Below are 134945 nucleotides of genomic sequence, written 5' to 3' on the forward strand. Positions count from 1 at the left end.
CTCTATTGGTCAGCAGATGGGGCCTCCAGTGGATATTTTCCAGGTGACTTGTATTGACAGATGTACCTCTTCAGAACTTCAGAAATATACCCAGTGCACTGAAGATCCTCTGGAAGCCATTTTTAGATACATTCTGCATTTTAGTTTTGCTCGTTGGTTTAACTGGATAGGATTAGCTAGCTAAATTATGCTATGCTTACCCAGTATCTTTGGCTTATCTCGTTTTAAATGAGGACCAACTAATTTAAAACACTGATTATAATTATTTGATTATTGATCAGGTAAAATATATAGAGATAGCCATGTGGGTCAAATTATTACACCAAGCTAACCCATGTTAACTAGCTTAGATAGCTAGCTAGTTAGTTAATTATTGATTTTAAACCGGAGACGTTTGCATTGATTATTAGCTACATAGAAATTGCATTTGATTAAAGAAAAAAAAACTCAGTTTGGCAGCACTTACCAGTGTCTTGAGCGCATTTCCTGATGAGTCAACGAGATATTTATTTCACTCGACCTCAATAATAACCCGCGTGCTACTCCTTATGCTAACGCTAGACGGAGCTACAAAAATGGCAGCCGGAAGTGACACATCACCAAGAAACGATGAGTAAGATTTTATTGAAACGCAAATGAATAATATGAGCGCGTTATTTGAGGGGGGTTGAGCATATAAAGTGAGAGTAAATAAGATTAATATGGATAGAGACGCCTTACATTAACGGCTGCACCTGTGGCGGTGCGTGTTGGGGAGGAACAAGGAGAAGTTATGGCTAAAGTTATGGCTAACAAGTTGTGTTTGGTTGAACAGGAATAGTTAGCAAGGTCAAAACACGTTTTGATTGTGTTGAGTTGTTTGTTTCACGTGGATAAAATATTCGCCAAAGGATCTGAACCACAGTGGTAGGTGTTGCCCAACAAGCTGCAGCCTTGTATTTATCTATGAAGTTAGCTATGAGAAAGCCTTTGTAAAGTTATTGAACAGGTCAGTCTGCAGCTCTTCCTGTCTGACACAGTCAGCACTGAATTTGGACTTCACACATTTGCCCTGGCTTAATGACACTTATTTGTGTGTAATGTTGTGTCTGTCATATTCTCAGCTGTTTATTTACATTGCACCTCTTTTGCCTTTTACAGTGTAACATGGTGTTGGAGCAAGTTTCACTGGAAAAGATATGTGGCTGCTTCCCTCGATGGCACAGACGAACCGCACACCATGCAGGTATGTCTACATTTGACATAGTACCAGTCCTACATGTCACGCACAGGGTAGATTGTGATGGGATGGGAGTATTTTAGTTTGTTGCTCTGTGAAATGTTGCACCATGAATATTGACGTCTTGTTCCTGGCAAAAGAGTGTAGAGAATGAATTGTAGCTTGAATCCTCACTCAATAATGGTAGATGTTCTCATACAGGTTTGGGCTTTGCTTTATTAATTCCTTCTCTATCTTGCTGATGCAGAACAGGATGTGAGCTTCTTCTGCCTGCTTGACAATAGCTCTGATAATGGTAGATTATATGTGGTGATTGGTGATCTACTCTCAGATGCTAATTTCTGGTTTAATTTAATGGTGTGAAGGGAGGGGGGGTATTCTTCCTTTGGATGCTATTTTATATTTTGTTCTGCTAATGTTGCATATCACTATTGTACTTTTTCTTTTTGATTTGGACTCTATGAGTCATCCTGTTTTAGATACATGTTGATAAAATCACAGGATGTGTCTGTTTTTTAGTACTGTTCTGCACGATGGTTACAGCTTATATAAAGTGCAAATTCAGTAATGGCCGAGCCAGTGTTCATTGCTCTTTTAAGCTCATAAATGGGGCAAAGGAAGTGCTTTCCTGTTTTTGTGTGCTATTCGATAACTGCACATCATTTATCAGATTGCAGGTTGATTCTGTGTTGAATAAAGCCAGTAGTTACGTGGCACATATGAAATGGCGAACAGCTCAATTTAGCGATGGAGGGATATTATAGCACTGTACAATGCATCCATTTTGGCACGTATGCCATCTGGTGAGGGCATTTTGGTAATGAAAGCTGGGATGCAGAGCGGAACAAAACATTCATAACACTTAACAAAATTACTGCCAATATTGCCTCCATCATAAATTCTGACAGCTCTACATGAAAATCTAAACAACTTACGCAAGCACAATATAATATTATTTGAGATATTATGTGTGCTAAATTCTTTATGGCTTCTGTTTTCATAGATGCTTATTCAGTTGTTATTGAGCACCATAGATGTTTCCATTGCTGACTGAATTAACTTCACTAACATTTTATTGTATTGTATCTGGTACTACCCTAAAGAGGCTCAGTTATTAAAATATACCTATAAGCTTTGTTTTTTGAATATGAATAAATGCAATTTGGCTATCTTTGTGGCTGACATACAGTAGTTCCAGTCCCTACACCATGTTATGTCACTGGCTCATATATTGGGAAATGATTAGTTGCCCCTTACAATCGTATTATCTGTTGATATGTCTACTCTGAATGATCCATCTGTCTGGCTTACAAGTGAAATCCCAGATATTCCCATGTGCAGTGTGGCAAAAGGCCTTCTTCCTCTATTACTAGTTATTTTGGTCTTAATCCATATATATCTCCTTGAGACTGTCTGATTACTCTTAATTGACTGTGATAAAATAGAGAAAAGGTACTTACCGTTGAAAATAAACCGCTTGAAAAAAATAAAAAAAGATTAATTGCAAAACAGAACCCTGATGCAGCACTAAAGGGAATTTAATTAATAATGCTTCTTTGTGCAGGCTTGTTTTTTGGTAAGGAGGAAAACAGCGGTAAGAACTCTTTTTAGAGGTTACCCAAGCAATTTATCTTTGTTTTGAAATGATCTAGTAAGCTCCATATATTCTGTGTAAACTATGGTCTGCCAGGAAGGAGAACACTCCCCAGAATAATAAGCCCCCTCAATTGTAGAAATGATGTAATTATGCAAGAATAATCAGTCATACTAATCTCCGTGGTACTAAACATAATTGAATTTGCCGGTCTCAGATTTGGAGTCGTCTCTTCAAGAAATCCCGAATGATAAACACATGTTTAACCTTGTCAAAATGCAGCACATTGTTAATCCTTGTGGAATAAATGAATTCAAAGACGGGTAAAATCCTCCTATGCTCCTCATGCTGGGATGCAAATATTTCTAAACCAGAAAAAGCAATCATTTATGGCAGATGTTGTTTTCACCAAGGTGCAAATAGACACCCTGATGATTACTCTGCTAATTTAATCATAGATGGCTTGGGACTCTTAGACTCTGATCAGTGCAGGTCAGAACATAAAAGCACTGCTACAGACGTCAGCGCGCTGATGTAGGAGACACATATTGACCAAGTGTTGAAGGTCATTTTGAAATGAGATGATGTTTGATGTTAAGCCATGGCTGAGATGTGTGGCCTTAATCACATTGTATATTCAGTGTTGTACTACGAGCTGTAACAACTTAGAGGTACGAGCTATGACTGCCATCTGCAGACAGGTGTGTGGAACTGCTGCGATTGAAAACAAGGTTCAATCAAACTGTAAAATAAGCTGACATGAGCAAAGGGTCTCTTGCTTATGGATACTATTTGTACCAGAGCTATTATGAGACTTGGCAATCAGGATTATTGATGTTGTTCAGGAAGAGTGTGTGCCTGTGTTGTTTTGGGTGGCAAACAGTGGGTTCGCACCATTACAACACCGGCATACGCCTGCGGTGCGCCGAGCAGGCGGGGTTTGCACATAGCGGGCAGATGCACCGGATCTGCCGCTAAATTTGAGCAGCGTGAGCTTTGTTATGTCACAACGACCACATGGCTCATACTAAGACAAACAAGTGAAGGTGGATAAATAAGACAGAACTGATTAATGCCATTCAGGCTTATATAAAAACCATACTGTGAACATTGCTGCCCATGCTGTAGGTCGACATTGTAGTTAGTGTTGTCAGCTGACATGTACGCGGTTGTTACGGCTGGCTCACTGACTACACTTCATTATATACTTTATTTCTAAACACTTTACACGTTAAACGGCGCAGCGGCGTGCCGGAATGGAGCGGACGCAGCGGCGCGGTGTGCGTGCCGTGCGTGCCTCCCTCAGAGCCAATCACATTTTAGATAAACACAGCGTTGCGTCATTGTTGTTGTGGTGGTTGGCGCTCCAGCTGCTTACACAGATTTCGCCACCATTTCGCCTACATTTAGGCCTCTAGAACTGCGTAAAGGAGCAGACCCGCAAGATTGCGTCAGGACGATGTCGCACCAAAAGGACTCCTCTTCGGACGAGACTTTGCAAGGTAAAGTAGAAACAACAACACAGTTTTTAGGTCACCAGTGTCGATGCTAGCGTTAGCTGATAGTGGAGAAAACAGGCGATAATAACGTCAAATCAGCTAATTTAGTCCTGGGAAAGGCCTGAGCTGAACAGTGTGGGATTCTTAGCTGAGTAGCCTGGTTGAAGCTTAACATTACTGCGTTATTTAGTGGAGTTATAAGTCTTCTAAGAGGACAGCTCATCGGCCTAGTTAGTTAATGAGGCTTATTTGCCATGTTGCGAAATCACAATGCTTTCAAGTCCAGTACAATCCGCACCTGTTTATTGTTCTACTGTATCTCCAGCCTGCGTGGCACTGCCAGCCTAAATAGGCCAGTGTTATTGACAGGAGACCCATCAGATCCCCTGTGTTAATATCCCTGTGTATTTGATTTCAGGCTCCTGGGTTGAGCTGCACTTCAGCGGCACTGGTTCCCTAAATACCAGTCAGCATGGAAGCCAGGAGCAAATCCCCACGTCCAGTCAGGAGGCTGACTTGGAGAAGATGCTGCTGGATGCTCAGCACGAGTCGGGCAGAAACAGCTCCAAGGGAAGCTCTCAGTGCAACAGGTTTGTGAGGGGGGGGGGGAAAGGGAAGCACAGTTTGTGTTTGTCTAACATGTTGTGTAACGCTGATTGTCAAAAAGCAGTATTTCAAGCATGTGTTGTAAGTGACCGAACATCCCCTTATGTGTTGTCTCCTTCACAACAGCCCACTGAGAGCACAGACTCCTCTTCTTGTGTGGAGAGGCTCAGAGGGGAACAGCTCACAGGTATATTGCTGGAACCACTGACCTGTATCAAACTCTATTCATCACACGTCTACTATGACAAGTGTAGTTTTCTAAATGGCTCACATGATGTTTTACAGTGTAGTGATGTTTTTTTTTTTAATATCAGTGATGGCCCAGTTGGTGCTGGATGTGTTCTGACAGCACTTGATCTACAATTTATGTTTTTAGTCAGATGAGGATTTCCAAGAAAGAAGACGGGAAGTAGAGAACATGATGAAGAAAAATGCTGACTGGATCTGGGACTGGTCTAGTCGACCTGAGAACAATCCACGAAAGTATGTAGCCACCACTTACTTTGGGGTGATGAGTGGAGTTAATTTAGTTAACATAAAAACGCCCAGATTGAAGATAATTATGTGACATTGCACCACATGAGTACTATTTGGATGTACAGGTAATAATTACGAATAAGAAAAATGGTAATGACTACAGGGATGGCGGACGTTACAGGAATAGGAAATTGTTAACCCTATTGTGCAAATCTCTTACACATATTTGCCCAAGTATATTTATTAATGCCATCATTTATAATTGCTATTCATAAGATGAAAAACGTTGGTGTCTGTGTGAGCAGATGTCTCAGTTTGACATTAGACCGGCACTCATTCATTTTAATGTATTCAACAGTGAAAAATTAATGTGCTCCTCTGTAGGGAGTTCCTGCTGAAGTACCCTAAGCGCTCGACCTCTCTCAGCATTAGGAACACCAGCGTCATGAAGAAGGGAGGCGTTCTCTCTGCTGACTTTCTGAAGCTGTTCCTCCCTTCGTTAATCATCTCTCACATACTTGCTGTTGGCTTAGGGTGAGCAACAGCATTTAATTTTCTAACTCTTGCAATATTACAAAGAAAAAAACTGGTCAAAAACTAAAAACACTTAATTGGAACCTCTAAAGGCAATTGAAGAAGGATCCTTAGAACCGTGCAGTTGATGTATATTCACATAAACAATGGAATCATTTGACATCCAGATGTTAATTTGGTATTTTGAAAAGATAAAGGCCTGTTTTCCTGCTGTTCAGAAGTATCACAGAGGCAAACAGACCTTTAATTGCTCCAACACACTATGAATAATTTAGTGGGTGTCAGACTCTATTATTAAACAACCTGACAATCAATTTGAGAGTGATAGATTCCCGTCTTGTTTTGATTTTTGGTGGTGGGAAAACAGTTTTATTTACATTTGTATTGTGCCATTTAGTAACCTTGGTCTTATCAGCGTCAACCTCCTAACACGGGCAAAGCAGAAGTGAACAACAAAGAATTATTACCACAAAATTCAGCAAACAGAGAACATAAACATGCAGATTTTTCAGGGTATAGAGAGGGTATAAATGGTTGGAAAGGTAGCCATTTATGTTCTTAACGCTTGTACAGATCACTCAGTTTTATCTGGTGTGTCCAAACTGTTTTTGCAGTGCAGACAATATAACTTGCTGTACTGGGGCATTTTGTTTGGTTTATCTCTGGAGTACTGTTCCAACATGAGGTCTCATTATCTCACTGAGGGGAAAAACATTATGACAAACCTATGTTGATAAAGTAGATACATACAGTCCCAGCTTCAGTATCTTTTTTTTTTTAATTTCAAAAATGACAAAGATTTTTGCTCTTGGCGTCGTCTTATTTTACGCTTGTCTCTCCTCTCTTAGGATATATATTGGGAAGCGCCTGACCTCCCACAACACCTACTAAGTAGGTGGTGTGTTGCGATACCTTGTCACCTTAATGTGACCATCTTGGCATGCCTTAAATGGGACCTTTTGAATATCAGCGGGAGATGTGGCCATGTGACTCGGTCCAATCTGATGGAGCGCCCCACGTCGCCCACACCAGCATGAAGAACTGAGGATCTGTCAGTGCTGTTTCAAGGTGTACACTCCTCAACGCAACAGTGACCAATCCTCAGCCCCTTGCTGTACCCGTCCTGGAGATGACTGTTTTGCTGCTTCCTGCACCTTAAATCTGCATGCTAGGGAACTGATAAGTATCATACATCACAGCTTGTTTTTGCAATGAGAAATCGCTTTTGATTTAAAAAAAAAAAAAAAAAAGTATACTCTCAATTAATTTTGGAAAAGGAAATTGTTTTGACTTGTAATTTTTTTTGTCGAGGGGATCATTAGCGGTTTAGTGGTTTCATCCATTACTGATTGCTCTATTTGTGCATTTGTAAACTGTGTTTTTAAGAAAATGAAATAGCTAATGAGGCACTGATATGGTCCATTTTGTTCATCACGCTCAGAATAAAAGTTGGAAAAACATGCATGGCTCTGGTGGATTTACTAAGCAGTTAACCCTTTATAGGGCACTCAGTGAAATACGTAGAAATTCAAAATTTCAACCCTAGACCATTACTGGTGGTCATTACAAGACTTTTTTACTTTTGTGAGTTTTTCAAAAAAAAATTCAATTTTATGGTGAAAATCAAGGTCAATGAAGTTACCATATATGGTTTCTTGCCGGTCTGTCATGTAGCCTGATTGTCGCTGGTTGGCTTGGAGAGGTCTCGTAGTTCTACTGCCTCATGGTGAGGCAAAGGGCGGGCATTTTGAACTCCCACTTAAGTTACCAAATATGGTCCCTTGCCCGATAAAAGGTTAATATGTGGAAAACATGGAGCCGAATTAATCAAAGGAAAGGACCACATGCAGATGAACACAATTAAAATTTTATTGAACTTTGGTCAAAATAATAAACAAGTGAATACATTGCCACCATGTTAGGAATCATTGGACAAAGACAATGCATTATTATGTTTGTTTTTAATGTCATCAGTATATGTTTTGTGTAGTCAACCTTCATTTCTGCATTCACAACTACGGAGATAAGATCCACATTTGCAATACGCGGTTCAAATTTGGGTGACATCCCTAATAAATGAATAAGGGCACATGTATGAGGCCTGTCTGAATTTCCTACTTATTACATGATTCGGAGGCACTCTATCACATAAACTGTATGGTGTGCAATTTTCCTCCTTTGTGTTTTCATAGACAGCCACATATAGCAGCAGTATATGAGGACATAACTCTATAAAATAGGATTTACAAATAATGCACATGAGGTTTGTAAAACGTTTGGGGACATAACTTGTAGCTGTCACTGATAGAAGTAGGTATTAAGGCTGCAGATTCCCTTTGTCCTGGGCTCCATCTTGTGCCATGTAGTTTCCAGCCTGCACCCTAAAACATGGTCAAAAACTAGAAATGAATCTCTTGACACAAACACATTATTGGTTGTCTCCAACAGTGGCTCTGAGACTGGTAGCCCCAAATAGTATTTCCATTACAAGTTTGCTTGAGATCTGCTCAAAGACAGTGGTGTGACTGGACATTTTTCCACCTCTCTACAACATAAAAACATGCAAAGCAATAAACATGTTTTAATACATACTTCTAAATTTAAAAACACATTTGTAGTTTTAGTTTCTTTTATTATGTGGATGACAAGGTGTACTCGAGTAGATACAGTCAGTGAAATTATGTCACTGTATTGACTGGGGTAAAGTAAGAGGAGGGAGGGGGAGAAAAGAATCAGGTCCACTTTCCAAATTCATGGCCTCTTCCACCAGTAGTTTGGCCTGAATACATGGCCAATGGGGGAATGTTACAGTTAGGCTTATTGGCCATTAATCCGTTCTTCAGAGGGCCCAAAATCTTTGAGATGATGTTACAACTTTGACAAGACGTCATTTTAAGGGTTTCCAAGAGCTCTGTCGTTAAATCATGAAATGAAGGCTTAAAATGTCAACACAAACACCAACGTTCAAGAGTTTGACCTCTAGGGAGTGCCATTCCGTCAATTAGACCCGAATTGGGCTTTCTGGGTCAGGGGGGCATGTTGATTGCCCTGGTGCCAAAGGCAAAAACAACCTAAGCTCAGACTCAAAATAAAACAGGCCTATGGATCAACCTCCTGTGGCAAAAAAAGTAGACACGTGCTTTCGAATTCTTCACCAGGAGGACAACGAGGCTGTTTCTTCTTATACAGATAGACAAGTAGAAGGCTTAACTACACAGGTACGGTAAAAGCCCTATCCTCTGGAGCCCCAAATCTTCTAGTTGATTTTGTCCTGGAAAATGTACAAGTTGTTGGTGGCTGCCACAGCTATCACGTTATCTTTGGGGTGCCAGGCAGTGTGGAGGATCTTCTTGTTGAAGTCCAGGCTGTCCACGCTGATCTCATCTTTCTTCCTCTTGCCACCAGTGGACACTTTGCGTGGTTTGAGCGTAGCCCGTGGTTTGCTGCTCTCCCGGGATGCCTCCAGTGTGATATCCCGCCTGGTGTTGCGGTCAAACATTCGGAAGAAGTTGTTGTAGGAGCCAGTCATGATGGCACTGATGGGAGGAAAGAAGTTATGAATTAGTTGACACAAAAAACTCACCATAGATCCATACATGAAACCCATAATTCGGGAACACGAAACTATTAAATACACTAAAAGAAAAGCTAACCACAGGCCAGTATCTGGTGAAATGCCGTCTTATGCAAGAAGAAGGAGTCTTACCTGTCACTGCCATTCCAGCAGCACTCGAACTTGTCAAAGATGCAGTCATTTTCATACAAGGAGCAGAGTTTACTGCGAAGGTATTCATGGACCTGAAACAAAGCATATTACTCAGGCTAAATATTCACTTGGTCTTAAGTTGTTTTTTTTTTAATCTGTTTGGACACAATTTAAGCCTAGAAGTGCTCATCCAGCTAACACAGTACTCTTACTGTCTGTCTGTTTCAACAATAGAAAATAAAATAAAAAATGCAGATTTAAACAAAACAGAACAGGCTTATTGTTACATTCTTTGGGGAAATTCCAGTCATTTTCTTAAAATTAGTGTTTAAAGATATATCTCATGACATGCCTGATTAAAACTGTCACTTAAAAAAAAAAGTGCTTCTTTGTTTTCACACAGGGTTGGGACCAGTTATATTTGAAGTCACAAGATTCGTTTATGTACCTGATACGTCTCCACTGGCCTGTTCTCCATGTTGAGGTCCCAAACTTTGACGGAGAGGTAGTCACGTGTCATCATATAGCGTCCGCTGTGACTGAACTTCACGTCCGAGATGGAGGAGATGATCTCAGAGAAAAAGGATCGGCTGCTTGGATCCTCGGGCTCCTCAAAGACTGAAAAATAAGAAAGAAAAAATCCTCACAGTTCAAAATCATTCCCAGCATGGACTTTGTTGGACAAAAATAACTCCAGATTAAGGGATATTTATTGCTATTTTAGCAAGTGAAGCCTGACGTCTTCTTGTGAAATGATCAAATAATTATATACATCTAGAACATTTCAAATATTTTATTTTTGTCTGACCAAAACTTAAAACCCTTCATGCAGGAAATCAAAATATTAGATACATTTTTACTAAATGTCTGAGTCTATCACAATTGCGATCAGTACATTTTTCAGTGATTGATTCGGCATTGTAGGACTACGGTGGAGGTACTTACACTTTGAGTGCCTGTCGCAGAGTGCTGCTGCTCGCATGTCGCACAGGCGAATGGTGCCTTTGCTACTGCTGTACACAAATACATTGCATTGGTGTGGATGGCACTCAGCAGCTGTGATTACTTCTGTCAGTTCCTCCATGTTGGCGGGCTTGATGTCTACAATATCTGGGAGCACACTGTTAAGGAACTAGCAGTCTTATGTTTTGTTATCATACAATGCAGAGACTATTGGCCTATAAGCCACATATCTAATATCTGTTTTTTTGATGAGGAAAAAGGATACTAAAACTTCTGTCTGTGATTTCCAAGTGCCATAGATTTATTCTTAGGTCATCTGCGGAGAGGTACGTTTCATGATCACTATTTACAGAAATGGAATTAATGTGATAGGTGTGCGCATTTGCAAAGATCCTCCGTGGGCTTGCTTCTACCATGAGATCCATTGGCATCAGTACTGGTACCTGAAACACAGAACATGCATCTTGTTTTACAGAAACCATAAAAAGCCATATGATTGGAAACGAGAACAGTCTCGCATGTGATTCAACATACCCGTAAAGAGGTGATTCTAAAGGGGTCTCTGAGTCGTCCATCTTCATCTTTCAGGTTGTAACCTTCTGCTCGTTTATCTCTTTCACTTATTTTCCACAATTTGATAGTTTTATCTGACAAAAACAGATGAGAAAGCTTTAAGATTCAGAAGTGATAGGTGATAGGGATCCTGTTAAGTCACACGGTTGCTTTCTAATTTCATCACACAATTAAAATATAAAAACACTAAACTCTTACCATTTGTTGAAAGTAGAAAGTGAGCAGCATTTTGTTGGGGTAGCCATCTTATTTTATTAATTTTTTCCTCGATTTCTAAACTTTTCAAATAGTCAAATTCTGGCTCGTGACTCTGAAAAGTGCTATAGACGTTGTACTCCCCGCGCAGGTGTGGACGATTCTTAGACTGCAAACAAATATTGCACACATAAGTCACAAGGTTACACACACACATTATCACTGAGGCTTGGAGTCAGCACGTCCTCTGCCACACTATTGTGAATGAAGATGCTCGTGTCATTCATGAATCTTACCTCCTGTTCATGTTGAAATATCACTACTCTGCCTCCTTTATCTCCAGTTGCAAGCAATTCTCCAGAATAGTTGAACTCAACTGTTGAGATTATGTCAGCTGAAATGGAGACAAATGCGAGTAGATCAGACTTAATAGCTCGTCTGTACACAGTGATAGTCCTGATGACAGCTAAAATAATGCTACTGTGAACAGAGCCTGGTGCCAGTGACATTTGTCTGAAATGCAGCTGCAGGCACACTGACAGCCAGGCACGTACGCCCATTCATCTATGAATGAATGAAAACAAGCATGATGTCACTCGACAATTTATGGACGCAGCACATTGACGTCATGGACACGGTCGCTCCCCTTTAATAGCTTAGCCACCAGCTAGCATACAGCTAGCTAGCGACACACAGTCATTTACAGGTGAAAGGGCGTTTGTGCCACTAATCCACAAACAGACTCACACCAATAACGTGAGATATCTTTTATTATAACCCGTGCGACCATCTAGCTATCGTGCATCTCACGTGAAGCCCCCAGAGCATCATCATAATCAGACCATCCAGCTAGCTTCCCCACCGCTGTAGCCTAGCCGCCAAGCTAACGTTAGCTACATACCTTCCGCAACATCTTCATCTATCGCTCCTTTCACTTGAGAGAAACACCACTGAAAATCATTTCCTCCAGCAACTCCTGTGAAAAAGATCAAGGACACAGCGTTAGTTTGCGCCCGATTCGCCTTTCGTGTGGCGACAAAATGACCTGACAGTGACACAGTTTGACAACTAGCAACTTAGCTTGCCAGCGCTAACATTTGGCTAGCTAACTTGCAGAATCAGGCCATCACACACAGATCAAGTGAGGTGGGTCCTTTTCCTCCCTTCAAACTAGCTTACCCGCCATTGCTTCATGTAGCAGCTCTTGCTGTATACAGCTTCCAATACCTAATCGACCAATGCGGCTTGCTCGGGGAAATAGATAGCATCCACAATCAGTGTGAAGACTCGGGTCCAGAATCTGTCAAGACCACGGAAATTATCCGTGATTTTTTTTTTCTTCCAAAATGGCGCACAGTACATGGAGAAATGACGTCATGCACACATGCCACATCCTGGCTCCATCCATCCTCCTGAGCATCATTTCAATAAATGTGCATTTAGGCTTTATTTTCCATTCAATGGACTTTATCTTATTACGTGGTGCACAGATACCTGCTTATTGAGCCGGTTACAGCCAATTCAGCTGTAATCTAGATGGGTGGGACAAATAAAACGGACCCATCAGAGGGAAGGTACTTTGATTAAAGGTGAGACACACAAAATAAAATACACGAAAAATTTCTTGCATAAACATTTTTGTGTTTTTGCGTCTTGTGTTCATATCCCAGGCATCCTTCATACATAATTGCATAATAGGAACAATTGCTAAAGTAAAGACAAGTCAAATGCTTATTCTTATATTTATAAATCATGTAGTTTGATGGAACTTTTTGTATCCTCTTGGTTGTAATTGATGTTAGATATGATGTGTGCTCTAACTCTAAATTAAATGACACCTGACAAGTACCTCAGCTTGTATTGTATGGTCAGTGGGTGACATCTAGTGGTTAAATGGTGAAAATCCAGTTCGTTTTTTACATTTCCAAGGGTAATAAACTGAATGTAAATACAATCCCTATTTCACAGCCACTAACATAGGCCTTTTAAGACCACTCAGTACAAACACAAGTAGGGTGAAAATGTTAAAGTGCCATGTTTTAGTGTCAGAGCTTGATTTTTTTACCCTATAAGCATAATGAATAATTTGCTGAGAGGGTCATGATTCTTACATCCTGTATGCCGTAGGCCTGCCAAATAGATGGCAGACCTACAGAATAAGTCATTACAGTTTGTTTTTTTTTACAGAATTTTATGGAAATTGTAGAAACCATAATTTCCCCCTTTTGATTGCATCTATTTGGATTATTTTTTTCAAAATGGAAAATAAATATTTAAGATAAGATGTTAGTCCCATGGTGGGGAAATTCACAGCGTTACAGCAGCAAGTAAGCAAAAGTAAAAGAAACAGCGGAAATCGAAGTTCGGTAAAACAAAAATTCATTGCATGCTATCAGCCATCTTGTACTGTTTTCACCAGATGGTGGATATTACATCAGGGAACAAACTTTTCAAATTCTGCTCAACTGAGTTCTGCTCAGAAGAAGTATGCCATGTACATCACTATTTTTGTGCGCATATATGCTCAAAATCACAGTGCAAAATAAACACGCAAAAATAGATGTTAGAGCTGTGGTAGCTGTTTTTAGTTATATGCTTATTTTTCTGCAAACAGCACTCTCTGAAGGGTTGGGGTTGTCAAGAATTGGGAGGGGAAGGATAGCCCATAGGGGCTGATTGTGCAATAAAAAAAAAAAAACACACTCCAAAAAACAATGGCAAATGCTGATGAAGTGTGAGAATATATAATATCTGGGCCACATTTCAGCGAATAAAATACAATAAATAGAGATTTGTGCTTTTGATAAAAACACACCATTTTAATATACACAAATTCTGCTGAAAAATAAAACACGGCCCTCATCTAGTTGCAAATAAATTCATGTTTTACTCTTTATCTTGAAATAGCATAGTGTCCTGAAAGTGGTCGAACAAATTCTGCCTGTCTTTAACCAGATATTACAGGTCACTTGTGCTGAAGCTCGCTAACCCCCAGCACTGACTTTAAGTAAGTATGATTACAGGCTGTGGATTACTACTAGTGGTATTGTCTCCACAGCGCTCTTAAACTTTCTGTTTGCTGCATCTGCAGATTGTCCTGGAGGTGGCAAGTGAATGAAAAAAGGGAAGCACCTGGAAAGACCCGGACCAAGTCTCACTGAAACCTTCACCCCAGCATCTCCCGAGCTCCACATTGCTCTCATCACTCACACGGCGTCCTTGGGGAGAAGCAGAGCAGAGGCCTGGAGGTTAGAAAGATTATATCTATATCTATACTCATGTCTATATAAAGGTGGACCAGCTTGTGCCTGCAGTGTAAGTACAAGTTGGAAGATCTAAAACCATTCCTAGAAATGAAAAAGCATGCATGTAATTATGAAATGACTTAAGAATGTGACATCATACAACCTCACAGGGCATTTTAATGAGTGTAATTGGTGTAAGTTCTTCATTTACAGCTGAATAATGTCTTTAAGCACAGTCAACCACAGTAAGCATTTATCACCTACTTGTGTATTGATGCCGTTTGTCGGTAGTAGATGTGGGGATGTTCGCTTTAAATTAAAAATAGGTGGTTCACCAGTGTTTTGTACAACCATCATTATTTTAAGAACCACTTGAACCTCTAAAACACTCTTGACTTCTACATGAGGAGCCCCGTGTAGTCCCACACAGCACTAAGTGGGTCTGCAGTGGCCATCTGATGAGGCAGCGCAGACATGGATACAGGAACAATGTACGAACACTTCGTAGTTTGGAAGCATTAAGTGTTGTGGGTGTAGATGCTACACTAATGGCAAAATCGAAATAATACTGCTTTTTCAATTCAAAGAAATTACTGAAACAGGTGATTTGGATTTTTACTTGCATCCAAAAGCATCTGTTTTTACAATATATAGTTTAGATATGAATTAAAGTGAAAATAATTGCCTTAGCTAATAGTGTTCTATTGAAAAACACAATAGTGTTTGTATTCACCATCACAGTGAGAAGGAGAACCATTTGACTCGAGCCCAATTTGTGATTTAATAAACTGTAGAGCTTAATTGTTGTGTGCATTAGATTTTTACAAGTTCGGTGTTGTGGCTGTGACTGTGTGTGTGAGTGTGTGTGCTGCCGTGCCGTAGCTTCATCAGGTATAAGGAGAGGTGTTGACTTTATTCCGAGCCTCCAGTAACACCACTGACTCTGATAGTTCCCCATCCCTGTGGGAATTCATTATAAGACAGCTAGAGGCTGCTTGTGGATGGTTACTGTGCTGCCCGTATGTTAACTTGTCGCTATCGCGCAAGGCAAACATGTGGTGCAGCTGCTTTCTCTGGCTGTGGGCAACCTGGAGAGATTGATTGGTGAGCCTTCTGTTTTATCCAGGATCAGGGCCACATTCAGTAGACATGGTGCCTCCGGAGAAGCAGCCATTTTCCCCAGAAAATATGGCTCATTACCAGCACAGACAAAATGAAGGTGTATTGACTTTTTAACATCTTTAAACATACCTATTCCTGAGCCGTTTAACAACAAGCATTTGTTATCCTGGAAATCTTTACTTCATTTTATTCCCATGTAACTGAATAGAAAATCAGTCCTGATTTTAACACAAGATCATCACGTTCAAGCCTCTTTTGCCAAAATTGGACACTGCTGCCATCCTCAGCTATTTCAGGTTGAATTTACACACAGAGGCAGGCACATAAATACCCATACACATGCATTTGCACCCCGCACACACAAACATAACCTTCCCCCACATTTGGTCCATCAGACAGTTTTTAACACAAACCATTGGCCAGTGGATGTGTCTGCTCTGCTCAGGGGCATAAGCTCTGTCCAGACCCTCAGTCTTAACTCTCTCTCTCTCTCTCACACACACACACACTCACACACACAAACAGCAAAGACAAACACAATCAATTATTCAACACTCTTGTTTTGGCTCATGTGTTTCTTTCTTATTATTTCTGTTCTGTTGTTTCTATAGCATCCTCTGGCAACCTAACAGCCAGGAGGCCCGATGAGTGAGATATGAGGCCTGATGACTCGAGGTCTGTGTATGTCTTTGTAATTTAGACGGCAGAGTATAATTTGCATGCACAGCCTTCAACATTGTCTCATTGTCTGAAGGAGATTATGCTTGCGGCTCTCCACAACTGAGGGTTGTCAAAGACCTGGTGTGGAAGACAAACCTTTGTCTCTGTGTTTGTTTTCCCCCGTGAGTGGAAATTTTCAGCGCGGTCACTCAGTGTGGTTAAACCTCACACTGAAGCACACAAGCCACCACGGTCTCTTACTGTCCATTATTTCTGTAGTAGTTGTGCATCTTGGGTAGGTCTCTATACGCACATGTGTATGATACAGTTTGTTCTGTATAGTTTACATACAGAGACTCATTCTTCAGTGTGCAAATTTGTGCACTAGATGGCACTATGGCACTTATTATTCAGTGCCAATAGATAATTTCCATTTTGGTTAAGAGCGTGTTGCTGACACAAGCGATCATCACAAACTGCTTGTTTTCCCCGAGTTATTGTTGATATTATCATGAAGAACTCCACATCTACACACAGTTATTAATTAACTATTTCAAGCTTTAAGCACAAAGCATTTGTTTGGATTCTGAGTGCCATAGTTTTCAGTGAAATACATGTGTCACTGCTGATTTTTAGGTAGTCTAGATTACTAAAGTTGTCAGTTTATCTCCAAGTCTACTCTAACTTGACAGACTTTGACAGATTTAAGTTTTTTTTTTTTTTTACGAGTGAATATCAAACAAAATGTACTCTCCCGAATCATTGAAAACAGAAAAAGAATCACATTGAGGGGATATATTAGATGTGAATCCTTGCAGCGATGATGTCCTTGTAACAGATCGTAGTGTAAATAAGATGGGTTAAATTGCACTTGTAGCTTCCCTTCAAACAGTCAGGCTATTCTCTCGGGGGGACAAGAGAGTGCTGCAGACTCTTCCTCTAATAACGCAAGACAATGAGATCCCAGCTCATAACATAGGCCTCCACTATATAGAACAAGTATTGGGGGCTTAGCAGCTAATAAAGTGGCAAGTCTTCAAATCCATGTCAGAAGAGCAGAGTGCCACAGGGACCTTTCATAACACTTGTATGTGCAGGTTGAACTGCAGTGTAAAGGTTACACATCCACATTGCACTGATCTAACCTGATGAGTTGCCTTAAGCCCCTCAAATTTCAAGGCTGTGTTTCTTATTTAAAGAAGCAGAACTGAATAATTCTCTTACTCTCTAAAAGCTGACAGGCGCAGACAGGAGTGTAGAATGAATGTTTGAGATGCAGTACAAAATCTACTGTGTGCCCTCCTCTTTATTAACCGTGCAAAATCTGAATCTCTTTATTAAAGTTGATTTAATTTTGATTTTGTTTTACACCCGATGAGCCCGTGCAGTGGTATAATTTTATTTTTCAAAATGAGCGAAAAACTATAATCCACATCAATTTTGTTAATTGAATCATGCTGCCCTTTGAGTTCACAAAACACAGTCTCAGTAATTAGCCTTGATTGCCTTGTCTGTGTTTCATAAATGGTCTCTCCCGCTTTCTCTCTAGTGAACCTGTCCTTCACTCGAGCACAGACACTCCTCCAGCATTTCCACCCACTTTGTTTGTGAGTCTTTGATCCACAGTATTCCAGTTAAAGTTACACCCATGTGCTGCAAGTTGAAACTTTCAGCATTGTTGCTCTGGGGAACCTTATACCCGTGGCGCCTTCTGCTTTTGTCCTTCCCTTTAGCAACAGAACTCTCCTATGGTCCCGGACAAAAGACTACTCACGACACCATTTTATGATCTCTGTGATGATACCGTTTCCTTCTCCTGCTCGCATGTTACCTTGGTCTGCTTATCTCATCCGAAATGTTAATGTCAAAAAACATCATTAAGGGTTCTCCCTTGAGACAATTTTTGATTTGAAGCAAAGAATGATGAAATAGAGACATTCTTCATCCTAATATTTTACCTGCAAACGAGAAACCCTGTTTAAATCAGTACTTTTCCTATTTGGTGCACAATAACGTAAAAGTGTAAAAACAGATGCCACCAAATTGAATCACAAATTCAAAACTCTAACTCTGTTTGTTTCTCTTTTCAATTAAATGCATGTGCGCTATCAGCTGGACCACTTTCCTAATGCTCATTGTGTACTGGGGAAGATGGTGTTTGTAACACACACACACACATAACGTGCCTATAAATTTGCATGTGTTAGTATGTGTATTAGAATAACACACCCATGTTAAGCCTAATTGAAGCAAGAATTAAAACCATTTTCTACAACAACAATGTAATCTGGTGTATGAAATACTTAAAGGCATAAACAACAAATACAGTATATTAAAACAGAGTGTAAAGTGCTGCAATGTCTTGCCTCTCCAGTCTGTCTAATCACTATGTGAGTGAAACATTCATGGTACACTAGATCAGTTCAATATTTAATTTCTCAACAAAGACTACATGATGGAACAGATGCTCAAACTTTGTATGTTTCTCAGGAGAGCAAAACTCACTTTCATGGAAGCTATTGAGTACAGAGATTTTGATTGTGTACAAGCTCTGTGTTGACTTCTTTGGGCTCTTCACCTATGCACTAAACGTACAGCTATGGGTGAGAAGATGTTCAAACATACTAAGTGTGCATAGTGAGTCAGTGCTCAAACCATGGACTGAATACATCAATTGTTTACATCCAGGGGCACAGAAAACTCATGTGTGGAACCACATTAGTGATGCACCGAGGTTGGCCTTTGCCTTCATGTCACATTTCAAGTGAAAATTTGACTTGGCATGTTTACATAGGATTTCTTCATCTCCCTTTAAACCCCTATGGGCAAGCTGAAGGTGAGGGGAACTAAGATTATTATCCCTCGTTTCTCTGAGGAGCTTTTCTTTATGCACACCCTCACAGATGTCGACATTTGGTTAGGCGGTGTACATAGAAGCCCCAGATTATCTAGCGCTTCAGGAAGTCTGTTTAGCTAAAGTTAGGAGTCGTTACTTTCCTGCACCTTCCCTAATTCACCCTTGTGTTTCGTAACCCGGAGACCCCCGTGCTTAGTCACACATCTGTGTCGAAGAGTGCGCTCAGAAAAATATTGGCGATTGAATATTACTGTCCGTTTTAAAGCGGTGGGTTTTAGTAGTAATGATGTTCACATCAATGGGCTCCACTTGTGCAGACGTAGACCCTAGTCACAGGAAGTCTAACAGATGGTGTACTATATGTCATAATGCTATAAAATCCAACAGGAATTGACAATTGAAATCCCACCCTGGAGTTTGCCTCCTTTAGCTTTGGCATAATCTTCTCAGGATTTCAATTGCAAAGTCAAAGAGAATAGTCTAGCACATGGGGACTAGTTATCTGGGGCAAATGCGGTCTAAGGTTGACAATGCAAAGGCTATGTTTATGTGCATCACACTTGCTATACTGAATGTTTCCCAGAGTGCAAGAACATCCTCCCCTGAATTCTATTCCTCTTCCCACGTCCCAGTGCTGCCGTGGAAAGTAGGCCAAGTGAGCACCAGGGCGTTGCTTTTTTAAGATGATCAGTTTGTCAGTGTGTTTTTGTGTGTGCTCAGGACGGCTATTCATGTGGCTTGACTCTGTAGAACAAAGACCAGCATTATACAATTTGCAGCACTTCCAATAGCAAGGAAAAGGGAGAGGTTGGAAAATAGGGACAGGACAAGTGTGGATGAAACAAAGACAAAATCTGGCTTGTACTCTAATTCATTTACTTCCTCTTTTCCACCTCTTTGTTGCAGCAAAAAGGTCCCTTGCCAGTAACACTCCTCTGCAGGATCATACTGTACTCTAGCTGGCGTGGATTATTTTTAGCTATTGCTTTGCAGCTTTCACCTTGACTCCCTCTGTCTTGACATCATAATTAACATTTCTGTTAATAGTAACACAGTTCAATATTAATAAGGATCTCTGACTAAAATCAAAATTCAGCGGTAGAGCGGTAATGAATTGTACTGCAGTGCACATGTCTGAGACAAACTGCCAAGCAACCATCAAATTTGTATAGCCTTAATGAAGGTAATCCCTGCAGAAGTAACTGAGAGGCACTGATGCAACATGTAGAAAATATACATACATACAAAATGTACACATTTTGACGTGGGTGACTTGAGAATTGCTGGACTTTTGCAGGTTGGCCAGTATCACTATAACTTGGCAGTAGCTCCATCACAGGGGTCAACAGGCAAATTAAGGTTCTCTAGAGGACTGAGGCAAAGTCTGCTGCCTGTGTGGTCATGCACGCTCACATGCGCTCTAAAAAAAAAAAAAAAAAAAAAACAAGGTTAAAGCTGATGCCTCCCGTTTTGGAGGCCACATTGCCCAGTGCAACATGTGCTCACATCATACTTATTGATGAGATTTTGAGATGACCTTCAAAGTCAGAATTTTTGCACCCATTTCTCTGAGTGTCACAGTCAGTTTGCCATTAGCGCGCATATATTAAGAGTTATTATGTGCCGATTTAGGGCTGAATAATCTAATTTACCTCACGTCCATCAACGCCACTGAGAAACGTGAGGCGGCGTGATAACTTTATTTACATAAAGATTTTTAGATAGGCCTGTAAAGCTGTGATGGACACAATCAAAGCCGGGGCTGTGTAAGAGCGAAGGTATGCTGGATATTTGGTCATGTGTATTTTGGTCTAAATTTCCAGGGGATATTTTAGATGTTAATAGCCCTGAAGTGGTCTCGGTTTCTTATTTAATTTCTCTCGCCTTCTTTAAATGTAATTCGCCCACAGACTGCGCCGCGAGGCTCTAAACCGCGCAGAAACTCTCTCATCATTTCCACAGCAGAATGGAAATGCAAATCGTGCGCACGGGCAATGCCCTTGACAGAACTCACCACTGCACACAATTAACATGAGCACTCTGACAGGAGTCAGTGACGAAATGTGAGGTCACACCAGCTGTGTGTCACACAATATGCCGGTGTTTATCTGACAGAGAGTATAATATTAATAATAACAATAATAATCATGATAATATTAATAAGAATAATAATGTGACTGTTGTTTGAACGCATGTAAAACAATAACGAGCTCTGCTCCCCTTTAATCCTTCAGCTCTATAAATATGTATTTTCATTTAATCTTATTTTTTTTATTCTTGTGTGCACGCTGGACAGAAAAGTTTTTACAAATTCTCTTGCAAAATATTTTTCTCAAATTTTCATTACTTGAGATAATTTGTCCTGAACATAAACATTTCTCTCTCTTCTCTCTCTCTTTCTCTCTATCTCTCTTTTTTTTTTAACATTTTTTTGGGCCACTCGAGGGGCAGGGGAGGGGACATGGGGGGGATGTGGAGGGTGTTGGATAAACCTATGTTGAGATTTAGCTATCTTGTCACTGAAGAACACAGCTGCCTCATATCGACACAATGATCTCAAGTGTAACCAACGAGGGGCGCTGTCCGTCTATCAGCTATAACTACTTGACACGAATAGCCCACATGATTGATCTCATCACTCTTGGCCATTTGTGTTTCACCCTCATAATTAAAAATAACGCGCAGACTGCATTTTAATATGATATTTGAATATGTCATATCGGATCTCGGACGTGCATTTATTTGCTCTAATGTTAATCGCTCCTGGAAACAAAGTTTGGATACGAGGCTGTCACTGTAACGAGGAATCAAGCGTTTTACTAATTTAATTCTTCAAAAAAAAAAAACCCAACAAATTAATTATAGATCTTGTCAAAATGGTCCCACTTATGAGAAAAACCTCAACACACAAGTCTAAACTGAAGCTGATGCTGAATCTTAAAACAGAGTCTGTGAATCTCAGTAAATAGTTTTTTTTTTTTTTACGCAGCAGCTCGCACATGTCACATGCACGTAGGCCTAAATCCATTTTAACTTCAAACCTTTTGCACAAAATATTCTGGGTCTAAACAATGGAATAAAAGATTTAAGTTGACTTGCAGTAAACAATAAGTGGGCTGACTGCCTGTTTCTTCCATATGGAATTTAAAATGATGCGTAACTGAAGGCGTATTTGATTAATATTTAATCGGGAAAAGGATCATTTTAAAACAACCTCTGTGATAAAGCCGTGAGCGAACTTGCTTGGTGGGTGCTAATAAGATTTCTTTTCTCCCTCTTTTGCCAATCAATTCATTAGGAAACAATGCAGGTGAGCATAATGAAAGTGTTGTCCCAATAAAGTGCATCGATGGACAGCTGGGCAGCGGCCGGCTGATTGACTTTGCCTTGACATCTGGGAGGCCCGCTGGCCCCTGGCACGCGTATAGGCTGATGTCGCCATTTACATGCAAATTTAAGGAGATCATGAGGGCCTCGCCCCGTAAATTCACACAAAAAAGAAGACGTCACCCTCAATACGGAGAAGGCTCGTCCCGTCGAGACGGGAGGTCTGCGAAGTCACCGTGTACATTTTTATTGGGAGCCACGCGTCCCGAGGAGTTTGGTTTTATATCAATGGTCAGCCCAAAATCTGTGGGGGTTCATTCATTGTGGCCACTGAATAGAAGAACGAGATAACAGCCCCCCCCCCCACCACACACACACACACACACACACACCCACCTCCCCCTCGTGTCATCAACCGGTCATTTAAATGAGCATTCAGCCTGGCTCACTGCGGCCAAGATGCACAGATCAGGCAAATACTTTGCACTTGTTTCCCCGCTTGTCACCCATCACTTACCTCCAGTTGAGAAACAGGGCTTTTTTTTTTTTTTTTTTTTTAAAGTAGTAAATGAGAAAATGTGACTGAGATCCTCTAATTCCGCGTCCGTGCAAAGTTTCCACGCACGCACCCACTAAAACAAACGGGGATCAACATTTCCTTTATTTTGATGCTAACATTTCACCTAATGATGGAGAGCGCATTTTCCACGGTGTAAGCCCACCACGCAGATGATCCCACAGAATGAGCTGAGACGGATTCAGGCTCCGCGCCTCAGTGTGTGGAGCAGCTGACTCCCTCTCTCCACGTCCAGATGGCTCCTGCACACAGATTTGCATTCATTTTCCTCTAATATCTTCTGAAATAGCGGGGCAGCTGCATTTGTTGTCAAATACGGTTTAAAACTCCCTTTCAGGACAGCATCGTTACCTACGTGACGGGTGTGGAGATCCATTTTCCCTCTCCAGTCAACAGTATCAGATCTAAGAGGATTTGTCTCAAAGTCTCCTAATTTGATAATCAGATTTAAATCGCCTTGGTGCGTGTAATCAGGGGTTAAGTTCTAATAAGCGACTTGAAACTGTGCAACAAAAAAAAGCAGAGTGAGTTCTGTGCAAAAAAGATATTTGCAATCTCGGTAGAACAGACGAAATATTTACAACATGCGTCTCGGGTTGTTTCATCTAAGACAAAAAAAAAAGAAGATAACATTTTTTACAAAGGGCCCCCTTTGAGTTTTTCTGATATTTTTCCCCCCACAAATTGAAACATGGTTTTCTCTTGAATAATAATAATAAAAAAAAAGTAAAAAATCCACACCCTCATTTTGTGACTGGGCAATTTGGCAATAGATTGTGTAGAGGTGAAAGCAACAGCTTATAATTCACTTATCTTTGGCAGCAGCTATTAACCCTCAGCACCAGCTAGATAGATTGCTCAGGATATAGCACACATCTCTCTTCCTTGCACCCTCCCCTCTCTCCCTCCATCCTCTCCTCCTTTTCACCACTAATGAACCGAATTGCTTGCTTGCCCCTCTCGGACAGAGTCGGACATGTAGGCAGTCGGCTCTTTAAAAATGATTAAGATGTTTCTGATTATTACGGATTTTACGGGACGTGCATGAAATAAAGAAGACACAGAACCATGGATTTCCTGAAGTTTGTTTAATGTCACGAGACACTGTGGCTCTGATTTTTAGCCCATAAAAAGAGGTCAGAAGATCTGACATTATCTTGTGTAAATGGCACAGTGATGTGATTGATTTGTTTCCACGTTAGTCATATGGATGCTAGAAACTATACCTGATTTTCAAACTTTGTTCATAATTTATGCCCACCGCGATTAACACCTAAAGGAACCCCCTGCTTTGCAATACACAGCAAAAAAAAAAAAGAACAAATGAAACTTAATCATCTGTCGTTAGAAGAGTATCAATAGAAATTTAGATGAATAGATTTCTAATCACGTCTGATTCTCTGAAATCAGCTGTATATTAATGACATTTTAATTACAATAAAATAACCCGTAGCGTAGAGTTGAAATACACCATAAAAAATGTATCACTTATATATGAAGAAACGTGATCTGCCATTACTGGAATATGATTTATGGCCTGTGTTCACACAGCCACTGAGATGCTTTCGACACATTAGTGAACAAACAATCTCATCAAGTCAATCTGTAATAATAATAACAAATTTAATCGAATAAATATGTCAAATACTATTAATTCTAATCCAATATTATCAAACTAATCACGGAAGTTGCCATCATTAGGCCAGCTGAAAATAATAAGCAATGAATTCCGAGTCAGGCTATTATTATTATTATTATTATATGTATTATGTTTTTTTTTTTTTTCTCATTATGTGTGATGGTTACACCCGGTTGAATTTTCCATATCATTAAAAAAATCAAACTCACCACATATAGGGCCTAAGCAAGAGGAAAAGTGGAGCGAATGAGTGTTCTCAGGCTGCTGCACTATAGGGCTGCACCCGTACAGTGGAGCGCCGCTGCCTGACAGGAACCGTCAGAGCTCCATATATGGTCAAAACCACGCCCCCTCCGCGTCATATTCTGACAGCGCCTCTCCCGTGGGTTTAGAGTTTTGGCTCCCGGGAAAGATTTCAGTCCTCGGGGAAAGAGGGCTTAGTTTTGCATGTTCCCATCCATCCTGCACGACGCGAAAGGGCCCCTTATCCACCTCTCCTGTGTACTAGGAACACCTCCACTGGTGATCAGCCTTTGCCTGTGTTTGTCTTGTGGAGAAGCAGCAGCACCTTTTCAGGAGTGGGTTTTTTATTCAACAAGAAGTCCTGAAGGTTTTGGATGCGGTGCTTCAGGGATGTGGGCACTTTGAGAGCAGCATCACCCACAAACACAAACAACTGCCATCGATTTTTCTGTGAATAGCACAAAAAAAAAAAAAAAGAAAAACAAAGAGGAACAATAGCAACACAAAAAAATCTTGTCTATTGAACAATTCACTTTTCCAGTCTGTGGATACCGCTCTAACTAAGTACAGCACTTTGAGAATTGTTCACATCGGACGGACTGAAGAGGGAGGCAAGACCTGTGGACCGGGTTTTCCCTCGCAAGTCTGAATCGGCTCTCGCTGCTTATCCCGTGAAAAAAAACCAACCCTAAAGGATAACACGCTTGGACGTTTATTTCCCTAATTTCGCAGGAGGCTCTTTTTCACGCAAATTGTCCTAAATGTTTGGGATTCAGGAAACTATACCGCGGGGTGGGACGACGATGAAGGAGGAACCGCTGGGTGGACTGAACTCGGTCCGCTCCTGGATGCACACAGCTGGGGTGGTGGATGCAAACACAGCCGCCCAAAGGTACGCATGCCAAAAGCATCTGATTTTTCTCACGCATTCCCTCCTCATCATATCGACCCCTCAATCCCCTGAATACTCTGTATCAATTACGGTCTCCCAATAAATGCCCCCCCTTCGGCTTTCCCTTCTTTCATTACATCAGATTACCCATTATTGTGACAAATCAAGAAATCTCCCCCGTACTCAAGCGTGCTTCTGCATCTCCAATGTTTCCATCAGCTTCTCCATCATCTAGTATCCCCGGTGTCCGGTGCTTAACCGAGATGGTCTCTTGTTTTCTCCCCGCAGCGGTGTCGGCTTGGCACGGGCACATTATGAAAAGCAGCCCCCTTCCAACCTCAGAAAATCCAATTTTTTCCATTTCGTCCTGGCGCTGTATGACAGACAGGGTCAGCCCGTGGAGATCGAAAGGACAGCTTTTGTGGACTTTGTGGAGAAAGAAAAAGTAAGCGGTGTATTTTAGAAATACATGCACCCCTGTACATAATCAGCACATGTATCGAAATTATGTTCTCTGAAATGGCAATGGGGTTACTAAGGGGATGTCACGTGTTATATTGATTTTTTTAAAAACTCAATTCGTTGATGACAGAGAGTCGTTTTAACAACTAAAGCTGTTTCTCATCTTTTGCACAGAAACTATATATATATAAATATTTTTTTCTTTCCAACACACATACATGTGGTGCTGACGGCCAGTTGTTTTGTTGATGTTGATTTTCACAAACTGTTGTTTTCTGCAGGAACCAACCAGTGAAAAAACTAACAATGGGATACATTACAAACTACAGTTATTGTACAGCAACGGTGAGTTCAAGTCTCATTCATATTTTGCAAACACGTGCAAATATAGCAAACTTTAGTTCGTGTCTTAGCATGAAAACACACAATAATGACAAAAATGATAATAATAAAAAGCAGTGGGATGATTTTATCATTTTAATCACTGAGTTCTTTATATTTTTTATTGCATGTTACTAAACTTTTTTTTTTTGGGAGGGCTTTCTGTTTTTGTTTTGTTTTTTTTTAATTTATTGCCCACAATTCCTCATAATTCACAAGTGGTCCTCCTCTTCCTCTTCCTCTCTCCCCAGGCGTCAGAACAGAACAGGATCTTTACATACGGTTAATCGATTCCATGACGAAGCAGGTAAGCTGCTGTTACACTTGTTTCCTCGCACGGTGCAACCCTCTGCTCACATCCATGGTTCACTTGTGCAAAACCATAACACGCCGTGCAAATTGTCACCCCTGAGATCCAAAAACGGTTAAAAAAAAAAAAAAAAAAAAAGGATCAGCCAACAAAATGCAATTGTGGCGACAAAATAAAATCAAATTACCGGTGTAACCAGAAGAGACAGCTTCCATTTTGACTGTTTACGTTTGCTCATATCATATTGCAAGACTCCTAAAGTCATTCTTACTCTGCCAGAGTTGGGCTTCTTTGCAGGCTCAGTTTGCCCAACATTAAAATTTAAACACCACGTCTGCTCCATATGATCTGATTTGACTTTCGCTGCAAAGAGTCAGAGGTGACGCTCCAAACATGTTTTTAAAAAAAAAAATTAGCATCAAGTATTATATTTATAAATATAAATATGGATATTTTTTTTTTTGCTGAGGTGCATTTCACCCCATCTTCCTCCCAAACACTTGAGTGACTTTTAACCCAGAGCCCAGCGCACATAATGTTATTATTAGAAGTCTTAAGGCACACTCAAAGATTTTGTATGCGTTATTATAATTGGGGGAATAAAATCAGACGCTCTTGTTTCAGCTCTCCATCGCATGTTTTGTTATTAAATGAAGGGTTTAGGTAGAAGCCTGGTGAATAGAGCCGTGGAGCCTGGGCCACTGGTCACAGACAACATTCCTGCGCGAATGATCCGAGTCAATGACGCAGAACAAGCAATTTATGGATTTCTGTTTCTACAGCTGCAAATCGCCACATAAATCAAACCAATATAGATAATCGGCCGCTTCCCAGAAAAAAAAAAAGGTAGAGAAAAAAAATACCAGGTCAAGTAGGACAGCTTTTAAAAGCGAGATGGTGATGCGACCTGGTTCAGATATGTCACTTTTTTTTCAAAGTCACCCTCTTATATTGGACGTGGCTGAAAAATAAATCAGAAAATTATGAATGCCACCAAAACACGAATAGTAAGAAAGAACAACCTGCTTGTTCAGTTGCATTTTAGTTTTTTTGTTATTTGTCTTATTGATATTTAGTGGATAATGTGGTGCTTTGCCTGTGTTTGCACTTGGTGCCGGTTCAGCATACGAGGGAGTGAAGTGTCTATCCTTAGAAATGGAAGAAGGAGGGAGGGATCGAGGGAGGGAGAGAAGAGCGGCAGAACTGATAGCTCCACGCCATCTGTTTCAGCCAATGCTCAAAAATTACTCAACCGTACCGCCAGACACCGCTTTTTATCCACAGAAAGATCATTGTTAGCGGCTCAAAATAAACAACAGATTGCCCATTAACACTTTCCCCCAAATATCCCCAGATTATAAGCATATTGATGACACTTCTATTGGATCTCTCCTTATGAAAATCCCTCTGTCTCCCTCTCTTTCTCTGTCTGTCTGTCTGAGCCACAGGATATTATCTAGATTAATAAAAAAAAATACAATTTAATATTATTGTTATCATCATGATCTTTACCATTCATTTTGTAATTATACATATTTTATTATCATTACTGCCACTAGAAATATTGCTGTTGGTGTTATTATTAATGCTACTTCTTTCTGTATGTGTTTATTTAGATGTATGCCATTTGTCTTTATTTTAATGAATATAATTTATAAGAGTGGGGAGATTGCTGTGATTATCTTAACCATGTTTATCACTTAGCTTCTGCACCCATGTAATACATTTTGCTGCCCTGACATCATGTGTATTCATGCCCTGATTTATTTTGTCAAGTGCAAAAATAGCAGACACTTTGCTCTAATTATTTGTGAATTTACGTGAATTAATGTGTGTTCAAGTGATGAGTGTGTTCTCACTTTATTGTCGTGTCTCTCCCTTTCAAAGGCCATAGTTTATGAGGGCCAAGACAAGAATCCAGAAATGTGCAGAGTTCTTCTTACTCATGAAATTATGTGCAGGTAAGCATTATTTTTGCTCTGTCCGTTTTGCAGATCCAGGCAAAAAGTAATTCCCCCCCCCTTTCAATAAGTTTTGACACTCATGATGTGATGCAGCAATTCAGACTGTCCTGTGGTCCTTCAGCAGCCACAGAGAGAGAGAGAGAGAGAGAGAGAGAGAGAGAGAGCTGCTGTCATTTCTAACTTTGATATGATGTGACTCAACTTTGATATGAATATGACAGTGAGAATGCACTGACTGTCTTTTCCACTGAAGGGAAATTGAATGTATAATAAACAGTCAGTGACACTCTACACAACTTATGTTTTTTTAATTTGTACTTTGTTTATTTTTTTATATTTCAAGAATTGTATGTCATCATTTAAGCCTGCCCGAGACAACGTGTTTCCTGTTAAGTTATGCATAGACGTTGCATGCTATGTATCAGTTTTTTTTGTTTTTTTTTTCCTCTCCAGCTCTCGGTTGATCCCACCTGTCAACAATGATCAGCGAGCCTTTTAGCGTCATTTAACCACATAAATCTCAACCTCTCATATTGCGCTGCTATTCAGCGGTGTCATTGATACTAAAAGGAAAAACGCCTTTTGTTGTTATTGTTGAGCTCAGCATGAGCTTTGTGAACATTGAATTCGGATACTGTCGGTTAACCTCTCCTTTGTTGCACCGGTGCATTGTTCAAGTTACTGGTTGAGAGCAAGTGCAGCATGAGAGCTGAGAATGATTTGTCTTTTTCCATGCATAAACTCATCACTCACGCTCAATTTATACATGCATCCATCACTTATTTGTGACACGTTGAATATGCTGGTGCTCTAGAGGTAATATTTTTTTTGTCAAGAAGAAGTGCATTATGCTGCTGAATAAAGAACTACCTTAACTGCTGCGTATTATCAGATAAAAAGATATGCATAATAAGAACAGTTAAAATAAGAGCATTCTCTTAATGTCTTATTATTATATCTTATTTTCAGGCGTGTAATACTGCGAGAATTTGCATTACATTTGTGCTCTAATACTTTCGCAGCACCTTAGCCATAAAACACATCTCTATTATTTCTGCTGGAAAGTCATGTAAATCAGAAAAATTTAAATAATGTGTGGTTGACTGACAGTAGCTTTGCACAAAATCTTTGTTTTTCTTTCTGCACCATATGGCATAAATCAATCTTATTCACATATGTTTATATGTTTTCATTTCAACTGGAAGCTGGGATGATGTATTTGTTTATTTTTGCAGTTTTGATTCAAGTCCCAATCAAAGAAGTGAGAGGCAGCTAGCTATAAGCTTAGGGAGTAGATGGTTGAAACATGTGGTGGAAGATAGATTAGTGCTTTTGAGGCCATAATTGATAAATGCCCCGCAGAAATATTGGTTGAGGGTGGCACCTTGCATCTCCCTCAGAAATAGCAGCTTGGCAATTAGAGGTAAACAAAAGCTGAAGCTGTGAAAAGTGACTCCCCTGCCTCCTGGCCCAATCCCCACTCCCCTCCCCTCCAACACTAAGCCAAACAACACAACATGTTGTTTTCACCATTTTTATCAACCATCAGCATCAATGGAATGGATAGATTGAGTGAAGGAAATCTCATGGCAATTTTTTTTCTCCCCGATATCAAAACCACTCCAAGGCACTTAATAAATGTATGTGGCTTTGTGTGCATTATTTATTTATTTATTTTTATTTATTTAGCAAAGTATTGCTGGTCGTGAAAACCCTCTTTCTGTGTTCCTACAGCCGATGCTGTGACAAGAAAAGCTGTGGAAACAGGAACGAGACTCCATCAGACCCTGTGATCATTGACAGGTAGGCTGTGTGCTGCTTCCTCTGTGTTTGTGAACGGAGAACGAGTAAATGAATGAGTGAGTGTCTGAGTGACTAAACGGATGAGTGACTGAGTGGATGAGAAAGCACATGGATGAGCTTGTGAACAAATGAGTTCCCTCCCGGTGTGCCAGACGGCTCAGTTGGGCTGACTTGCATCTTATAGCCCACAGTGTGGGAACTGTGGGTGATTCTGTGTGAGCGGCTGAGGGGCGTCTTTCCCAGGTACCTGTGCACCGAGGGGCGGTCACCACCTGGATAGGGTTTGTTCAATCACAGGTGGTTCAATCACTAGAGGATCATGCTGGGAATACACCTAATTAGCTAAGGCAACTTCACATTTATTTGGCTGGCATCCCTTCTTTGTTTACGACAGTGATGCTTACACTGTCAATAGTTGTTTTTCATTGACTGTTTCCTTCTCTCAAGTTAGCTGTGAGCTAGATGCTATTAAAGTTTTGTTTTAGATGGGATAAACATTTTATGTCTGCTGTTTTGTTCTGCACCTTGAGGGAAGTTACATCTGCCACATTTATATTACCTCCATCACTTTCTAAAGAGGGAGAATAAATGGCCTTTCAGGCTTTGACATTTTTCGCACACTGTCAAACTATACATCCTGGTCAGTGTGAATATGTTTAGATACTTGTGTGCATGTGTGTGGTGGATATAGGGGTGAGGCGAGAGGCGGGGGCGGGGGGGGGGGGGGGGGAGGTAGTTTGATCGTCGATCTCAATGTAACTCTCACCACGTAGTAGGGAGAGACAGCAATGCTAATGTTTGACTAGCCGGAATCACTGTTTGCTTAGTGGAGAATGCCTGGTATCTGACAGAGGGGACAACTCTCTTATTAGTAATCAAATAGGGCTGAGCAGTTGTTGCTGCCACTCCACTCCAGCGGCTTCTCATGCATCAGGAAGTAGGAGCTGGCTGCCCTGGGAGCCTGGATGGATTACCAGAGCTACTGCTGTCTGAACTCAAACTCACACAGACACATTGGAGGCACACACACACACACACACACACACACTGCACACAAGGACACAAGCACGCAGACAGACAGACAGACACCCACACACACCCTCACACGCATGCACGCTGCTTATATGTTGTTTATGTTTTTGTGACAGTAACTGTGCATCATATACAAGAAAAGTGCTCAGGTGTTTAGCACAATGTCAGGATAGAGCGCTTTTATTTTCCGCTGCATCTGGCACCAAGTGAAATGCTTAATTTATTAGTCAAGCGCATTTGTCAGTGAGGGGACGATAGTGCGAGCATTAACATATAACTTGAGACGTCTTCTTTGCCTAATTTCCGCCGCTTTTATGTTTGCTTTGTGTCGCTCTGCTGCCTTTTACTGCTTAGAGTTTCGCACACCATTGTTCTTCAATCTGTGGGACAAAACATGTAACATAAGTACAATAAGCAAAATGAATGCATGGAGAATTAAAGTCAAGAAGAGGGGTGGGAAAAAAAGAACAGGGAAAAAAGAAGCGGATGGATATTGTAAGCTCAACTGGCTCAGGGAGGGCTCGGATTTTCATTGTGACGAGTCTGAATAGGAGTAGAGTATCCCTTTCCTTGCACAATGAGTGGCTCTGTTGAAACACAAAAGCATATGTTCCTCATTAGACCCTCCCATTGTCTCCATGTCGTAACTATGAGCCCGTCAGCTCACCCTAACAGACCCACACAGGTTCCCAGTGACCGAAGGAGGCTTGCAGAGAGGGGTGCTTGTGAAAGGTTGCAGGGTTTAGCAAGAGTTACGGACATGACCAGAGCACACTGTATGCTACGTAAGATTATTTACTGCAATTATTTTACTATTCCCGCTGTGCATATGGGTAAGCTTTTAGTTAAAGCTTCCATGTTTTACAGCCATTTCTGTTACATCTGTCATTTTCTCATGCACATCATTACAGGCACCTGTGCTGCGGTCGCTGCTGGCAGAAACTGATTATTTCCAATTGAGTAGAACATAGTTGAGTGACATAAACCTAGAGGAGAGGTTTGATTGTTGAATCAGGCATGTCTCATCTGTCTACAATTACAGTATGAAAACCAGCGAGCACTGCCACATTTCCTAGAGAAACAGTAGCATGGCCGAACCTTAAGAAACAGATTTGGAGTGAATCATTGATGGCGTTCATTCGCTGTAACATTTTCCCAGATGGTAAGAGGGGAAAGCGCACACAGCTAGCTGGCATCTAGCAAGACATTAACTGGCGTTCCCATGGATCTGGCATATCCAACGGAGTTTGGGAAACTTATCATTCCAAATGTGTCCTATTTTCCTGCGGTCAAGCCAGACATCTGTTTACCCTATTTTCTCTCAGAGTTTTGATACAGATTTTCACTCAGATTTTTGAAGAGGAAGGATTCTCTTTAAAAAAAAGTTGGTTAGATATAGGCCCAACAGCTGTCACAAAGTTTCAGCACTGCTTGGTCTTTAAATATTTCAGCACTTACATTTGATGCCTTTGCATTATTCATTCTCCTTTTTGGATGAAGAAAGGCCCTATTTTTGTTGCATTTGGGTGGGTTTATATGTGTTGTGACTCAAATTTCAATATCTTTTGGGAAAGTCAGTGCATATTACGCTCTACAAAAAAGTCTATTGTCTTTCAATAGCGGGAGCATACTTTTTTTTCTTCTAGAATCAATTCAGGAAAAAAAAAAAAAAATTCAAAGTCAGTCGGCGCTTACGTTAAATAAAAGAGGCAGTAAATTCATCTAGTGACTAATTGTAGCACCGTTTCTGTGACCGCATTACTTTGCAGTTCAGTGTAATCATCTCTCCCCTTTATGAATCCAGCAGTGCTACAGATGTCACATTTATAAGTTAATGGTGCCTTAAAGTAAGTGGGGGTGTAGGTTTATTCAGTCAGTAATTTGAGACTTTAGAATTACAGTGATGAGGTACCCAATATTATCTGATTAGATGATTTTCCCATTTACAGTGCATGTAGTGTATAGCCAAACATAACTCAATTTGCTATGAGTCTCCTGGTCTGGTATCTGTCTTCACTCTCTTGCATTTATTGACTCTGTCTTCTCTTGTGTGAAAGATTAGATACACTGTTCGGGCGTACACATGGATTTTGTAATAAGACAGCACATGTTGTTGAAAGAGGAGAGAAAACGACTCATTCTGCATCTCTGGGTTCAAAGGTCACCTTTTACTCTGAAAAGCTGGAGCAATTTATGCAAGTAAAATTGAGACAGACAGAGACTACGTTATCAATGTGTGTTCTGCCCATATATGAATTTTGAATTTAATGTATGTTCATACAGTTTAACATCCTGTGTCAATTTACCCTGCCATTCACAAACGGACTGTGGACCAGATCTAAACAAGTCAGCTCCATTTATTCCAGCGGCCACGGCACTCCCTTTCACTTCCTGTCACAAAGGTCAAAGAGCACTGACCTTTGGAGTGCAGCCCAGCCACTGAATAATTCATGACATTGACTTGTTTTTTCCCTTATTTTTCCCCTTGTCTCTTTTTTTTGGTCAGCACACATGGTTGTGCTGTGGGAGGCTTTTATTCATTTAGCTCATTTATAAAGGCCTCGCTGCACCTGTTCGTGTGTTAATGCAATTAAATTTTGGCCTAATGTAAATTTTGCTTAGCTTTCTGTTATGTCCCTCATTAGTGAGCCTGTATTTTCTAAATGACTTTGCGTTATCGTTCATTTGTGGAACACCTACGAGGTCATTTCCCAGAGTGCACTTGACTTGTTGTCAAGTTGTTTACCAGAAACAAAAGACGGCAGTCTTAGAACGTCTCACATGTGGTTCCCCCGGCCTTCTAAGAAACAAATCGGAAAATTTGTGTGCTCCCATCTGGTTTTTGCAAAACCGTGATTACCTCCAAAAGCTGAACAAATGCCAGTATTTATAAGGTCAGCCCTTTATGTGGAAATGTGATGTAAATGAGAATCAGCGAAAGGGGACATTAAACAAAATTAAATTCATTGTCTCCTTTAATGTCATTTACATTTTTGGCTAAGCCCTGGACTGTCAAAGAGGATTTCTAAAACCATTTTAATTGCACATCAGCATTGGAAAAGAGGGTGTGTTTTCACTGAGCGGCTGTCTTGATAACCTGCAAAGAGAAGTCTGTTTATGAAGTACCTAAATGACATGTTTTCACTGCATCTGCAGAGGGGCAATTAAGATGGCACTCGGTAGGTAGTGTTAATCTGGCATTGTGTTCCCACCATCCATAATGAAAATGATGCAGTGGATGGGGTCACTGTTGTTGTGATTGAGAGTTGATTGCTGCAGGTGTTCCTTCTGGATTTCTTGCATTATACCGCTGAGCTGTGGGACCTGCACTGCCATGTTTTTTTAAGCTTTACAGTGAGTCATTTAAAGCTGTTAACTTTTATAGGAAATGCTCTCTTTCTATATTTACACACGCATGCAAACACCTGTGTGCACCTTTTCATTTGTGGCTTAATAATATTTCCATCTCGGCTTTTTATTTATGGCTGCGTTCGGTGTAATTCATGTGACAGATGTGAGTTTTTGACGCCCATTGAGAAATGGGAGAATAAACTGGCCACCCCTGCCTAAGTCGACGTGATGTTTGAGTGAGGCCTGTCTCCTCTCGAGCCAGAGTAGGAAGAGCAGGAAGTGTTGAGAGCGAAAGCTGTACTTGGCAGCTCTCCTTTGGCTTGCACTTGCCGAAAAATGAAACCCAGACCCTCTCTGCAGCCCCAGAGCCAGAACCTCCTTCCCAGTGCTCCAACATCCAGGATTGGGTAATACTGTTCACTAAGCAAAACATTACCTCAAATTATTCTCGCCCTGTTTTCTATTCCCTCCTCCCTCATGTCGGTTTTATCGCAGTTTGTAAATGTCAAGACACGTACAAAGACGCACAGTATAAATGATATTTTCCAAATTATGCTCACATGTTTGGGTTCACATGAGTGGCGGCTGAACGTAACGTGGTGCCTGACATTCCCGAGGGAGACCCACCTCACTAGGGTAGGATTCCCCAGTGGCATCAGCTAATGGCAAGACTTGACAACAGCAGAGAAGCCGGGGGTGTTGTGTTTTACTAGCGCTGAGCAGGGGTGATGACTTTAACATGTGTGCAGAGAAAGACGGAGATGTTTGTGTGCCGTGTGTGCGTGCGTTCCGTGTGTGTCCCTGTGCGTGCACACACTCGCGATGATGTGTGTGGCTGCGCACTTGTGTGTGTGTGTGTGCTGTGCTAAAGAGAGAGGTGTGCAGTACGAAAGAGTGGTGCGGGCCAACAGAGCGACGGATTCGGCTCCAGCTTGACGGCAGTGAAAGACGAAACATGGTTCCACATGTGTTGAGAAAGAGCAGTCCATCTGTCCATGGAGACAACCCCTCCCCCCTTCACCACCCCCTTCTCTTTCCCCCTTTCCTTCTCTTCCTCTCCTTCTCTTGCTCTCTCCCCCCCCCCCACTCTTTACTCCCCTGGTTCACTGCTGACAGAAACAAGGCCAGAGCTGGGGTGATGGGATGAATGCAGGGCCAAGAGCAACACTGGACCTTGTATACACACACACACACACACACATGCACACACTCACACTCACACACACACACACACACACACATGTTGAAGAGAAACAAGAAAAGGTTAACAAAGATTTTTTTTACCGTGTATGTTGTTAAAGTTAACTATCTTCAGTTGAATTCACTGACTTAGTTTAATGCTGCGTTAATGTGATTTAAATCCGGCTGTGGAGCGATGTAAGGGATTTATTGTGATATTATGAAAGAAAACAACCCAGTGAGATTTATTCAGTTTTCCCTGACACACTGCCACAATAAGCCACCATGGTGAAAATCTTACATTATTGAAATTAAATCTGAAGTGAATAAAGCATGCCACTCTTTCTCAAATATTTAGCAGCTCTCCTTTATAATTAAACTTTGTAGCCGTTTTGAAGATGTTGTTTGGTTTCTTAAAGCATTAATGACGCAAGAGCTTTGTCAAACAGCTCCTGATTCTGTGAATCACATTTAGGTCACTCAGACCAGTGTTTTTTTAGCCATTTTTTCTATTGAAAAAGGGTCTCCTTTCTTTCTCTTGGCATGTTCTCACTCCCATTCAATCCTTATTAGGTTTCCCCTAATTGTCAAACAAACTGTTGGGTCAACCTCAGTCGTATCTGGCCGTAAAACAGCACATTAGGCCCTGGTGAGGGATATATGTGGTATTTCATCGGAGACGGAGTAATGCTGGGGTTTTATGGTTAAGTACCAGTTCACGCCCACGCCATTTGTTTCGCATTAGAGTGGAGGTTTTGTAAATCAGATCAATATGTTCGCTGAGATGTGATTCCTTGTCGGGATCTCCCGAGTCGTTCTTTCCTCAAGTATTTTTCTTAGGGGACTGGTTGTCGATGCACACTCCTCCACTCCCCCTCCCCTCCCATCCTTCCCTTATTCTCTACCTCTGTCAGTCCCTCCCTCCGTCTCCACCTCAATCTATTTCCATTTTCTGAATGTAGCAATTTGTAGTGTGACACAGGCAAGATTAGGATGGGAAGCAGTCTGAAGATTTCATCGGACATGGTCCTGCTCCCGCTGGTGTGAGGTCACAGGACAAAGATGGGGGAATTCAGGGATAGGGTCATCAGTTACCTCGGGGAAACGAGCTGGTCTGCTGGCTGCTCTGTTGGCCCCAGGGGTGCCTGGGATGTATCGGAGGAGAAGCCCCAGAGAAAGAGCCCTGAACCAGTGTCATTTATTAAAAGTGACAAGTTATTTCTAACTATAGCTCTGTTTTTATTGTTTTACAATGCTGTCATTTGGAACAGTGCCCCTCTCTTCAGGAATCACAAACAAGTGATGAATGAACGAGGTGACCTGCTTTTTTAACATACACATATACTCGGTGCACTTTGGCGACATTTGCGCAGTTAACTTATGTTATGTATTTTGTAGCCGTGCTTAAATTAAAGAAATGTGCAGGTTTAATAAAGATTGACCGTACGATAAGTGTAATGAAAATATTTCACCATTCACCAGTTTTCTCCAGGACATTTGTTCAGTAAATTAATAACAGCTTACAGTATGAATCTCAAGCTGACCCCCACATAATCAGTACCAGAAGTTCCACAGAACACGACCACACTGTGGTGTATGTGTGCATAGAGAGCAGAGCTTCTATTTTAATGTTTTAGTTGGTTGGACTTCTTTATTCTGGAGTTTCTTTATTAAAAAACATTACATTTATGGTAATAATGGAGTATTTACTCAATGTTTGACCAATGCTCTTTATTGAGGGTCACTGAGGTACTCTGCCCCCCTTCTTTTTTTTTTACTGCCTGCCCCAACTGCGTTAATGATATATGACAGAAATTTCCTTGAGCTGGTTCAGTGGCAAGAAAGGTCCTGGCTAGTCTATATCAATCCATCTGACTTATGTTCCCATGTCTTGAATTACCGCTTGATGGAAACCTGCTGTGGGCTTCTCTTGCCAATTGAAATCAGATCTCCTCCTCAGCCTGGTGTGATATTGATCCATATTCAACACCCAGGCAGCCGATCGATCAGTATTGATTTACAATAAAAAACACTCCTCTGCTTGTTCAGCACTGCGATCGATTCTTTAAAGCAAAGGGAAGAAAATATTTAAAAAGAAGAAAAACGGGATTGTGCTTTTTACCATGCAGTGACCAGCTGGAATATATGAAATGTGAGGAGATGTTTCATTTCATTAGAGGAGAATGAGTTTAAGTGACCAAACCTTGACCACAACGGCAACCAGCAACCACGTCCGCAGTGAACAATGATCCTCTGCCGCCATGTGAGACAAACCAGTAAAAATGGTTTAACGGGATGACACTTCTATAAGGACTCATTTATTGAAGGAGGTGTGTCTGTTTCTGAATTAGTGGCACATCTGCACCGCAATGGGGAGTGCTAAAACTGTCATATCAAATATATCTGAAAATTGAAATGGAATGCTAAAAGTGTTGTATCAAGCCAGAGCACTTTAGCTTGATTTCGGCGTGTTAACAGGATGACATGATTTCCTGTGGTTTTGATATTAATGTGTGTCTCGTTCTCTATCCCGTGTGTAAGCGCACACGCATGCCGGGGCCTCTGCGTCCCATACGGTCATCATTAGGGCCCGCACAATGCCGAGCACACTGGAACAGGCGAGGGCGACCCATTCAGCTCCAGTCCAGATTCACTTTTCTCCCTGTCACATCTTAGTCCTAATCTCTCGGACTTCCTCCCCTCTGCCAAATAACCGTTCCCATCCAGCAGGTCCCAGCATTGGCCCGGGCTGCCAACATCTGAAAGTTATTATCCCCAATCTCTGACATCCAGGAGTTTACAGTTATATAATGATGGGGAAAACCACATGTCCCCAGAGGCAGAGAACATTTTTGAGATGCCTCCCCATCTGTTTTGGGGGAGCTGCCCATTTTGGGCCAAACTCAGAATGGCAGGCAGGCAGATTTTTTTTTTTGTAATTTTTATTTTCTACCACTGGAACAGGCCAGTCTGGGAATCATTATATGGGGTGATAAAGCAAATCCAATTGGGTCAGCTTCTCCTCCACACAGTGCTGGTGGCACCAGCTCTCCCTGCCTCACTGCTCGTCCCTGACTGTGTAAGTGGTGGTTGTTTGTTTGTCCTAGAGAGGCTGGGCTGGGGGACTAATGCAAGCCCGGGGGCCAGCCAGGTCGGAGGCGACGGTAAACCCGAGCTGCCTGGTGTAGCAGTGCTCCCTCGCTGCTGGCTCGGCCTTGTTTGGACTGCAGCTCCGGTTTGCTTTCTTAGAGGGAAGCTGAGCCTCCGTAATCATTGAGCCTTTCGCTCGGGTGGGGAGCGCAGCCGAGACCAGAGGGAGTGATGACATAGGTCCGCAGAGGCCTGGCCTGGTCCACCCCTGCTGCTCTTAGCATATTTATTTTCTCTTCTCATTGTATGGTTTAAGTCACACCATATTATGTTCGGACCTTATGCACGTGCATAGGCACTCAGATGTGATGAGGTGCATGGCGTAAAGCTGTAGGCTTTGTTTTTACTAATAACGCCGGGGATTAGTGACTTGCTGACCTCAGTGTAATCTTTATTAGTCTGTTAACCTTATACTCTAGTTATGAAGCAGCCCTAACTGATGTGCGAGCAGTGACACAGACATGCAGTTCAGAACAACACAAAGGGGTAAACTAACCAAATTACATGCTATTATTAAATCAATATGTAACACATTACGCTGTGGTATGTGGAGCTGAATGTGTGTTTCTGCTAAAGCGTTCCAAAATCTTACAGATTTAGATAATTTAAGACCTCCATCTTGCCCCCTGAGCGCACCTCAAAAATGTTTTATTCAACATCACCACTCTGTTCTGTTTTGTTACGTTATTGAAATGGGTTGTCGATTCGAATAGAGTCAACCTGGTGGGCCAATCTCATTGTAGCCAGTGGAGAGTGAAAGCCATCTCTGCAGCATAGGCTCACCAGAACACACACAGAGATTGGACAAGGGGGGCAGTGAGAGCGAGAGTGCCTTCTCCAGATGGAGATCCCAGATATGGGGGAAAATGTCCGGGCCATTTTCCAGGGTTTCCATAATGGGAATCTACCCCTTGCTTGCTTATTAAGTTGTGCACACAAGGAGTGAGGAGAGAGATGGAGAGGAAAGGAGATAAGGGCAGGCGAGGCGAGAGATGGACAACCTGCGCGCCGTCACCTCTCTGTTGTAAGTGTCAAGCAGACCCTGTTGGAGAAATCACAGGTCATGTGGATAGATGATTGTCAAAGCACCGCATTGATATAAGGGCTTTCTTTTTTTCTCTTCTTTGAGCCGCGGAGGCGCATGATAAGATTTGTTTTTGTTTTCTGTTGGAGAAGGAGAAAGTATGACGTCCAGGTCAGGAAGGTCAGCTGGGGGGGTCACAGGGTCACAGCCTTTTTGGTACCTGAGTAACCTCACATGGCTAAGCCATTTCTCAGGCTCCCTGAAATGATGGTGGGTTGTGGCGGGGAGGGGGTAGGTTGAAGGGGTGGGCAGGAGAGTGATCTATCAGCGGCAGCAGCAGACATGCAGACAGAATGGCAGCTACTGCAGCTAAACAGAGTGAGACAGATAGGCAGAAGTCTCTCATACGTAACACCAGGAGCTTTAAGAAGACAGCACTGAGTGTTATGGATGCTTGACATTGACCTCTTATACAGAGATGGTGTATTTATCAAGGTTGTGGGACAATAGTGTATTTGTTTGTGAATTATTTAGTTCACTGGGTGAGATGCTACTTTCCTCACATAACACTTGCCACTTTTGTAAGATAACAACAATCTGTTTCTATTCTCCCTTTTGTGCGTCTTGTTAGATGTTTCCTACAAGGCTTCGAATTTAGGTGATCATATTTTGAACACTGTCAGTTCCATCAAGTCTAATCTACTTTAAAAAGAGAGGAGGAAAAAAAAAAGCTCTGAAGCTTACATTTTTCTCGAAGAGAAATATTTGTGTACAGATAGGCCTGTCATTCTGTGAAACAACATTCATGATTCTTTTATTGGTGCTCAGCCATCACCCCCTCTCTTCCTCTGTGGAAAAAAGGGCTAGTCTACAAAGTGGCTTTTTGCCGTTTGAGAGAAGTAAACTTCATCAGGTCGACGGCGAGGTGTGCTTCACATGTCACTCAGTCGAGCTCCCTCCTAATGAAATGCTGCATACAGATTTCTGCCTGCGGGCTCAGGGGGATAAGACCGTGGTAACAGAATGAAACAAACCCCTTCCCATTCCCTTCACTCACACACACAAACACACGCACATGCAAAAACATACACAGACAAACAGACATTCATCCAGCTGTACACATACACACACACTCTCTCTTGCTGGAGACCATCCATGTGAGGAGATCCAAATCTGCAATTTATTCAAATATTGATATTTCTACTTGTCAGGAGAAAGGTGCCTTGAAATTTCCTCTGAGTACTCCTGTCAAAAAAATAGCAGGAAATATGTCAGATAATTCATAAATGGAGTTCAGCGCTGCAAAGTCAGTTGGGAACAGCAAAAAATATATATGCTTGTCAATGAAGAATAGGAGCAATATTACAGAGCCTGCTGCTCATTCTTCCATCATGTCAAGCAAACAGCTTTTGCAGGCCCATAAGTGAATGTTTCATAGTCTGTGTGTGTATTTGTGTATATGCATGTATATTTGTATATGTCCTCATGTATGTACATGTGTATGTATATTTATGCATGCGAATGTGTGTGTGTGTGTGCTTTGGCTATGTTGTGACTCCTACTTAGATGTGTTTGTTATCTTTTTCCATCAAGACACCCCATTTCCCATCCCGAAGCAGCCAATGGGAAAGTGTCTTTTTTTTTTTTTTAAGCAGAGGTCCGTAACCGGACGCTGGCCTCCATGTGGTTTGAATTAGGGCCCCCGAAACTGTGAAGGACGCCTCGAATGACGTGAGGCACTTGCAGACCAAATTCCATTCTGCTGAATGGTGGAGAAAAGAGCTCTCCAGAATCCTCTGAGATTTTTTGGCTCAGGCCCGCCAGCGATTAAAACAGGGCGGAAACCAATAACTCAATGAATCATGGGGCAACGTCCCATGAAATCTCTCACTGCTCTGTCACACCCTCGTGCAAACCCAAATCAACTCGAACTCTGCTGATTAGTCTTTTTTCCAAAGTGAAAAAAAAAAAGAATTCGGACAAAAAGTCTTGTTCTTTTCTCCTGTTTATTGAACAGAACTTTCAACACTTTGAGCAGAAAAGGAACTCTCACTCTGCCTCCTCGCTCTGTAAGTTGCCTCCATTTTGACAAAGTGTGGGCTTCCTGATGATGCATCGCTTGACCATGTTGTGCCAAGGCAAGACAGAATAGGACTCCACATATCTCCGGCGGTCATGTGATGCCATAGTTCATAGCAGTTGATGAGATGCAGTTTGGCACAGCTTGGGACCCATCTGGGAGATGCAGATACGCGGACAGGAGAAGTATTTTACAGCAATGCATCTGTGCGCTTGAAGAGCTATTTAGCATATGCTGCTATACAAGAGAATTTGCCTTGCTGTTGCCAGCTGCAGATTAGTCTTCATTTCTCAAATATCCGACAGAACAGCTGATCCATAGTCGTAGACGGCTAGCATTGACCGAAATGATGTTTCATGTTAATGTAGCATGTTATTTCATATTTCGCTTAATTACTTTTGCATTATATTGAATTACTTTGTTAAAATAATACAAGAAAAGCAAAGTCTATTCCCAGTTTTTATTGTATCAATAATAACAATGTCAGGCAGTGCAGTAATGCTGCTGCCAGCACTGGTGGGTTTGTTTCTTTTAGCTCTAGCAGAAGTCAAAGCCCATGCTGCTGCTCTAACTCAAGTGGCTGATATGTTAGGCCATCTAGGGCATGGCAGGCGGTTGACAGTCCATGCAGCCTGTCTACCCACAGGACATCTCCACATAGTGTGTCCACAGTGGGGCCAGTGCTGTCATCTGGGCCCACTATGGACCACTGCTCTGCTGACAGTGAGAGGGTAAACGTTTACCACCTCAATCCCCCATTAACTCGGTGAAGGCGCTTCGATCCTCTGTGAAAATAATGATATTGATTGGAGCTTGGCTCTACAAACGAAATGGTTGCAACTAAAAGAGGGATGGGCCCTTGCATTAGAATATGGGATTTTCGAGGATAAAAGAGTGTTTGGATCTTGTTATATTTTTCCTCTCCTCCATCTCCCTCTAGCTTTCCCCCACCTCCTTGTCTCCTCTCTTTCTGCATTTTTATGTGTGTGCATGTAGTGTGAGAGCCTGCGTGTCTCCTAAGATTACCCTCCGCTATCCCCGCAATCAAACAACAAATGACAACATCATTGCTCAGGCCTTTCAAAATACGACACAAAAAGTGTGTTGTAGCTACATTAACTTGCAACAACCCCCTAATAGACCCTTGTGGGTTTTGTATCTCTCCGCCTCTCTCTCCTCTCTTCTCTCTGCAAGGCTGTCACATATCCACCCCCCTCACAGTGCGAGCCTCCGAGCCTCGGTGGAGATCAGGAGCTCCCTGTCGGAGGTGCTTTGTCACGTAGCCCAGGGAGCGTGGAACTCACCCAGAGCTGTTGAACAAACACAAGCACAGGGGCTGTCAATAGCAGCTCCACAAACTAATTGCCTGTCAAATGAACCACCCTCGTTAAGCTGCCCTCACACACACACACATACGCAAACACACACACACACGTGCATGCACTGTGACATTCATACGCTCACACACACACATGCGCACACACCCACACACACACAGAGCCGATTTGATTCAAAGAGTAGTGATACCTTGTTAGAAGAAAAGACACACGAGTGGCACTTCTCTGTTTGCCGTCTTGTTTCTGCAATCGTTACCAGCGTGTGTAGTGCAGTCACCGTGAGATTGCCATTTTGTTATTATTAAGGGGAACATAGCATTGTATAGAGTAGCTGATGTAATCCAACCACATCCCACACACCCTACAGTATATCAGCTGGCGTAATATTTCAGTTTTTAAAACCACTCATTAGATGGTAGCAGAGCTCCATACGCCAAATGTTATTGTTTTTGTGTTTGTTTTGCTTTTTTTTTTCTGTAGTCATTAGGCAGTAGCAGTGGAGTGCCCAGCGCCTTGTCTGGGTGCCTGTAACAGTGCTGTCGGATTGACACAGCTGGGGAGAGCAGCTTGAGGCTGCACGCTCAGGAATACACAGGGGTGTTCAAAGCCCCTCTCTGAATCCTGATCAGAGCGCTGCCCCGGCCAACTGATGGCCTATTAAATATACATGCGCAGAGGTCAGAGCTGGAGGTCCCGGCTTCCTCCCAGCCATGTGCACTTAAGCGGAAGGGCTGGGCAACAATAAAACCTCCTCTCGCTCCAGCGAGCTCTCCCCTGACACCCTCACCTCCAGTGTGTACGTCAAGTACAGTGCTCACCTAGTGCTATATTACAACTGCCTTTGTGAAAAGGCCAAATGATGCATTTTTTACATGGTTATTATATATTTATATTCAATAACACCAAGGACCACTCGCGTCTGTCTGTCTCTCGTTTTTTTTTTGGTTTTTTTATGTCACTGATAAATAGCCTTACTGGATACAAGCGTACCCAGAGTTTGAAGTGAGTCCGCAGCCCTCGTCTTTGTAGTTTACCAGGGATTGAGACAAGAAGGGAAGAGGAAGGACCCCATAATGGCCAGTCATGATTAACATATTCAGAGTGACACTCTCTCTGTGTTCGTTCGTTAAGCCCGGTCTGTCTGACTAATGAAGTGGAGCGGCAGTTTATCAATTAACCCAGCACTGAGCCATTTGTGCTGGGGATAACACTCGCGCTGGGTGTCACAGTGATCCAGTTTGGTGCCCTTTAACCTCTCTGAGTGTCCAGCAAGGCAGGACTGTGTGACAATGACAGCAAGGCACACAAGTCAACAACCGGAGATCCACTAAACAGGATTTGTTGCCGCTGTTGGCTGGCAAAATGCAGAGAAAAGGGTGTGGATTGATTGGGTAATAGGATCATGAAAAAAGATCTCCACAAACTAACATTGGGGGTTTTCAGCTTTCTCAGACTTCGCATAGATCATAGCAAACAACTTAGTGCTGTCTCTATTAAAACAAGCCCTCCCCTGCCATTATCTTTCCCCCCACTGCTCCTTCCTCCATTTCACATTGTTTGTGTTCATTAAGACATGGGCGACCTGCCTTATCCACACATCAGACCTAGCTCTCAAGAGTAATTGCGATGGTCTCGCAGAGGATAATGTGGTTTAAACTCAGTATAGCCTGTCTATTAGGAGAGACATGATGGCAACCACAAATAATAAAGAACTATTTATTCCTCTCTCTGTGACGCTAACTAGGTAACATATCAAACCAGCACCGCTAAGGGTCTCTCTTACTGTCAGATATGGCACCCTTCATCCATTCCCAATGGCCCTTGCCTCGACATCTCTGCTCTTCATTTTCTACATGAGCTTGGTCATAAATGCACACACACCTCATATATATTTGATAGTTAATATTTATCCTCGCTAGGGAAGTGCACTTTACATGTGGTAACATACGATTACCTGCAATTCTTATAGCAAAGAAACAAAATCGATATGGATATATAATTCATGACGGAGGGGCTATCAGTTTTTATGGCTCTCTATCCAGGCTCATTAAAGTTTTATCGTAATTGACTGCAAGCAGGAGTTTTTAAGGCATGTTTCTCCCTCACTTTCTACCTTTAATAATTAAGTAAAGTTTAATTGGTTGTATTTTGAAGCTCGTAGTGGATGATAGGAGTCTCCCAAATTCAAAACCATGAATTATAGAGTGATATGTTATGCATTAACCTGTCAGTTTGTTCATTTGTTAAGGCAGAAAAGTATGGTCCCAACCCCCCAAATCACAGCCAGAAATCGAATAACTGGCCAGGCCCTTCAAAAAATTCCTTTTTATGTCTTTCATTGCCGTGTTAATGTAGTGACATGATGCTGTCACTCAGAATGCTCCCATCAACCGCCAGCCCCGAATCGACTCCGCCGATTGGTGGTCAACTTGTTCTCTTGAAGGGAGATTGACAGACGGAAAATTGCACTCTCAGATTTCACCCTTCATTCGTTGCAGTTGTTCTTCCACTCGTCAACTCTCCGCCATGCCTGAGACAGACAGAGGCTTTATCCATTAGCTGTTGGGTTGGCGGGTGGGTGGGCAGATTGAGGCAGGATGGAGGAGGAGATGGGGGTAGGAAGACAATCCTACATTTGAGCACTCTGAGGGAAAATCAATCATGTCATCATAAGTGAGAAGTATGGATGAATTTCATCAGCTGGTTCCTGTCCTGTTCACGCCGCTGGCTTCCTGACTGGCCTGTCCCTCTGATTGGCATTCTCAATGACCCTTAAATCCGAAAAGGGAGAAGATTTTGAAAACACTTTAATAAGAGAAATCGGACAGTAGTTTCAGGGTCACAATTTCCCACTTTTTCTGCCGCTACACTGTGGGGAAACCTCAAGTGGTTTCTCTTGACAAAGTGGTAATGGATTTGCCATATGATTTTGTGCCAAACCAGCATTAGGCAGTTGTGTAAGAGAATGTTTCTCAACTATTTTCCGTCCACAGCAGATATGATGAAGTGTTATAAAGGGCAGCAGCACTTTGCCACTGAAAATTTATTTTATAATTTTCCCCATCATCTCACAAGGTCACCGATGAGCACTCACAGCATCATAGGTATGGGATGCGAGGCGATCAGAAACGGATGAAAGTGAAGACATGGAAATCACAGATGAGAAATTGACAGCCGTTTACAACCTTGTTGTTGATGTGAGTGACAGAGTGAGGGAGAAAGTGAGGGGGGGACGAGCGCGAAGGAGAGGGAACGGGCAGAGTTAAAGTGGTGATAAATTTAATGGCAAAATCAAATACAAAACAAATTCATTCCTCTAAACTTGACGCTCCACTCGTTCTTTTCTTGGCCCGTGCTAAGCCTTAGAATAAACTGTCACTCCTTATCGATCGCATCTGAATTGTTACCGAGATTTCTGAAAAGTAGTCTTGACACACACCCCGCGAATAGTAATCTTGGGAGATGAGAACATCCAGACTGAACAGCTAACACCCCTGTCTTAAAATAAAAGAGGCTTTTCTTTTCTCCCTTTTTCAAATCCAAGCTAATACACTTTGGTGAATTACAAATTCAGTGATAAATATGTTGCGGTGAAAGATGTACCCCCGTTGGATTGGATTTTATTGTCTTTGCTGTTAACTGTGAATGAAGGAGGGGGGCTTACTATTTTGTCATGGGGAATGTTTATAAACAGCAACTGAGCATGAAATGTTTGTACACGATTTGTTTGCCATTTGTGATGGAGATGACATGATCAAAAAATCAATTCACTTCACATTTGATTTCCAGCAAGCGGTTAAATGACTGCTGTCGACAGCACCCACTGAAATTCATGTATCATGGTATGGTTCATTATATTCCGATGGTGTATTAATTATGGCTATAGATAGAGAGCTCTGCTGTGAGCGGTAGCCTAGCTGCTGTGTGCCAGAGGGAGCTAGCCTGAGGAGGAAAGCTCTGCTTGTATCCACTCATCCCTCAGCTGACAGGCCTGCTCCAGGAGAAAAGGATTTCTCCGGATTGAGTGCCATTTTCTCTTCTTTAACAAGGAAATTAGTGTGTAAAGGAGATCTGTCAGGATAAAGTGCAGCTTGACTGCTGCCTCCCTCCCCTCCTCTCTGTCTTTCTTTCCCGCCCTTCCCTCCCTTCCTCATCCTCTAACTCTCTCTCCACCTCTCTCTCGCCTTCTCTCCCTCTATCAGCCTCTCTCCTTCCTCTCTCTTTCTTTCCCTTCTCCCCCACTCAATGGCTCCCTCAGGGGATCTTCCTTGAGCATTAGCAGAACACATCCAATGTCCCAGCTACATGATTTCATGATATGATTTGTACCGGGGATTTGCAATAATCCGCAAATAAAGTTGAAAGTGAATGACTCTCAATAAGTGACGCAGACAACCAAAACCAAACCTTTTAAGATTTTCTTTATCTTTAATAGCATGAAAAATGAATTTGTTTTGCATTAGATCACAACAATTTAGCAATGGCCTGAGTATGTTGTTTTGTCTTTGGCTTTTATGATCATGATTAATTCCTGCACAGGAACCTCAGTGATATACATAATGCATCATTCGCTCATTTAAATGTTCAGTTCCTCTGCAGTTGCAGAGAGCTTGGTAGCTCATTACACATTACCCATGTGTGCCTGGGTGTTGGAGTGTGCCAGCCTCTCACTTGTAGTCAAAGACACAGTATCTGCTGCTTTAGCAGGATGTCATGAATTGACTACGCGATTAAACTCAGGTGTCATCTCCACCACTCCAGCTTCATTCGGCTCATGTTAGTCTCTTTATTTTGTCTCAACATTAGTGAGAACTAACTTTTCACCTCCAGTAGATAGACAAGGATGAGCCCCACTGGCACATTTTAATAAGTCTGCTTCAAAGGTGTAGGGTGAGAAAAAAAAAAAAAAATCAAAACATCCCGGGTTAATTTGAAATGTACTCTGCATCTGTGATGGGAAACAGCCTCACAGGTAAGTAAGGGAGACAATTAGGGAATATCCGTAAGTGCAGGAGCTGCATACTAAAAAACGCAAATCACTATTTCCCCATCTGGCCCCTACTGTGCCGAGAACTGCAGCTGAGGTCCGATTTCACCCGTCAATCACGGCCGCCTCACTGTGGGGTGTGTGTCCTGGTGAGAGAGCCTACCCCCAAGTCATTAGCACACACAGTCAAACTGTACTGAGAACTGCCCCGCACCGCTCTGCTCTGCACCACGGTTTAAATATCCCCAGCCTGTGACAGGATCAGTTTAGCGATCTGTAGGATTGATCTCCTCTTTAAAGTTTTGCCTGAGGCGACTCTAATTGGGAACGAGGCTGCCTCCCACTCCCCTCACTCCCTTAACTGTCAGTCTTGGCTTTGTTTACTGAGGACATGCCCAAACCTATTTACTCAATAATGAGGAGACGTGGTGGGGATGCTGCTGATCACATTGAGGCCCCCAGCGGGACTTCTGCATGCTGGGAAGGCGGGAACATCATTTTAGACTTTTTGAGCTGGTGAAAGTTAGCCTACGCCGTCACTATAATGTAGTGAGTAGTGAATATTTTTCCTCCTTGTTTTCTCATATGGCTCTCATTCCTTGATTTGCAGAGCACTTGTCTACCTCAGGGAATTTATTGTTTTTTCTCTGTCATACCACACAGCTAGCTAAAATAGAACAGCATTTAAAAGGCAAAGCACATATGTAGTGCCATTTTACACTTGCAAAATGCCCTCCATATGGCTTATGCCATCTAGAAAGAATTAAAGCAGACTCAAAGCCCACTCCAAACGTGAGGTATCGCCAAAGCTTTGCTGTGGAGTGGACTATTCATGACTGGATTGCTTTAGCATATTGGGCCATTTCCTTGTCTCTTGTAGTGAATTCCTCAGATTCTCACTCTCATTTAGGTTGTTTTCATTTGCACTGACTGACAAAGCCTTTGGTGTGGATAGCGAGGCAATGAAGTCCATTGATGCCCATTGGGATTATGAATGATGAAGTGGAGAAGCTGCCGCTATCAGAGGGACACAACACTGCTCTTAATAGAAAAGCATTTAGAAAGGCAGCGGGGAGGAGGTGGTGGTGCTGGGGGCTTTCTGACACTCGACTGATAAGAGGCAGCTCTTCAGAGGTGGTAGTGTGTACAATGAAACACGCTGATGGGGATACAATGACACACATGTTGCGTCTGACAGGCGGTGATTTAGACGTGGGTTAAAAAGAAAAAAAAAAAAAAACCTGGACCGCACAACAGAGAGTTTTATGATGCCATACCCCCGATACAGAATTTTCTTGTTAGACTGCCTGTGCGTGTTTCTACTTATTGGTTTGATTTGCGGTAAAAATGCATTGTCATTACTCATATCCGGCCCTGACAGATTGAAGAGGGACAGGGAAGGGGAGAGAGGGGAGTCTGTAGTGTAGTGGCACGGGAGTGAAAGAGAGATATGCAGAAAGGGAGAGCTGTCAGTTTGAGAAATGAGTCTGATAAGAGGAAGGGACTCGGCAGATGGGCAGAAGAAACCGGCAGCACACTTCTCAATTAAACATGTAAATACCAAAAGCAGGCAGCGATGGAGATGAGAAAGTTAAATAAACAGAGCACCGTGATGTGATTACAAGCTCAAAACACCACCACCTTTGCCACTTTTTTTAGTTCCTGCAACTCCGAGGAACTCTCTAATCCAGCTAAACCTCTGCTTTAACGTATTATATAGTTCTTTTTTTTCTCCCTTTTTGTTTTCATCATCTCATCAAGGCTAAATTGATTAACGCAGAGTGAGATTCTTTGGGAAGTTGAAGGCCCACCAGAAAACCTTGATATAGATCTAATTGAGCCATTCATCCATTCACTTTGTCCTTTGTTATCCATTTAAATATTTTTTCTAATAATTGTTGTCCACCATTTTTACATAGTCCCCCCCCACATGCACCCTGCTGTGAACTACAGGGAGTATCTTAAATACTTCTGTAGGCAGTGTCCCTGACATTAATAACAATGAGCTTGGCATAACCACAGTGCATTCTTAGGGAAGATTCACAGTTTGACATTCAGCCCAGATGCTATCGCGGAGCCTCAGTGTTTAAGACCGCAGAGAAGACAGACATCTGTCACTTGTTACCTTTGAAGTGAATAAGAGAGGGGACGCAGGAAAACACAGTGGACAAAAGGCCATTCTGACCACAGACCCTCAGTGTTTGCAAACGGAAAGAGAGAGTGACAGGAGAAACTCAAGATGAATGGATCACTGCTGTTGATCTCTCCTCCTCATTCCATGTGCTAAGTTATTCCGTGGCTGCTACCCCAGTGGGGGGTGTAGGGAAACAGGAAGTTGAGAGAGGCAGGCAGAACGCCTCAAGGACTCTGGAGGAGCAGAGCACTGCAGCCTGCATGGGAAAAAAACTCGCTAACAACATACTGTACACTTCTCTAACCTGAGGTACCAAACATTACAAATGTGAACATAATCCACATTTTAATGAGTAGATGACGCTATATTAAGGCAATATTTGCAATATTGTTGATTTGTCATGTTGAAATAACAGGATCTATTGCATTAGCTGTTATTTGTGTAGAGTGTGGAGTAAGAGTAAGTGTAAAGAAGTGTATTTTGATATAATTATTAGAACAATGGCTGTATTCATTTATCTTCTGTCATGTCTCCTCAGACCTGTTTCTATTTCAGGTTGCACGTCAAGTGAGAGCAGCTATATCTGGCTGGCAATTAAGCTGGTCCTGCCTCCCCTTGATGCTTGATTAGTCCGATTGATGGAGGAGGCCATATGTGGCGGTGTCAAAACTTGGCAGCCAAGCTCCATCCTCTCAAATGAGAGGCAGGCAATAAAGAGGCAGGCTGCCCAGAGTGGGTGCACGTATGTGAGGCCTGCAGCGCCATGATTTGGGCCCCCTGATATGTAGCATTTTCTCTGGGGGTCTTCGGGGCACTGACCACTCCAGCCAAGTTCTTGCCGGGGCAGAGGTGGCCACCGGCTAGGGGTGTCACTGTACTGAGCCCTTTGGGGCACAAGCTCCAGGCAAGGCATGGGGTGTGTGTGTGTGTGTGTGTGTGTGTGTGGGGGGGGGGTGTTGAGTGGTAGATGGGGGGTTGGGAGGTTTAGAAAGCTGAAAGATATGGCCCCCTTCCCAATCTCGCTCGGAGACAACAAAAAGGGAATGCTTGAGAAGGGGAAGCAGCGGGAGGAGAGCACAAAGACAAAGGCGCGGGCAAGGTCAGTCTAGCTAATGGGCCTGAGCCGTAGGCTGCCTGGGGCTAGGCACACTTCTGTTCTCTCTTACACACTGGGCCTTCAAAGACCCTTCAGTCCACCCCTCTCCTTCTCTCCTCTCTTCCTCCATCTCTTCCACTCCTCTTTTAGTCTTTTCCCCACTTCCACTGGTGACACTTCCTCCCCTCAAATGGTTCCGCACAGGTGCCTTTAAAAACACATTTTCTATGAAACGCCTCCCAAATACTCACTTTAGCCCATTGTGATCAACAATTGTGATGTTAATGAATGACATTTCTCTAAACAGACATTATTCCACACAACGTTTCCAAAATGGCAAAGAAGATATTTTATTTCTTAAACTAAGAGGATGGAGAATTTTTCCAGTGTATCTGCCGTCACCAACCGTCATTAGGTCCAAGGTGGGTCCCTGGAAGTGCTAAGAGGAACTGTTGGAAATGAGGAGGAGGTGGAGTGTTGTTGTCAGGTTGGCTGGCTGGCGTTGCTTGGCTCCACTCGAGGGCTCCTTTAATGTGCAGCGGAGTAGAATAAGTGAGTGGCTGTGGGCACCAGCTGAGCTCACTCTCGTCTTCGCCTGGTAGCTGAGGGGTGAGCCGCTGCCACCTGACACTGGGCACACGGCTCAGGGCTCCTCTTGGCAACGTGGCACAGCACACATGTCCCCTCATTTGGATGGAGATTCAGACACAACACACAAAAGCTTTACCCCCCCGGTCCTCCTCCGCCGCCTCCTCCTCCTCCTCCTCCTCCTCCTCCCTTCCCTCCCTTCCTCACTCACTCACTCAGTCTCTCTCTTTTCCCTCCTGTTTTTTTTCTTCCCTTCCTTTAGTTTTTGACGGCATCATAATAATCTGGGTATCTTCTTGATCATGCCCCATGTTTTTTTTTTCTTTTCTTCCTCATCTTCTCGGAGACGAGTTTGAAATTGCCTGCGTCAGGACTTTGCTAATTAAAGTCATACTTTCAAAAATGCCATAATAACTGTTAATTAGCTTGATGCTATTTTCAGCATAATTTGCTAATTAGTGGAAAACCTGTACAGCGTTTCTCTCTAATTACAGTATGGCTCCGCACGGCGCATCTGTGCCTTGACTCCAAATGATACCATTACAAAGTCCCGTATTACGCATTCTCTCAAAACAGTTAATTGCCTCCACAGATAGTGAGATACTTCAGTCAGCTGATTTTTATGGTAATAAATGGACAGGCACAGACACAAACCTCCCTGGTTCATATTTATGAAATATGAAAAAGAAAAACAACCTCCTTATGAGATGCATGGAGTTAGTTTGGAATATAATCTGGTTGGCTCTGTGATGATTTTGTGTGCTCATGCGTTGAGTTGCCGAGACTTTTAATGAAGTTTGATTTATTCTATGTTATAACCTTGTGAGCAAGTAAGCCATAACATTATAATTAAAGCAAAAGATGTAGATAGTAACGACATTAGCCTTAGAAAAAGGTAAAGGGAAGGCTCAGATGGGTTGTACTGTCAGAGGAGGTTGCCATGTAAACACAAGCAGCAACATAACGTGGCCATGCCACAGCTTATTACTGAGACTGTAACTACCTTGTCGCCCCGCCACTTATTTTCATGTAGTCTAGCAAGGGGAGAGAATTATGGACATGACCACAGGTTGACCCTAATACATGTGTATACTCGACACAAATTATGACTCATTAAGTGTGGTGAGGAGCATGATTGGCATGACCTCCGACCTCAGGACGTCAGCTGTCCCATCCTCCGCTTTGCCCCGCTTTTGACAGCCACCAGTCTGACAGGGCTAGCATCGGCGCTGGCTAATTAATGCACCACTTCAGAGACCCTTTCATTTATGGCTTCTGAAAGGCATTATTAAATTAATTAAACCACCAAGAGTTAGTCATTATGAAATCAGGAGGTTTACATGGATGACAGCGTTTATGAATTAAACATCCCCAAAGTTCCTCGCAGGAGATACCCCGAGCTGCGTGTGGGTACCTAGCACGACAGATGTTTGCCCCCCCCTTCCTCGAGCTAACCTGTATTGCAAGCGATTTAGGTCTCATTTGGGGGTTTGAAAACTGAAAGCAGGAGAGAAAGAGGTTCAGGATAGCTAATGAGCAGAGAAAGAGAGGGGAAAAGGAGGTCACTAGCTCTGTTCATCTGTAGACAGTACAGATGGTTCTGTTTTATACAATACAACAATGGCATACATCAATTTGTTGATCGCTAATAGATAGCAACTCTCAGATGAATTGCAGACTGGGATCAGTTGTCTGTGGTTTTTAGCTGAGAACTCTACATTTATAGCCTCGAAACATTTAGAAAAGCTGTGTGCTGTTTTTAACTCATCATGTGATGTGAAAACTACAAATGGTTCATGAGATAAATCCCATAAACTTGGGCTTAGCTGGAGAGCAGAGGGCAGAGATGAGTAGCTCACTCAGGAGCCTTGACGATAGACTCCTTTTCATCTGTGGACTGAGATTCACAGATTATCTCAAGAGGCTCTCTATCTCTGTCCTCGTCTCTATTTCTCTTTTTCTGTTTCTCCACCCTCCCTTTTTCACCCCTCGATTCAGGAAGTTTGCCAGCTACTGTCTTTGTTTACAATGCCAAGGGAAAATGTCAGAGCCGTTGAGAAAAATATCCTTAGAATCTTTTTTTTCATCTTCTTAATCTAACAGTTTACTGAACTTGATAAGTGTCCTATCAACATGCTAATCAAATTACTTCGGAACCGAAATTGACAGTTTTCATTAATTATACAAGATTATTCTAATTGCAATTCAAATTTATTCATTCCGAACAGAAGGTATTCAGTAATATTTTACAAAATTTGCATATTAAATGGAGGGAGTTGTGCATTATGCATGGTAATGTATGCAGAGTTTCTTATTTTTAACTTCACGGCCATATGTGGTGTCGTTGTAGGAGCAGGTGAAAAGTCTAAGTGTGTTTAATTTGCTTGACAAACATTCGGCTGGAGCTTGTCAAGGGGAGTATTGTGAATGCCAATCTTTATTCCCTCTTTATTGATTACCCCAAACTCTAAACATCTGGAGGTAAATGGCACTGAGAGAGATGAACTGAATCATGGGATTAGTACCTTCAATGACTGAATCACTATCAATTACTTCAATAGCATAATTCAAGTGTACTGCATAAAAGCTACAGTACCTTGGTTTGAGCCAGGATTAATATTGCAATTTAACGTAACAATGGAGGCATGGGAATGATATGGATGGCGTCCAACTTTTTCACATTGATGTCATAAAGCTAATGCCGTTATCTAAATACGAATGTATTTAATTCCTAATTTAGGCTTTGTTTGTAAAATGAAAAGGCTGAACGCATTAGGCACATGTTTTAAAAGGTAATGGATTCTGTGAGTAAAACAACCTTATTTATTCACTGAGACGCAAAACCCCCAATTTGCTCTTTGTTTTTATTTCCTAGAGCGGGCAGTGAAGTGCAAACAGCTTACTGGGAAGCTGTTTACTACTGTATATGACAAAGGGTGTGCGTGTGTGCGCGTGCGTGCGTGTGTGTATGTGTGTTTATGGGGAAGGGGGCTGCTCTTCCAGCTCCACAGGCAAGGTCTTGTGTTGTAATGTAAGCGTAATAATTATCAAACAGCATCAGGGGCTCTGGGTATGGGCTTTAACAGGGGGAGAGCATGTTTGATATGTAGAATCAGCCCATAGTGCATCCATAGAGGGTGACTAAATCGCACGGTTCATGGATCACATTAGTATTGCTCTGCATCCACACTCGCACTATAGGTGATTTCCATTTAGACACACATTTCCACATGAAGATAAATATGACTTGAATCGTAATTTCCCTGAAGTAAATATAATACAAATACAACATAATACAGTGTCAGGCCGGGCAGGCTAATAGATTACTAGCGTGTTTTCCATTTGTATGGTAAGTGGTGAACCTAGGTGGTGGTCTGGCGAGTAACAAATTGAATGTTTAATCCATCTCAGTGCAGATTGAGGGTATCAGAAAGATCGGTAGTCGTATGAGTTCTCTTGTGACTGGTAGTATATTAGATATTTTTACTCTTCAGGGGTTTAAGGAATGTTGTTGGATTAACAAGAGGTGCAAAGTGGTAGATAAATGCAATTTCTTATCTTTTCTGAAGTCGTCTGTTATTTTTCAAATAGGTGTTTGGATTTGACATGCAGTATTTCCACTCACTCAGCGGTGTAATCTCTGATGACAGATTGCAATAACATTACCTCTGTTTTAGTCGGATATTCAGTCAAAACTACATGACTTTTTGGTGTTCAAATCTATACTGTAGTTTGTATTTTATATCGGATGTTTTACACTTGACTCTCTCTCACCATTAACATTTGTGTACATCATTACGCTCACTTCATCACATTATCTCCTTCTCTCAGAGGCCTCTCTCGTATATGTTAGAGAGATCATTGTAGAGAAATCATGACAAATATGGAAAAGATATGCTTCCCTAATGTTACCAAACATTCTCTAAGTACATATTTAATTCTTTAATAAATGTTTGCTCTGGCGTTTTGGAGAAGCAAGATTAGCGTCAACTGCACAGCATCTCATATAAAGTGTGACAAATTGATATTTTTATATAGCTTAATCTGTTTACTATGATGTTTATGTGAGGAATTATTACAAACTAATTAAAGAAATCACTTTGATATAATTAGTCAGATTTCAGGAAGCTCATTAGTAGTAATTTGCATGAAAAATAAGCCCTGTAGTGGTGCTTAGACCCAGCTATTCGGTCTGTGTTTTATCTGGTTACACATCAACCCCCATTGTTTGTTGTTTGAGGCTGTCTGAAGTGGCCCACAATATTTTCAGTCATTGCCCTGAGAAGCGGTGGGGTATCTTTTAACAAATTCCTCCCCTAAAGCAAGTCAACCTGTATGTGGAAGCAGACACACGCCTCTGTGTACATAAGGCAGGAGGAGTGAGCGGCAAAACACTGTCTATTTATCTGTCAGGTCCCTGACAAAGAACTGAGCTGACAAGTAAGGGTTTCCCTCAGCAGAGCAGGGGGGCTTTGTTCACCGTACTTACATGCCCAGTCTATGCCCAGAGACTCATGTTATTTGCAAATCACATTCTTTGAAAACTCACAAACGGGGCGAGACATGCCACGCTACGGGTTTGTCAGCTGCCTTCACAACAGCTAGCTATATCGCTAACAGTGTGCGGTTCGGTAAGGAAGCAGCTTTCTCTTAGCATTTGCCTTGCTGTCACTTTTTCCAACACATGCGATCTGTGTCTTCATGCTTGGGGTCTCTCCTCCCTCAGAGGGTTGCCATCTTCCCTTTGGACTGACAAATAAAACGCCCACACTCCCGCTGAAATAAAAAGAGGGAAAAAAAAAAAAGACACCCCTGGAATTACATCATTCTCTGCTGAAGCAACTCTTCCAGAAATGGATGTACATGTATTCTATCCATATGAAATGTAATGGATATGATTTAAGATAGAGAAGTTATTTTAAAGGCTTTTTTTTTTTTCTCAGGATACCCCTGTCTTTGGCAGAGGGGTTCAAAATGCTGGTACAAAAACAGGACCTGTTTATTCTCTATACCCTTTTCCCACCATGGACGAAATCCTTCCCTAAACATCCGGACAGAGAAGCACTTGTGTGGCGCTGATGTCACAGACCTACCTGGCCTCCCTCTCACAAAAGCTAAGGTATCATTAGCTAGGCCCACACAATGGCCATTCAACCAAGCCACTGCGCTCCTCAGGACTAGGGAACAATGTTATTTTTTGTCTCAGAATTATAAAGACAGAGTTTTGCAGGAAACCTGACAGACAAAACCCTTTAGAGGTAAATGCTCCAGGCGGCTTTTGGGTTTAATCTTTTCCCATTAGCATTTTGCCCCCCCCCCCCCTCTCCTCTTGCTCACACACAAAGACCATATTTACAGGGTCAAAAGTAAAGGCTCTGAGTCTCTGGAGACTGCTTTTTGTGTAGATCTTTACTACATATTGTCAACAGTTTTGCTTTTATTTCTATTTTCTGCTAATGTATTTCCAGCAGGCTGCGGAATAGTTTACTAAAATCTTAAACAGGTTTTTATTTGTTTGTGGTGGTAAATGCGCACAATAGCATTACAAAACAAAAAAAAACAAAAACAAATATAGCACACTCCTTCACCCTTAACCAAATATTGTGAGAAATCACACACACAAGCATATCAAAAATTATTAACCCACGATGCAGAGCTTTATATAATATAATAGTTATATTGTCAACACTACAACAGCTATGCTAAGGGTTCATATGTGCTACCTTTGTGTGTGTGTTTGGGTGCATGTGTGCTTACGTGTGTGCGTGTGCACACATTCACTTATGCTTGTGTGTGCGTGTGTGTGTGTGTGTGTGTGTATGTGTGTGTGACTCCATGTGTGTGATTCATTCCAGGGCAGTTTTAGTCCTTATAAAATATTCATTTTGGTTGTGCAGGGCCCTGTAATTGCCATCTCTCACCCTGAATTATTTATACCTCGCACAGACTGACAAAGCTTTGCCATACGGCCCCAGATGAATCAGAAAGCAGCCATCTCTGCTGCCAACAGCACTGGGCTTTCACACAAATATGGCAGCCACGTCTCTCTGCCTGGCCTCTCTTAATTTGACATTTTCTTTTTCCCCCTGCCTTTGTCCTAGGTGCACAGAAAGGTTACCTGTTAGCTTTAAGCACCGACCCGCTCTCTGTCTTTCTGTCTCTATCCCCCCTGCCTACATGACAGTCCACAGTGGGTGTTTTTTTTCTTCTTCTGAGAATGCGTTAATGTGGTGGCGATGTCAGAGTGGCTGCCTCATGTTTTATGATGACTGACCAGTCCTGACAGCCACTTTAGATGTATGTATTATACATTAGTAATAATATGATGTAGAAATACACTCGCATTCATTTGAGCATGCATGGACAGACAGCTAAACCACTGACTCACCGACCTATATGTAACACAGGCACACACACACACACACACACACATACGCGCACATGCAAATAAGCCCCCACTGGCCTGCTGGATCCAGCATGGCTGTTGGTAAACGGTCAAAGCCCCCCTGCCGGCCTTGCCTGTACAGCTGCGTTCCTCTGCGTCTTGCCTGGGTCTGATCACTCCAAGGTGCCACAGGAGAGAGACGGCGCTGTATGGCTCTCATTGTAGACCGGCTCTGGGGCCTTCCAGAACCCCACATCCAACACCCTAAATACAACTATTCACCCAGGCCAGTTACTCCAACATATGCTTATCTTCCATCTCAGTAGTGCAGGGAGGTGCTGACTGGTATTTCCTCAAGGCCCCAAGCTCCAATGCTGACCAGTAATCAAACCAGCATATTTCTCCTCTTGCGCAAAAATAACCTGGAGATGCCTCTCAGCCGTCCAGCTGGTGAGCAGAGTAAATTTTCCTTGAGAACTGCATTGTTGACGTACGTGATTATTTTTGTAATGTCAGCAACCCCGTGACCGACGTCGCTGAGTCGCTGTCATAGTCATTATCAGTAATCATCATCACATGGGTTTTGTGGTGCCGGTGATGATTCAATAATATTTATGAATTCCAGTTTGAATGTAGATGATGTTGGCTCTACAGCGGCAACCAGTGTTTGATTCATTTTTTGCAATAAAGCCACGCAAGACAAAACAACGCAGAATTATTTATGTTTTGTGTCTTATTATATTGTGTTCAAAGTCCTGGTAGAGAAAAGGCGTATTCAGAGTAAAACAAAGAACAGCGTGCAACAGTACACAGCCTCAGCAGTATCTTGATGTGAGGGGATGGGAGAGGCAGAGAAAGCTCGGGGCTAAACATGCAGTATGTGGCGGGCTAGAGCTAAAAGCTGCATAAAGCACACAGCCTTAGTCCACTGTTAGCAAGTGATGGATAGTTAGCAGGAGCTCTGAGTCTTCGTCTAATGTGTTACAGTAAACCTGTGCCAAAGCCTGAAGGGAATCAGCGGAGGCTCGCTAGGAGTGGGTTTGACGTGAAACCATTTGTGAAGACGAGCGATTCTCTTAAGTAAGAAACTAACAGTGTCCGGAGAGAGAGAGAGAGGGGGAGAGCGAGAGCTAGAGAGCGAGCGAGACAGGAGGTGAGGAGAATGAGTGAGAGTACGGGAGAGAGAGAGAGAGAAGGAGGAAGAGATACCATAATGAGTCCTGTAGCCATGGAGTAAATGAAGAGGGATTGACAGAGTGAGGGATCCTCAAGTGAAATAATGTCAATGCCACTCTGCCCATTAGAGAGAAAGGGGGATGGTGGAGGAGAGGGTAAAGAGGGATGAATGGAGGGACACAGCTACATCTTAGGGTGCAGAGGAAGCACATAAATTATTTGTGACACCCCCGCAACACACACACACACACACACCACTAACAAAAATATGAAATATGAAACAACACAATGAACTGACAATAGCGGCTGAAAAAATAAAGAAATAAAAATGAAAAAGGCCTTGGAAATACCCAATAACTTTTCTGAGACAAGTAGTTGGGATATTTGATGTTGAACAATAATAATCACAGTGACATCTGCCTTGCTGCTCTCTGAGGAGACGGGCAGAGCCAGAGAGTGGAAGGGGTTAATCTCCCAAACCCAATAAGGTTGGATAGTGAGGCACTTGTTCCCTGATAAAGAAGTGATAGGATCTGTGGGTCTGGTCCCTCGGCGCTTGTACAGGGGTAGAGCAAATATTGTTAATGTGCTGTGGTTTACTTCAGCTAAGGCGAGAAAAACAGCTCTGCTTGACGAGGGAAGACAGCGGCGAACCAGAATACGACAGAAATGGCCATGCAGCTCAGCCCGGCCTCCCAGGGACTTAACTGGCATATATACCCAAGACCACTCAGTTGCATAAATAAGTGTTCGGGAAGATTAAGATCTATAAGTGTCTCTATTTCTCGTTTTACCTGCTCCGCCTTGTCACAACAGGGATCTGAATGCAGTTCAGTGGAGTGCCTAATAACTGGAGCAGTAGGTAGGGAAGGCAGGAGGCTTGACATTAAGACCCTGGCGTTTTGGAAATCCGATACGCTATTGACCCGTGTACTACTATCTCGGCGTAGAGATCTGGTGTCAGCAGATTGTAGTCTGGTGTTGGGAGCCGTTTCTTACAGGGCTCCTGTAACAGGGGCCCATTGAGTCTGGGAGGCAGCTGGGGCCTGATGGGCTGGAGCTGGGTGGTGATCGATACTCACCACCCTGCAACGGATGACCTCACTGTCATGGCTGCCGGCTGTGGACACTGCATGCTAGTCATTAGTGCCGGGGCACCAATCAGGAGCTTAGAGTTGTCAATACCTGACTCTTACAGATACTGTGGCCATCTGTCAGTGTATTGTGTAACGGCCTAAACAAATACAGGGAGGGTCTTTTGTACAATAAGAACAAGGTGTACTATTGAAGAAAAAAAAAAGTAAAGTACTTTCATGTATGTAATTTAAGAAACCAGAGAGTGAAAATAATTTCAAACAGCTCAGACTTAAATTTAAATTTTTTACAAGTCATTAAAAATAACAAATCTGAAAATGAACGGATAGAAAAATTCATGAAATTGACAGGAGAACCAGCCTCCACTGTCGATGAAGCCTTCTTAATAATACAACATTATCCTTATTTGCCCTCTTCACTCAAATCAAAGGGATGGACATTTATGCATGAGTGACATCAACCCTGCAATTAAGTTGGCCATTTAAATGAGAGAAGGCACTCCTCACCTCGCCTGTTTGTTTTTTCCCCTCTCTCTTCTTTTTTTTTTCCTATTCCCCTCTCTGTTTGATGATGGGAGAGGGTGAGCTAGAATTAGGGCGATGGGTCTTCCTTTGAGTGTCAGCCTAAAATGATCAGAGTAAAGATAAGAGGGTCTAGCAGCCCTCAAATCAGTCAAAGTGCCAAAGTCGGCCTTTTTCTCCTCAATTACCGGGTCTGTGAAGCCAGGGAGTGGAAGGCGCCGAGCCTGCTGCATTACTAAAGAGACAATCTATTTCCCCTTTGACCAGAGGGAGAGAAATCATTATGGCATGATTAGTAGCTTCGGCAGTGGGCGAGCATGGAGGTACTACAGGAGGATCGTATTAATTGCCTTAGACCAAGGCATGAGCAGGATTGTTTTAACGTTGATTTGTGGACCTGTATGACTAGCTGTCGGAGATAAAAGCTGATGTCAGGTCTTAGTTATACTGGCAGGCTTCGGGCATGCGGACAGAGAGGGTTGATGTCAAAATGAGCTTCCGTGTCTGCCCTGGAAGTCTTTCTCTATATGCCTGTCGATGTCTTCCTCTTTGTCTTTCTTCACACTTCATAGTTTTCCTTTACGCCTCCCACTATCCCTCCCTCTACTCTACTCCCCCCCCCCCCCCCCCCCCCCCCCGTTCTCTCAGATGGACTACACCCCACCCCTTCCTGCACTCCCTTTCTCTCTCTCCTCCAACTGATAGCTGCCTTGGCCGATTATTTCATCCAGTGCGGTCCACTGAGAGCCTCCTCTCCCGGCTTTGGAAGAGCTTTAATTAGCCATGTTAATATCCCCTTCATTGGCCTTAATATCACTCAACACCTTCCTCCATCTCAGCGGCCACCAGGGTCCCCCTGTCCTGTCAGAACAGCTGATTATTGAGAAGGATAGCTTTAATCAAACCTAATTGCAGTTCATTCTTTCTCTCTATCCCCCTTTGCCCTCCATTGCCAACATCTAATGGCAGCGACGACTTGATATCCCATTAAAAAACAATTAAACAACCTCCTTTTGTCTCCATGCGTGCCAAAACACCAGCACAAACTTCTGTAGATATTTAAGAAGTAAAAGAGAAAGAGAGGGGCCTTGTCTTAATTGCTCTCCTTTTCACCAAGGACCAATTTGCACTGTGCTCATAGAGAATCTTAACCAACTCAAATGTAATGGATGCTATAGCACTGATACTGCTGTGGACTATGAAAATTAAGCTTATCTTTTTAGCAGAGAAATTGTGCTTAATTGCCTTCATAACAGTAAACATAAAGGAGCTACTTTATGATAGCGTGGGCACTCAATTTCTTCTGTTTGTTGTTTCTTAACTTTTGGTTTCACTGTAGCAGAAACAGTATGTAAAAGCATCGAAGTATCCGAGAAAAGAGAAAAGACGAACTCTGAAAGTAATGTGTTTCTTTCATGAAGTCAATGCATTGCCTAGGAAATGTATTCTATCTCTTGCTCTGACATAAATTGTCTGCCAAGGGGTGATGCATGTACACGCACATGCTCACACACACACACACACACACACGCAAGTGTTGATGTGTACACACACGCACACACAGAAACGCACACACTGGCCTTACCCAATCTGTATGAGAGGCGACAGACAAATAAAAGTCGTATTTCAGGTCTGCTTTCCGCAGATGTCTGCTGCTCTACATTATGACTCTGTGGGGAAATAAAAACAGGGTCAGGGAATTAGAGTACATAATGGTCATTTTGATGATCAGCCAACAGATGCAACCCGAAAACACAGTGAACACAATCAAGCGAAATGCACTAATGACAAGTCAGGTTTTTTATGGGCTCACCACACACCGACAGGCAGTGAGCATTCTGGCATGGGTTAAAACGTCTTTTATTGATGTCCAAGCCAAAGCTCCTTGGATGTGGAGTGAAAATATTTTCTCACCTCTCCTCTCCCTCCTGGGCCCTCAGTGAAGCACAAGGTATAGGAGTCTATCGAAGAACGCTTCTAAATGACCAGTGCATGTGTTAATGTGGCCAGGGTTAGAAGGGTCATTTCAGACTCTGATTTATGGCCTGGCCAGGATCCCACTGGGCGAACGAGAAGTCTTAAGTGTTGTGAAAGTGTCCTCGCAGGCCACACAAGCCACTGTATTTAGCTGAATGAAATGGCCACGCAATCTATGGTGCAATCTATGGTAATCCAATGAGCCGCTGTGATTCTGTGAGCCAAGGTGGTATTACAATGGAAACCACAGTATTGCATATAGTAATACTAGTGCAGTGTGATGAAAAATAAATATCACAGCACGCTATTTATAATGAATTGGAGAAAGCAAAGGCACAATCAGTCATGATTCTGTGGGGAGAATTTGCAAAAACAAGTCAATTTCATTGTTTATTCTGTGTGGTTGTGCAAGAGTTTACACAATAGGCCACATTTAAGACATTTTTCTTACTCGCTTTGTTGTTAATCTTCTTTTTTTTAACTACTTTATGTCTGCCAGGCCACATCTGATTTCCAGATTTTAATACGTGGCTTTATCAATAAATTCTGCGAGACCTTAGAGAGAGCAGGAGCGGAAGACAGCTTACAAACTAACCAAGCCCAGATCTCACTCAGACGTGACATTTGTTCAGAGACGATTAGCCAGGTTGTAATTTGTGGCATAATTGCCTCACCCACCCACAAGTGCATGGGTGTGTGTATGCGTTATGCTTGTGTGTCTGTGTGTGTGGCATACGGTGGTCCCAGGAGTGTCCGCCTAATTGCCTGACAGGACTATAAGTTTTGTGGCGCGCTCTCACCTTGTTAGGTCCTTTATCCCCGATGCTCTTCAAACAAGACCTGGTCACAGGTGGGCCTCATTTGCTTCCCTATTGAACAGGAGAACTTTAATTGCACAGGGGGTGTCCTGGGATTAAAGAGGTGGGTAGAATATCAAGTGACTTCCTGTATGTTAGTGGCAGATGGGTGTTGGGAAAGACCCATGAACTCAGGTGAGGGGATGTGATGACAAAGAGACTGATGCTCTCGATTTTAAGGGAATGGTAAATACTGCGACTTCCCAAAGCAGAACAGCGTAATGTCACATTTGTTTCTGACTGGCTGGAAGAATGGATCAGATGTGGGAGTGTTTGATAATTCTTCCTTAAATATTCCACACTTTTGTCATAAAGTCACTTAGCTGAAGATGCATAATTAATCGTTTTTGCTTTTGTTCTGTGCTCTCTTTCAGATTCTTCCTAAAGTTCTTTCTCAAGTGCAATCAGAACTGTCTGAAGAATGCAGGGAATCCACGAGACATGCGCAGATTCCAGGTGACTGAAATCTATTTTGCACATATGTCTATTTCTGTCTCTGTCTCTCACTGTCTCTGTCTCTCTTTCTGCACACACACAGGTGTTACAAATGCACAACTGCACCACACATTCACATATGAATACAATTCTATTATTGGCGCTGAAGGAGGCAAAAACCAGGGAAAGAGAGAGTGAGGGATTTTGTGTCCTGTGTGCTCTGGACAGAATATTTATTAGGGAATACCATCTGACAGAAATAAGGATATAGGATTTAAGAGTGCCATCAATTGTGTTCCTGACAGCTTTCTGAGCCTCAGCGCAGAGGGGAGGACGATCCGACCACATGTAACAACAGTGTTAACTCAGGATCTGTCTGGCAGCGGAAACGCATACCTTCTTATACACACATATGTGCAAGCACGCACATGCAGACACACACACACATATGGATGCATGTACATACATAGGAGCGCATATATTTGCTTTCTCTACATCCCTCTTTTTTTTACCCACATATGAATACACTTAAACTCGCACAGATGCAGTTCTCTGTGTAGCCAATGAAAACCATCTTAAGCCATCTGAAAACCATCATTATTGCGGGCCTGACAAAATACTGCGATTTACACTAAAAGGACATGACCATTGAGCACTTTTACTGCTTCTTTAACCCTCTGACTTCTAATGTGTCAGGTAGCTGAGCCTTGAAATTATTGACCCCCCCTGTTGATCCATTTATCCAACCACCCATCCATTCTACACAGACATCTTCACCACAAGCAGCCCTCTAGGTCAAGGTGAGAGAGTGAGAGTTTAGTGTGATTTGTCCTATCAGGATAACGACAAACTACAGGAGGGCTTCCGCCACTGACAGCACTGTTCTGTGATAGACACACGAACCAGCATCCTCCAGGAGGAAGCCCAGACATGAAACAGACAAGACAGGGTGTCCCCTCCTGATGTCACCACCATCAGACCTCCCCTGCCTCCTCAAATCTTCCCTCAGGGTGAATGTGGACTGATGCATGACAGCCACCATGGGCTTTCACTTCTCACTCCTATGTGTCAAAAGAAATGCAAGAACTAAGTTGTAGCATTACTTTTTATGTGAAACTAAAAATATGTACATAGTCCAAAACAACAAGATTTTTGGGATTGTTTTGCTGATGGCCATTCCTTGTCTTCAATCCAACAGTTAGTATGCCATTTTTCCCCAAATAGATTTCCCAGATGCTCCACCATAGGTGTTTCTCTGGCCAAAGTTGTGTATTCTGCATGCCTTCCACTCCACTTATTACCCCCAAAAACCAGCTGGAGGCCAGAGAGGGCCCAATCCATCATCCTCAGCTTGGCCCAGCTCTGAACCTGCTCACAAGAATGGAGCTCTTTCACTTCCCCTTCCCTCCCCTACACCCCCACCCTTCCCAAACCAACCAAAAAAAGCGCCCCCCTAAATTCCACTGCTACACCGAGGTCACTCACCGGCGAAGCAAACCTGAGAGGGGCTCTCTGTTTCCGGCTCAGAAACACTTTGGCCATTCACATGCGGCTCACTGTTTGGAGATGTGGTAGCCAAAAAACAACAACAAAAATAAGCATTATGAAATATGGAGTGTGGCTTGGAATCTGATCCTAGTAAAATGTTTGTTGAGTGATGGGATGGAGTACGGTTCACTTGCTAATGACTCCAGTAATATTTTAAAAGGGAGGCCTTCCATCCTCAAATAGATGGACAAGCTGATCAATAATTCTGAGCTTCAGCTATGACGACAGTTGGTAGAGCGGGTAAACGGAAATGGTATTTTAGTGATTGAAAAGTCAATTAGCTCTACACAAATGCAAGACACTAAAAAGCAAAGACAAAATGGCTGAGAAGCAGGGTAACTGTAATGCGATATGTCCAAAGAGAACAACCACTTCGAGGGGGTTTGACAATAATAATCAATAGCAACCAGGCATGTACCTGGAAAGGATTTATAAAGCATTCATGCATCCCATGTAACCCAGAACATCAGCGAGAACGTAAGCCTGTATTCTTCTATTTTATTTCATCCTATAGCGCGCTATATTACATGTTTCTCTTTCACTCCTCCTGCAGGTTGTCGTATCGACGACCGTCAATGTGGACGGCCATGTCTTGGCTGTCTCTGACAACATGTTCGTACACAACAATTCCAAGCATGGGCGAAGGGCTCGCAGACTCGACCCTTCAGAAGGTACGCCTCCTTATCTGGAGAATGGTAGGCACATTTTTACATCCTATAATTTGCTACGCTTTTTCTCTCAGTTTCTTTCACAAGTCTTCTCATTTCACAAATCACACACCTAGTTGCTTTCAGTTCTTTAGAATCTTTTGTTTCTCCATCTCTTTCAGTTTTACTTTTTAAGTTGCTTTTTGCTTCCCTCACGCCTATTGTTGTGTCTTCACTGGAAATAGTATGTATCAATGTGGTTATCATTTTGATGTCACTAATTATGATAATACTCAGACTAAATCGTGATTTCAAACGTTATACTACTTCCAGTCTCCTAATGCACCTACATTTGTCCTAAAAGCCTATGTGAAACATGATCAAATTGCTTAAGAATTTGGCTGTGAGGTCAATTTCCTGTCATTGGGTTCTGCAGATTTAGCTGCGAGAGAGCTGAAACAGGGGGAGGAAGGAGAAAGAGAGAGGGGGGTGTGTAAGTGTGTGTGTGTGTGTGTGTGCGTGCGTGTATGTGAAGAGGGGGGGGGCGGCCTATGAGAAAAACAGAACTTACTGTTTTTCTTCCAACTGATTCCATATGATAGACTGATTGCCTGCTCAGCCAAAAGAGAGAAAAGACGGACCACCAAACCATGGGAAATCCAAAAAGTAAAATGCACTAAACATAACCTTGTGACCCCCGTGGCCTCCACTCGCAGATGGGAGCACACACAGCTGAAAGATTGTAAGAAAAAAAAAGGAGAGAACTGACTTGGGCCAATTGTGCAAATTGCTTATCTTCAGATTTCAAGGGCCAATTATGGCTGGGCAAACAGTTTATATACACCACTGACTAAAACAAGCTTCTCTACACATTAATGGGCATTAATGGTTCTATCACCAAAAGCAAATGTAATGTTTAATACAACAACGACTAATAAAAAAAAAAAAAGACCAGACAATTAATATATCTCAGTGCTCTCCAGTCCTAGTGGGGGAAAAAGCTAATCTATTTGTTTTTGTCTTTATTAATGACTCCTCTACTGGAGAACAAAATCAAATAATTAAAGTCCTGCCCGGAGCACCAAAGTCATTATGTTCGCTGACGTTCTGTTTGTGTGTTTCACGTTTATGACACGATAGGTGTGGATCGCCTAGCAACCAGTTTCTTAATGAGGGGAGCAATTAAAGAGGTTGAGCCCTCGCCTCCATGTTCCCCCGCTCCCAAGGGACCTCATGTGTTGTGTGTGTGTGTCTATGTATTTGTGTGTGTGTGTGTGTGTGTTCTTTACAGGTTACCCCAACCAATCCTTTTCTTCCTCTCTTCACCACACTCTTCAAAGCAGCAGAGTGACGCCCCGTAAAGCAAAAAAAGAAGCTATTGTCAACCGCCCAGTTGAACATGTCTTTGTCTAATAACTTTAATCCACCTTCCCTCTGCCTAAGCGCACACACTCTCACAAGTTTTTTTTTTTTCCTACCTCACAGGCTCAGCTCCATAACAAACTAATTTAACATGCATCAACAACGATCACTCGCTTTGTTTGAGTCACCTTTAACAAACAGAGATGTGACATATGAGAAAGGAGACTTGGTCATAAAATGTAATTCCAGCCATGTCCTCCATAGCGCTCTGACAACCAGCAGGCAGACAGACAGCGTGCTTTAAATTAGCAACACATTCTTCCTTGGGAGTTCACTGGGCGAGAAGCCTCAGATATGTGACTGCCTGTGTGGCTGAAACAGAGAGGAATCCTTCCCCTAAGCTCACACTGCACTTGTACGGGGTGCCTCGCATTGATCAAGAGGTGCTGCCCCCTATTGGCCCAGTGATGGGATAGCCTGTGGATGACAAACTGAATCTCACCATGTGACATTTTTGTTCACTTGTGTGTACTGTCACACAACAAGCATATTATGCATTCAGACACGAATGTGCTTTGTGGCTGCCTGTCACTCAAACATGTATAGATTCAGGCTCAAAGGTGCATAAACATGCTCACAAATAGCCGCGTCTTTCACACACAGCATCACCCCCCACACATACAGACACACACGAACAGAACAGCACACACACACACACACACATACACAGACTCTCTCTCTTTCTCTCACTCACACACACACGTTCCTTAGCTCAGTTCTACCATTATAGAGCCCCAGACAATATAGGAGACTCAGCATAGAGCCTGCAGCGCCTGCCTCATTTGCATGCCAAGTGGCTGTAATGCTGTTAGGGTTTATGCAATAAAGACAAGTGAATCCAGACTGCTGGGCCTAAGAGGAAGAAAGAGAGGGAGAAAAGAAGGAAGGGGGAAAAGGAGAGGAGGAAAGGAGAAAGAGAAGGAGAGAGTATGAGAGAGAGAGAGAGGTTGAGAGTGAGAGAGAGGCATAGGGAGAGAGGCAAAGAGAGGGAGAGAGAGTCAAAGGGAACAGATGGCCCAGGGAGAGGTAAAAGGTATAATCCCATCAGCTGCACTATCAACCGACCATCTGGACATCCCACAGCACAATTACAACACATTTCAGCAGGCAGAACAAAGGACGGCTTCACGGGGCCACATCAGACCTGTTTGAGTGTCACAATACTAGAGCTGGGACCTCCTCTGCTCAGATCTTGGATCAGTTTTGACGTCCTCTACGGCTAACCCTAAACAGAGAGGAAAAAGATTAGGATGGATCACAGATCGGCCGCCTGGGGTCATTTCGCAGCGAAGTTGATCTTGAAATGAATTCAAGCACACAAGCAGTATGGGTAGGGGAACAATTCAGCTCCAAAAAAGCAAACAAAACAAGCTATGACATGTGAATTCAAACTGAGTGAATTTCCTCTACTGTAGGCCAAAGTTTGCAAAGACTTAGTGATGAAACACTCAGAGAGGCAGGCCGGCTCTTTGCATCCTCATCCGTCCACTCCTCATGATGCCTATCATCTGCTGAGGGGGCATTGTGCGTGTCTGTCATCAGATCGCCTGCGCTGACTGTGTAATCCACTTCGCCACGGTCCCCATTCAGCACATGCTCCCCTCTCTGTCTGTGCATTGAGACATATGCAAATTTTTAGGCAGAAGGGTGGACGGCTTAGGGCCTCAGTCGCTGCCTCTCCATGGGTCCTTCTGTGTGTGGGAGGGGGCACTGGGATTTCCGAGGCTGTGCGTCTGTGTTTGTGTGTGTGCGCGTGGGTGCGCGATTGTGTATGCCTGTCGTAGGTTCCAGGCTGCAGCTGCCCCCCAACAGTCACCGTCACCATCCGGCCCTCCTCTTGCCTCCTCCTTCTTCCCACCCCCCCCTCCCCCCCTTCTCTCATCCCCAAAGTCAATTTGTTTACAGTAATTTTGAAGGGTGAATTATTTGCCGTAATCGTCCGCACTGATGAAGGTCAGGCCCTTAGAGGGGGCCCAGCATGCCCATAGAGGGTTGGTCCTCTTTCAGACGCTCCGCTTCGCAATTAAGGAAAGCAAATGTCACTCCTCTAGGCCTCACAAATGAAAATCTGTACGAGGTGATTAGCATGAAGTCAACAGCGCCTGTTAAAGTCAGATTCCCTGTAGTACCAATGTGTGTGTGTGCACTTTATGGGCAGGGAGAGAGAGCAAACATGACCTGAACAGACCCAACAGCAAGGCAAACAAAGGGAGATGTCTTGTCTGAGGTGATCCATACAACAATGGCTGACTGTGATTTACTTACTGGATGGAAAGGATAATAGAGGTTTAGAAGTGAGCTTGTGAAGAAAAAAGGAACTTTCTGAAATAGTTGCTCACATTTTGAGGAGTAAGAAAGCATGCGCAGTTCATGGTGTATTAAAAGATATTGATGGAAATAGATTAAATTTGATATTGCTATTTTATGGCTAGCTGTCATGCTATTTCTGTTGTAAACACGGTGTTGTGCTGAACACCATATTAAGGTAATGCATCAAATGACAGTGAATGTGAGGCACCAGATCACTCAAATTAGATTATAATAACAACCCAGACTGTTGATGAATGGCAGAGCTACGTTGCAGAAGTCATGCAAGATGAAAAGCATTGTAATAAACAATATGAAATGGATTGAATCGATCACAAAAAGAAAAAAAAAAAACTCTTTCTGAATAATTCATGAGTGCATTTCACGTTATGAAACCTGAAACTACACTCAGTGTGTCTGCACTGTACTGCATATGCAGAACAAAGGTAATGAAATAACATGAACCAGCAAAGCTTTAGCTTGTCATTTCCACTTTAACAGCCTGTATTCTTGACTCATTTAAGATGTGTTCAACTTTGAAATTTTACTGTACATGTGGCTGCATGCTTAATCAATTCTGATAGCTACATTTGCCCTGACACATAATTTGCTCCATCAAATCATTTTCCTGGCGAGCCCGGCGTTTAGCCTTTGTGAAGTGGACCATTTGAAGGGTCTGCTTAACTACACCACTCCAGCGCGCTGATAAATGATTTTGATTCTCATGCCTTAAAGGACAAATCCATCATTTTTTTTTTCCAGCGGCAATTTCCATGATATGTCTTTGTGAGAGAGACATGGAGGGCTGAACGTGGAGGTGATTCAGTAATGTGTCTTTGTGGAAAGAGACATGAGCCCGAATGTTGAAGCTTAGGTGCTGAATTTGCTCTTCTCTTTGTCTTGGATAAGCAGCCACCCCGTGCATCAAGGCTATCAGCCCCAGTGAGGGATGGACCACTGGAGGAGCCACTGTCATCATCATAGGGGACAACTTCTTTGATGGCCTACAAGTTGTGTTCGGCACCATGCTCGTATGGAGTGAGGTATGATCTCTTCAGTTTAATTGTTAGAAATTCAGCTAGTTTTAGCACGTAGTTTTAACAAACTTTTCAGCCGTTTAACAGTATTAACAGTAGACACTCTCTAGTTTGTTTGTTTTTTAATTACAGGGGGCTCATTATTCCTTTTCTTTCCCTGTGTAATCTAGCTGATAACTCCCCACGCCATCCGCGTCCAGACTCCACCTCGGCACATCCCCGGTGTCGTGGAAGTCACGCTGTCCTACAAGTCCAAGCAGTTCTGCAAAGGTGCTCCTGGGAGATTTGTCTATACTGGTGAGCCAAAACCTTCTCTTTCTAAAGGCTTCTCCTGTGCTGCAAACCCCCCCCCCCCCGCTTTCCTCCCTCTGTCTGGATGGAGCCCTCAGCCCCAAGTCCAGGCACTAATAATGAACTAACCAGGGCCCTGCCTGCTGAATGTTAAAATCTTTGAGATCTGCACTGCTAGCGAAAAGGTGTTTCATGGAGGGGCACCTACCAGTGCAACTCGATCCCCCTCTGACCTGCCATCATGCGAGGGTACTGCCAAGCTCTGTTAAACTCAAGCTGTCAGGATAACTCATTCTGCCAATTCTCTTTATCTGCCCTGTTGTGAGACTGATAATGCTTTCTGCTAATTTGCTGATTTTGTAAGGCAAAATGTGGTTTCATTTTTAATGAATCAGATGAGAAAAGCAATATCCAGGTTGAGCGCATGAGTGTGTCTGAACTTGTACTCGTGTGTTTCGCTGTGAATTCACCGGAGAGAAAGTGTGCAAAGAGACTAGAGACATGTGTATGTGAGAGAAAAGGGTGTGTGTGTCACACTATAAGTAAGGGATCTGATTATCTTGGCTAACAGAAGGAAGTGGTGGTCTTATCTGTCATCATTGGTGAGGAGACAGAGGTTGCGAGGGTCAGAGCCTGTCTGACCTGGAAGCCTCTGTCTGTTCTTACTCTGATGGGCAGAATGAAACGGGGGCGCGTCAAAGCACTCTCACTTCCCCCAGCACCCCCAGGCCTTCAACACAGCCCTGGCCTTGAGGAAAGCAGAATTGCAAAGTGGGGGCTGGACGCCCCCTCCGAAACCCCCATCCAGACCCCTCCATCCTGGGGCAGCTGTTTCTCATCAAGTCCCCCCTCTCTCGCTCCCCAAACCACCACCACTACCACCCCCAGCCATCCGTCCCCTTCTCCTCCAACCGTGCAGTCTGGCCCAGCTCTCCTGCATTTAACCTCCCTAGTAGAAGCGGAGCAGAGGCCAACAAGGCACCAGGATAATGAAACAGGAGTGTAGTGTGGCTGCGTAAGTGTATGTGTGTCTGTTTGTGTGAGTGTGAGAGCGAGCGAGCGAGCGGGCGAGCGAGAGGGAGAAAATGTGTGTGCGCCAGTGTGTGTCTGTGTGTACATGTGTTACTGCACAGCCCTGAGAAGGTGTATAAGTTAAGACATTAATGGCTTCTATAGCACCCTGGTGAAAGTGCCAGGTCCCTTAAGAACAGACCCCATTAGTCACAGAGGCTAAGCGGATTGGGATGATTACCATCAGGTTTTACTGGGGAAACGTGTCCCCTTCTCTCTATCTTTGTTGATTCCCCCCCCCCCGCCTCCATTCTTCTTCTCTGTCTTCCCTGGGTTCCTACTCACTTCCAGTTAGTATAAAGATACAATTACCCCTGGAGGCAACGGTGGTACAATTGATTAGTGTGCTGAATTAAAAGAGAAAGTCACCAATAGACAGGTCCGGCTCCTCTGCTCTGCTATTCCCTGTGAGGCTCACCCTGATTGTACGAGGGTTGACGGTTGAGAGAATGAAACCGTTAAAGAGAGCAGAATGCATAACGCCAGAATTAGGTATCACTGACTCCATATGTACAGTAATTGCTAGGCGAAAGGATGTTAGCTACTTCTCTCAGACATTAAAAAGGGAATGAGCTGATGCATTGAGTGCAAGAGAGTGCATCTTGTATTTAAGAGTGGAACGGCTCATTTCAAACCAGAGCTTTTCTTTCTGTGTTACAGCACTCGAAAAAAAAATGGCACTACACTAGGAAATAGCTTTTGAAATGACCTGGAGTTACAATAGCAAATTACATGATCTGAAAAGGGCTTGTAGTGACACAGTGCTGTCTAAAAGGCACAGAATGTCCTGGTGTCATTTTGGAGAGCAACATGTGCATATCAAAGGTCTAGCTATCAAAGCATATGGCTTCAAGCGTGACTTGAGAGCATGGCTTGAGAGGAGTGCCTTTTTAGACATTTTTTTTTTTCATGTTGACTCTTCTTGCACCACCACCCTAATTGTGGAGATTTAACTCGCTCAATTTAAGAAATTATCACAAATTACCAAGAGTCAACACAGAGGAGACTGCAGCCAATTCGAACAGCAGAGGGACACGTCCTCACTCGGGTTAGTACCCTGGAACAGCTCCAAAACTCACAATCCATTCTCAGAAAGAGAGCACCCTGTAGTGTATGTCAAATAATCCTGTTGGCATTGACTATTGAATGTTTAAAACACTAATGAGACGAACAGACATACTATATAAAACTTTAGTAGGCTGTAGTTTACTGACTGCTTCAAGGAGCGTACATCTATACTTTAATTGGCACATTTTTAAAGGAATGACACGTTGGCTTTTCTTGCTATTTTACAGTTTGTGCCTTCTAACAAAATGTTGTCCCTTGGAGCTTGCTAGCTTGTCCTCTGTCTAATCCATGTATTGGTTATCCATTGGTCCAACTGTCAGCAAGGTTGTAGAAAATCAAAAGGAGAAAGTCCTGGCTGTACCTGAGGTCAATACTTTATTATACTTTCCACTTTATTAAGCACTACAAACAGTACATGCTGGTTTGATCAGATATTTCTTGAACAAAAAGTCTCCATTTTCAGCCTCATTTGCAGCATGTTAACCTTTTTACTGCATACTTACAGTACTGTATGAAAGAGTGAATCATAAATAAAAACTTTGACCGTACAATTTATCCAATTTAAGCTCCTAATTGCATCAGAGCTTTTGGTTTTCTATCTTGGCCAAGTTTCCATGAGAGCTCCCCTCCAGGGGCAACGATGCAGGCCCTTGGTAATATCGTTCTGCAAGCAGTCCTAACACACTCAGCCACTATTTATCCTAATCAGTGACATCCACATAACCAGGATTGCTTAAAATGAACCCCTTCCGCGCCCCAGAAAACGCACATTTACCGGGACCCCATTTGTCATGGGTAAATTGAGGGTCAGTAAACTTCGCCTGTATCCTCCAGTGGGGATCCAGGACATGCATCATAACGTTAGGAGAGAATGATTGGCGAAGGCGAGCTGTCACACATTTGTCAGGGGGAAGGGAACATTATTTGCTAATTTCCCAAGCTGGGCACTGACAGGGTGCTTCGTCTTCAGACCTTTGGTGACCAGCATGGCTTCTCAGCTATTAGTACAAGTCAAGTGTTTTTTCTTTTTTTTCTTTTTTTCCCCTCACTGTAAAGCGGCAGTAATAAGAGCCATTCGTTCGACCTCACAAGATCGCAGCACACTGGGTGAAGGATTTTGGATGGAGTGGATGCCCCATACAGTGAGCTGCTCTTGCCAGGCCTTAGTTGAGGCCAGACAGCCTTGAGGGCTGATGGATCACAAACTTTCCTCGTCAAGGTGACGCTATCGACTTCACTGCACCAAAATCTGACAAAATGGGTATGAGGCAGTCATTCATCAACATAAGGACAAAGGGGTCATGTGCGCTTCACTCAATACTGGTGGAGATCAAGAAATGTCAGGTCTGTAAGGGATGAAAAAGGAAGGTCCTGGTGCAGAAGTGAGGTCTCTTTTTAGTTAAGCCCCAACCACAATTTCGTCCTCTGTGAACGTTGAAAACAACTCTTAATTTCTGAGTCTTTACGTGTATTTACAATATATGTCTACCCAAGCTGAACTGGCATCCTTTTATTGCAGCTAAGATATAAATAGTGATATCTAGATCTCAAATTCCAAAATTAAACTCACTTCCTGTTCCACTCCTAGAAAGAGGAACATAATGTTATGTAGGCTTGGACCCTCCTCTCCCAAAAAAAAAAAAAAATTAAGTAAACAAACGCAGACATCTTTATCGGGGCACATCAGATAGGGTCCTGTGCTGTTCAGCTTGTGAATCGGGCCTAGCCTTACGTCTCCTCTCCACCCTGCCGTCACTTTGAAGTCCCAGACTCAGAAGCTGATCAGATGGAGAGCTTCCTTTTCATTTCCTGTACTGCAGGGCTGGGTTTGGCACTCCGTTGGTTGCTGGTCAGCGATGGGGTGTGGCCTACAGCAAAGATATGCTATAATCAAGGCATTCAAGGAAGTATGTAAACAGATCAGCTTTAGGCGGGGGGGGGGGCTTGTAAACACACAACAAAATCTTTATATAAGCATTGTATACGTAAAATTCCTCAATCTTTAATTGGAGACCATTTTCAATTTGCTGATTTAAAAAAAAACAAAAAAGTTTTCACTTTGCAGTATGAACCACTGCAAGTACGGATGAAATAGGCATTTATAAATGTCATCGCCACAGTCAAGTGGGTTGTAACCAGTTGGCACAACAGTTTTAGCATGTGTCAAAGCATGTTATCCACTAGCCATGTCCCCATACCTGCCTGTCTCATTACAACTCTGGTATTTAGCACTAGCTCCACAGGAGTGGAGCAGACTCTCGTTGCCAAGTTAGATGGGGCCTGGTTTGAAGGCCTTGTGAGCTTGTGCGGAGCGCGACAAGGTTCCACGGAGGAAGGTCCTTGTGTCCAATTAGAGGGCTGACGTGACACGTGCTCGCACTCCCCCACTGTCAGGCAGCTTGTCAGGTAGGCTTTGAGAAGCACACTGTGGCATTATTCCACAGCGTGTTATCAGCAAGTGACCTGTGAAATCCAGCTCCAGGAAATTGATTGAAATAAGCACTTGCAGTTGAGCATGTATTTTCCCCCCATTACATCGCTCTGTGAAACATATTGTGGGTATCTTTCAAGAGAAAAATGAAAGTATGGGTATGTGTTTTCTCTCCCAGTAAGGATAGAATTCATTGATTTAATTTTAATTGGACCTACTTTTTGTCCTACAGTATCGTTAGAGGTCTGTTTTGTAATGGCTCTTAAAATGGATTGTCCTTACTAAGTCACAGCATCAGTCCTCTGCCACAGGAAAGATAGACGGAGAAGGCAGAGAGGGGGGCTCTTGATAGACGAGAATCTTTCCCCTCCTCCTTCTCCTCCTCCTCCTCCTCCTCCTCCTCCTTTCTCTTCCTCCTCTTCTTGCCCCATTTTCAGTATGATCCACACCCAACGGGCTTTAAAAGAACTCCACCACCGCCCCCCCCCCCTCTCCTTCCACTGCCGCATTTTGATTGAAATTCATCGGCAAGTTTATTGAGAAATGAATGAGGGAGGCAGCACGGTATTGACTTTGAGAGGAAAACACAACTCATCTTGAATGAGGGGGAAAACGCAGCCGTAATTTAGCCGTCATCGATCTGTGCCCCGTCCATGTATTGATCTTCATTTTACAATATTAATTTGCGCTTGCAATCAGCTGTGAAGGGAACCCATTTGATTTCTGTTGGCCGGTAATGTGTGAAAGTCCACTGACGTCCTTAGAGAAGTGGCACACATACTTTAGATGTCATCTAAGAGGATTGAACAGGTGTCTTTGGCCCTTTCTAATAATACAACCAATATGAAAGGAGTCAGAAATTATGGATGTGCAATCTGTAACATTGCTCCCTTTTAACCGTGTTAATTACATTTTATCTGTTGCAGGAGCAATATCTGCTGGAGACTGTAACTGTCTAGGTTTTTTCATCTGTATTGGCTCAAAGTTCATGAAATTTCAATGAACATTGATCTGTCTCCATTGATTTATCCTAACTGCAGATCTTTGAAATTTTAATTTCCTGTTCATCTTGAGACTGCTGGAGATGGAATCACTCAGTGATAACTGGCTGCAGTGGATGGAGATGATATGGTCAGTGTTAAAACAGATGAGGTTTGCTTTGCGTGGGTTTGCTGTGAACATTCCAATTTGACTTGGTTTGGTTTTTTTTTTTAAGGTGGTCTCTACAACTGCATGCGTGTTTTCTGTTCTCTCAACACTGGAACATATCTGTACTGCAGGGCAGCAGCATGACCTCTGAATATCTTACCTCCTTTGTATGCACAGCATTCAATTTTAACTCCTTACAGTAACACTGAGAAAATATTCGCTTTTTCTCTGTCTCCAGTAGAGTCTGCTGAACATCAGTGAGACGAGGTCATTATGTGTGTTGATGCTGTTCTGAACTGCATCCATCTAACAGAGTGCAGGTGCCTAGAAGGCTTCAGTTAGACTGTTTGACAAGTCACAAATGCAATAACACTTGAATGAACTTCTGCCTGTGCTGTTTATCTGTCTTCCCCTTTCCAACTCCCACTCCACCTCTAATTTGTGTTAAGGGGAAAGAAAAAAATAACTGCTCAATGGTGTAGGAGGAGTGGAGATAAGCTCGAAGCAGTTAAGTATAATTAGCGAAAGTAATAGCTGGCAAATGGCAACAAGGCTAGGTTTTTATCTCCTGGAAAGATAGAGTTATCGTAATAAGCTGTAATGGCTGGCAGGAATGCTAGTACTCTGTGCAAGCTTCCATTCAGGCTCATAGACTTAACAAGGAACAATTTCCCTTAAATTTACTGCTTTGCTCAAACATTTCCCTATGTTTATACCCCGATACTGTAAGTCAATACATCTGTTCAATCCACTTCCATATAGTCCGAGGGCACACAGTGGTGTATTGCCATGTAAGCACTTCTGGCTGCCAACGTCGGCCATGTTACACTGTTCCTTTAGAGCGGTTACTCGTGTCCTATTTCTAGAGAACATGGAGAAGGAGCAGCAGACCACACTCAGATGCCATGTACACGCCATCCATTCTACATTTTAAGTAAAGTGGTTAGCTGAGCTGGCTAAAGGGGCTCTCAGAGAAAATGTGTTAGTAGCATGAAAGGGAGGGCAGATTAAGGCATCAGATCAAAATAAGATTGGGAAGTGCACATTCCGGGCCGAGGAATTCCACTGAAGCCCTGCCATGAACGCTTGTGCGCATGCGTGATATTCAAAATTGGAAATGATATGGCCACAGCTGCACACCGAGTCATGCATTCCAGTTCTTCATGTTCTGAAACATGATCATTCACTCTCTTGAGTGCAAAAATTAACAAAATATTCATAAAAATGTTCCCCCAAATTTCCACGAATGAAGGAGCAAGTCTTTGTCAAGAACTCATCTACTGTGTTCCTTTTACTCAAATATGGCAACAATTCCATTAGTTATCTGCTGTTAAATTTGAATCATATTTGCTCACTTTGTTGTCTTATTGCTTTTGTTAAAATCTAATCATTTCTGAAATTAAACCGTGGAAACAAATCTATGAACAATTATATCTTTGTATATGTACCACAGGCAGGGAAAAAGATATAAGCATTGTAATTGAACAAAGCATGCAACCTGTCTAAATCTAAACAGAAAATGAGAGAAAATGAAAATTCTATTAGTCCATAATGTTCCCTCGCCCCCCTCCCATGTGCTCTTCATCTCCCCTGCAAAGTATTCAAATGCAAGCCCTGCCTTACCTCCCCGTGTCTCTTTTTCTCTAATTATCCATGAGGTCAGTAAGCAAAATGGGGAAGAAGCCAGGAGATCAATACAAATTATCCCTGAGCAAACCAGTGCTGACAGTTTGAATTGCAGCATATGTTTACCCAAAATCAGGCAATTTATCTTAATATCAGGCGAGTAATGCAGCAGGGGTGAGAGGTCACACAATCTCTCCACCTCATAATTACCCGCCTCTAAAACAGGAAAGTGGTATTGATTGGCCGCGAGCCGGGAAGCGGGCGTGACTGGAACGTGCCAGTGACCCCCCCAACCCACCCCGATCATACCCCCCCCCAGTTCCCCCACCTTCCTCGGTCCCTCCTCCCCTCGGCTAGACTCCCCACCCAGTGCAGGATTTATGGGATGTGTGTGGAGGGTTTCATGTTTCCTTGCCGCGACTGAGAATCCTTACAGGAGGGGTAAGGGGGGGGGGACACATGCTCCTTCCACAAATCCCCCCAATCCCCCCCCCCCCCCCCCCCCCCCCCCCCCCCTCTCCCAACATATTGTGTTGGAAGGACAAGAGGGCCAAACTAATTTTGGCATGCATGGAGTCATGCAAGGGCATCACATCAGATCTAGATTTGGTTGTTATATCTTTAGAAGAGAGTATAGTTTACGACAGAGTGTGAAGGTAGAACATAATGATGTGCCAAGGATTAAATAAAAGACATAGTGTTAAGAGGTGGGAGTAAAAAGGGGGAGAAAGGCTGCTGTCAATGTGTGTGGTGTAAGAAAAAGTAGGAAGAGCAGTCCCGATGACTCTTGTAAAAGCTCAGCAGATGAAAGAAAATCTTTGCTTGGAAGAAAAAATGTGCAGAGCAATGCGATGAACACACACATAACACATTTATTGTCCAGATTGAATATAAGTGCTCAGTATATATCATCAGCGGCTCTTACAGGATTATTGACATTGTCTATATCTGTCTGCACGAGTGTACATGGTATGACTACAAAACTGTCAACTCATCAACTGACAGCACCGTTTAGCGCTAATGCAAGTCTCCATCAGCTGTCAGAAGCATTTGCATGAAATCAATAGCAGATGGCGGTCTGTGTCACCAATTTCATTACGCTGGGGTTGTTACAAAGATCATCTCCATGATAGATGAGATAGCGACATGTCGACATGTGGAGATCATGCCTGACGCTAGGACTTCAACTGCGGGAACATAGAGCCATGTGTTCAATCTAGAGTGAGACAAATTTAGATGTATTTTTTATTCTGTTTGACACATTCAAGTCCTCCATATGTAGGCATTTAATACTGGATACAAACTGCGAATCAAATTCAGTTTAAACCAATCCTAAAGGGTACAGGATACTCTACCCTCCAAATCACATTCATCATAATTCTTAGGTTTGCATTACAGTAGGGCATCATTATCATTGGAAAGGCACATCAAACAGAACACCTCTCCCAACCTAGGTCTCGTCCTGTACTGTACGTCTCTCCGGCTGTGTTCCCAGCATGCCTGGCGGGTTGTGTAGGCCCCAGCTGAGGCAGAGGACAGGAGAGCGTGATGTATCACCCTGAGAGAGCCCACTGACAGCCTCTGATGATGGATGGCCTGATTATGGAGTGCTTTTTACACATACACAATTTACATCACACTGAGCAGCGGGGTCTGGCAGGGCTGCCGTGCACATACACTCTCTCAGCCGGGCACGTGCACTCACACACACACACACACACACACATATGCATGCCGGTGTGTGTACACATATACACATGTACGGGACTGCCAGAGTGCATAGATAAGAAAGGGGGTGGAAATAACAAAAGAAAGGGGGCAAATTCCTTGCTACAGCCTTGTCATGTAAGATCAATACAGCAGATCAATCCTTTATTAAGGAGAAGATGACGTTCCCCCACATTCTGAAGCAGACCTTTGTCGTTTCGGGACGCATGATGACATGTCAAATCAGATTTCCAGCAGTGTATGTTGTTATGGCGTGAGGTTTATTCAGGTGTGCCTGGCCAGTAGGGCTGAAAACCACTGTATTTGCAAGCTAGATCCTCGCTATCGATTAGCACCCTGCATTGTCCATGCTTGAACACATAATTGCTCCATTTGATCACGGTCGAGCTGGCAATTACTGTATTCAGGTTTAGGCAGAAGTGGTGCATGTGTTAGTACATGACTACTGTACGTATGCGTGAGTAGGTACAGTGTGTGTGTGTGGCGTAGGCTGTGTGTGAGCATGCTCGCATGTGTATTTAGATGAGAGGGAACAAAAGAAAGAGTGAGAAACATTAACGTTCGTTTTCCTGCTGTGACTCCCTGGCTTGTGCTTCAGTGGCCCTGCCTGCCTCTGTGTGCGTGTGTGTGTGTGTTGGGGGGGGGGCGCGTTTGCTTGCTTTCACATTCTCTGGTGTTCAGCAGGTTCAGCGAGCTGTGCGGTGTTAATGCTGAAATTACATGCTGAGTAATGAGTGATGGGCCAAATTACAGGCTGAACAATGAATAGAGGCAGGCAGCTCTTATTAGTCTCCATAGAAAGCCATTGATTTATGAAGCGCCTTGCTCGGCGGAGTTACTCTCCTGAAAATGATATCTACATTGAGAAGTGATGTTCTCTATTAAGTCGTTCCTTCCCCTTTACACTGCTCTCCTCCTCCCCCCCCCCCCCCCTCTCTCCTCTGCCCTCCCTCCCTCCCTCGCCTTGTCCTGCCTATGAGTGTACACATGATTGTTTAGAATCAGGCGGAGCTGTAAGGAAGCCTTCAATTACCCATTAGGACTGTCAGACATAAAACGCCCTGCTCTCACCAAAGTCTGGGTTATGATTCATTTACTTTGTGCCTCTGATTCATCGCCCAATATGCCTCATGCCCCAGATTACTATTTGAGGGGTGGGAGAGATTAATGGCTCCATGGGATCTGCTGCCGTATTTCATGGGCCCAGTGTTGCAGTACAGTTGGTGCAGAAGGGTGAAATGACAGCAACTTACACTAGATCAATGTGTGGACAGCCTTTCACAGATTATTAAAGCTCTGTTAGATTAAAAGACCCCCGCTATGTAGTTTGCTGTAGTCAATATTCTCAAGCAGATAAAAAGGGGGAGGGACCCTCTGAAGGATTCTCAGACTGATGTAGGTCATCACGGCTGTTAATGGAATAACACTTGGTGACACAAGTGTCAGAGGAGCCCGTGTCATTTCCATCGCTCGCCCCCCCAGAGCCGGTGATGTTTCATAAAACATCGTCTCACCCCTGAGGTTTCTTTGAAATTAGGCATTCTGAAATGACTTTTGTACTGTAAATTCCAACAGATTTCTCAATTAGTTTCTTCCTGTCTCTGGCAAAATTAGCCCTGAAATGATTCTAATTTTCTTCTCCCCGTTCTCTCTTCTTTCTTTCTTTCTTTCTTTCTTTCAGCCCTGAATGAGCCAACCATCGACTATGGTTTCCAGAGGCTGCAGAAGGTCATCCCCAGACACCCCGGCGATCCTGAGAGGTTACCAAAGGTCAGTACAGTCTCCGCAGCACAGAAAAAGACACAGAACAGCAACGAGACAGAGCTGCCTGGCTTATAGTGCCTCAATACTCTGAATGTGACAAATAAACAAAACAACATTACCATCAAGGCAGAGCACTGTGACCCCAAACCGTGACAGCTTTGCTTCACATATGTGGCTTACCCTCTAACCAGCGTGGTAATGGTATTGGTTTTGTGTGTGGAGAGAGGCGTAAACTCTCTGTGTGGTAAAATAGCTCAATCAGGCGTTTTCCTCTCCAGTAGTCTGTGGAGATGGTAATCTGGTCAGAAACGACGTCTGCACCCTCATTACCCCACTCATGTTTTCCTTTCATTTTCTGCAGCTCGATTTGGTTTAATCTTTTGTTTACAGAACCCTGTGCCGTAAACCCCCTAGTCTTACTGCAGCTAATAGACAAAGACTGCATGTTATTATGCTTTGGCTTTCTTATTGTTTTCTTTTGAACCTGGTTGAAGAAGTTGAAAGCCACATCAGTTGTAGACTCACTGGTGTGGCACATGAATAGGTTGCCATATTGAAAGACCTGAGCATGAAAACTCAGGTATTCACGTTTCTTTTTTTTCCTCCCCTGCAGACACTCTTTGATTCTTTTACTCTTTTCTTTCCCTTTGATTCTCTTACTTTTCCCGTTTCCTATTGATAAACTCTATCAGTGTGTTTTCACTAATTGCCACCCTGCCACTAACATTTTTGATGACTGACGCTCCAGATGTGTCAAGTGTAATAATATGACTGATTAGTACATTGAAAACCCTTTGGCATGTAGTAAAGTGGAGGCCACCTCAGAGCTTTAATAATACTGTAAAACCTTTAAAGACCTTATCTATTAAATCCCAGCATGCAACACAGCAATATCATTAACGTCCAACGGACAATTTAATAAAGAACAGACTGTGTGGTAGCTATAGACGTTTGACCAAGGCAATGTGGAGAAATGGAACATCACAGCTAGTCCCTGGTTCAGTATATGAAGTGTTTCAATTAGACTCAGTCCCTGTGGAGACAGGAAACAACACCCAGACATGAAATGTTACTCTCATTTCAACTGTAAACGCAGACCAAAAGGTAAAGTACACTTACCTTTAATATCCACATGGCTTTCTCTATCTCTGCAGGCGTCAATGGTCGATCTCGCCACACTGTTTCAATTTTATAAAGTCACACTGTCTTTGTGAAATCCCCGTCTTTTGAACAAAGAGAGCAACAATGTTAAACACAGCTTTATTACAGAGGAACCTTACTTCTTTCCTTGAATACAAAGCGTTGTTGGTTGTGAGACAGATTTTGACACTGAACCCAAGATTAGTTTCCTGGGTTGGCATATACTTAATATAGCACGGTCTCCCAGCCTTTGCATGAAACAATCACAGAGTGAGATGAAACCCTGCACTTCCAATAAACAACATAAATATTTGATTTGCTCTCTAATGGACCCAAATATGGGGTTCAGGGGGCATGTAAATGATCCCACCGAGTGATTCGTCATTGTTAAGCTTGCCATCTGAGGGTCAGCTCTCGGGGTCAAAAGCACATTCCCAATAAAACAGCCCGCGGCGTGCTGAGGCTGGCATGTACATTTGGAATGAGAACAGAAACAGCATATAGAGAACAGCCATTACAGGGTGCAGGTGAGGTAGGGAGACTCTATAAAAAGAAGATAAAGCTGGAGGACGCGCGGTGTGCATTAGCAGAAAGGCAAATCGACACCAAGCCCACTCACCGCCTCTACCCCCCCCTCCCATGACTTCACCCTCCAGTTGATAATATTACTGCGCTATATTGATTTCCACCAGCCTTCTCCCTGGGACCAGTAAGACACGTGGTAATTGTAAGGAGACAGAAAGCCAATATGGGAGTGCTCATGGATAGCAAGGGATGCACGCTAATATTGTTGCTACACAGAGAAAAAAAGGGGGGAAGCTGCCTCTGATTGAAGTTTACCTCGTAATTCTAAGACAACATCGTAGATGACAGTCTGACCCTGTGGGAGGAGTGGAGATATAAAAATTCAATGCAAAGTCCAGGGTGAATATGAAAGTAATAAGTGTGAGCAGTCAAGTGATGAGAAAGGAGATTGGTTTGCGGGCATCGCGTTAAGTGAAGAGAGACTTTGGAATTCACCCTCCTTTTTAAGATCTTGTTATAAAACAATTTTCTATTCATAATATAAAAAAGACAATTTATAATACCATTTTGTGCCCTCTGGCAGTAATGGACAAATAGACTGGATATCACATTATATCACACTCAATTTCTCTCTTCTGTAACAAATTAGATTCATTATGAAATTAAAAGTGGAAACTCAATATTGTTTTATTATTAAGCTGATTGCTTTGGATTCTTTTCTTTTCTCCCAAAATGAGCATAAGCCCATTCTTTTCCAATTCTTTGTGTAATCCACAAGGAGAAAATATTACAAATGTGTTCATGTCAAGCAATTACCCATGTATTTAAATGAATCTCTCTTCCTGTGCTCTTTGAAGTACCTTCATCTAATGGCCCTATGCTTCTAAATGCATTCATTACCTCAGGCTAGAGCTAACAGAGTAATTGCCTTACAGTTTTATAATGGCATTAGCACTCCAAGCTACATAACCTAGGCCCTCTTTTATTAACTGTGATAATATAAATACAACATCCATGTTAATCTAGTGCTTGAAAAATCACATTCAGGCTGTTGCAGACCACATCTCCTCGTTGTTAGATATTTTTTATAACACATCATTTGTTATGGCTTCCTCTCATTTTTTCCCCGGCAATAACGAGAAACAGCTTCTAAATCTTAGGTGATCTGTCATCTGAGCAGCCCCATTTAAACAGTTGTTGAACACAAGACCTTTATGCAAAGCAAGGCAAACAATAGCAGAAATCTGTCACGCATTTGTCACAGAACAACAGAAATCATTTGAGGCCTTTAATTGTTTCAATTTAACATGGCGTGTTCTGATATGTCTCCATGACAAGAAAGCCAATTACACTTATGCTGGAGAAGTATTGAGATTTACATGGAAATGCCCTCAGAACACTATTCCGTGTTAATCGTATTCACAGCGTGAGCTGATACGCATGAAAGCGTCTCGTCAGAAGAAAACAAACTTCTTCCTTGATTGGGTGCAGCACTTCTCATCATCCTCGGATATGACTAGGTTGCCACTTAAACATAGCCTTGCGAGTCAGCTTGGTTAGTTAAGACACCACGCAGTAAACGACAGATTAAGGATGAGAGGCAATATCGTTTTCTCTCCTCCTTTTTCCAAGCTGTCCTTATGTCACTGCTGCAAAGTACCATATGGACAAGGAGGGAGAGGACGTTTTACAGAGAATGAAACATGGCTTGTGAACGCGACAGTCTTAATTGCTTTAATTGTTGTTTAAAATTGAGAGCCATGTAGGAGATCTTGAAATATGATAGAATAGATTATTGGTAATTATTAACTGCAGACAAAAAGAAAGAAAACCACTTTATCTCACTCAGCGAGAGAGAGAGAAATCTGTTCTGCGTGATGAGAACACATCAAGACAGCTGGTCCTCTCATTTAGTCTACCTGCCTCACGACAACCATAATTCTTTATTTGTATGCAAACTAGATGCATGCAACGTTGAGCATACACACCAATTTCAGAGGTAAATGCCCATTCTAAGAGCCACCCATCCGGTAACTTGGGGTGGATTAAGCGATATGTTTCTATAAGAGAGCATGGCATACGCTGGAAGTGGCTTCTACAGTGATTCATCTTGATAAATCAAGGACTGTGGTAGATATGCTCCTCTGGATGAAAGGGCCCATACACACACTCCGTACACACTACATACGCTGCGCCTTGGAAATGCAGGCCAAGTCTTGGAGGCCGCTGTTTGAAGGCGCGAAGGCTGTGTTTACATTCATTTACGGCAGCTGCCGTCTTAATCCCACACTGCTATTGCCAAGTGATGGAACACTTCAGACAAATTACCGAGGCCCGCAAAAGAAAACACAATGAATGTGGGAAGAAAACAAGCACCATCTGAGATGTTTCTGGTGACAGATTTGCATTGCTTTTAACCAGGGTTCTAACAGCACAGTCGACAAATCTCTGCTCTACAGCAGGTGACAACAAGCGAGCATTTTAAAAACACACGCAACAGCCACGTCTGCAACTCGCCTTTGTCAGATTAAATGCACTCTAAAAGGAGAAGAGGGTTTTCATAGAGCATATTGCCTTCTGTATTATAGAAAACAAAGAGAGCAGCCTGGTTGCTTGAGAGGGATTTAATTGTAAGTGCTGAATTCAAAGAGCAGATAAAGACACACAAACGGGCCAAACCCCACCTTGCTGAAAGCCCGAAACAGAGTGGGGGGAACAGGATCTGGGGCCAACTCATTTTCAGTGTTAAGAGCCAAAGCAACACAGCTAATCCGCATTGTCAAGCGGGGGCAAGCATGCAGACATGGATAAGACCACATCCTGAGCATCCGTGTCCCCAAGGCACAAGCACCCAGCTCTTGCTGGATGGGAAGTCATTTGTGAAGTCCTTTGCAACAGCCAGTCAAAGAGGTTAATTGAAAAATTCCTTAATGTCATTACAACAGAACTAGATTAACCCAGAGCTAATTCACTTTATTGTTCTGAAGAGAGGGGACTCAGCGCTGAACTCCAGAGCAAACGTGAAGCCCAGAATCAGGGGTGAGGTGTTGTTTTTAAAGGACTATGCCAGTTTAATTAAGATAGGGAACATTATTCACTGCTCTGCATGGTTGGAAGGAGCAAAGTGGTAGTGCTGTATAAATGCAGCACTGGTGCCTCTTAAATCAGGGTGGCTTTTATTTAGCGGGTTGAATATGTAAACATTTCTAAAGCTCTTCGCGACCGTGCTGTGTACTGCTGTTTAGGATGTTGTCTGTTACTGTGCGGACCACTGGGGTCTCAAACATAATCTGTTTGGTTCTTGGCATTTACGCTGCCTGTTTTCTTCATCAGGAGGTGTTACTGAAGAGGGCGGCTGATCTCGTTGAAGCCCTGTATGGAATGCCCCACAACAATCAGGTCTGTATCCACACAGCTGCTTCAGCGCTCTTAAACCTTAGAAACCATTGAATATTTACTGATAGTATCACCAAAGGGTATTTTCACCACTATATCTGGAACAATGTAGGCTACATGCGTTAACCATATAGCCATGAACCATGCATCAAAGTGAAAGCACAGCTATGAAAAAAAAACAAAAATAACTAAACCTCTGCCTTCTCTGCGCTTCTCAGGAGATCATTCTGAAGAGGGCAGCTGACATCGCCGAGGCCCTGTACAGCGTTCCCCGCAACCACAACCAGATCCCCTCTCTCGCTAACACTGCCTCCCACGGCATGATGGGAGTCAACTCCTTCAGCAGCCAGCTAGCAGTCAATGTGTCTGAGTCACAAGGGAATGACCAAGGTATGCGATTTAGGATATGGCTCCATAACTCAGAGGTTCTCAAAAGTGGGGTCCAGGGACCCTCTGGGGGGCCTTGAGGGGATTCCAAGGGGTTCGCAGGAAAATGAGAAATAGTCAGATTTCGCTCTTTTGCACTCATTAAAATGAGAGAATGATTAGAAATTATGTTTTTGAACACTGGGCTCGCTGCCCCCGTCCTCACCTACAATATAGTAAGCAGTTAAAGGGTCTAATTAAGTGCCAAATTCTTTTCTTATTAAACTGGCATCTGCAACATGTGCTGATATGAAAACGCTTGATTTCAGCAGTAAATTTCCATTGTCGTTTACTGCAATCTGTGAACATTTCCCTGCTAAATAGAAGGAAAGGAATGAATGAATTTCCCCCCCCCATCTCCCACCCATGTTTTTCAGTGGGCTACAGCCGGAACACCAGCAGTGTGTCCCCCCGGGGCTACATCTCCAGCAGCACCCCGCAGCAGTCGAGCTACAACACCGTCAGCAACAGCATGAATGGCTACGGCAATGCCGGTATGAACCTGGGAGTGCCAAGCTCCCCTGGGTTCCTCAACGGATCCTCTGCCAACTCCCCATATGGAAGTGAGTAGCTTGCCACTATCGCACGCTGTAGTAGCACTAAGCTGCTGCTGATTTAATTCCAGCTCCCACATTCATTTTCACTTCTATGAATCACATCTGACAGGGTTATAACGTTATTGATGGTGATAATATATTACTATTCATTCACAGGGGCTTGTTTAGGTTTAGCACTTCGGAGAACACACGTGTAGCTCAGAGTAGACGAAATATTCATTTTTATGTGTATTTCACCATATGCCACCTGTATTTGTTCAACCGGACAAGATGTTGATGGTAGAGGCCTGTGAGTAGTGATCGTGTATCCCCCCTGGCTGTAATACTATCCTCGCCTTACCTTAACTGCCCTCTCCCTCTCGAGCACTACTCACAGCACGTTCTCACTCTCTCCCTCCCTCCTTCCTCTTCCCTCCCTATCGTCTCCGCAGTTAAACAAAAGAGCGCCTTCGCCCCTGTGGTCCGACCCCAGGCCTCCCCACCCCCCTCCTGCACCAGCGCCAACGGCAACGGACTGCAAGGTGAGCCCCCCTCACCCCCTCATCCCTTCCCTACGGACTACTGGTCAGATACCGCTGCTCAGGCCTCTGTCCGGTTTGGTGAGGGATTAATCATTACAAATATATGCATTTTGACAGGCCAATTTACACCTTTCAGTTCACACTCAAACACTCACACAGAGATCTTTACACACACTGTACAGGACTGCATGCGCCGGCTCACGACTGTGCAAGTGTACACGCAAACATACATCCTCGTTGCCCTTTTATACAAATGATCCTCTCTGATGTCGCAGGAAAAGACCTTCCCAGAATTGTTTTAGTAATTATGTTTATTAGGTTTTGTGCGTGTGTCATGACCAACATGATTGCTTTGAAAACAAGCTTAGCCGTAGTGTGTGCCCCAAGATTAATAACATTGGGCTTAATGAAGTGGGAAATTAAAGTTCATCTTGCTACACGTTCATACTTATTAATACATGTTGTGCAGAAATTAATGAGCAATGCTTTGCCATCATCTGCGCTGGCAAACTTAAAAGCATTTCAACCATGACTCTACAAATATACTCAGTGCAATATAATAATATATCATCCCAGCACTTCACTAGTCGCCTAATTGTTAAAACGTGTGAAAATACTGAATATATAAACTCTCAGACTGAGGTACAGTTGCTAATGATATCCTAAGCAGATGGTCTTGGTAAAGTAACGGAAGCTACCTTTGATCTTGCCTAATCTCTGTTAGATAATGACGCGGAGGCGCGACTTGGGGAATGAGGAAATGTAGGACTAATGTGCTGTACTGTTGGAGAGTCAAGGATAAAGAGATGAAGGGAGGAAAGGAAGCGATAGAAGGAATCTGAGGGGAGTCTGAGGAGTGTCTAGTACTGTAGCATTGTGGCATTGTGGGAAGTGACCGTGTTGTTGCTCTGCCGTCACCACGGCCGCGTCTCCTGGGAGTCTGGGCCACTGTTTGCCATTACCCCAACGCCAGGAGAAATATCACACATAGCAAGACTGGCATGCTGGGGGCTGAAATGTCAGAGCAGGAGGGAGGTTTTCAAACTCTCCCTGTTAGGAGGACGTGCAGCAGCAGGCTGGCGGACACGGCAAACACTCACAGGCACATACGCAAACAGGCACATTAGGGCATACATTCACGCACTTGTGCAGTGTCAGATGGCTGGAGTCACACACACACACACACACACACACACACAAACACACACATATATACACATAAGCACCGGCACATAGACACATGCATGCAAACTAAACTGCAAGATTTTTAATAAATTGTCATTTTTATATCCATAGACCTGTTTTAGCCTAATAAACTAATCTCCTTTCTCCCCGTCTGTTTTTTTCCAGCCATGTCCGGCCTGGTTGTCCCACCAATGTAAATGCACTTTCATCATCTCAAGCACCAGTCTACACACTACCACTTCACAGGACACCCCCTCAGCACACAGCAAGACGCTGGTGTAATGTATAGTCAAACGCTTGTTCTGTTTTTAAAGATGAAGAAGAAAAAAAAGAAAAGAAAGAAATGATTTTTTTTTTTTTTCTTTTAAATGACTTTCACAACCTGCAGAAAAAAAGGATTTCATGAGGAACAATATTTTTTTCTTCTGTGGGATTTTTTTTGTTTGTTTATTTTTCTCCCCCCCCCCCCCCATTTTATCACCCTTGAAGAGGACACAGGATGATGAAGGGTTTATTTTGTATACCTTGTCGGGTTGTGCTTCGGCCTTGGATATGTCCAATCAACCACACATTCAATACTGGAAGGGACTCTGTGGACTCACCATCTGGTTGTAAAGTAAATACACTGATGTACAGTACATTTGCCAATGAACTTCAGAAATTGTTTTTCTGTTTCAACTCTCTTTTAATAGATTCACAACAGTTGTGTGTCTTTATAATGTGACTTTTTGTATTTTTATGTGTGAGAAAAATACACAGGGGCCAAGACAGTTTGAATTTCAACTGGAAAATATATGAGATATATAATGTAGAAAATCGATCATAAAAGTACAACAAATACGAGTAAAAGGGGAGGGGCTGGGTGGGTAAGGTTGTATCATGTTTCATTCCTGCATTTTAACTTAAATTTTGTAATTTATTGTAGCTAGAAATCATCTTCAAAAGTAAAAAAAAATCCTCTTTGATTCAACAAGCACACTGACGTGTACAAAACACTGCTCTGTTGATGAATATGATGTACTTCCATGTCTAGAGCTTCCTTTTAAGCAAGTGTGTTTTGCCATGTTTTTCAACTTTTTTGCTAGCACTGTATATTAATGCATTCCTAGGCTACTGTGAAGTCTGTTTCTTGTTGATGAGGAGCAGTCTCCCCCTTCTAGCTCCAACTCCCTTATGTGTTTTATATGTGGTTAAAAATTGTAGACTATTGTGATATTGCCAAACTTGTGCTAAATATTTATACATCTGTCTTTTTCATGTTCTTTTAGATCAACAAAAAAACATTTAAAAAACAAAATTAAAATCCATTGAGAATGTAGGAGTATAGTAGATCATTGTCATATTTCTGTTCAAATACACACTTGCGCTCACTGAGGGAAATTTTGTAACATATCAACTATAAATAATGTATTTATCTCTGAAATTTTGTATATTGCTTTTCATTATGTATGTATTAATCGTCATGCCCTTAATATAGTGATGCAGCACAGATAATTCAGCCAAGAACTGTTGCCTTCATTTGTTTTCTTTTTGTATTTGATGAAATGCAATGTGCAAATATTTCATGTGTATCTTCAAAATTTGTGTTACTCCGTCAAGACTCTCTGTCCATTTTTTAAAGGGGAAGTCAAACTTCATTGTTTATTTTTATATTGATTTTAAATTATCTATACAGACCATTTTGGAGAAAACTTTGTTGGTTGTATTGTCAAATAAATTGTTTGTGACCCATATGATAGTTGTTAAGATCCAATAGAGACTAATGTGCATGAGGGACAACCTTGGAGATAAAAAAAACACTCCATTTGTGGTTGTATTTTTTTCTGTTTTGTAGAATGTATAGAAGTCATTTTTACTCACCACTTATGACTCTGCCACATAGCTTACATGTGTTTACAGGGAAGAAAATTTAAAAATGTCAACATTTGGAATGGAAACAGAAATGAATAAGTGATGTTTTATTAAAATTTTCAGTAAAAACACAATAGCTCCTCAACTGTGGACTTCTTCAGGTTTAAGTACAGTTTGGCTGGCAGACAAACTGACAATCAGAACAAAAAGAAAAAGACAGTAAAAACTTCTGAGAACAAACCTGTGATTCGTCTGTAAGTTGTAGTGTTTAGACTTTGCCATAGAGATAACTGTTTGAAACCTGTGGAAAAGTGTAACATCCATAAAAGATGAAAACTGCTCTTTACTCATATTCTTTCAGCAAAGCACTCTGACATTGTGACATATTCCTACTGGTCTTTGTATCAGCGTATCCTGCATCTGTGGTGCTTCAAAGGTTCATTGTAGTCATTCATAAACAGTGCAAGCTTTTTATTCAAACCACCCCAAATGGGGCTCATTCAAATCCCTCATTTCATTGCATTAAGCCACCTAGTTAATAAAGAATCAATACATTGAAAGAGCAAGGTTATCCTTTGTCTATAAGGGCTGGTATCGTTTTGAACCTCTTATAGTTTGAGGGCTGAAAGGGGGGCCACTGTGAAATCTATACTCATCAAGTGGGTCAAACAGAAGGATAGAAGTGTTTGAGGGAAGAATAGTGTTTCTCCTTAAAAACAAGTGAGCATCTTATCTGGCATCCTGAGTGTTCGCGGAGAGCAGGTCACAAAATGTCAATTTCTCATCAAGGCAACATTGTCCGAGGCCACCTCTCCCTTTAATGCACAATTAAACGACAGCAACCTGAGTGGCAATCAGCATATCGCAGCTTATTATGTCAACCGGCATGCACGGATCTTGCGTCGCGGGAGATAGTCCAGGAGCTGCTGATAGCGCAAAGGACAGATACACTCAAAAGAGCGGTTTAATTTTCAGCTGCGATCGCCTTGTGCTTCAAATCATTCCCTCGATAATCCAATGTGTCTGATAACAATAGCCACACATCTGCTTCCTGACAGTGCATTATCTGTTTCAGATAGACGCGCACGTGGTTTGGATCTCTCGCCTTACTTACTGCTGTCTCTATTATTCATTGACAAAATGCAGCACAAACTGTATTAGTCTTAACTGCCCGATGAATTAAAACCAAGAATCGCAGAAACATAATCAACTTAGCAAAAGGAGACAGAAGAAAAATTCTGTAAAGGGTAAAGGAACAATCGGAAAACGACAAGTTTGCTCAGTTGTTGCCAGTTTTCCGAGCTCTGAAGCCTGGCAGGCAGGCTCGAGGTACAGTACATTGTCTCAGCAGGTTTCTCTGTACCCAACGACCAGCTACTAGCTCTGCCACACCACTCAATCATCGTGAGAGCCTCTTTATTGGAGAACTCTAATGGCCACCCTCCACCATGATCTTAATGTGTGCATTAAATATTTATAAATCCTGGGTCAATAATGCCCCATAACCAGAGCCTGACAGACCCCCACCATACCATGTGGCTGCCTCTCTCTCAAACACGGGCAAAGGTCAAGGGGTCACGCAATCAAAAGAGAGCGAGGCTCGCCACATCCATATGTTGCCACTCTTATCAAGACTTTCCTCAGCACTGGTTATCTGTCAAAGGAAAGAAATATTGAAAGCAATATCGATCTTAACTAGCCTTGTGTTGCCGAGGGCCACGCTTCAAACATCTGCTCGTGCATTGTTATATTTCAAAAAAAAAAACTGCTCTCAATAATATAAGCCTGAGCGGTAATATTGAACATTTCTGTCTGACGCAGGCTGCCTGAGCGTGACGAATGGCCACGTTATTAACAAGCATCGTGCGAGGTTTTTAAAAGTTGCTATACGCACAAGTATATTTCTTAATTAGTGCTGGGTTAATTGTGCACCCTGGTAGCTACATGGGTGACTCAGTGGCTTTACGTGACCATATCCAGGCTGCGCTCCTGTGCTGTTCAGGTGAAAGATTGTGCTCCGGTGATAGCACACACAAAAGAGCGGCCGGACAATGAGCCAGTCAATGGAGAGCTCCAGTTGAAAGAGCCACAATGGCCGTGCATGCTGGGAATTGGGCTGGATGATATAAAGGAATGAAACCTTCATTGAGGCCATGGAGGACAAGCATTCAGAAAAGAGGTTTTGTTTGCTCTTTATCAATCTGCCGTTTCCCATGAGAAAAAACAATTCAAACTGACCTTAAAAAGAGAATATTACCTTACGCATCCACTCCCTATGTAACTCTTATTGAGGGGCTTATACATCCACTTTTAATGGTTGTTGATGTGATAATACCGTCGTGCCAATCTGTGTACAGTATCGAGACACTCCATAAAACTAAAAGGTGGACGGTAGTTTATCTTCTCTGCTCGATGAGCAGTGCTGAGAAGTACTTTTTAAGGATTTGCTCATGGACAGACAGGATTTGTGTAACCGCTGAGTGATCTGTTTTTTGAAGGAGAAAAAAAGCGGCTGCAACTCTCGTGAAGTTTACACACGAGTAGGATACTGCTACTGTGACTTATAAAAACTGCACAACTAGAGATCAGAAGTTTGAGATGACAGCGAATGGAAATAGGGAGTCTGACCTTTTTTGAACAATTCCACATTTGACGCAAAAACAGGGAATCTGACCCTTTTTTTTTAAAAACAGTCCCACATTAGCACAGTCTCCTGTCTGTGAATCGGTACATCAGATAAGACGCTGCTCCCCTGCTACTATACACTGGGAGTCAGCTTTGCTTTGCAAGGAAAACTCTAGATCCTTGCAAAGATTTCCACTTCACTCACTGCAGTCAAGGAGGATGAGCAAAGTATCCCACTGCTTCAAAATCCATTAAACTTGTATTTGGGTGTCATTTGATACTTCATCAATGTTTCAGTGCATTTCAAACCCACAAATGCAGGATTTACCCCTGGTAGAAATACAGTATTCACTACATTTTCCTTCTATGAACTTCACTTAGTCCAAAAATTACACCGTAAAGATTGCCTGGTCAGAGAGCGTTAGGCTACGGTGATAAAATAATATCACTTGAACTGTATTTTCTGCCACAGTCTCCACCACATAGAGCTCCTTTCATAGTACCCCTCTGTAGTGCTTTGTCCAGTAGTTCTGGATATGATATCATCTATTAATAATGTATTGGCAATGGATTACATAAAAAGGGACCAGAAATAACATCCAATATTCATGCCCCCTGAGCTTGACTGTGTCCAATCCGTTTGGCCCATAAAACCTTAGCCCCATTTCCATATCCGCTGTGGGTCACGACAGGTCTGCCTCACAAAGGCTCACAGAACAGCTCAGCTCAGGAAAAGGGCAGTAAAAATCGGGTGGATTTCTGAACCCTTATGAAACAGCCCCCCTTTCGAAAAAAAAAAGTGAAAAAGCCCTTTTCCGATTTCAGCGCCTGTGAAAAACCTGGTACTGTATTTCCCTCTTTAATTGTGCCACTTGAGAAATTGACGTGCCTCTGAAACATGGCATGAATCTCACAGTTATTGCAGTCCCCTTGGCAGGGAATGTTGATACAACATCTGCATGCTATAGAAAGTAATGGAAGTAGCAGAGGTGGCAGCTGCAACTCTACAGGAAGTGTGCCATTTTCAGGCAGTGCTGCTGTGAGAACCACTAACTGCCAGCCTGGTCTTGCAGGCAGCTCTGATTGCCAGGACACTATGACAAACACGCAAGGGCTGGGAGTGTTGCATCCTGGGGGATGACAGCTTCTGTTTGATTGTCAATAAGGCTCATTAGCAGAAAAAATGGAGAATGCGGAAAGAGATTAAATGGCTTGAGACAGGGTCCCCCTCATGTTTCATTACAGAGGATTTATCAGAGCCTTTATTTCATCAATTCCACAAAAAAGAGAAAATTACTTATTGCCTCCCCCCAAAAACTAAAGACTGTAGCTGAATTTCTATTTATCAAAATCTATACATTCCACACATTGTAATGAACTGCAAGCCATTCCATCAAAACAGGCCCAACAAGTGCTAATCTAGCCCTTTAAACATCATTCACACCTTACATAAACCTCTCTCCTCCTGCTCTGAGCGACTCTCATCTTAAGAACAGTGGCGGATGTTTCCCTCCATCTTAGGGAGGAACGGCCAACAAAGCAGCGTGTAAGGGCCTTTCCCTGAAGAGTCCTTGTCACGCCGCGCCAAACCTCTGTGATTATCGTTGTTTTTGCAGAGAGTGTCCATGCCTGCCAATACCGCTGTTCCATAAATGAATTTGGCCCCTCGTCAACGAATTACCTAACACGCAGAACTGTGTATGTGTCACATCCAATTCCAACTCACCGGCTTTGGTGGTGTGTGTCAGCTGGAGGACTTAATCATCAATCGTCAATCATAATAAGCGAAGCACATTGATAGGGTTCCCTTTTTTTTTTTTTTTTCCTCCTACACAGTTAAATAAAGTGCAAAGGGAGAAGTTAAAACTGACCTTGTTAGATTGGTACCACAATTTATATTCCTAATTTAGTGTATGGATTAATTAGTCTTGTGTGTATCAGTTTCCATGTGGTGGAGCTTAGGAGCTATATCCATTTGATCAAATCATTGCTCGCTTTCATAAGGAAACTCTGGAGTGATATTTGTCAGGCCCGTCTTGATGTTTTTGCCCAGAAAAGGCTTCGCATGTTTTTAGCTGCATACTTTTAATTAATACTTAATTGGACAATTTATAGAGAGGACTTTTCCAGCATTAGTCGCTGATCAATAACCCCTATCTCACATCATAAAGAATGAATCACTATGACCTGTTATCAGGCATTCATGCAGCCATAAATACACATACACACATGTAACATGCTAACTGGCAAAGTATGCATTTTGCACAAGGCTGAGGAATCTGGCTCATATTTTCCCTCTCCCTGATCCAATCCACTCCTCTCCCCCGTCATATAGATCGGAGTCTGCGGGGGCCAGAGGCGCTGACAGAGCCCAGATGCTCCCAGTCTGTCTGGGGGACTGGGGAGACTGGTGCCATGGGGTCCTGGAGCCTCTGAAGTGCCGCCCCTCCATCAACATGACCAAGGCTAGACCTGCACTTTCTCCAGGCTGAGACACTCTCCTTACCACGCTGACAAGCACGCTGTATAGTCACAGATTGATACATGCAGGGATACACACTCAGGCACAGGCACCCGCTCTCACGTAATGTATGGCCGCTCATCAGCCGTTCCTAATTAGAGACCGCCAGACCAACACTTGGGTTCATAAGGTTACAATGACACACTGATACAAGGTGACTAACATGCACACACTCGCATGCTGATACCTCTCAGGGTTTCTTTTAGTTTCTCATTTAATCCTGCATCTCATCACCACTGTCCTAAACTTGCTCATGTGGAGGGGGCTCTCTTTGTTCTAAAGAAACAAAACAAAAAAAAAAAAGAGAAAAGGCACCATACGAATCCTCCATCCTCCTGCTTTCTCTCTCAAAACACAAAGATCATTACAAGAGCATCAAAGTATGCCATGTTTGAAACGATATTTCTCTTTGTAGTTATGGCGTAGCGTGGAGTGTGCTGGTATTAGATGCTGCTGTGGCAGCTGTCGTGGCTGGCTGCGTGGTGCCTCGGTGTCAGGGCCTGCGAGGCCAGGCTGTCCCAGCAGACAGACAGAGGGGGAGGAAACCTGATAGTGCAGCCAAGCCCCAGTCTAATGTCTGTCTATCCAGCTATCTATCCCCGTGTCTATCTGTCTGACTGACTGTTGGACACTGCCTATCTGCATGCCGGATACTCCTCTGGCTTCCCAGCAGCAGTGCACTGCTTGCAGCTGAGTTAATACCTTCCAAAAACTTTCACTCTTATGTTTTTTTTCCTTTTTTTTTTTAAGCATACAAACTTCTTTGGAGGAATAAAAGCGGCTATTTATGAATCACTGATGTGGCTGCAGGATTAACTTCTGCAGGGTCCCCACTAAGCTTGTGCCAAGGGGTGCAGGTCGTGATAACATTAGAATTATGAGCCGACATGTATGAAGAGCAAAAGATGGAAGCACAGAGTGTGTTTGTATTTGATGTGGGGGCAGAAAATTGTTCTATAATGAGGAGGGGTGCCAGGATATGAGATGGGAAGTGGGGAGTTGGAGACAGGATATAAGTTATGAGAAGGAAACTAATGTTGGGAAATGCAGAGGTTGTTGTTGTTGTGGCTGTATAAGCTAAAATGTATCTTACTACCATCGGCCATGATTAATACGGCCCGGCCAGGTCAAAACCCTGCACTAACGCTGCGAATGCCACCAACCACATCCTCGCTCTTTCTGGGGCTCAAATGAGTGTGTGTCGTATATGAGAGAGAGAATGTGTGTGAGGGGGTTAATAAATGTTGAATCAAACGCCGCACGAGACACTCACACTCCTTAAGGGTTGCCCATTAGCGGTGTGTGGGTGCATGGGGAGTTTATCAGTGTCTGGGTGATTTATGAAGTCAGACTCAATATCATCCACTTCACCCACACACATATGGACATACACATGTGCACACACCAACACGCATGGCCACATGCTCACACACGCTCACGAGCATGCAGCACATGCACTCATGTAGTCTCTCTCTCTCTCTCTCTGAAATGGAGGCAGATATTAGGCCAAAATTAAAGGTTTCACAGAGATTAACAGTGCGGATGATGAGATCGTCTCAGCCTCTTTTAATCTAATTCCTTTTTTATCTCTGAGCCAGCATGATACGGAAGTGGTACACATGGTGAAAATACTATCACAAAATACAGACATAATAATAACACGGCTGCTGATAGTGAAAAAATACCAATAAATGTATATAAAAATGTAAAAAAGAAAAAGTATCTGAAAGAGATTCCTTGGGTACCTAAGCAATTAAATGGCCAATTACTGGCAGCGTGTCTGGAGCTTTGATGCTGGACTTGTTTTTTAACATCAACCACAGAACTCTACAGACATCAGTATCTCTGGTTGCTAAATTCATAGCATTCCTTAGAATTTACTTAGCCACAAGCAAAAAAGGAGGGTGCTTACAGTGCACTTCAGAGTGTGCCTGGCTTAAATGGGACCCCTTGTGGCTGTGTCACAGCTCCCTTCGTTAGGGGGCTGACTGTAGCCTGTAGTCACCACAGGCATCATTAGCCCTCTGTGAAACCACAGACTGAGTCTCATTCTTCATCTGCCTGTCTGCTGCCTCAACATCTACGCTGCGATGGTGCTCCAACCGCAGAGTAAGTGAGTCCAGCAGCACGGCAAGACAGCCACACCGAGCTGATCGGATAAGAAATTCAAAAATGCAGCAAAGTTCAAATGTATTCAGCGAGCGGGCCACTTGAATTGGTTTGGAAAAGGTTAGAGCCGAGGTTATTTTTGGAGGATGGATTATTAAGCTACCTGGGCTGAACAGAGGAGCGGCAAAGGGTCACTCTGGAGCTGCACAAGACAGGCGGGAGAATGAAGGATTTAGGGGGGAAAAAGACTAAACTGTCAATGTTACAACAGATCATTGTGAGGAAATGTGGAGAATAAAAGTACAGGACAAATTCAATTAAAGCAGCTGATTTTGCTAAACACACACCACTGCTGCCCTCTCCATATGGTCTTTTCAAGAAAGACTAATTTATCCCAAAGGGATTAAACAGCGTTGTGATGAAAATAAAATAACATATAAACATTTAAGTTACACATTAAATGTGGAGGATGAATTCAAGGTTGAAATGTTGATTTCTGTTTCCCGTTCTGTACTGCCCTCTAATGGAAAACACTACTCAGAAATAAAAAAAAAAGGAGCTGTGACACTCAGAGAGCTGCAGCGAGGAGAGAAGACATACAGCATAATTAATTCTGAGCTGAACTGATTGAACGCTACACGAAATCAATTTTAAAATTAAATACAATTAAAATGATGAAAAGACGAGATTTGTCATTTTGAAACGTATTTATTTAAATATGTCTAACGTAACAAAAGTACAGTATACAATGCATAAGACATCTCCACTCTAGGTGGATTATAAGGCGAGAGTAAACAATGAGATCTAAATGAAGACAAAACAAATGCTTCACTACAAAGCTTTGTAGCAGTGAAATTCAGAGCCTTTATCACTGGATGTTGAACAAAGCATTCACTTGGCAGGAAATTAAAAAACCAACGAGAGGTACAAAGACTAATTCTGCTTAGGAAAAAAAAAAAACAACAACAACAACAATGCAAGAGACATATTTTTAAGGGAATAATAATTCTTTAGAAAAACCATTCCAGCACTATCTGGCAAACGCAACGGAGACCCACGGGAGCATATGTTTGTAATTCCTACTGTTCTCTGTTTAAGTTATTTTTGTACATTCTAATTCTGCAACAACTCTGTATCACATTAACTATGCAGCATCTCTATTCTTAGATTTAAAAAAGGAGTATAAACTGAAAATCTACAACTAACTCCAGTTGTTCCACAGTGTGTGCCAAGCACGCTAAACTTTATGGCCCTGTTTTTTTGCGCTCTAACAAAAAAAAAAAAAAAAAAAAAAATCCTGGCCTTGTATGTGTGTGTGTGTGTGTGTGTACTGAATGAAGGACAGTTGGCCTCTGTCATGCTTTAGCCTTCCCCTCTCTGCCTCTCATGGGTGAGCAGCCATTGTTTGAGATGGTCGCCCTTGCCGCTCATGTACGGCCCACTCTGTCCACTGCTAGAAATGACTCGGTGGCAGGGGATGATGAGAGGAACCTGGCACAGACAGACAGACAGAGAATATTCAACCCTGAGGAAATAAACACGTGCAAGTTTTGTAAATATTATGCAAGAACATTTTTACATGCGAACGGGGACGCTGTAAAAATGTTTGCTTATGCTTGTTCTTTAAATGAAAGGTGTCATTTTCCAATATATATATAAATTCAGTAAGGATGTCGCAAAAAGTGCATTTCCAGTATGCAAGTTTGAAACTTTGAAAATATAAATTCCATGAAGGATCAGTACAGTTACCACAAAACTGTGGTGTGTTAGTGAAAAACTAATATTTGGGGAAAAATACAGAAATGCAGATCGGGGCTTTAAAAATCGACTGCTTTCTTATTCTCAGGTTGACATTTATTGTCACGGCAACATAACAGTTAGAGGTGCTGGTAGTAGACATGTATTATGTATTAAAGAATCTCTGATTTACCACATAAACGGTGTGACTTAAAAGTAACCAACGTGCAGAAAATATGAATCTGCACTTTCTTTTTCTTTTTTTTTTTGCTTTTTATGTTCATGCACTGCATGAAAACAAAGTGCCACACCAGAAGTGTCTGGTTTGATCCCACACAAATCCATATTCAGGGTGATGGCTCAGTCTTTGGGTATAAATGTTTTTTACTCTTTAATAGTGTAAAGCAAAGAAGCAATCAAAAATTAATGGGCAAAAACACCAGCAGGATGAATATTCAATCGAGAGGGTGTCAACATTAAGATCTGATAACCCTGTGATCATTAAAAAGAGGAAGTCGGTGGAGCGTTTACTCTTGTTGCAGACGACTGCCAGGGGGGTCCCGAGTTCTTTGTAAACTAAATGGCTGGAGAAAGATTAAACAAGCAAGCCTAAAACACTTCGATCATTGTGAATTCAGAACAAGAAGAGTGGCAATGGTTAGTCGGGAATCACAGCAATTATTTCTTTTAAAATATTCTTAAAGTTGCGCTCATTTTGTTCTTGTTACACTAAACAGAAAATCAGCACAACCACTGCTGCATTGTGACTATATTCCTCCAATATTCCTGACTTGATGGCTGCACCTCCAGCTTTTTATATAAAAGTTGGACATGCACTGTGTTTCAGTTCAAATCCATCATTAAACCCGCTCCCATTTCAACAGCAATAAAACTTTCCGAGCCCCAGATTAACCTTGCAGACAGAGAAATACTGCTCGAGTATTCGGATCAATACTGTTCCCCGGGTTTGGAGGGAGAGCAGGGTACCCTCAAGGCCTTCGGATCAGCCTCTTCACTTGGGGGGAAAAGAGCACTACACCAGGCTTATCAATACTCAAATCCTGGTGAAGAGAAGTGCCACAGAGAGGCGAGGATCGATTGAGCACACTGAGCTTTTCACAGCTGAAGCCTGAGTGGAGCAGCGCTACTGACAAGTAATTGACACTGACAATCTGACTCTGGATCTGTATCAGGAGCTGAGGGCTCAGGCTCCCAGCCTCCCTGACAAAAGCAAAGAAATGTCTGTAAAACACGAGACTGAGAGGTATTATGCAGCCATCCAGAAGCAATGCCATTTGGTAATGTAACATATAAAGAAACTAGTGGACTAGTGGATAGTTTTAAAACACACACAAATGCTATTTTTATGGTTTATCTGCATTTACTCTGTAGTTGAAATGACTTTTTTTTGAAATATGAATTACATTTCCTGCTACTTTAATAACAAAAACAGCATCAGAGCAAAAACACAGCACCAGGATGAGGATGTGGACTAGATATTTCACAGCACATATGAGGGAGAACATCTCACTGACTGCATTTCTGTACAAGAAGTGTTCTCTGCCTCACAGAGCACACCGGTGGTGCCCACAGCACTACATGGGCAGAGCTAAACGGGCTTTGATCAAAGGGTTTGATCAAAAGAAGACACACCACTTGCCCTCTAGCCCTCCATTTTGTACACAGTGGATTCATGGGCAAAACGATGCCGGCCAGGTTTCCTACAAGAATCGGAGATTTACAGCGAACATCTACAGTAAAGACTTGAGAGAACAGGAACAAAAGGTGTGGGCTTAAAATTGTGCTGTAGGTAGACTTTTACTTCTTAGCCCTTCTCAGAGGGAGGCGTTTATTTCGCCCATTGCACATATTCGAATACACCTACAGTCTAGATTACATATCGTGCTTCAGGAAGACTTTAAAAACGAATACTTTATTGAAAAACTTGTATCGTGAGTTTATGTAGGTGGTGCCTCTTCAAGAAACTGAAACGAAACAGATTGGCTGAAAATTACTGTATCACTTTTTATGTATTGTGAATGTTAAGTGATTATTTGATCGTGTGTTCAATGTGCGGTCTGTACAAAATACAAACTACATCTACTTATTCATTTGTTTCTGCGTTTTTCATTCACTTATTAATTCATTCGCCGTTTAATTCATTCATTTAATCTTTTCTAACCTTAAAACGCACAATTACAGCATAAAATATTGATGAAAACCTTTTAAATCTATTGCAACTCATCTGTAGTTGTTTAACATAATCCAAATTACATTTAAGAATATTTAATTAGAGCTGCAACTGACAATTATTTTCATTATAGATTAACCTGCCACTTATTTTATTGATTAATCCTTTCAGTCTGTAAAACATCAGAAAATAGTGAAAATTATCTATCCCAGTTTGTCTCGTCTTTCATGACCAACAGTCTAAAAGCAAAAGACATGCTGTTTGCACTGATATAAAACAGTGGAAATCACAAAATAACGGTATTTTAGAAGCTTTAATCAGAGAATTATTGTAATTTTTGCTTTAAAAAATGACTTAAATAATTAAGAGATTAGTAAAGTAGTTGCTGAGTAATTTTCTGCCAGGCTAACTCGTGCATGTTTAACACTGTAAGTGATGTCATTGTGTATCAGTGCTACTTTTCAAAGTCCTTATAGTTTAGACTATATGCAGCTTTGCTGTTTGCCAACACACACCATGCAGGTTCACATGCAGTAGTCATTAAAATCTAATAACAAACATGAAAATGATTCCACTCCCTATCTGACTACGTAAAGTAAGTAAGGGAGAGAAGCCTGTCAATCAGTGTCAGCCACACTCACCGGGTTCCTCCTCATGGCCCCTCCCACAGCCCGCACCGCTCTGGGGTTTCCTGCCATCTCAGCGAGGCGTTTGTACGAGACCGTCTCTCCAAACTTCACATCGCTCAGAAGTACCTGCAACACGCGGCTGGTGAACGCGTCTTCGCCACAAAGCAGAGGACAGAGAGGAAGAGCGAGACAGATGGAGAGAACAGAGGAAGAGAGAGATCCTCATTTAATCAATCAAACTCAGACAGCTGACTGAGAGGCCGATGACAACAAGACAGCAGATTAGTACAACGCAGCATTTACTCCTTTGAAATAAACTGATGTTTCGAGTTTTAATCAAAGGTTTGAAATGTCGCTACATTTTGATCCGTTTAATAGTTTTTCATGATGTCCAAGCACATATTTCAAGTCCAGTTTCTCCTTCAAAAGGGCTTTTTATGACTCCCACTTTTTTCTCTGCAATACTCATTAAACAACTATATACAGTGAAGTCCCTCAATTTGACCTTACAGCTAGTATCAACATGCTACAGAGGCAGATGTGAGAAAATTATTTCTATGGCAGAAAAATCTAGGTTATGCTTTGAAAGGTCACAGCTAAAATTAAAAAAGTTCGCTCCTTCATTTAAAAGGATTAAGAGAGGCCAAAAAGACTGCAAATCTGCTCCAGATTTTTAATAATAATAATTTGAATGTTGCATACCATTTGTGGCAGTGGGATGACTTTGAGGTTAATCAGACCAATTTGTCCTTTTAATTGCTTTCTATTCAGAGTAGATTCATTATATCATCTTCACTTAAATGGCGGAATTCTTCAAATCATCCGCAGCTTAACCGACCACATTAACGGCTTTGATTTCATTAGCACTTTAGCGGTAGCATTATCTTTTTTTCTGGATTACCAGGCAGTGACTGAGAGGCATGTTTGTCTGATTGCTGCAGAAAAAGGGTACGAGTATGTGAAGCATCTCGAAAACCTTGAGACGCTGGTGCACTGAGCTTGTGTAGCAAGCGAACAACACTTTTTTTTTTTTTGCAGAGAGAACAAGATGGGGAACAATAGTCTCGTTATCAAGCGGGGGTGACATTCTTCTAGTATATACATGTACTCAGTCATGAAAATTCAATTAGTGATCTCCCATTCTCTCTCATTTATATGGTCTAAGAGAGCACATGACAAGTGATCTATGAGAAATCCCTCTAAATTGGCATTGTGTGAAAACATGTCACACCCCTGTCTCTCTTCTACAGAGTGAACATCCTTTGCTCCCCAGGCTCCCTCGCTACCTTATAGTCACTCTCCGCTACACAAAGCCACGCGAACAAGGCAATTTGCCTAAACTGGGGGGAATAAGTGTAAAACCTAAAGGGGATATATTTGATTGATGCGCACCCATGTGAGTTCTTTGTCTTGAACAAGGCCCGTAGGTACTGTTTAATAATTTTTCAGGTAATAATCACGCTGTCAACGAGATGACGGGCTCTTACGCAGACAGACTTAATGTTATGAGGAGATAAGATACACCCCTGAAATTTCTTTTATGCATTATTCTCCCTAATAAAGCTCGGATTTGGCCACATGATATGCGTGGTACACACTGATATCGCTTTGTCACTGGTGGGTAGATGACAACTTGCCCAGACTATGGCTATGACAAATCCCTGTTGATGCAAACGTTATTGACAAACAACCAAAGTCGGTGTCACGCCAGCAGACGCTGCTGAACGCTTTCGCCTACACGGAGACCGAGCAACAAGCTACGGGGATGTTTACACCTTTTAGCAATCCTGAGCAGCTGTTTCTCCTGGAAGGTTTCGCATCTCCAACAGTTCTGGACAAAAATAAGTGTCTGCGCTTTTATCTGTCGGCGCAGAGGTTAAAGAACTTTGCCCTCATCACCGTTAGTGACAGAGACTTCATGCGGGTCACTCGAGGTGACCAGCAATGATTTGGAGAGCAGTCCCCTAGCCCCATACTTCATAAAGAGCCTAATACGCTGTGTCTGGGGTCAGGACCCTCTTTAGATCGGGGTGCAGTGATGTCAATTGTTTAAATAAAAGTTGAGAGGAACCACTTACATGTTTACAGACATCCCGTAATTATGTCACAGGTCATTACCTACCATGAGGCCAGGTGATAAGACCACTGCAGCGGCAGCGACAGCTGACCCAGAGTAAAATCGAACAGATCTAGTGATTCGGAAGATATTGACAAATATGATTGATTTGCTCATAATTTTGTATATGAAAGCAATTTGAAAGAAAAAAAAAAAAACAATAAACTGAATTCCATCATGCCTGGTGATGATAGATCTGGAGAGATGACTTCCAGCTGACAGTCACCTCATACATGGCTGTGACAATAAAAAGACAATAGTGGAAATGCAGCTACCTCATTATCCTTTGTGTCTAATGGGAGGGAAGACTTTGACTCCCAGTCAAAGTGTCTCTTGAGTCTTAAGGGATCCATACTTTTGAAGGCTGACGGGGTGCTGATGATTCTCTGATTATTCGATATTCTGAAAACGTTCATTTCCCTAATTCCTCTCCACATCACAGGGGCGAGTCCTGGTGAGTGTCTCATCTCGCCCTGCGCTGTGCACAGAGGGAGGTTCAGGCTCCTGCAGGAACACAGTCATTTGGGCTTTGAAGAGCGCCCTTCCCCCCCTTTGCCTGGCCCCCTCCCTGCATATTCCCTGTGCCGCTTACCGAGACTAAGATCCTCTCGTCTGTTACATATGGATGTATAATTAATGAGATAAGAATATGCATCGTTTTAAGAACTCATGATGGTGTCTGTGTTTTTCTGAGGGTGCGAATATGACTGCATGCACGCACAAACATACACGAGCTCCCTGGGCAGGACACATGCACGCACTTGCTCACGACCAAACTTGCGTGTGATGTTGCGCATGACAATCAGTCAGACAGTATAGAAAACTGCACCCCGCGTCTCCTTTCATGTCACCTCTGTTGCTCAGGTATGTCGTGACAGCTAATATGAAAAGTGGCTTGTTTTGTCAGAAATGTGTAAATAAACATGGCAACACTTCAAGTGAAGGTCACAACTCAATATTACATGACAAGTGCAGCGAGAGCGCTGTCGCATGCAGGTTCTCCCACAAGATAACTGAGCAAACAAAAGTTGGTTGTCACAGATTGTAATGACCTGATTAAACTCCTATTTTTTTCCCAGGCAGGCAAGCGGCTGCATGACTAGACCGAGGAGGAATTTGTACAGCAGTAAGGCAAAAGCTAATCCTTAATATTTGTGAATCAACAAGCTAAAAAAAAAAAAAAAAAAAAAAAAAAAGGAAACCTTCTAGTTTCTTCCCTCAAAAGACAAATACTCTTGATGCTCACATTTAACATTTTTATACTGGCATGGCCTATGGTTCTGACTACTGAGAGCAATCCAAGCCTAAACCCTGTATTTAGTGAGCCCCAAAACAACAGGCGAGGGAGAGAGGTGGAACACAGCACAATCACCTATTCAGATCAGGTACTAATGAAGAATTCCATCTATCCTGAAATTTAATTAAAACCCCAAAGACTTCAGATGAGATGCGATTTGAAAGAGCCTGGGGCTGGTACACAAGCACTTGGTGGCGAAGGGAATCACACTGAAAGTTGATATCGTAATTGGTCCTGATGTATTTCTGCATTGCCTTTGCGGGAGCGTGGGACTCATAGCTGTATACAGGGTCTCGATGGAGTACCTGCTCATTGAAAATGCCATCACTCAAGCACTGCAGATCTGCATGAAATTAGACAGCAACTAAGGCCTGATTGCAGGGGAAGAGAGGCACAATTGTTAAATGCATACATTAGAGTTACTTTTTTTTTTCCCTGCGTAGGTGTGCTTCTGGGTCTAAATGAGCACTTCTGAAAATATTTAAGTTAAAATGCAATGAGTGTCTCCGTGTGACAAAGAAATAGCCGGTAATTGTTTTGAAAGTGGCACGAGCGCAATAAGTTTATGATTTCAAAAATGAGTTATGTGTTGTTTGTTTTCCTCGAAACAAAAACGCCAGGGATAATTAATTCCTCATTTTGTCCTCGGCGCTCTCAATCATTCACTCTGCACTCCCAGCTACCAGTTGAAAGGACACTAATTGTCCGTTTTTTGGGGTGCTTTCATTTAACTCGCCCTAGGTGACTGGTCAAGCCAACAATAAGCTCATTCAAACTTAACCACCATTCACATGTTGTCATTGAAAAAAACAGCTTCCTGTCTGAAAATGTCAAGAGTGGAATTCGATCAGTTTCAAAGAATGTGCCAAGAATCATGGAAAAGCTTGCCAAGACTAACACGCGTGGTAAGAGCTGCCACAGATTACTGAACCAAGTTACAGCTCTGTGTTCTGTTCTCTCTCCTTCGCTCACCCACTCACTCGCTTTCCCTCTGCTCTCGCTCTCTCTCTCTCAGCCATAAAATACTTCATTATAACACAGTGAGCCAGTGAGTGTAAGTGATGTAACTGACAATTAAGAGTGAAAGCCTGATCCCAGTCATGGCTCTGCAAATATTTATCCATGACAGACCTCCTTGCAGGGCGGGGTGGTGAAAGGCAGGGAGCGGGAGACTCCCAGTGGTCTGCGGCTCACTGAAGTACGCCTGGAGCCATTCAATGCAGCGCTGCAACTCGGGGCTCGTTTCTGCTGGGCTATCGTTGACCACACAGCTCAGGGGGGCCTCGCTGCTCCTGTGAGGGATATAAGGCAGAATGGGGAGTTGAGGTGGGGATCAGAGGAGCAATCATAATACCCGATTCTTGGTTGAACAGTGCTAAAATATGTCACAAGAGTGTAATAACATGCCACGGGTGACACAGATGCAAGATGACATAATTTGCTGAATGAAACTAAAGTTGTTAATCAGGACGTGTTTAAAATGTAAAGCTGTGCATTTGTGCGTTAAGTTTTTTTTCACTGGGATGTGACAAATATCGGAGCTGCAAAAGAAGCTCAAGAGAATACAAAGACAGTAATCCAGGCATTTGTTACAGTGCATATACATTTATATGAAGTGCAGCATGAAAGAGTAAGAAGGAAAACATTGTCGGGTCGTAAGGAACGGTGCTAACAGTTTATTTCAAACAACTTTAAGGAAGCAGAACCAGTTTATATAAGAAAAAGAGTTTTCAAAAGTCTTGCAGCTGTTAGGGAAAAAAAGTTAAGAACACGGCGTTAACAAGAGTTTCAACTCTGCTTGGGTCTAGTTTATAGTTCATGACAAGAATAAATGGATTTTTTGGCCAGAGCAGTGCTGGCCGGCAAAGCACCGCACTTGGACGTGCATCTTAGCATGAGTAGATGCTTGGAGGAATTTGCCGATGGTTGAGTTGGCATCACTTAACAGCTGAATTTCTCTCTGCTGCTGACCACCCCCCAGGTCAATGCAAGCAGACTGACCCATATTTGACACTTAAAGACCCTACTGGGAAGGTCCTCTCTTAGCATGTGCATTACTGCAAAGTGGACCTCAAGCTGTGTTGTGGATCTAAAGCTGGCCGCCAATTCCATTAACTGGTGTACAGGACTTATAAATAAATAATATCACCATTTAAGTGCCCCTTTTCAAAATTGGCTTATCCTGTATGGTATTAATAATAGACATTTACTTTGTTAAACACACAGACCGTCTCTCTCCTGCCCGCCGTAACAACACGGCCCTAAAGTGTTTTTACACTTCTGCAGGTCACAGTTTGAGTAACGTTTTATATTGGACACGTGAAGCTGAGGTTTACTGGAGTGTTATGACTGAGCAGGTCAGTTTTCAGGGAACCGCTCTGCCTGCTAGTTTGTGGCTGTGTGATGAAAATCTCCTGGGTGCCGTTTAACAGTGGGTGTAAATACAGTAAAATGTGTAAATACTCTCATTTCTAAATAAACCACACAGCAGTTTATAGTTGAGTGGTGAAAACTCGCAAACCCACCGGCGGGTCCTGTGCTGAGACCCGCTCAAACAATGGCCATGGCTCATGGCAATCTCTGTCGGCATGGGTGAGTGCCCAGCCAGCCCCTACTTGTCATTGTCTCTCCTTTCTATCCCTCCCCTCCCTCCCCCAGCTCTCCCTCCTCATTTCCCCCTCTCTATTTCTCTATCCTCCCACTCCAGCTCTTTTGGCTCCCCACCACCTACACCCCCAGACACACACCCACCATCCCCCCACCTCTCTTTCTCTCGGCAAGGATCTTCAGGCCACTGTTCCCTCTCTACAACCCCCCTTCCCCTCCACCCCCAACACGCCTCCTCCCACCACCACCACCACCACCACCACCACCACCTCTACCCCTCCACAGCCCCTCTCTCTCTCTGAGAGGATGTTCCAGCCGCTGCACACTGACAGCTCAGGGATATTGTGTGTGGAAATGTTCCTGTTGGACCCGCAGGCCCTTACAATCTACCGGACAAAGGCTAGAACACCTTTGCTTAAGGCTTGGCACCTTTGACCTCTAGCACACACTTCAGACTTGTCACCGTGGCTAATTTTCCTCTCCCCTCAGCCCTCCGTTATGGATGCGCCGGCTTTAAAGGTGTTTTGAGTGATACAACATTGACAGTAGTAAAAGTTAATGCAATGCAGTACATGTTATGGCCGGTAAACAACACCAAAATAAATAAATAAAAGTGGAACAACATCAGTCGAGCTGAAGTCTGTCACCTCTAGGTGCAATGGGGGATTGTTTTTAAAGAGCATGTGGGCAGTGGAGATGTAGCTCCTGCACTGGCAACATTTCCAGTGACTTCAATGAATCACGAATCAAGCAGCATCATATGATCTTTATAGAGTCCATGCTGGCACATTAAAAACTCTGCCCTTCAAAATGAGAGATTAGAGGTGTGTAATAAATGTCGCGATAATTACAAAGAACCTTTTAAAGGAGGAGCGAGCTTTATATTGTCTTAAAGTAACTGCCATGAATGAATAAAAAACAAGAATTATAATTAGCGGGGATAATAAACTGCATTTTAATAACTGCGTTTAACAAATCTGTTTAAGTCTGAGCAAACAATTCAAATTTAGTTAAAATAAAATTGTTACTTATTATCTTTTGACTAGTTAAAATCCTATTTTTTTTCCCCGTGTCCTTTAGGCATTTACGATTTCATCACAGCTAAGGAAATAAGAAACTAATTCCAAACTAGCCAGGATCTGCTGCACTAAAAGGAATATTTCCCTTGATAGAAGATTGTGATTTGAGAAAATTTCTAATATTGTGCTCCTGTCACAATCAATTTCCAATTACCATAAATCATTGCTGCATAAAGTGGGAGTCATTTGGAGTTCTACCTATTTTCCAACTCTAATATAAAGAATGAATTGAGCGTTTATATAATGTTGCAGGTTATTTCATTCATCCTGGAAGAAACAATCAAATGAAGCAAAGGAAAAAAAAAGAATAACTGACATTAAATTTGTCAATTTCCGTCGACATATTCTGTATCTCTAGTTGCACAAGACTTCAGTAAGACTTTTTCTATCAGCTGCAGACATAAGAATGAAACAGGTTAACCACAGGATCTAATTGAAAGGAATCTGGCGAAGGGTGTAATAGTATATTGCACAAAAAGGGGAAAAACTCAGAACTCATGCCTCCATCCTGTGAAGCGTGATGGCGCTCATCCTGACTCGATCGGCTGTCACTTTTGACACAGCCTGCCAGAGTTCTCCTTCACCGATCATGGGTAACATGGCGGGTCAGAGGATGAAATAGAAAAGGCCAAGAGCAGTCCAATATTTTCCTCAGCCTTATAGCTGCAGATACTTAACTCAGAGACGTCAAAGACTCAAGAGAGCATGAAAAAAGCCTAAAATGACTGTCTAAAAAGGGAAAAAAATACAGCATGTCTCTATGAATGTCAAGATCCTGATGGTCTCTGAACCAAAGGCTGTGATACAATTGTAAGCCACTTGCTCAATGCAGCTCGTTCAACCATTTGAAGATCATTCAGATGCCTATCTAGCTACTGCAGCACTAAAGTCGAGAGCTTTTGGAGTGGTAAGCTGGAAGAAATGCTTCCTATTCTGTTGTGGGCCGCACGTTTTGTGCTCCGCTGTTTCAAAATAAAAACAACTCGGCCGGATAAACTGCTCTCTAGATATCCAACAACTCTTATTAGCGAATGTCCACCAAAGAGGCCGCAGCACTCAATCCAATACATAAAGGTGGTGGTAAAATACTGCAGAGTAGGCAACAAAGCACACAACAATTAGGTCTTCTCCCAACTGGCTAGCCACAGGAGTCAGTGAAGGCATGTATTACCAGAGCCTTAACTCTTACTCCATTATGTAGTGTATCCACACCCCGACGCAGCAATGTTTATCTACAACAGACTACTGAGCAGTTTCAAATAGTGTTTTTAGCCTCTATTCTCAAGTGCCACAGTAAGAGATTCCAATTACCCGAATGGTAAGGAGCCAGTGAGGGAGGCATAAAGTACATTAGGGATCCCCTGTAACTGCAGGGACCTTTTAGAGCCTCAACTGAAGAGGGCCGAGAGACTGGGGGGACAGTGACCCTGCATGGATAGCCTCTGTCAAAATTTGACCACGTCAAGCTCAAAGGCATTATGGGAATCCAGTGTCACCAAGTCCTAATTACTGTCTGTGTTCAGAGCAAATTACTGCCTTGTTCCTCTGATTAGTGAGGAGGCTAATCTTCACCTGTGTACGCCAGCACTGCTGAGGGCCCTTGAGTGTTAGCGCTTCGTCTTCTGTAATTTATTTTTAAATCAGTGCCCGCTCCCAGGAGTTTTGAGTGTTTTGTTGTGAACCGCTTACCATGATCCCCACCACCGCCCCCTCACCCCTAAATCCTTGACTAAATCCTTGTTTGGTGCCGCAGGAAGATAAGCAAGAACAACACTTGGGCATAATTGACTCGTACTCCTCTCCAAGATGTCAGAGCGGAATCATCTCTCTGCATATTGCCTTAGTATGTCACACACTGTACACTTCTGCATGTTGCAGATATAGAATCCAATCAAGTTCTAAAACAAACTAGCACAAACCTCGTGCCGCAAAAACTTCCCAGTCGACAGCAGGGAAAAAAAGGGAAAAAAAAAAAACTGCAGGAGCTGCTTTTAGCTGCATCTCTACAGTGAAGGGTAAGTCCCGCTCGGCTCCTGTCCTCACCCTGGAGGTTCTGCTTTAGAAACCACAACATTTGCAGATTTTCATCTGAGTGAATGTCAGTGTCTCGTCTGCGTGGGGCAGTTTACAGGTAGTGTGTTACACAGGTGTTGGTTTACACAGGAAATGGCACATGCAGCCTGATTGGGACGGTCCCAAGAGATGGAGGCATAAACATAGAGCACAGATGGGTCCAAGGGCCAGAGGGAGCAGCACCTTAATGAATACGCAGCTGAGTACTACACTTCACAACATGCAAAACAATATTCTAAGGCCGCAGTAAAAAACAGAACAAAAAATCATCTGAATATCATTACACAATGAATTATTCATACCATTTCTAAAGGGACTACGTCAAAAAGTCTCTCCTCTGCTTTATTGATGATTTCATTCAATATCTCAGCAGATCACTGTTTGTATGACAAAGCATTTTAGTTGAAAATGTAAGCAGTTTATTTAGCACATAGTTGTGTCTATATATATAATAAAAGCAAAATAATAATTTAAATTGATTAAAATTATGTGATAGACTAAATTTAAAACACCCGCAGCGAGAGAGAGAAAGAAAGAAAGAGACGGAGAGGAAGAGAGAGAGATTGTAGTGCGGATATAAAAAAAAAAACAAGTTGTTGATATGGTTCCCGGTGTGTGAGCACATCATGTAAACAGGCCCCAAACAGGGAACACATTTACCATACTGCTATTCAGTGTGAACGAGGACATTGATTCACAACACTACAAGAGTGTGAGAAAAACGATAAATGCATCACCTCAGATATTTCACACTAGCGTTGGTAGTGTGTAAAAGCTGTTGTGACAGCTTGGGTATTAGTGCTGGATAGATGGAAAATGTCTGGCTGCTTATGAATGCCAATGTGACTGGGGTGACGGGTTTGACACAAAAACACTCCACCTCAGAACAATTAGGCTGTTCTCAGGCCCCATCCAGTGTTGTCAGTGATAATGGAAAGCTGTGAGGATAACTGGTGATAAATAGACTTTAACACCCTCCTCCTTAAGACCAATGCAGTCCTGCAGTCCTCTCATATGCTTAACTAATCATGACCATGGCCGGCAAATTCATACAAAAGACTAATTACTGTTGTACTTCACTTCAGTCTCAAAGGCCTCTTATATAAGGACTTGGGGGTTCTCTTGCCTCTTTTTCTCCTCTTGATGGGTATTTTTTTTACAAGTAGGCCTCATGCTAGACAAAAGCGTTTAAAAATTGGTGATTGCTTTCATCCGCTTTAATTACATTCAGAAATGGCATTTCTGCTACATAATACACCCCTATTGTTTCAGAATTATCTGGCTTGGGGAGTAAAATCTACAATATTTGACGATGCTCCCGAGCTAAATCGCCTCTTGAAATTGAAATATGCAGCCGAAATACAAAATAAAAAGCCAGCCTTTGCTGCTGATATACTGGAAGCTCCTTGGCTTTCTGCAGAATGCTATTATTATGCATATCCAGGTAGAAAGTTAATTAACCCAAAGCTTAAGCTAATTATGGTAGCAGAATGCTATCAACCAAACGCTTTCAGTCAGACAGCTGTCCAGAATTTCATTTGCTAATCATTTGTCTTTTGCCGGAGCATATGGTACATTTCCCCACTATCACAGCAACAACAAACAGATGAAAATCATTAACTAAAAACAATGTGCAATGTGAAAAATCAGAAGCAGATTTATAAGGCTTTGTGTCAGAGAAAAAAGGGGGATTTATGGCCTGGGAAATATAATGATAATTTTGGGTTTTAGCCACTTAGGATTTTAGACAAACCACGTGACCCAAGTGTGCTGGGAATTCAGATGCACAAATATATTGTTTATATCTATATGCAAATGAGACAGAATGTTTATCCGTGTAAAATTAATTACAATTTTCTATAGGAGCATATGCAAAGAGCTTGTTCTTAACAATTTTTAGCTTCTAGCACATTTTGTGCCTGTTTTTTCCCCAACACAATATTTTTATGTTGTTAAAAGTAGAAATCCCTCAGCTCAGAATTAAATCAATTATTTTCCAAGAAATGCTTCATGCATTTTTTTTTTTTTCTTTTCATAAAAACACATCATACTGGCTGTTAAAGGGTGATTGATATCAGCATTGCCTTGCGACATTATCAGGCAATAAAGGCTACTCATGTTCTAATGCAACATGTCATACACAGGCTCCTGTAGTACATTTCTATTGAGGACCTCACAAGCTAAATTGCTTTTTTCCTGCTCCCCCACATCTCAGCCAGCTTGACAGACAAATTGATCAAAGCATTGTAAAATAATATGCTCACAAAATGTCTCGGGGCAGGAGTCCAGCCCTTTTTTCATTTTTCACCCTAATAAAAAAGTACTCTATGATTTCCTCTGTATTATGTGTCTGTGCACTGTGTGAAAGAGGCAAGAAGCATCATATTTCAGATAATAGTAATCTCCTGTAAACAAAATGCGTATCATTTTTCTGTGAACGCTGAGGCCATGCTAAAAACTAAAGGGGGAAAAAGCTGGTTAACTGGGAGGCTGGTGCGTAGGGCCCCAACAGGGGTTGTTGAGATGTAATGAATTTGTTCATCTGATGGTGCCTTCAGGGCTGTCGTTAGACTGGCAGAGGAGGTTGATTTTAGGAAATGTTCCTAAGATCAGTTAGGAAGCAAAAGGGGCTTGAGACGTTTCTATTAGAAAAAGGCTGACGGTCATGGTGCGTAAGCAATACTTCAAGGGCGTTTATGTAGCTATAATGGCATTTATCAATAACTATCTATCAATGCCATGAATGCTTTTGTTGTTGCTCCGGCTGTTCGACACAAACCAGTAGTGCATTCTGAAAAACAAGGCAGGCAAACACAGACACATAAGCCATGAAAGATTTGACTTGCTCACAAATATCTACTCTAGGTCTTCTTTTTACGTTATGCATGGACGTTATCTATTTCCCATACCCAAAATACACTCTTAGAGATCATTTATCACACTGACTCCCTAAGCCTGTCCCACACCACATCCAAAGCTGGAAAGAGCCTTGTTTAGTATGTCATAAATAAATCAATGGAAATGGCTGATTTGAACTATTACTGCTACAGGCAGGCTTTTGTGAGATCTACATGTAAAGCCGGTTGCACAGATAAGCCTATATTTTGTCACTTTATCTCGCCTCCCTTAATGCCTGTTTACATTGCGTTACTCCATATATCTGAGGTCGTTCTAGTTCCCCTCTCCTATGACAATACCGGCAACTGGTCGTGATAAAATCTAAACATTTAGTTTAATGATTTCTTGCTCACACCTTTGAGAACATACACACAGCGATGTGATCGAAGCTTCACTTATGACCGACATAGCAAATGATATTAAACTGAGAAATGATCTAGTGATGCGAATCATTAAATTCATTTGCATATTCCTACTGAACCTGAACACACAAATTAAACCCTGTTCACAAGGAGACGGAGAAAGGTGCTTGTGCATGGTTACAGGACATCTTCCATAATCAAAATTCCATATTATTAATTTTCTCACTTCAACTCATTAACAACAAGTGGAATGTTTTTACTGCTTGATGAATTTTAGGAAATAGCAGACAGTCGAGAAGGAAACACATGTTGAGGTATAATATACAAGGTCATTAATGGGTTTCCATAAATTAGAATTTGAACATACATTTTCAAAAGGATATCCTCCTATCTGGGTGCGTGTGAAAATGGTTTAATTTCCCAAACCATTCAAGTTTATCAAATGCGAATCTGCGATACATGGATATTTAATTTCAATCTAATCAAAACTAATCTGAGATGTAGGATGTGGACCTGTAAAAATAAGGAATAAGTGCTTATTAACGCTGGGTTTAATCAGTTTAAATCGCTTCAGTAAGACTGTCAACATTCTAACAATTTTGAGGGATGGGTAGGGCGAGAAACGCAATCACATATTACATTTCTGAGTGTAGGTTGACACTCAAAACTACTGCATACAACTTGGAGGAAACATAAATAAACAGGAGCGAACAGTCCATGTTCCCCATGGCCTTTGCTGACCCTACAGACATCAGCTCTAATCAACTCCCTTGTGGGTAATAAACAAGTTATTTTTCTGAAATTTCAAATATACTGCAGGAAGAATCACAACCACATGCCATCAGAAATCTAATTTCAAGCCCAACTGTATTCTAGTGCCCCTCATATTTCTAGTGCCTGCTCATATTTGCCCAACTTTCTCCAGGATATTTCTTGTGGGATCTACAAAAATGCCCTGCTTCCAATGAGGAATGGTAGCACTCCATCACAGGAGTGGATTCTGTCCGCCTGTAAATTTCACACCTTTGTTTATCACGTCACCATCCCGGCTGTTGTACAGTACCTTTCAGCAGGTGCGACATCCATTAGGATCTGGATGGTGTGCACACCATTCTCACATCCACTGACTTGGATCGTCCCCAGGGGGCTCAGCAATGAGATGGTCTTCTGAGTGCACTGGCTCTCCCTCTGCTTCTTCATCTCGCTGCCCTGCTAAGGAAGCACAAATTACACTCTGTTCATTGACATATTCATGTGGCAACTTTCACAATTTCCCACACATATTTGCATTGAATGATCTATTGAAAACCTAGCGGGCCACCAACGGATGATGACTTACATATTTGAACACCTAGCCTCCAAACAATGTCATGATGTGACTTGATCCCCACATTACTATCCAATATTTCTTTTGTGCATGGAAAAGAATACGCCTATCTAACCAATAAATCGCCCATTTTTTCCCCTCTTTCTGTTCTATATATCACATAAATGAGAAAAACAATGCAGTCTGTTCCCTTGTCTGGTGGGGGATTCCCAAGATAGCTCGACATTATTTTCAATCCGTCATTTTTGGTTGATGGTCGGGATGTTTTTCTAGCATTAAATTTGTTCCTTAGGGTGCAACTCCGATGGGATTCTGGTTTCCAGCCCTTAACAACAGCAAAAACGTGCAGCTTTTCTGACGACTGAGATGGATACTGGCAATAACCAGACAGCAGTTCCTTTTTTATTTTTACTTTGAGGGGAGGAGAGATGATTGACTATGTTATATGTGAGTTTTTGAGAGATGGGGGTTATAATAAATAAAGGTCACATTGATTGTAAGAGTTTCAACTAAGGAAACCTTTCCTTCCTAGAGCCTTGATCTAAAAAGTGTCTAAAGGGTACAATACAATATCTTTCTCTCTTTTTCATTTTTAATGGTAGACCTGCATGTAATTAACATTCATAACTTTTAACTAATACCTTTGTATAACTGCTAAGCATAAAGAGCTGCAACAAATGAGTATTTTCTCAAATAGTCAACTAATTGTTTTAATCTATAAAACATCAGAAAAAAGTGAAAAATGTCCAAGGTGATGTTTTTCCAGGCGTTGTTTGTCCGACCTACAGTCCAAAACCAAAAGATATTTAGTCTAAAAAGATATAAACAAAGAAAGAAAAAGCAAATATTCAAATTTGAGAGGCAGTAACAGGAGAATGGCTGGAGCTTTTGCTTTCAGAAGTGACTCAATGAATAATCAATTAACAAAATGGTGATTTATTGACTGACTATAGGCATCATCAAGTAGTAACTTAGAAAAAAAATTTGAAATGTATTTTAAACATCTAAAGCTCCAGCTGGGGTCTTGTACACTTGTTAATTAATCAAGCAACAAAAAACAAAGAAGAGCTAAAACCAAAAATTGATTAATCACAACCAGCAACTATTCTGATAATCAATTAATCATTTTACTTATTTTTACAAGGAAAAATAACAAACATTACCTAGTTCCAGCTTCTCAGATGTGAGGATTTTTTGGTTTTCTTTGTCTTATGTTACAGTAAACTGAATTTTGGGGGATTTCGGACTGCTGTTCACACAAAAAAGGAAATAAATAGAAGAAGCTTTGAGACAGTGTGATGCACATTTTCAACCATTTTCTGACATTTTATCTACTAGTCAACAATTAAAATAATCATTAATTGCAGCCCTAAAAATGAAATAATGAATAAAAATATAAAATCCACCCCTGCTCAATGTAACATTTACTTTTAATTTAAGAATGGAAGCATTCATTTTGAGATAGAACAAAGGTTAGGTGATAAAAGTAGTCATGCATTTTCAGTATTTCATTTATACTTTCAGTTGCCCACCCTCCCCTTCACACACACACACACACACACACACACACACACACCAACACCACATCTGTCATGGTATGCGATCACAAATGCGTCTGCTTCAACTTTCTTGTTTCTACTCTTGCAGCTCTCACTGTATTCATCGGGGGTTTGCCTGAACTGACAATAAAGGCGAGAAATTTCTGAGCCAAACAATGGTACAGTGCACTTTGGATAAGCGCTGAACACACTGCCTGCCATTTAGCAAGCTGGTAATAGACTCATAGATAGAATAATGGACTTTGGCAATAATGGCCTTGGCTAATAGTCTACACTGATTAAAAATAATGCTTTCATGTTTGTTTCGTGCCGTTTTCGGTGCAGTAGACTCGTCTGAGTGACTACCTGAATGTTTGGATGTTTACCCAGCTCCTCGCGGTGAGAAACGACAAACAATAAGCAGCTTGTGTTGTTAAAAGTCACTGGCAGGATCCTCACGCTCGTCAATCATTTGACTCATTTCTCATTAGACTAGTTCCTGGTCAAACCTGCGTGATTAATTGAGTAGAAAGCGCGCTGTGACTGCGCAGGTGTGAAAATGCAACATGTGTCCTTATTGTGCTATTTTCCATTACGGAAATCCATGCCGAAACGTAGGCGAAGATTGCTGCAATTGTTTCGAGGTGTAATTATCTCAAAACTAGTTACAACACACCCTCAATAATAACTGTACACTTAAAATGTTGGAAATATAAGCGTGGGTTCGCAACTAATGGCAGACACTAACGTCAACGTATTGAATAGTTAGCCTGCGTTAGCATAAGAGTATACAGGTAATTTCTGGACTGCAGATTATGTCAGGCTTTATTAGAGGAAGCTTAACTAGGTAAATTACCCCAGCATCTTACAATTTTACAGTCGCACGGTGTCTGTGCGATGTCCACCTCGCTTTCCCTCTGCAAAACAAATGTTGGAAAGTCTCTTCCTGTTTCCCCAGACTGCGTGGTCGAGCCGACGAATCACAAGAGGCAAAAGTCCGCTCTCGCTCTGTGATTGGTCGGTGGTCTTGGCCCCTCCCCCTGCCAGGGACAGACACTGAAGGCTTGTCTAATAGGTCTCAAGTTGGGATTTGGGGTCCTTCAGGGGGTCCCCAGCACACCGAGGACTAGTAATGGTGGTGATTTAGATATTTGATTTGCTTGATATTTTTACAGCATGAAAAAATATGATAATGCATATTTGTGAGCATTAATTTCAAACACTGCTATCTTTCCACTTATAGTTGAGACATTTATCCAATTCTGTATCTCCAGTGGCAGCTTCTCACTGAGATCTTCAGGGTCCCAGGCATAATGTAAACACCTATGTAACTCCAACAGCCAATGACATTTTGTGCATTACCAACTAATAAAGTCAACATGTTATTATGAACAATGCACAAGGCAGCGCGCCATTCTTTTTGTTAAGAGTTTTATGCAGTTTAAAGGAGAGGGAGTTGTCTTATGTTGCCTGGAGCAGTCGTAGATTTAACTGAAGCATATATTTCAGTCATTATGTCCAAGTGTGTGGCATCAGTCATGTATTGTTTAAAAGTGTCTGTTGTCCTCTGCAGCTTTATTTTTATTTCTGTGGTGCCTTCAGCTCTCTGCATGCCTCCGTTTGGAATGTGTAGGCCGGCGTGGGCCTGTGGCCCACACCCCATCTCAGCGGTGAGGGTGGGAGCGGGGGAGAAAACGCCACCCCTGCAGAGACCATTTTGAAATCTGTGAGGATTTCCGTGCCATCTGGACCCGCTGCCAGTCTGCCCCAGATAGTAAGGGTTGGCAACGGTACCCGACGGTGCAATATGGCTCTCTCTTTAATGAACTACTAACTGTCCCCCGTTTTAATTGATGTGACATTTGAGCCATTTATCTCTGACATTTCAATGAAGGATGATTCTCAGCCTTGCCATTTACTTTTTTGTGCTATTTTCTAAGAGTCATTTGCATTTTCCTGCTCTAAACCTGCTTTTTGTCTCTCATTAGCTAATTAGAGAGCAACATGCACAATTAATAAAAATGAACATAACCTAGTTTGATATAGGCTTGATGAGGGATAATCAGAAAATCACTGTTTTCTTAATATTCATCAAAAATGATGTGAAGGGCTACCTGTGGTAAAAGGTGACTTCGATAAAGCCTTGTAACCTTTACCCACATACCAACATGTAGCCTACAGTGTGGGACAACTTATGTTCGCAGCATGGGGAGAATCAAGCTCAATTAATCAGCATATGATTGCAGTAAGCAGCCCCCTCTGCTGGATCTTCTGAGCCATACTGTTTGAAATCATTTTAATGCTGCAGTCAGTGGCCAGACAATTATCATATGTGGCAGTCACTCACACTGGATGTATTTGCATTTGTTTCATTACATTAAGAGGAAAACACGTTTCAAATGTGCAATGTATTTTTTTTTTCAAGAAAACTTTTGCTTTTTGTCATCCTATATTTATTGTATATTAGTTTTAATTAGTGTTGCCACATCAAAGCTGATTTGCGCATTTTATATTTAGTTTATACAGTCATATAGATTCATTTTTGATAAGTGCAAATGGTTTGTTTTTAAAAACAGGAAATACTTTAGCTATGCTGTGTTGAAATAAACAGCATGAAGTGCGTGTGAGTGACATAACAACCCGGTATACTAAACGTTCCAAACTCAATTGTTTTCGATAATGACACATATTTTCAATCTTTTTAAGATATCCTTTAAAAACACGGCTGTACTGATGACGACTGTTCCTTTGATTGTGAGCGGCATCATTGCCAAGGTGTGGTGCCCTGTCTGTGTTGGCAGCCGGGCTGACATCTTTTGTTTGAGACTCAAAGAGCTCTTTTTCCTGTTCAGTTTTCCTCTCTATTTTTGTTTGTGTGAGGTGTTGATAGACTTATACGTTGCACAGCTTCCTTTTAGTGTACAGCACCAGATGTTTGTGAGAATAACAACCCTGTCCTTTTTGTCATAATGACTGAAATTGTTTATTAGCAGTTTTGTCTATCCGGTAATGTATGATTGTCATAGCTCTCTCTCATAGCTCGCTCTCTTTTCCTGTGTTTGCAATCTCCCTCTCATGTTGGCGTGGGAGGAGTTGAAGTCATTTATGATATCAGATATTCTCTAGGAGAGCAGGAAAGTCCTGACAGACTGAACAACCACCATCCTCTCACACAGTGGTGTGTGTGAGTGTGCATTTTAATCAGGAGAAATGGCTCTGTGGGCCTCACATTGCACATCGAGGAGGTCTGAGTGTTCTTATTGTGTATACCCAGTGTACAGTAGATGTTATGTCTGTTCCTCTAAATCAAACCATGAAGCAGGCATGAAAAAGGCAACCAGTTATTTTGTTCTTTTTACTTTGACACTTTGTTATTACACTCCTCTCAAAAGAATTAGCCTGATCATCATATAAGCAATGCTGCAACTACAAAGACGTGACAAAATTTCTCTGTACCCTCAAGTGCCCACTTATTTAGTGTGCCTGTGTGCCTCTGTCCCTCCATCTCTGATATGATGTGGCTTCTCTATTTTACTGTTGACATAGTGCTATGAATGTCTGAGCACTTTGCAAATGAAGAGGCTTGAACTCCTGACAGGCAGTGTCGCCGGCACCATGACACACTGGCCCGCACATGCTGTGCGGCATAATGATGACATTAGGATCCAGTGATAATATCAGGACGCACTTCAGATAAATGACTGATAAACCAGGGGTTGTGCCTCTCGTATTACACGCTTGACAGAGCAGCTAATCAGTGTCCAAGTGACTGCTATTACATAAATCATGAGCTCGACTTTGATGCATATTCCATCAGTGTTCCCTATTCATCACGTCATCTGGGGGAGACTCTCTGGATGACTGGCTGCCGGGCCAACACACATTTTAAGAGCACATTATGTTTTCATTAGAATTTGATATGATCCATTCCAGTGTTGATTTGATTTTACGTGCTCGGGTCATTTGATAGGAAACTACCAAGGAGAGGGAGTGTATTGTTACACTGTGTAAGCTGTTCAGGGTGTCATTTCACTCTCACTGGCCACATTTACAGTAAAGATGCTTGCTGATAAACAGCATTGTTTCTTCAGGTAATTGTTAATTTTATTAAAATTGCCAAAGTATCTTTTTATTTTAATTTAATTGCATTTAATCTGCACTCTCGGCCAATTTACGAAACTAACTTAAAATAAGGATGTCAGCAAGAAGAAGCTGAGGAGTGCATTATTGTTTTATTTCACAATAAGTCAAATACATCCAGAGATGAAGTTGGAAGGGAGATGTGGGGTGTTGAAGTGAGTCACCATGTATGTTTTATTCTCCAGTATTGGGGTCAGAGGATGTGAAGGTGGGGGTGTTAATTTAATCCCCATTCTTACCCAGAGCATGGCCACACTCTCTAAGGAGCTTTATCTCTGACAACTGTGTCAAATTAGAGAGGCCACGAGCCCCTCATAAAGAATATGTCTGTCAGACTACATTGTTCCTGGCCTCTGAAATATACGGCCGAGAGAGACAAAAATAGAAGATAACACCGTAGTCCCACAGTTGGACTTGAACATGATGAAATAATTTTCAAGCCATGTGATCCTGTCAGTGAGGCAAACCGCTAATAAAACTGACATCCACAAATTATTCTGTACATTTTGGTGCTTTGGTATAGATTTTAATAAGTGTTGTTATATTCAGAAAGCCTGTCTGTTCTGGCATTATGCCTTCTCTTTGTGTGGTCTAATTATTTTTATTCTTTATGCTAATAAAATGCTTGAACAGAATTATTTAGAAAACTTTATTGGACATTAATTCATTGTAATTCAGCCTGGCTGTGTATAATTGATGGGAGTGTTACATTCCATTAGCCATGGTACATAACTCTAGGTCAGTCCAGTCTGATAAGTGCCCATCATTTATCTCCGTGGTATCATCGCTGTCCCACAGTCAAACATGTAAAACAACTCTTAATGTTCTCCCTAGTCCCCTATGGGTGTTTCTCCCTGTTATCATCATTGCCTCTATTCTAGAGGGACTTCCTCCGGAGACAACATTTTCATAGACCTTTGACCTAAACCATATTTTCCATTTGAATGGTCTGACTGGTGAATATTTACAAGCATGTTTAATGTATAATAGATCTCATCTGTGAGTATCAGGAGCCATTTTCTGCTCAGTCAGGTTCTGGTGTTGGCCTTGGCCTCTTGCTTGAGGTAATATTGACCCCTCTTAAAAACAAAATGACCTGTGCCTCATTTAGGCCAAGTAGTATGCATACGAATTGTACAAGTCCTAAGGGCATACATGTTTATAACAAGGAAAGCTGGCGGTCTCGAATGTAAACATCTTAGCACTGTAATATTATTGTATCAGTAAAGTCCCAGAAGGTGGTAGATTTAATAATGTGGGTGGATTATATAAGAGAGAGAAATAAAGCAGTAATTTGAAATTGTTTGGGGACCTTTTGTGTCAATGGTTATGGAGGCTAAGGGACAATCCCATTCCCTCAGGCCACTGTTAAAAAGGCAATGACTTTTCTTGTACATGCACAGCATTTTGGAATCTACATGCGTTACTAGCACCACAGGCTTTTATCATGTGATTAGTAATACATAATACATTTGATTCTATTATCATGCATGGGAAAAAAATGAATGAAGGTGGTGAAAGGAAGAACACGTTGATGATGAATAACGTCTGCAGTGAAGTGCTTGAATATACATTTAATAGTGAAACAGATCCCGGTTTGCTTCTCGGGTACTTATACAACCACAGGGTTTTTAATCTCTTTCTTGCCGATGAAAGTCCCAGTAATTGCTATATTTCCCTTTTTGTTTCAAGGACCTTTGATGATCCCTTGGCTTGCATCAGAGGGCAAAGTCATTAGTGGAGAAATGAGCTCAAGTGAAGAGAAAGAGATTGCGGGGCTCCCAGCATGATTGGAAACTTTGCCTCACATTGCATCCTAATTTGAATTCAATTTTCAATGTATATGTGATAGATAAGGACAATTAGAAAATATGTACTTAGAAAAATTGATGACTTTAACTCCTCCTGTTTAGAATTTATAAGCAGTAAATAAACATTTAATAATTAGTTTAGATCAGAACATAATATACTTGAAAGAATTTTTAAATGTCTATTAATCTACAGTATTTGTCAGCAATTATAACCCCCTCCTGAAGAAATTTTATATTTCTAATTTCATATTGTTATCTGATTATCATAAACATCATCCTCTTATGGAAACACATTAATAAACACTTATATCTGCTTATAACTACATTACAGTGTGTTATAAAGCATTTATTAAATGTTTAACAAGCCCTATAAGTGGAGGCAGTTACATAAACAGAATGAATGACAACATTTAAAAACACTTAAAAATGTTCTTATATCTGCTGACTACAATACTACAATAAAGTGTGCTATAAACCATTTATAAAATGCTTATAAATGCTAAATGAATCAAACTGAATCATTTAGTTGTATTTGTTATTTGTCTATTCCTGTTTGCATATGATATATGTTTGAAATAAGCAACAGCAAACCCTCTTTTCTCAAATTTCTGATATTATTAGTTTAAAATTACACACACAGTTAATTATATTTCAGATCCGACATACTGTAACAGATAAAAAATTGCCATCCATACCACATGCTAAATACGGAGGAGTTACATTTCACAGTAGCTAAACAGGCAATATGTTCTATGCTGCAATCATCATCAAGTTGTTCAGGGAGGGAGTGGGGGGTGCAGGGACATGTGAAATATGAAATCCTGTCAATCAAACTGCGGTATACAACACACTGTTGCGGTTGGGTGACAGTGGTTCTTTCATGTAAATCACAGACATTAGAAATAAAAGACAGGCCTGTTGACTTGTTTCATGCTGGGAATCGGTGGCCCAGCATGTGTTGCTCTGTCTGTGCTTCACTCTCCTGTGGAACCGCTGTCCCCTGGGTCCTAGCACTGCTCCCTGGGGTGCACTGCATATAATTACCCACAATCCACCCTGAAACAGCTCTCATTTACAGTAATCAACAGTCTGCACTTCAAAGGATTCATGTGGCATCAGACACCAAAAGCCAGTGTGTGTTATTACAAATTGTTATTATTGCCTCACAGTTACCTTTATGTGCTGAAGCTGATGACTGCGGTAACTAACGGATGATGAGATTCCTGCATATTATTATTGTTATTATTTTTGCCCATTACAGGCTGATGAGGGCAAAGATGCTGTCGTGTATGCTGTTAACAACTTCAAAAGCAGCATTAGTTGAATATAAGGTTGGAACAACAGCAGCAAAAGCATCAGATGTCTAATATTATACAGGGGGGCGTGAGGAGAAATGGGGGGTAAGCTTAATCAAGGGCTTAAATTTACATGACCAACGAATACAGACTGGAAGTAAGAAATGCAAGATCATTTGATCATTTGGCAGACATGATGGTGGTCTGTGTGATAATGGTCATTATCATAAACTGGAGCCATCATTAGGCTTGATTTCAGATAATGGTCAGTGCGGAAACCATTTTATACAAAGAAAAGCCTCTCCCCATTAAAGACATATTAAGTGAATTAACTCACATCATGAGTAGGGAACAATTGTGTGGTATTGCCTGGAACATAATGTGCTTATAATGTGAAGTAATTTCTCCTGACTGGAGACAAGTCAGCCAGTTTACATTCATGATAATTTGCTTTAACCCTGCACAAGTTAGCCCTTTACTACACATGCATCTTTTTGTATTGGAATCACATATGTTATAAAATGTACAATATACACATTAAACATCTGAACTTCTAGTATTTTGATATTTTGCTGTATGATTTAAATGATTTGTAAAACATGTAAATTGTACATGAACATATGATGTTTTAGTTTTTCAGTCACAAATTTTCATTTCCACTTTAATGTGGTGCGGCATTTTTTAAAAAAATTCAGCTTCCCATATTTTGTTTTCTGCATGGCTTGAATGTCATATACGGTTAAAAAAAAAAAAAAACATACCTGTGGTACGAAACTAGCATAAAGAAAATTGTGCAAATTTTATTTTGTATGACATCAGCATCAAATTGGCCATAGTCATGAAAATCAAACTATTCATGAACATTGCATGTTCATAAATATAATGTATAAACTGCTCATTTTACAATATATGATTCTGCAGATTTTGTTTTCAACATGGGTTTACATATTCATGTGCAAATATACAGTGCATACATCAGTAATTCAGCAATTCAAAGATTCTTCCATTTACCTCTTGGCGAAATGGCTGCTGTGCATCCAGAGAGACCACCTTCAGACATGACATCCTCTGCTCTCTAGTGGGAAGAGCAGCGTCCTCCACAGAAGCTGCCTCTGACCCTCTGGCACTGTTGGGCCTCATCATTGCCGGTCCATTAGGGATGCTGGAGCAGGTCTCCAAACGGGCACGGCTGCACCACATTACTTCTACCCCTCACTGCTGGCAGGTCCCCTAGGGGCCAGGTCATGTCATGGCATGGGTGCCCTGTGAGTGAGCTTGTACCAGGTCTGCCCTTGACATACCCCCCCCCACTTATTCCTCCTCCTCCTTCTCCTCCACGGAGAAGGGAGAGCAGACCGTCCGGATGGGGCACTGGGGGTGCCAGCTGGTGCCAGCTGCGAGGGGAGATATCCAAGGTGGCGGACACCTGTCCTAACTCGCGCCCCCCAGCTCCCACAATGCATCTGGTGCAGCCCTGCAGACCCATCGTGGGGAAATGAGGCGCTAACCTTGAGGAGAAATGCTCCCAGCGTCGCATTAAGAGAGGCCCTAATTGCTGAGTGCTAGCACTGCCAAATGACATTAGGAAGTGCTGTCGTTTACTTTAACATAATGGCTCAGCGTGTTTTTTGGCTAAACTTCCTTTGCTTCTCTGAGGTGTTTCACCACAGTGGCCATTTTGGCCCTGTCATGACCAATCGGTGGACGACTTGAGGATGATAGCGATTCTTAAGGACAATAATTCTAAAGACATTCGAGAGTTGGGCATTCAAATGTAAAATTGAGCTCTAACGTGGGAAAAAAACACAGCAGAAGGCCACATGACTACCCTATACTATGAACTCACTATACCATGTAAATGGCTGCCATTTGTGAAATAGCAAGTGCATTAACTGTACAAACCGGGTGAGTGATTGTATTATTTATTCCCTTTTTTTTTATCATACCACATGCTTGTATGGCTTTGTCGTTTCAAAGAAATACTAACACAGTCCACTCAGTGTGATTAAATTAAACAAGCATGCTCATTACATTATGCATACTGTAATAAGAATAGCCCTGACCGGTCTGTAGCAGTATAGCAGGCTCCACAGAGAATGATCACATGTTTCGCTGCTGTACTAGATTTTTGGGGCACCCATTAGCAGAACAAAAATCACCTTTGATTTAATGAAAGGTCCTCATTTGCTTACCGGCTCTCCTCACTTACGGGCACATGGTTAAATTAAGCACCCCCACCACCACCACCACCCCACCCCCCATCTTTGCCTCCATTCGAAGGAGACACAGTCCCCTCTCCTGCAGTATAATGCTGTGATGATTCTATGATCTGGTGTTTCAAGTCTGCGGGAGTGTCAGAAATCCACTGCAAGGTGCTTCTAATTGCAGATACACCTCAGCACTTGAAAGTAATGAATGTGAGCACGGTGAAACCTCCAAGGATCAAACGCTAGTAATACATCATCAGTTCTGAAAAGGGTAATTCGTTTCCCTTCGCCAAGCAAAATATTAGAAGTTCAGATAGGGGGTTTTATTATTAATTTATTCTTCCCCCAATACATGATTTTGTAATTGAAGTGCTATGAATAAAGTAACCCATATATCTTAGCGAGCCACTATGCATCCGTTGACTAGGCGTGGGATTTGAGTGTGTAAATATTGTCTGTAGCGAGTTGCAACAAGGATGATTCTTCCTCAAACACACTTTGGTGATATGTTTGATTGGATTTTGAGCCATGTATTTCCCAAGATCATAACAAATCATACTTTATTGTGTCTCATCTTAGATCTATAGCGTTATTTGCTGTAGTTCTAGCAAGCTTAACTCTATGATTTTGTTTGAAGTTTTGTTCAGATAAAGGCTGGCTCATACTCCTGGCAAGGCTTTTTTAATTGTTTAAGTCTTAAATTGAGCAGACATTTGTCAATTCAAGAAAGTATTTGTAGCATTCCCCATTCCCATACACTCAGCAATGTGCATGCACATAATCCAATTGTTATTTCTAAACTTTGCTTCACCTGATCCCTCTGAAGAGTATCACCTCCAGTCGCCATGGGGTAGTCGTGCCACAGGGACCCAGTCAAAACAAGTCGGGCGGTTCACTAGAAGACGGCCTCTTACTGCTGGTTGACCCCGGCGGCCACCAAGCTGTTGACCCCAGGAACGCTGGGGTAAGAAGTTCAAAGCCCAGCTGTCCGTGCGTGATCTCTTCGTCTAGGCCACGGTCGTGCGCCACGGGGCCACTTCCCCTGCTGCCTGAAACCGGTCTTCACTCAAACAAAATCAGGATATGCTATGCTCCTTCAATGGTGCCCTAAACTGCTGAAATTCAGTTGAGCGCAGAGTGTTTGTGTGTTCGCGGGATGTAATTTACGGCCTCGTGTTGAATGCGATCTACCAACCTTGTGCAGGGACCAGTGTTGCGGCTGCTCATGGCATCTGCTCAGACGGCCACTGAGGAGCAAGCATAACAATGTGCCATTCACGGGCCAGATGATGTCCAACTGCGAAGAAGAGCTTGGACAGGAAGGGTAGGAGAAGGGCAAAAGAGACAGGAGAGGTTGATGGACTTTACAAGAAAACAAAAAAATTAAGGACTATAATCACACACAAAAAAATATAGCAATATGAGTACAATTCATTTCATGGACTAATATTTATCTCATAGTTGCTGCTGTACAGCCTGTCACTAGATTACTTACAGAATCAGTTCCTTGTTATTTCAATGGAGAGACAAATCAGAGTTGTGGTCTACACTTAAAGCCGGGTCTGAGCGACCTGTCATCTGTGGTGTACAGTTAGGAGGTGGCTAACCCCAAGGGGAGGAGAGAAAGTGCTGGGGGGTCTGAGGTGTAAAAACCCAGGAATTTCAGGGGCTGATAAATGAGGCTCTTCCTAACTGCATATGGTATGTGTTTTAAACTGACTCCCCCTCGGCCCTCCTCGTAGCCAGCCATCCTTCATGAAGAGTTCAGGGGCCCTCTGCTGTACATGGGGGCCCTGTTTTGTTGCCAAGACAGGCCCCCTGCATAGGCTGCATATGGGACTATATGACGTCTGGCTTGGCCGGCTTTCATGGATTGTTATGTTGGTGTTATAAAGGCTTCACGTTGGGTCATTGTTAATTTACACTGACTTTGAAAGCTATTAGTTTTACAAAGAAAACGGTTTGTCACTCAGGAGATACACCTGCTACCTGAGAATAACAGAAGTAAAATTACAATATTTCTAAAAGGAAAAGAGCCAAAAGGCATAGAATTAAATGACATCTGTCTGACGGTTTCTTGATGTGGTCCTGAAGTAAGTAGAGACATGAAAACAGCATTAACACCCTCTTCCTTCCACGGCCCACATTTCAAATATGTAGCCAGGCTCTATACAAAGGCAGTAAATGAATATGACACTATGATGTTTCTGACCACAACAGCCTCCCTCGTAAATTTAAAGTAGTGATCTTTTTGGTGCAATGAGCACTCAGTATTGGTTATTTTGCACATTATAGCTGACTTGTGGCCATGGTGGTTGCTCACCGTCCTGTTAAGTCGTCTTTTAACCAGCCAGCCGGACACATATGCCCCCCGGTTATTCTACCGGACCTTTACATCCTCTCTTATAATAGCAGCCCACTCTCTCAGTCTTTCCAATGTATTCTACTCATTGTTTACTGTACATGCGGGTCCAGAGTAATAATAAATAAGGAGCGTGTGTGCCGTGCCAACATGATTGATTACGACAGGGAGGCAAGGTCAGGATGGAGGAACAGGCTAGGGCTGTCCGACTCATTGAGTTAACACTGTATCCGTATTGTATGAATGTCACCAGCGATCCTGTGATTTATTACTACAGCCACTGCTCAATTCTCCTTTTCTACCTCCCCCCTTCTTTAGGTACCTGACCGAGATACAGGATATGAACAGAAGTGTAGACAAAATTCAGTATGTCAGTGAGCAGGTTACATCTGTATTGGAATATTTTAGTTATTTTCTATTTAAATAATTAGTTTGAATTACCAAAACATTTAGGAAAAATTAAGTAGAAAAAGGAACAATAGATTTTTTTTACCTTTTCAAACTTATGTTAATTTACATTTGTGAATTTATATTTTTGTAATTCAGTAATCACTCAGTGATGTCGATCTGCCCTCCATATGAAACTAAATCAAAACAAGAAACACACTCTTAAACAAACATACACACCTACACTATACCTGCGCACAGCACTTCTGGACAAAAACAACAACAAGAAAAATATCTGAAAGGGCTGACTGAATTGTTTATTTGCTTGAATAACACACCAAAAAAAGTCATTGTCACTTTCAACAATATATACTGAACTACTCTTTCTTTTCAGAGGATCTAACCTTTCGTCTTGGACTGAATACACAATGCCCCTCTGGACCTCTGGACTGCTCACTCTTTAGTGCATGTCAAGAAGACACCAGTCTGGACTATTTCCTCTGGGAGGTGGGTAAGCAAGCGCCACGCTCTGTCAGTTAGCGTAAAATGTTTCAGACTGAAGATGGATGGAGACGACGTGTCACTATGGCTCAACCGGGCTTTCACTGCTGCCATGGCCATGTCCTGGTCACATCAACCCAAGCGACCGAATCGCTAGGACCTGTCCTTCCTTTTGAGTTAGCATATACGCTACATGACAGAGCTTGTGGCCTTCACTCAGTCAGGGCAGCAAAAAAGAAAAAAAAAAGTTCTTTCGGTACGGTAGGTCATCTGGATGAAACTGAGTACTTTTATTGATTTGTTTTGTTTTGGCTCGCTTTTACTGTTTTGTTGGGAAAAGAAATACTGTAGCATGTCAATAAGAAGTTATTGAAGTGTCAGGTTCAGGTGAGTGAGGTGCAGTCAGAGATGATGTAACTGATATATTTGCATGGCTTGATTTTCAATCACAGAACATCACAATTAAAACAAACCAGCAGAACTTGAAAAACTTGAAGGGTCTGACGAGAGAGGACCTTGACATGGAAAGTCTTGGAGCGCTGACCTCTGCATTTGACCTCCCCCAATATGTTTCCACAGGCAATTCCATAACTCTCCAGCCAACATTTAAATGCTTCCTGTTTGACAGGAAGTTCCACATCACTCTGAGGGACCAGGGCGAGTGCTCAACTGTGCGAAACGGCAGCACGCAGAACCCGGAGTTAATTTATATCATGTCTCATCACCTTTCTGTGGAAGACTGCTCCCACACATGTACACAATCAGAGGCAGAGACAAACATTTGAGCATGGGGCTTTTTGGTCATGCATGCTTGTGTGCAAACACGCACACACATATACTCTCTATGGACTGGTAATGTACCCACCATTTGAGTCCAAGGTACAGTATGTAGTGGCCATACACACTTGCTGAAATAAAAGTCTCTGTATGACAAGATATTTTTCTCACACTTTTACTCTCTCTCACTCCAAACCTCTCTCTGTGTCTCTTCCTCACTCACTCACTATTTCACAGTGTTGTTATTGGAATGTGTGTGTGTGCTGGTGCGGACTGTGAAACTGATGAATGACCAGCCATGGCAGATTCATAGTCCGGATCCTGGTGCAGCTGGAGAGGAAACTAATGGCAAGCTGGGACTATGGAGGTCTCAGAGCTAATACCTGTCTCTTCCATCAGGAGACCTGGGGGCATTTTTTTACACCCAGCCAAATAAGAGCCACCCCCACCACCACCAGCACTCCTTCTTTTAACACCCTCCAACTCCTCGTCGCCACCCCCTCAACATAAACCCCCTCTCTCATGCACATACATACACATGCATGCAGGCTGCACGCTTGCACGCACACGTGGGCAGTCAAGCACACAAGCATGCAGCCACACACAGATGGACACACACCCCTGCCGAGCCCCCAAACTGTCCAAACTGTGGGGTGCTGGGGGAAGAGTTTAATAGTGAATGGGTGGCCTTACAGGTACTGGGCATCAGCTGTCTGAGAGTAAATGTGCGGCAAAAAGACAAGGATGGGCACTTTACTGGACATTGGCTTTTGCTCCCTGCTGATCAGCCACACTATATAACGCTGCTCCTTCTTTGTACGGGAGGTTCAGTGGTGCAGCTTGAAGTTGTACCCATGGAAGTGCTGTGGTTATACCCATTTCCCCAGCAGCCAGGTTTAATATTGAACCCATGTCTCGATACATATATTAATGTTTGCGGTCGTACGCCTCCCAATGTTATCCTCATTAGTGTTCTATACTATGCTCATTCTGAGAGCAGGCTGTGAAATAGAATCAGAGCGCTAGTGGAAGTCATTAGTCAGTTTTGAGTGTGCATATGTTCAATTGACCTGCAGTATGTAAATTCCTGCAATGCTGGCCTTGCATATGGGCCGAGTGCCTCACTGGAGGCCCGTCCAGCATGGTGCCTCATTACAGAGCGGCTTTCCAGAGTCCTCTCTGTTAATTAGAGAGCCTTTGTCCGTCACGTGACTCCGCTGGTCTGACACTCTGAGGTCACAGTAAGGACTTATGGATCTTCCTCCTGCAACGTCCGTTTGTCTATCTGTCTGCTTGCACTGCAGCGCGAATGTGTTCACTTTCACATTTTTCATTTTTTGGTGTGTGTGTTCTTCGATTGAACGTTGAACTCATCCGTCAACTTTCATGGTCAAAGGCTTAAAATAAGTCAGCA

General features: G+C 42.4%; 4 protein-coding genes across 8 annotated transcripts; 2 read left to right on the top strand and 2 right to left on the bottom strand.

Annotated features, from left to right (window-relative positions):
- Positions 1–4157: 4157 nt before the first annotated feature.
- On the top strand, positions 4158–7389 carry LOC139210682 (BCL2/adenovirus E1B 19 kDa protein-interacting protein 3-like). The gene is made up of 6 exons (XM_070840790.1): positions 4158–4315; positions 4731–4902; positions 5045–5105; positions 5295–5401; positions 5780–5929; positions 6778–7389. The coding sequence occupies exons 1-6, from the start codon at positions 4273–4275 to the stop codon at positions 6818–6820; spliced, it is 576 nt and encodes a 191-aa protein (XP_070696891.1). The 5' UTR covers positions 4158–4272; the 3' UTR covers positions 6821–7389.
- Positions 7390–7811: 422 nt separating this feature from the next.
- On the bottom strand, positions 7812–12706 carry LOC139210776 (serine/threonine-protein phosphatase 2A 55 kDa regulatory subunit B delta isoform). The gene is made up of 10 exons (XM_070840926.1): positions 12546–12706; positions 12268–12342; positions 11663–11760; positions 11370–11535; positions 11133–11245; positions 10864–11041; positions 10581–10745; positions 10084–10253; positions 9636–9727; positions 7812–9465 (listed from the first exon to the last, which is right to left on the bottom strand). Exons 1-10 carry the CDS (start codon positions 12550–12552, stop codon positions 9186–9188), a joined length of 1344 nt encoding a protein of 447 aa, XP_070697027.1. The 5' UTR covers positions 12553–12706; the 3' UTR covers positions 7812–9185.
- Positions 12707–25797: 13091 nt separating this feature from the next.
- Positions 25798–91421, top strand: LOC139210556 (transcription factor COE3). 3 transcript variants are annotated; one of them, XM_070840601.1, is made up of 17 exons: positions 25798–25928; positions 26217–26373; positions 26672–26735; positions 27023–27078; positions 28969–29042; positions 30780–30848; positions 65192–65273; positions 67354–67495; positions 69791–69796; positions 72089–72219; positions 72384–72510; positions 83259–83347; positions 88340–88405; positions 88621–88792; positions 89206–89395; positions 89683–89906; positions 91257–91421. In XM_070840601.1, the coding sequence occupies exons 1-17, from the start codon at positions 25798–25800 to the stop codon at positions 91286–91288; spliced, it is 1812 nt and encodes a 603-aa protein (XP_070696702.1). In that variant the 3' UTR covers positions 91289–91421. The 3 variants fall into 3 exon arrangements, with proteins under 3 accessions (XP_070696702.1, XP_070696700.1, XP_070696703.1); XM_070840599.1 differs by lacking the exon at positions 69791–69796; XM_070840602.1 differs by lacking the exon at positions 69791–69796 and having other exon boundaries at positions 89206–89391; positions 89817–89906.
- Positions 91422–100922: 9501 nt separating this feature from the next.
- On the bottom strand, positions 100923–120992 carry mgmt (O-6-methylguanine-DNA methyltransferase). Of its 3 annotated transcripts, none has more exons than XM_070841345.1 (5): positions 120921–120992; positions 118250–118398; positions 109299–109459; positions 104767–104906; positions 100923–101688 (listed from the first exon to the last, which is right to left on the bottom strand). In XM_070841345.1, the coding sequence occupies exons 2-5, from the start codon at positions 118384–118386 to the stop codon at positions 101560–101562; spliced, it is 567 nt and encodes a 188-aa protein (XP_070697446.1). In that variant the 5' UTR covers positions 118387–118398; positions 120921–120992; the 3' UTR covers positions 100923–101559. The 3 variants fall into 3 exon arrangements, with proteins under 3 accessions (XP_070697446.1, XP_070697447.1, XP_070697448.1); XM_070841346.1 differs by having other exon boundaries at positions 118250–118395; positions 120921–120961; XM_070841347.1 differs by lacking the exon at positions 120921–120992 and adding an exon at positions 120418–120519.
- Positions 120993–134945: the final 13953 nt, after the last annotated feature.

This window comes from Pempheris klunzingeri, chromosome 12 (genome assembly GCF_042242105.1).
Source record: "Pempheris klunzingeri isolate RE-2024b chromosome 12, fPemKlu1.hap1, whole genome shotgun sequence".
Taxonomy (NCBI): domain Eukaryota; kingdom Metazoa; phylum Chordata; class Actinopteri; order Acropomatiformes; family Pempheridae; genus Pempheris; species Pempheris klunzingeri.

Excerpts from the sequence above, each read along its gene's own strand:
- LOC139210776 (XM_070840926.1), bottom strand. Across the intron at positions 10,746-10,863 it reads AATCACAGACAGAAGTTTTA|ATATTGTAGACATCAAGCCC; the intron begins GTATCCTTTTTC and ends GTGTGCTCCCAG. Across the intron at positions 10,254-10,580 it reads CTGCGACAGGCACTCAAAGT|TCTTTGAGGAGCCCGAGGAT; the intron begins GTAAGTACCTCC and ends CTTATTTTTCAG.
- LOC139210556 (XM_070840601.1), top strand. The coding sequence starts at position 25,798 with ATGTTTGGGATTCAGGAAACTATACCGCGGGGTGGGACGACGATGAAG. Across the intron at positions 83,348-88,339 it reads ATCCTGAGAGGTTACCAAAG|GAGGTGTTACTGAAGAGGGC; the intron begins GTCAGTACAGTC and ends TTTCTTCATCAG. Across the intron at positions 89,396-89,682 it reads AACTCCCCATATGGAAGTGA|TGATCGTGTATCCCCCCTGG; the intron begins GTAGCTTGCCAC and ends GCCTGTGAGTAG.
- mgmt (XM_070841345.1), bottom strand. The coding sequence starts at position 118,386 with ATGAAGAAGCAGAGGGAGAGCCAGTGCACTCAGAAGACCATCTCATTG. Across the intron at positions 109,460-118,249 it reads GATGTCGCACCTGCTGAAAG|GAGCAGCGAGGCCCCCCTGA; the intron begins GTACTGTACAAC and ends TATCCCTCACAG. Across the intron at positions 101,689-104,766 it reads GGGCCATGAGGAGGAACCCG|GTTCCTCTCATCATCCCCTG; the intron begins GTGAGTGTGGCT and ends TGTCTGTGCCAG.
- LOC139210682 (XM_070840790.1), top strand. The coding sequence starts at position 4,273 with ATGTCGCACCAAAAGGACTCCTCTTCGGACGAGACTTTGCAAG. Across the intron at positions 5,402-5,779 it reads CCTGAGAACAATCCACGAAA|GGAGTTCCTGCTGAAGTACC; the intron begins GTATGTAGCCAC and ends GCTCCTCTGTAG. Across the intron at positions 5,930-6,777 it reads ATACTTGCTGTTGGCTTAGG|GATATATATTGGGAAGCGCC; the intron begins GTGAGCAACAGC and ends CTCCTCTCTTAG.